Source organism: Pseudopipra pipra, chromosome 1, assembly GCF_036250125.1.
Source record: "Pseudopipra pipra isolate bDixPip1 chromosome 1, bDixPip1.hap1, whole genome shotgun sequence".
In the NCBI taxonomy this organism is placed as follows: Eukaryota; Metazoa; Chordata; class Aves; order Passeriformes; family Pipridae; genus Pseudopipra; species Pseudopipra pipra.
The window spans coordinates 71,900,241-72,044,419 of NC_087549.1; the positions used below are offsets into that span (position 1 = coordinate 71,900,241).

The 144,179-nt window shown below is 39.7% G+C and overlaps 1 protein-coding gene across 5 annotated transcripts; it reads left to right on the forward strand.

Moving 5' to 3' along the window:
- The first annotated feature begins 19,338 nt into the window (after positions 1-19,338).
- TENT4A (terminal nucleotidyltransferase 4A) lies at positions 19,339-78,638 on the forward strand. 5 transcript variants are annotated; one of them, XM_064660900.1, is made up of 12 exons: positions 19,339-20,510; positions 34,171-34,294; positions 36,044-36,090; positions 36,966-37,086; positions 38,265-38,372; positions 39,072-39,200; positions 40,301-40,514; positions 46,649-46,775; positions 54,497-54,597; positions 54,848-55,020; positions 65,842-65,898; positions 66,333-66,470. In XM_064660900.1, exons 1-11 carry the CDS (start codon positions 19,690-19,692, stop codon positions 65,851-65,853), a joined length of 1,977 nt encoding a protein of 658 aa, XP_064516970.1. In that variant the 5' UTR covers positions 19,339-19,689; the 3' UTR covers positions 65,854-65,898; positions 66,333-66,470. The 5 variants fall into 5 exon arrangements, with proteins under 5 accessions (XP_064516970.1, XP_064516943.1, XP_064516962.1 ...); XM_064660873.1 differs by lacking the exon at positions 65,842-65,898 and adding an exon at positions 76,401-78,638 and having other exon boundaries at positions 19,341-20,510; positions 66,333-66,491; XM_064660863.1 differs by lacking the exon at positions 65,842-65,898 and adding an exon at positions 76,398-78,638 and having other exon boundaries at positions 19,343-20,510; positions 66,333-66,491.
- The last annotated feature ends 65,541 nt before the right edge of the window (positions 78,639-144,179 follow it).

Consider the following 144,179-nt stretch of genomic DNA (forward strand, 5'->3'; position numbering starts at 1 on the left):
TGTTGGGGAAGCCTTTCAGATGTACATCAGTCTTATGAAGACAGCAGACTGCTGGGTAAAATTGCACCACTTTTTGCAGTGATGCAACATTTATCATCATCCCTGTGCCCCTGCAAAAATCGTGGAAATTAGTGTTGCAAGACAACTAAGGGGTAAAGCCTAAAATAAGGTTTGCATCTGAGAGAGTTGCACAACTGAAGGTTGCTCTTATACTCCTTAAAATAACATGTTTTGTACATCCCTTGCTTTGTTTACCATGTTTGCTTAAAACTCAAAGCTGATACATGGTGCTTTGTTGTGTACAAGTGGATAGTGGAAGCAGTAGGTTATTTGTTTGCAGAGATGAAGGAAAACCTATGTAACAATTGATACAACATTTGGTGTAATGTTTCTCTGAAGATGATGCATTACCAACATGCTAGCAAGAGCTTCTCAGTGGTGTTGTTTGTCCCTACTCCCTAATATTTGCAGCTTCTTGTTTTGGAAATACCTGTCCAGTTTCTGAGAGAATACAAGTGGCTGGATCTGAAGAGAGAGCACTAGCGAAGCCACATGTTCCAGCTGCTCTGGGTGGGTGCACTCCATTTCTCTTGAGCTATTGAAAGAGGAAACCACTGCAAACTTAGTTATAAACTTCTGCCAGAAAAGAGCGAGCCGTGTGATCTGTGAACCAGGGTTCAAACATTGATCAGCACTGTCAAGACTAAAGGCCAGTCAAACGTTAGCTAGGAAAACCTACCCCAGGTACCTGCTATTATTGTGTCCTGCTGTTTGCTGCATTGGTTAGGGATTAAATCTTTTTAATCTATGTCAGTGTATTGGTGAACAGTCCAAGAGGCTTCTAGCTATGCCCCTTGCTCCATGTGTTGTCTTTGCTGGAGACCAACCAGATACTGTGCAAAGCCAGGGTTCTGCCAATGTGCAAGGAAACCCTGTGACAAAGCAGCCCAGTGCAATAGCACAGATTCAGAATTTTAATGTTTTGTGAGGGCAAATATGTTTCCTCTTTCATTCCCTGCCTGTCTCTTTTGAAAATGGTGGTGGTATTGGAACAGGAGAACTGACTTGAAAGTCCCAAATAGTATTGTGGAAGTGTTCAAGCATTAAAGGAGAGTGATCAGTATATACTAACATCAGTAACCAAAGATGGAAATAGTGCTTATTATGCTTCAAATAATCCTTGCAGATTTTACTAGTACTCAGAACTAAAGAGCAATAGATTAAGTGTAATATTTAGCCTAAAACAGTGCAGTATATGATCATTACTGATAGAATAAAGTAATACTAGGAAAATTAGTTTAGAAAATATGAATAGCTATACAGACAGCATACAGCAGTGTAGTCTTATGAATAGAAAGCTAAATGACCAAGAAAAAATGAGCTGTTTTCATGAGCAAAAAGAAAACTAGTTTGATGAACAATATAATTTTTATTAATATTAAATTGAGATAAGGTGATAGATTTGACAGCTTAGTGATAATTTCATACTTGTCATTTAAACAGTAAAAGAGAAATCTGGTGCTACACATTGAACCTGCTTTCACCCAGATTCCCATCTGAAGACACTCAAACCCCTCCTTGAAATACAATCTCTAGGAGCGGAAAATTAGTTAAGGGGTGGTTTTGAGTTTTTGTCATAATAGTTTAATTCACACTGTGCTTAGAGAAGTTTTTCTGTAGCATTATTCCTTGACATAACTTTTATATATTTTTCCTTTTTTTTTTTAAATAATCCATCCACTTTCTAATAAAACTAGATCTAAAAAAGTCAGGTTCCATTCAAAATTGCCATACCTATGATATGTGATTCTCTCAGTTCTCAATTTGTTACTTCCTCTGCTCACTGAGGTCTGGTTTCCTCACTAGATACCATGTGGCTTTTGCTGGTAGAAGAGTTTCTTCCTTTTGTAAGTTAGTCTTTACAACTCACTGCTTTGTTGATTTGTTGTCCTTTAAAATCTTGGTTAAAGTATCTACTTTTGTCTTGATGCCAGGTGGCCACCAAAGTAACTCTATCACTCCCCTCCTCAGCTGGGCAGGAGAGAGAAAACATAGAATTTTAAGTTGAAAGAGACCCATTGGGATCTTCAAGTCCAACTCCTGGCCCTGCACAGGACCATCCCTAAGAGTCACATCATGTGCCTGAGAGTATCATCCAAACACTTCTTGAACTCTGTCAGGCTTGGTGCTGTGACCACTTCCCTGAGGAGCCCATTCCAGTGCCTGACTATCCTGTGGGTGAAGAACCTTTCCCTGATATCCACCCTAAACCTCCCCTGACACAGCTTCATGCCATTCCCTCAGGTCCTGTCACGGCTCACAGAAGTGAAGAGATCAGTAACCACAGGCTCGTGGGTCGAGATAGGGGCAGGGAGAGATCAATTACCTGTTACTGTCATAGGCAAAACAGACTCAACTTGGCAAATTAGTTAATTTATCACCAATCAAATCAGAATAGGATTATAAGAATAAACCCCAAAACTTAAAAACATCTTCCCCTTACCCCTCCTTCCCAGGCTCAAATTCTCTCCCAGTTTTTCCTCCCTCTTCCCTTTCAGCAGCGCAGAGAGGTGGGGAATGGGAGCTGTGGTCAGTTCATGAGTGTCTCTGCTGCTCCTTCCTCCTCGAGGGGGGGCTCCTCATGCTCCTCCCCAACTCTAGCATGGGGTCCCTCCCATGGGAAAGTCCTCCATGAACTTCTCTGGTGTGAGTCCCTCCCATCGGCTGCAGTTCTTCATGAATTGCTTCAGTGTGGGTCCCACCCACGAATTGCAGTCCTTCAGGAACAAGCTGCTCCAGTGTGGGTCAGCTGTGGGGTCACAAGTCCTGTCAGCAAATTTGCTCCCACATGGGCTCTTTTCTCCATGGGTTCGCAGGCATTGGCTTTGTTGGACAAGGGGGAACCTTCTGGCAGCTTCCCACAGAAGCCACCCCTGTAGCCCCCCCCATTACCTTGCCACATAAACCCAATACAAAGTTTGAATTTATAAAATTTAAAAGTAAAACAATTACATGGCACTTGTAGGAAAAGTCTTTTGTCAATTGCTTTAAGCAGTTTTCCTAAACTGAAACTATTGTGCAATGTCTTGGAAGGTAGACATTTCAGACTTCAATGAACAATATGCTATAATTGCTACTTTTAAAAGGATTACTACTAAAAGTCCATAAAAACAAAGTAAGAGTACTTTGTTACCTAATTCTTCATACTAGATGAATTGTCATTGCAACAGCTTTTAATTGCAATTCAAAGTAGACAAAACAGGCGACTCCTTTACAGATGCAACTCCATCTGCTACTGTGACTAAGCCTCAGAGATTTTCTTGTATATTCACATTTCTGAATCAGATAAAAAAAAGGCTAAATTACAAGTAACACTGCAGATAATAAACCATGCCTTATTTTTCATTGAGTAATGTCATCTTCTACCACTTGGTGTCTGCATTATCACTAGGCTAATTAGAAACATGAACTGATTATCTAACATTTTCTTACATATAAAATCGAGTCAAACACTGTTCCCCATTGTCTTATTGTGGCACTGCACAGATGTGGGCTTACTGGGTACCTATTGCATCATAGTTTCCGGTCCCCCCTAAGCACTGCCTAGCGCAGAAATTGCTAGTCATACTATCAATTTAAAGGACAGTCCCCTCCTCTAGTTCAGGGATGCTGGAAGCAGACAAGAACACACCCCCAAACACACACACATATGTTACCAGCAGAGGTCTGCACCAACCATCTGTGTCTGTGTTGCACAACGTGTAGAACAAGAAGAGATGCTAACCTTCCTGCTCTTGATCCTCTTTATCCTCCACCCCCAATGTGGTAGCCCTCAGTAAGCTGTTCTATCCTCCATAAACTTACTGATAACTAGACCAGTTCCTTGCCAGCACCTAGGGCATAGACCCCCCACCTGGTATCACAATGCTCAGCCAGTAGGCCAGGAAAGACGGAAACCCATATGTAGAATTTTGAAATTCAGCCTTTCAAAGGCTTACAAGTTTTGTTTTGGTTTGGAAATTTTTTGTCTGTTACTGGGAAATATGGCAATACAAATGTACAAGGTGGATCCCTCCAGCAGCTGGGCTCAGGCACCCCATCTGCCCAGTACCTGCCCCTGGATCCCAGTCTTCCAAGTCACTGGCACCTGGATGTACAAGCCTCTGAGTCTGCAGCCCCACTGCCATTGCTGTTAACAGCCCCTCACTTCCTCACAGCCATACACACACATGTGGAGACATGGTATGAATCCACCCTTAACTGTGCTTAGACATGGAGGGCATCCAGTAGGAGGCCCTGAATCCTCACCCTCCACAGCTGACAGCACTTGGACATGCACAACTATGAGAGGCCTGCAGCTCCATCCCAGCTGCTGGTATATCTGGTTGGTTCTCTGCTCAGATTTTCTCTAAACACCTTCAGTTAAAACAAACAAACAAAAAGAACCCAACACCCAAGGGAAAAAAACCAAACTATTCAATGATTTATTCGTGTAACATATTTTTACACATAGTGAATTTATGGACTATCTCATGAACTGATCACAAGAGGGGGTACTGGATACCAGATACTTGAAAGCCATTTGTTGTGCTCAGTCATCTCTAATGTTCCTTGTTTCTTGCCTAACAAGATCTAACTTTTATAACATATTTTTCCCTGAACTAATTTTCTCTTAGCAAAATATATTTCCCTTAGCAATCTGAAATGACTACATAAATACAAAATCTACTCTACAACCACTTGCAAAAGCAGAATTCCTGTCTGATGTTCACAGAAGGAATTTAACTTCTCTATCTACTTCCCACAAGTGAAGTACTCACATGTAAAAATAGCTATGATGCAGGCTGGCCCATACATGTGCAGGCTGAGCAAAGGGGCCTTCCGAGCCTCAGCAGAAAGCAAAGTAAGTGAGACTGTGGCCAGCTAGGAAAAGCAAGCTTCTTTAAGTCACTCACATGACTTCATATTAGTATGTCATTGCTAGTCTCATTAGAATGACAGCATTAGTCTCTACTTGGAAAAAAACTATGGAGAAAGGATTGCTTACCAAAGCAGACTTTTACTTTGTTGGAGGTTTTTTTGTATGTTTTGTTTTGGTTTTGGTGGTTTTTTTGTTTGTTCGTTTTTCTTGGTTGATTGATTTTAGCTTTTGGTTTGTTTTGGGTTTTTTTTGGGGAGGGTTGTTTTTTTTTTAAATAATATTAGGTCTCTTTAACACAGAATTGTTTGTGCTGGTGAATTTTAGGCAAAGCACTGTTTGAAGGAGGAGCAGAAAGGGAAATGCTGATACTGACAAGAGGAAAAGTTGGGTTCTACGTTTATTAGTGATTTGCAACTTAAATATGTTCTAAAGTAGAATAAGATGTAGGGGAAAACACAAAATACTGTTTATACCGATCGTTCTCCATAACACTGTATTTTTCAGCCTAGGTGAGTATGAGCATTTTCAACAGCAGTCTTTGAATGGGCTTTCATTTTAAGTAAATCACTTTTCTTAGACTCTCTCCTGCAAGGATTTGGAATGGATACTAGTGAAGTCTACAGGTAATTTCGGTCTGCAGGAACAAGGTCCCATACCTTTGTTAACTGCTGTACAGATCCTCCAGAGAAATGTACTGCCTTTGCCTACTCTGCTCCAACATCAAGGCCAGCTGTTTGGCAGCAAGGCTGGGCATTCAGCCAGAGCTCTACTTGATCTAGAAAAGGTTTTATCTTTCCTAATGTATACTGTAAATATTTTGTTCTAGCATATCTGATTTGAAACTTTACTGGGTGATTGATGAGATCTGCCCTGAGACATCACAGACTGTTTCTTCTTCCTTGTGGGTAACTGCAGATGTAATTTCTGTGGGATCAAAACATTTTGTCCATAACTCTTGCTGGCTTCCATGTGGCCCAAAGGAGAGAGTTCAAACTGAATGAGTTTGAATCAGGCCCAGCAAAGAATTATGTCATGCAGTAAAAATGTCGAGAAATTGTTCTTAGCAGCTGTGGAGAAAGCTGAGGCAGAGCTGTCTATCCTATAAATGGCACAGTCAAGGTCAAACTACTTCCACCCTGTCTCCTAGCCCTACGCCAGAGCCATTGCTAGTCATAACAGATGGTTTCCAGGCCAGCACCAGGCAATAGGATCCTTATGGCAAGGCCAAGTAGCGCATTGTGCAGAGTAACCTCCCTTCAATAAGAAACGTATTACACAGAGCAAGGAAAGGATTTTACTTGTCACAAGGATACTGAAAGTAGAAAACAGCAGGAAGAAATACAGGGGAAAAGGTGAGAAAGGCAGCTTCCACATCCTCAGAACAGATCTTTGTAGGTTTTCCTGTCCACTTGTAACACATCCAGTTCAAGGTAAGACTCAAGGGGTCTGCACCTCAAAGCCAAGAGTCAGCCATAGATTTATGGAATGACTAGAACACTGGATAGTGTAGGGTATAGATTGATACTATGTAGGGTTCTCATAGGTAAGTTAAGAAAGAGAATGATCAAAAGAGGGTCCCCACTAGAAGCACAGAGGGACTGGTCAATCTATACAAACAAGGAGCTGGAGGAGGATGACTGTATCATGTAAGAATTGGCTAAGTCCCTGATACAGCACCCTGTGAGAACACTACTATCAGAAAGGATTACCTCTGGACCTCTGGTATGACCTACACCATCAACAAGGGAAAGAATAACAGAAGCATTTGAAAGATAATGGCAGCAAAGTTGTCAGAGAAGCACTTTTCAACCACTAAATGATATATGTGTACAATCGGAAAGGGCAGTAGCATGGCTTTATGCTAAGAATCACTTCTGTAGAGTTGTCTGTATGGCCAGTCTGATTAACTCATGGTAGATGAACTGAGCGAATAAGATGCAGAGACTGCACAAGAGTTATTCATTCAATACATTTTGTTTCTCCCACCATGCAGGACTCATTGGCAGTACCAATCTTAACTTCCTGCACTGGTAGCCACATGGCTTAACTGGCTTCTGAGAATTTTCCACAATCCTAAAAAGCTTGACATTTACATTGTATTAATGTCTGTCACTTTCGGAGTACATGCTCAAGAGATCATTTCCATCCAACAAAAACAGGTATTGTGGACCATGTCTGACACCACCTCATGAGGAACCACCTGGGATAAACTTCATAGCTATCACCAGGCAACTCTGAATGAGAAAACAGCTACAGCTTGGTGATGAAAAGAGCCTCTCCAGGTCCCAGCAGGCAGGCGTAGAGCCACAAGCACATGTCTTGGGTCCAAATTAACTTGTTTCCAATGAGTCCATGCATCCTTCCTACCATATCAGAAGAAAAAGACAGCTGAAGTTTTGTGTTTCTCTAAGCAGAATGAATACTCTGCCTGCCTGTTCAATGACATCAGTCAATACCATACCATGAGTTCTGTCGGAGACTTGGCAAGAAAAGAGTATCCCCTTGCAAGCTTCATCTGTCAAGCAACTATGACAAAGATCTTCCAGTTAAGAGCTGTAGTACTGGAGGCCTGTTCCAAGGCAGGCTCCTGGCTGCAGGGCTGTCAGGCTTCTCACTCAGCTGGGAAGTACAAGAATCATCAGCAAACTGTCTGGACACCAGGACTCAGTGGAGAGGATCACCAGCCTGTAAGGCCTCCCTTGTGGACTCACAGGAAACTAGAGTTGTTTCCAGGCTTCTGAATGCTTTGAGCCAGTGGTAGATTTGAGGCCTGGCAAAAAGTAAAGCTGCCCCATCACAAAGCTACATGAGTGCTTCAGCTTGGCACATGGCAGCAGGAATGGCAGCCTCTCCTTGCTCTGGTGCATGACCTGCCTGGAGGAGTGGCAGCTATTCTGCTAGCTCAACCTAAACACAGTAACCACAGGCAAGCAGAAATCCCAATCTGTTTCAATGCTGACATTTCACTCCTCTTTCCTCATGCCTTTTTTGCTCTCACCACAGTAAATGTGTTTCTTCATGAACGCCTACATGTCCATAGAGCACTCTTTAGCCCAGGAGCTCAGAGGCATAGACTTACTGTGAAGCCGATGCTTGCTACAATTGGACACTGGTATTATGAACAGCCTTCTTAACATAGTTTGCATGGCTGTAGAGTGGAGACTGCCATTCCAGGTAACTATCATGTTTGCTGTGCTGGGTTCTGCCCTTCAGTCACAACAACTCCATGCAGTTGGGGGAAGAATGGTGGTAAAACTGCCCAGCGGAAAAGGCCCTGGGTGCTGGGTCAACAGCAGCTGTACATGAGCCAGCAATGTGCCCAGGTGGCCAAGAAGGCAGGTGGCATCCAGGCTTGTATCAGAAATAATGTGGCCACCAGGATTAAGGTAGTGATCGTCCCCCTGTACTTGGCACTGGTGAGGTTACACCTCAAGTACTGTGAAGTACTGTGTCTAGTTCTGGGCCCCTCACTACAAGAAGGACATTGAGGTGCTGGAGCGAGTCCAGAGAAGGACAGTAAATCTGGTGAAGGGGCTAGAGCAGAAATCTGATGAGAAGTGGCTGAGGGAGCTGTGGTTGTTTAGCCTGGAGAAAAGGAGGCTCAGGGGAGATATTGCTCTCTACAACTACCTGAAAGGAAGTTGTAGCAAGGTGGGAGTTGGTCTCCTCTCCTAGGCAACTAGAGACAGGACAAGAGGAAATGGCCTCAAGCTGTAGCAGGGGAGGTTTAGATTGGCTATTCGGAAAAACTTCTTCACTGAAAGAGTTGTCAAGCATTGGCATGGGCTGCTCAGGAAAGTGGTTGTCACCACTCCTTCAGGGATTCTGGAGGCATTCAAAAGACGTGTAATGTGGCATGAAGGGACATAGTTTAGTTGTGGACTTGGAAGTGCTGTGTTAAAGGTTGGACTTGATCTTAGAGGTCTTTTCCAACCTAAGCAATTGTATGATTCACTGCTGATACCCACAGACAGGAGATACAGGCACTGCCATGACAAGGGGGCTTTGTAATGTCCAGGTATGTTCCATTCATCTACAGTCTCCAGGATCCCAAACGCATGTCTGTTGCAGTGTATGTGTGTAGGATCTCAAGATGAAATGGTACTGACAAACTCAAGAAGTCCTGGAGAAGTCTCAGCTGATCTCTGTCCACAGTTTGTGCATGCACTGGAAAGAGCTGATGGTGAGGCTATTTTTCATTTATCGAGGAAGGTAGAGAAAGTTGCAAAGTGCTTTATGGTTCCAATATTGAGCTAGGAGGCTTTGGTGCAAGAAAGTTGGAATGCTGGTAGAAAGTCTGGGGAGAAGTGCCTGCATACTCTTCTGATTCCTGGCCTTGATATTAGGTCCTTCAAAGAGCAAATGGAGATATGTGTGCTGATGGATGAGTCATCACTCTGACAATTTTCCTGGACCCCTGGCCAACACCTGCATCTGTCCACTCTACCTCCTTTGCTCTCCTTATTCCTAGTTCAAGTCTCTTTTTACAGCAAATTAAATTTTCAGCCATGCTCTCTTACTGATGTGTGCTTTTCCTATCCTTCTTCCTATTATCACTCTAAAGGACCTGCTAAACCATATTATTCTTTCTTATCAGTCCCTATCTAATCTATCCTACAGCTGCTGCACATCATTGTTAGCTAGAAACCCTGCCAAAAAATCTTGCTCTCCTTTGATCTTCTGTACTCCTCTGCTCACTTATCAGTGGCCCAATGTGAATACGGCTCAGGTTAGGACTTTTATACTGGCATCAAGCTGTTTCTTTTCTGGAAATCTCCTTCCTGAGATGTCCAAGTGATTTAGCTGTGGTCCAAGAACAGTTAAAAATAATAGCTCTGAAGGTGGAGATGCAGGACATAGATATATTTAAGGAGAGGGAGGTGCACTGCAACAGAGCAGTTTCTATTTGAAGAGCAAATGCATGTAGGTATGTGCCTGTGTTGCCTATGGATGAGGACCAGTGGGCAGGAAAAACCAATAAAAAATACTTAGGCAGATGACCACACAAGATATATTAGCTCCTAGAAATCTGTACAAGATCAATTATGGCTTTGATCTAGCATGAAAGCTAATAAAAGTGAGCTACATCTTTCATGATGACACCTGGTGCAACTTTAATTCTAGCCACAGTTGTTCTGCTATGCATAAATGATTCTTCCAGGTTTAGTATAGAAGCAGCTCATTCCCTATCTGATGCCATGTTAACATGGTAGATGAGGGTTCCAGGGCACATCCTTACTAAGCAAATTTTACATCAGCTTTCTCACAGCTTGTCCCATATGTCTTAGCACTGTTTTTTTTTATAGTATCTTGCTCTCCCTGGCAGAAAGCTTACATTCAACAGATCTGAAGGAAAGCATTTTTATTCTAATACTGTTCCTAGGAGGAATGATGCATTATTTATAGATTCTTCTCCTAGCAAACAGTCTAGTCAGATGTACTTTTTCCTTCTTATTTAGAGCACATGCAATCACACTATGAGTTCGGATCCCTTCTCCTTGCCAGGATTCACACAACAGGTTCCGCATTCCCCCAGCTATCCTCTGCACAGCAGCCTGGAAAATGACAACTTAAAGGTGATCCCAGGACCACCTAGATTGCAAACACAAGTCAGGGAGGAATCCTGACCAGTTCATTCCCAGGAACTTTCATGAGAGTCTCCTTAATATATTCTCTCAACCTGTCATTCAAAAGCAAGTGACCCTTCTGACAAAAGCAACTCTCTGCAGTGGTCTGCATTACTCAGGAGAGGAAGACAGAGCATCTGATTTCATATAACTCTTCAGATCCCACTTAAAAAATACTTTTAAAAGCTTTATAGATATTCAGCATAAACTTCATTTGTTTATTATCCTTCTTACAGAGTACTTTCTACAGCTAAAATTATTCTTAAAACCCTCTCTGTGCTTGTTATCACAATTTAATTTCCATGTCTAAATAAGCCTTTGAAGAAACAAAATCTGCAAGATTTAATTGTCTTCAATTAGGTGTTACTGCTGGCAAAACATTCTCTCTTAAGAAAAGTGACAAGCTCAAAGGCAGCATTCCTTATCATTGAGTTAAAAAACAAACCTTCCAAAATCTGTGTGCTTCCAAACCTTCTCTAGATGAGGAAGAGAAACAAAATAGAACACAAGAATAACTTTAAAATTTTCATAGACTATCCTTGATGACATAGAACAATTAGATAATTAATGTCACAGAATACTTTAAAAATATGCTGTGTTAAGTATTTAACTGCTGTGTAATAAGCTAAGATAAATATTCATAATAATGCAGCCTTTTGAAAGTAATCCCTATCAGAGTCCCAAATATATCTCTGGAAATAGAATGTGGGAATGTCAAGGTGACACATTAACTTTGCTCCTGTTGTTGTGCTGCACATCTACACAATGCACACAGTGATGCAAGGTCTGCAAGGCAGAGTTCCCACCAGAAGTGTTGACACACATCCAGCAGTGTGAGGCAAGAATCACACCCGGCTGTCCATGCACCCTCTGTCCCTACGCTGCCACTCTGAATGCAAATATAATTAAACAGCTTGTGAACCACCACCCACGCTTTCTCCATTTACTACACAGTTATTTTATGTAGGCAGCTAGAAGAGTATTTTCATGCACATGAACATGCCTGGCTGGAAGCTGCAGCTGTTCGGCTGTTGATTTATCATGTGTTCAGCTTCTCTGACATAGGGCTGGCAATCCTTGTAAGAGTAGGGAAGACGGGGGTGGGAAGAGGAGGTAGCTGGTGGTTGACAGCTGTTTCAGCCTCTGCACTTTAATTGGCTCTGAATATGTCTTCACACCCTAAATTTGGCTGACACTTAGTGTACATCAGAAGAGGACACAGAGCCTTGAAGAGAGGAAGGACTAAGCCAAGTAGAAGATTTAAGGAAGAAAATACAACATGATTTAAGCCTGTTCAGGGTTACTCATGACAGGCCTTCTTTAATGGGAAACACAGACCATTCTGAAGAACATAAAAGCCCATATTTCCAGAGGACAGATTACAAGAATGCCCCAAATCCCATTTTGTAAGAACCAGAAACTCCTGTTCTGAATTTCTACTCGTCTCCCTATCAGCTACATTTGAGAAGTGCAAACTGTATCTCCACTCTCCTGTTCAGGAATGTATTTACTGAAAAAAAAGGGTGACAACAGTGCAGCTAAGGAAACTGCCTGCTCTTTATCTTCTCCCCAACACTGTCTCCTGGTGACTAGCACACTCTGAAGGTCACTTGTTAGAGATGCACCTCGTTCAGCTGGACAGCTGTTCTCTCACACTCTCATCCAGCTTGAGACCGTGGTTTGTTCAGTTTTTCACTCTTCCTGCCTTCATCAGATACAAGTCTGGTCAGATATACTGCTGAATTTTACTCTCTGTGCCTTCTCCATCCTATCACAGAATCACAGAATATTCTGAGTTGGAAGGGACCCACAAAAATCGTCAAGTCTAGCTCTTAAGTGAATGGCTATGGGCCACAAAGGCTGTGAAGGAGATCAGATCTGGTCAGCATGAAGGAGGTGATGCATCAGAGGCTTTTAGCCTGATTGTGGGTGGCCAGAATGAAGGCCATATGGGCCAAAATCCTGGAGATGTCCTGGAGAGAACTGTTGAAGAACCTGTTGGTCACCTCTCATTTGCTGTGTTGCCCTGGTGGAATTACACCTGTGGCAATTCCCATCTTCAGAGAAAAGAACCCAGGTTGCATCGCTCAGGTATGCTGTATTTGCATCTCATCATTTTGAGGGGTGTGAACTGAGCCATATTAAAGGTATGAGACACTATCTGCCTTTATCTGTGTTACTGAGTTCAGAGTGTTCCTTATAAAAATATATTAATAGCAAGCACTGTGCAACACTGGCATGTATATATCCCACTTATGTATTCAACTTAATTGCCATTATTTACCAATACATATGAACTACTCATAGAATTGGCATTGCAGCCATCAGATATCAGTTATCGACTACAAAGTTGCCAAAGACTCCAGCACTGTCAGTGTTGCCAAATCAAAGATGTACGTGCTGAAGCTAAAACTGAAATATAATCCTCATTCAAGAGGGAGCTGTGGTTGTGTTCTCTGTGACAAGCAGACAGATTAAAACACTTTATAACAGATTAATTAAATGACTTCAGGAGTAATGAGACTACATTTTTTAGTCATTGGTTCTATGACTTCAACATTAAATACTATCTTAAAGAAACTGAAGTCAGGAAAAGGACATTGTGTTACTGGCATTAGATAGGCAATGCTAGTAATGACACCTTTTAATATGACATTAATAATTTGAATCAAACATTTGAACTTCCCTATGGCAAACAAGGTGTTACGTCTCCTGAGGTAAGGATCACAGAATCACCTGGGCTGGAAAAGACCTCCGAGATCGGGTTCAACCTACAACCAAACACCATCATGTCAACAAGACCATGGCACTAAGTGCCACGTCCAGTCTTTTCTTAAAAACCTCCAGGGACAGTGACTCCACCACTTCCTTTGGCAGCCTATTCCAATGTTTAATCATCCCTTCTGTGAAGAAATTCCTCCTAATGTGCAGTTTAAGACTATGTCCTCTTGTCCTGTCACTTGTTGCCTGGGAGAAGAGATTGAGCCCCACCTGGCTACAACCTCCCTTCTGGTAGTTGTAGAGGGTGATGAGCTTACCCCTGAGCCTCCTCTTCCCCAGGCTAAACAACCACAGCTCCCTCAGCTGCTCCTCATAGGACTTATCCTCTAGACCCTTTACCAGCTTTGTTGCCACTTTCTGGACTCACTCTAGCACCATAACGTCCTTCCTGAATTGAGGGTCCCAGAACTGGACACAGCACTTGAGGTGTGACCTCACCAGTGCTGAGGACAGGGGGAGACTTTTCATTACCTGCATCCTCACAAGTTCACCAATGGGAAGGAAGATCTTTTGAAAAGAAAGTAAATTTTTCTGAGGATTCAAACTATATTTGACTTTCAAAAGTTCTGAGAGTTTCTACCTTCATCGTGTAGTTTCATTCAGTAAAGCACAACTGAGTTAAAATGAACTAGACTTTAAAAAAAAAATTAATCCTTACGAAGGAAATTCTCGCTGCTTTTAGAGGGAAAATCTCACTTTAAGGAGACAAGACTAGAAACATGCTCTATTTAGATTTCTCAATGGAGAGTCTAGAAAGAGAGAAGAGTAAAAGCTGATGTTAGAAGATGATAATTTTTCTTGTTCTTGTGCCACAACAAGCCATTGGGTATTATTTCTTCATATTATACACACATATGCAGGAAACATGTAATGTCTCCTTTTAGCAGAGATATATTAGTGATGTGCCACAAGCTTCAACAAACCATCATGAAATAGATGAATGAATTGCTGTATTATCAAACCATTGCTTACAGATTTCTTAGAGACTTCCTTCCTCTCCAAGTTCTTAAAATGTGGACCTCTGAGCAGGTTGTGCCCATCCCATCCATCCCATGTTCTCTATAACATTCACGTGGTATTTGCTGCCTTGAGCCTATAAAAAGAACTGACAAAGCACTATTGTAGCTTTAGAAATTCTGTCTACAGGAGCACAGCTTAAGCCAGTGAGAGGCAACTCCTTCCGTAACTACTTCAGGAAACAGCCTGGCCTCTTCCAGGACAGCGTTGGGACTGGTGACAGTCTCAGGAATATTATCTCTCATCAATCAAAATCTCCTTTTGAGTTATTGCCTCTTATGAGGCAGTGGTCTCTGCCAGTTAAATCTCAAAATGAAGTTGGAAGTAATTTTAGCGCAGTGGGAAATCGGGCCCTCTTGAAAGTGCTGACTTTAAAAGATGGCAGCAGGACAGGGAAGGAAATAAAGAAAACAGGTCATGAAAAACTCCTGAGCTTGGAAAGGCCTCCATAAGACTGGTCATTGTGTCTTTCTGGTTTCCTCCCCATACCTCTGCTTGGAACAACCTAGTCTAGTGGAAGGTGTCCCTGCCCATGGCAGGGGGGTTGGAACACGGTGATCTTTAAGGTCCCTTCCAACACTATCCATTCTGTGATTCTATGATTCTATGAAAACACGGAATAGTATTTCTTAATTTTAAGATTTTTAACTCAGCAGCTTGAAGATGTGATCTTCACCAGATGTATGGAAAGTCAGAACACAGAACTAAAAAGGTTGAGATCTGGGCTCTATAGCTTCCTCATCCTTCTCAGTACTTCACAGTGCATCCATGTTGCACTCCGGATTAAGCTATAAACTGCCCAGAGTGGTTACACTTTTTATTTAAGACTTTTTAAAAACCTTTTGGTTTGTTATAACCTCTAATTAGTGTCTGGAGAAAGAGTTACACACTCTTCTCTAAGAGAAATTCTTTTTAATTTAGTGAGAAAAATAAGATATTTTGGCAAAAGGTTTATACAGGAGTAAAATACAACCAAGAAAAAAGCATTTCACTAAAACATTCAGCACAAAGACCCATTCCACAGGAAACACCCACTAAAACAATCCATATACCAGCTTTAGTAAAAGACCGTTCATTGGTTTTGAGTTACCCACAAGAGAAGGAAAAAAGAAAACAGATTAAAAGGGGTAAAGAAAGAGAGAAGAAAGAGAGAAGGAGAGAGAAAAAGGAGAATAGTTACTGACAAGATCCGATGTTTCACATGGTGCAGGCTGGAGAGGGAGAAGAGAGAAGAGGAGAAGAGGGAGACCGCATGGAGTCTCGTGTATTTATAGGGTTCAGTCTTCTCTTCCAGGCGGGATATCCAGTCAGTGCCTTCCAGGCCAGAGTGAGTTGTGCTGTAGCAGTCACAGGCTGCAGGTCTGCCTTGACTGACAGCCCGGCTGCAGGGCCTTCAGCTCTGCCGTGTGCTCTGCGTGGGCAGCAGGCCTTGCCTTCAGCTCTGCCCTGTGCCCTCAGTACAGGCCTTGTGTGCAGATCTCACCGTGTTCCTGCAGGTCCAGGCCCAGCCCTTCCCCACACACACACTCACAGTGAGTTGGTTCCGACCCATACCAATAATTCAGTGAGATTCGGATCCAGGATCTCACAATCTACAAAGTAACTCTTCCAACTGCTAGCATACCACACCAGCTAAAGTTGTGGAAATACTGTCAATCCTCATCTCTCTTTGCTGAACCTGGACTGTCAGAGAGGCAAGAATGCAAAGTATTCAGGGCTAAAAGAAAAAAGAGACAGTGTCATTCTATGGTTTATTTATATAAAAATATATGGCATTTATTTAAAAAGAATAGAGTTGAGGGGCCTGTTTATTTGTCTCCAGACAAGTTCAATTAAAACCAAAACAAAACTATCCAAAATCCTTTGGAAGATGAACCGTAAAACCAAGGACTGCTATCAGTAACTCAAGAGGCTGAGATCTGTGCTGAAGATCTGAATACTTCATTGACCATGCTAGCTAGAAGGGTGCTTTGGTTTCATCAGATGGAAATTCTGGTGAACATGCTTTTATATGAGATAAGTTTAACAGCTCTTTCCTATGGTTTGGTTTTGGTTAGTTTATTGTGTACTTTTATGTGTACTTTGGCTGTTAGTCCTAAAGAGAGGCCTGTTCCTTAACAAAAACAAATTAGTGACCTGCTCTTTCTAAATGACTTTCAATAATAAACATTAGGCTGTCACCTTCACATCAGTTTCCCTTGCTCTGACATCTAACGGTATAGTTAGAATATGAATATATAACTATATATAAATACATAACTAATATATATATATATAAATACATAACTAATATATATATAAATATATAACTATATATAAATACAACTGCCTTCTGCTTACAGATGACAGTTTTGTTCTCTCATCTTCTCTCCAAACCTCCTTAGTGCCAACTCTGAACACAAAATAAGCTAATTCAAAATGAACTGCTGAAAACTACTAGTTCTCTTCCGAGTGCTGTCTTCTCTGAATTAACAAGTTAAAGTGGCTCACTGATTAATATCAGTGCTTGTGCAAGGGAGCAGGGAAAGCAATTAGCAATTAGCAGGATTATGCAGAGTTGGACCTCTCCTTTTCTCCCCTTCTGTGACAGCAAGATCACTCAAGATGTACCACAGAACTGCATTGGAGGGCTGTTCTAACTAGGATTCCCTGATGGTATTTGTCTTTATGCACATACAACCCTTCTCTCTGCTGTTCTGCAGTCAGGTTAAGGGCTGTATTCAACTGACTGGGGAGTCGGCCTGCTAGAGACTCTGCAGACCTCCCTCCCTGGAGAGGACACCTTATCCATACATGGTGCTGAAGCTGCTCAGGGAAAAGGCCAGATCACTGGATTAGAAAGAGAACAGTTATAAACGTCATTCTGGGAGGCTGGCTGTTAAAGACAATCTTTAGACCACAGAAGACACACTGTGTATCTACATTTGATTGTGTTCCAACAGCCATATGCATTTTAGTCAGTGATCACTGCATGTGAAACCCATCCATCAGAGACGCACCTTGGAACAGGCACTGTCTCCCTGAGTCTCAAGCCCAATAAAAAACTAAGTACCCAGTGTCAAGGTAGTACTTCGTGGTGCTGTCTTGGTGCTCCCAAGCCAGGAAGGAGAGCCTCCCCTTGGTTATGAACTGCCTGCTGCTGTCTGTCTGTATGCATCAGGCGTGCCTCCCCTGCCCCCATGGCATGATCAGCCCTGCTCAGTCCCACACTCCCAGCCACTCTGCTCTCCAGAAGGAGGTCTGCCCACACTTCCTTTTTCTCTCAATTACTCCTCAAAATCCATTCTTTTATTTCTGTGGGGACTGGGCTGCACTTCTCCAAACAGATGAGATGGGGCATAGAGCAGGACAGACGATACGGTGTTAGTGAGAAACCGCTGCGGCGCGGAGATGAAGAGCACAACAGAGAGGGCACCTCATCAATGTGTCTATCAGTATCTGAAGGGAGGGTGTCAAGAGCATGGAGCCAGGCTCTTCTCGGTGATGCCAGCTGCAGTGGGTTTCTGTGGCTGGGTTTTGAGGGGGAGGGAGGGCTACAGGGGTGACTTCCATTAGAAGCTGCTAGAAGCTTCCTCTGTCCGGTGGAGCCAATGCATGGAGCCGGCTCCAGGACGGACTCCCTGCTGCTGGCCAAGGCAATTAGGAGTAATATTAACACCTCTGTGATAACATATTTAAGAACAAAAGTTTGTGGCACAGAAAGAATTCCAGCCAGGGAAGAGCAGAGTGAGAACATGGGAACAACAAGGTAGACACCAAGGTCAGTGCAGAAGGAGGGGGAGGAGGTGCTCCAGGCACCAGAGCTGAGGCCCCTGCAGCCCGTGGTGCAGACCATGGTGGAGCAGCTGTGCCCCTGCAGCCCATGGAGGACCATCGGGGTGCAGAGATCCATCTGCACCCCATTGAAAAGCCCATGCTGGAGCAGGTGGATGCATGAAGGAGGCTGTGACCCTGTGGGAGGCTCAAGACAGAGCAAGGTCCTGCTGGAGACCTGCAGCCCATAGAGAGGGAAGCCCATGCTGGAGTAGGTTTTTCCTGGGTAGGACTTGGGGCCCCTGTTGGGGACCCACACCGGTACAGCTCATTTGTGAAGGACTGTACCCCATGGAGGAGTGACCCACAGGACAGCAGTTTGGGAAGAACTGCTGCCCGAGGGATGGATTCACGCCGGAGAGGTCCATCAAGGACTATCTCCCGTGGGGGAGCAGGGGAAGGACTCCTCTCTCTGAGCAGCGGCAGAAACAACTGACCGTAACCCCATTCCCCATCCCCCTGCACCGCTGGGGGGAAGGCGGGAGAACATGGAAGGAAGGAGGGGTGGGGGAAAGGTGTTTTTAAGATTGTTTTATTTCTCACTCTTTGGATCTTATCCTCTTAGTGATAAATTTAAGTAATATCCCCACTTCGAGTCTGTTTTGCCTGTGAAGTTAATCAGTAAGTGACCTCTCCCAGCTGTTATCTCAACTCATGAACCCTTAGCTGTTTTTTTTCCTCTCCTCTGTCCAGTTGCATAGGGAGAGTGACAGAGTGGCTTTAGTGGGTACCTGATATCCGGCCAGGGTCAACCCACTACACCAACCAATAAAATAAGAGGCAACGGGCAGCAACTGACGCACACGAAGTTCCACCTGAACGTGAGGAAGAACTTCTTTACTGTGCGAGTGACTCTGCACTGGAACAGATTGCCCGGAGAGGCTGTGAAGCCTCCCCCACTGGAGATATTCAAGAACCGTCTGGACGCAACCCTGTGCAATGTGCTCTAGGACGGCCGTGCTTGACCAGGGAGGCTGGATAAGCCGACCCATTCTGTGAGATACGGAGGAGATGCCGAGCACGCTCCCGCTTCCAGCAGGATATCCAGCTGCTCTCCCGGCCCGGGGCCACGCACAAGGACGGCCGCTCCGGACGCGCCGGCGCAGGCGGGCGGGCGGCCGGGGCGGGGGAAGCATTCCCAATCCCCTTTCCCTCCCGCTCCCCGCGCATGTGCGGTTGCCAGGGCGGCCGTCTCCGGTGAAGGTTTAAAATCTGCGGGACATGCGCAGTGCCCGTTCTGGCCCGGGCGAGGGGGACACGCCACATTGGAACGGCGAGAGGAGCGCTCCGGGCAGCGCCGGGTACAGTTCGCGCCGCCTCCGCTTCCTGTCGAGCCGCGCTCGCCTCGCCCGGCTCTGCGTCCAGCCGCTCTCCCTCCTCCCTCCCCGCGACACATGAGGCCGCTGCCGGCCCGCGCCTAGCGCCGCTGCCGGGCCGAGCGAGCGAGCGAGCGGGGGAGCGGGCGGCGAGCGGGCGGCGGCGCAGCGCTCTGGCCGGGCGGTGAGGGGCGGCGGCGGCGGGCGGGCGTGGATGGATCCCCGCGTGGCCTGGATCCAGCCCGAGCAGAAAGGACCCGCGAATGCGCTGTGGATGCAGATCTGGGAGACCTCGCAGGGCGTGGGGGGCCGGGGCGGCGCCAGCTTCCCGCACTACCTCTGCCTCAACTCCCCGGCGCTGGACTCCGCCGCCTCTCCGCCCCGCGGGCACGGCTGCGTGCGGCTCGGAGCGCCCGGCGACTGCTGCTCCTCGTCGTCGCCGCCTTCGCCCTCGCCTTCCCCGCCGGCCCTGCTGACCGGACTGGTGCCCGCTGCCCCCGCCGGCCCCGCGGCGGTGAACGGTGGCGGCGGCGAGGGAGGGCGGCGGCTGCAGAAGTCGCCGTCCGTGTCTTCCTCGTCCTCCTGCTCGTCGGTGGAGTCCGGCACCGAGAGCCCCGGCTTCTCCTCCTCGGGATCGTGCAGCGGCGGCGGAGGCGGCGGCTCCTCCTCTTCCTCCTGCGGCCCCCGGGCGGTGGCAGTGGCTCCTCCCGGGCTGCTGGGCAGCGGGGCCGGACCCGGGGAGTTTTTTAACTTCCACGAGAACAAAGTGAACGCTGTGAACGGGCACCACCAGCCGCCGCACCTGGCGCGCAGCCCCCACCCGCAGCCGGCGTCTCCCCAGCAGCACCAGTACCACCCGGGCCGCAGGAAACGGGAGAATAAAGCCAGCACCTATGGGATGAATTACCTGCTCTCGGGCAGCCGCGGCGTCGCCGTCAACAACTCCCCGCACCAGCAGCGGCAGCCGCCTCAGCCGGCGCTTCAAAGCCCCGGCACTCCTTGGAAGACCAGGAAATACAGTCCCGGCGTGCAGGGGTGAGCAGCCGTGGCCCCTGGGGCTGCTGCAGCCCCAGAGGGAAGGGGGGCCTCGGCCGCCTCTGCTGGGGCACCTCCGAGCTCGGGGGCGTTGGGTTGGGGTCACATGAACTCCTCTGGAGCCGGCCGCCGCAGCGAGGCCAAGGGTAGGAGGCGGCGGGGCACAAACCCATGCTCTTTCATAAATCACCGTGCTCTTTTGTAAATCACCTTGCTTTATGCCGGCCGGGTGGCTCCTGGACGAAGTAGCGATTCGGACAGGACCAGGGAAGCCATGGATACAGGGGGTTAGGCCTTGCTTTGTAGTAGGTTGAGAGGTGAAATTGCCAGGCCAATATCAGAGGTCACCTACAATAAATAAAGCAAGGATGGGTGAGGGATGCTTGTCAAAGCTCCCAGGGGCCAATCCATATTGTAAGGGAAAAGTGGAAGGCTTCAGTTCAGTGGAAATCAAAGAACACCTTTGTACTAATTTTTAAATGCCTCTACTTAGGCTGTAGCAAGCTGTTTAGCTCAAGGAGTGTTAGGAACATCACTTGAAAGGGAGGTGCTGAGTTCTGTCTGAAATAAGCATGAAAGTCGTTGTGGTCTTAAAACATGTCTCTCAAGTGTGTTCTAGTGCTAGCATGGGTTGAGCCAGCCAGTATCTGAACTGAAATCATGTCTTTCGAAAGAGAACACTTTTATGAAGTTTACCCTATCCTGTGGCCATACCTTTCTCATATAAATAGGTGGGTAGTAAGGCCAAGTATTCAGCTTGATCTTATTGGCATGGAGAAGGGACTAAACTTGAACAAAGCCCCTCTGGGACGCTCAGTGTGCTTGCTATATTTCACCTGTAAAATTTCATTCAGTCAAGGCAAAATGTTGCTTTCTAACATTAAGGTTATTTTATTCTTGGAAAAAGTGCTAGCTGCCTTGACTGACCATAGCAGATTTCTGATGTCGCTTCAAAAATAGTTTCTTGCAACTCCTAAAATCCAAGACCCTTGGATACCTGTGGAGTAAAGGCACTGCATATTTGTATAGGCGAAATAGCTAAAGATAACAGGATGCCCTTTGAGAACTGGGAATTTTTAAGTGAGAGATTTAACTTAAGAACAGTGTCTTCCTTTTCTCTTTTGTGTGCTACTGTTAGGTGTTGAGTACACTAAAGTTATTCTGAAGTATTAAAAGATATTTTTAAAGTTCTGGTTTTGCAAACCGAGGCTTCTCCTAGGAAGGACAAGACTTGTGACTGCTGCTTTTTAATTCCAGACTGACCCTGCAAATTCAAATTACTTACAGGAAGCTAGAATTGGAATCTTTAAGAGGGTTCTTATGCTAGGAGCACTGGGCCCTATACTATATATTCAGATGTATGTCTGAAATTCCATCAGCATCTTAAAAATAGTGTGAATTTTTTGTTTTATTTTCAAAGAGATGCAGTAGAGCTCTGAGTTAACTTTTTAATTTATCTGTGTAAGACAAGTCAATGTCAGTGAGGCAGATCTCCAGGCAGGCAGAGGAGGGAGCTGCCTAAGGTCACCCAGCAGATCTATGGCAAACCTGGGAATCAAATCCAGGCATTGCAGGTTCTGTCCTGTAGTTGTTAAGCAGCACCACCTATGCCAATCATATGGATTTACGTTTAATCTTTTGCCCTTTTGTTTTCTGTTAGCTTTCCTTTAATATTGGTTATGCCACTCTTCAAGTATAACTTTATAGAGAATCCATATGTGAGAAGATTGTTTAGCCGAGATCCAATTGCACTGTTCAGTTCTGTAAACATGGGTAGTTCTTTTGCTGATATGTTAGTGAGAAGTCTTGCTAAAAAGCTTTGAAAATGGAGGGTGTGTTTCCTGATCTTCTGTCAAGGACCTGTGTTACTACAGTGGGACCTGATTCTAGGAGTGGGGTATCAGTAGCCTACAGCATATGTGATCCTGTAGTTCCAGAGCTTTCCTTAAAGTAGCAGGGAGCTAGTGCTGAAAGAGAGCATCAATGTTGAAACCATAGACCTAATATGAGAAGCAGTTTCTGCCTTAGAGTTCTGTTACCCAAGGTGAATCTTGGACAAGTGTGTATTCTAGAACAATTTTCTGTTTGGTGCTACTAATTTTTTATGAATTACTTATATGATTTAAGTAAGAATACTGTCACTGATAGGGTGGATTTAGGTATCTATCTTCTGTAGTAAGTCATGACTACTGGTGAGTTTAACATAATTTTCCTAAAGCCTGAGTGGTGTAGGCGATGCAAATAAAAATTACAGTGAAAAGGCTGGAGTGGGAACAGATCCCTGCAGGACTTTCTTGTGGGTCCTTTATATTCCTGTTGAGCTGCCTGCTGTTCCTTGGAACTGTCAGCCTGGTCCTGAAGCGTCACTTTGATATCTCATGACCTATTGATAGAGCATCTTCGGTGGTGCCAAACTGGTGTATTCAACTGTTAACAAATGTAATCCTTAAAATCTTCAGTTGCAATCTGGTTTGGGCATCAATTATAGGAAGAAAGACTTGATCATAGATGCTATTATGCTTACACTATGCATGAATGGTAGAGCTTATTCTGCTGTGAATATTGCTATCCAAAGAATGTTTTTCTGCAACATGCTGAAATTTCCAAGTAACATACAGTAGCTCACAGTGTTACTGTGTTGTCTTTTGGTAACAGACTAAGAAGGGTAATCTCTGTTTGCCCTCTCCCAGGCTGCAGCAGTACTTTTGATGAATTGTTTGCGTGCTTTGAAACAGTACTGTACTCTCTCTGCTTTTGCATTTAGAGCTGGAGATGGTCTGTAGCAGTGCAAGTCATCGTAGTTTTTTCTCAAGTTGCTCATAGTCAGTGGCTTTATGATGGTAAGTGTGGTGATGTTTAGGAACTTTGTATGCTATGAAGTCAGTGTTTTGCTCTGTTTTTATACAGCATTCCTTTTCTTCCAGCGGACTCATGCTTTCAGCACTTTTTGACAGCAGCATGGCAATCTTTGAAAAGGAAATTTTCTTATAAACCACAAGTGTGAGTAGCTGTGCTTGATTAGACTTCCTCCTAAAGCTATACTTTTAGATGCCCTAGATTGTTCTGTGTCATGCTTTTACAGAATTTTGGAAGGTAAGGTGTGAGGAGATTGAAGCACTGGAATAATATGGCTTCAGCAGGGTGATTAATATGGCAAAAGTGCAAATTCCTATATGCCTGGGTTTAGTTTAGGACTACAGATGACAAAATGATTGTTTTCAGATGCAAGGCAGAGAAGTTTTCTTTAATATTATGAGGTTAGTTCATACTGTCGTGACTGATGTTCAGAGCTACATGTTGTTTCTTGGTACTGTGAAATATTCTCTTGTGTGGTTTAAAACTATGCTTAACATCTTAGGGTCTGAATTCTTTGTTAAGCAAATACCTCCTGTTTCTGTAAAGACTGTATCTTAAATATAAGCATCCAGAGAGTTTAAAGGTGCTCAAACTTTATTTCATAATATGGCAGCAAGCTATTCTAAACTTTTTACTAAGGACTCACAGGTCCCACATTTGGACACAGAGTTAATAAGAGTGCTTTCTCATAAGATGTAGTGAATAGCTTATGAATCGTATAAAATCATATCAGATTTAATTATTTTGTTCCTTAGTATGAATTTAATTAATTAAGGAAAGAATTAAAGCATTTTTAACAATATGAGGCTGTTCTGCTTAATGCTTTCAACTAAATGTTCAGACTAATTGTAGATGTCGAATGAGATTAGCAGTGAAATACCTGGCATATCTGCTTGGCACATTACAGTGCTGTGCAGAAACAACAGAACTGGTTTGTTGAGGATTAGTTTGGGTACCAGAACTGTTATGATATGTTGGAATGGTGCTCTGCCTGGACTAATTAGTGTTGCATAGTGTCTGATGACTTACTGCATTCGTTTTTCCCCCTACATAGCTGGTTGTCTTTAATCATCTCTTGATAATGACACAGAAATTCTGCTGTAGAGCACAAGAGTGCAAAGACCTCTGCATTTCCTTAGGCTGAAGGAGGATTCAGGCCAGCATTCCCTGATGACCACAGCAGGTACCTGGGGAGAATTCTCATAAGCAAGGTAAGCTTATGACAATGCTTCCCCAGAAGACTTGCTTTAGTGTTCGCCAGTTTGCAGCTGAATGATACTGTGTAAAAAAAGTGATCTCTAGAGGTGTGGTGATGCTACTGTATGCTAAGTCTGTATTAGGTTTTCTTTATTTCTTCACCTGTATGAAGTGTTTCTAATTCCCATCTTACAGGGTTTTTTGCTTTTTTGGTATATTGCTGAACTTTGACCAAGATAAATTAGGGGCTTGTGCAAGGCACTGTTAGAAATGCATTGCTTCAGGACCTTGCATAGCTTCAGTTGCGTGTTTGTCAACCCTTGCGTCTTATTATGCTGCTGTCAGATGTAAACTAATGTGTAGGGATGCCACATTGTTAGCCCCTTTTGCAAATTTTGTTTTCTCATACTTTGAGCTGGAAGAATGTAGACTTTGGAACCTCTATGAAGCCTTTAGTGTCTGCACTGGAGTGTCCAGCTTTTGTAAGGGCTTTAAGGGTTTCTTAGGGGTGGTTATTCTTAACTTATCCCCATAGTTAACAGTGTTGTCTTGCTCCAACACCTTCTGATAAAGAATCAACACAGTAGGCTATGTTTCATCCACACTACTGTTAAATCCATGGTGTTTGCTGTCTCCAGTGTTAGGTGGGTACCTGTAGTGGAGGCGTTAATGTAGGAGGCAGGTAGCACTGGTGCTGTACACTCAATTCTTGTTTTGTTTGACTACAAGTTCAGGGCAGAACTAGGCAGTATATATCGTAGTATGCAATCCTTGCGTGGGAGTAGTTGGTTGTTAGTCACAGTAAATTTCTGGAGAGAGCAGCGGGATGTAGTTGAATGGATTGTTTTCATGCCTAGAGGCTGGTACTCAGCAAAGTTCAAGGGTAGTTGCTGGGTGAATATCAAAAGAACAGAACATCTGTTTTTTCTGTGGTCAAGTAAGTTGACTAGAGTAGGTAAAGCTCAAAGTTTCCTTGCAAAGTGGATACCTAGCCTAGAGTTAGAGTCTGATGCTTTTGGCAGTGGAGTGAAAGGACTGTTTTGGCAGCAGTAGACTTGAGAGTCAGTAGAGGTACTAGAGGTCAGAAGGGCTAAGCTACAGTGGTAAAACATGAGAAGGCTTTGCATGACAGGTGCTCACATCTGTGTATAAAGGAGAATGGGACATGTCTGGACCAGTTTCATCCTGGCATCAGCTTCATGATGTTTTTGCCAGTTGTTAGCCTTTGGCAGTAGAGATAATTGGCATTAAGAACATCAACAGCTGTACGGGGTGAGACCATTAGAGGACAGTGCCAAATATTGGTAGAGGAATAAATCAACATGAGCCTGTGGTGATATTTCCTGGAAGCATCTCTTAGATTTAAATGATGTATGGTTCCTGGACTACCTGGGCTACAGGCAGTGCATTGTTACTTACTGTGGATTTTGTGTGTGAATGTCTTGATCTTGTATGATCTGGGATCAGAAGTGACCTGTGGGTAGATGTTCCTTAGTTAAGCTATGCATTATGTAAGGATCTTTTTTTTTTTCCTTGAGGCTGTCACTAGGGTTGTAGTTGCTGCCAGTCACAGCTCTGTGCATCACTGAGGCAGTCCATGAGTGTTCTTTGCAGCTGACTTGAAAAAGGAGTGGGAAAAGTTGAATCACCTGACAGTTGTCTTGTTTTCTACTCTGTTTAATCATTTCTTCTGTTGAAACCATTTTCTGCTTCTGGATGTTGGTCCCTTCTGTATGCTTTGCAATTCTGGTGTATCTTTGGGACTTGCATGAACCAGACCTGTGTGCGATAGGTCATGGTATTCCTGCATGTTGGGCTATCTTGTTCTATCTTGTACTTTGTTTCCTGATTACTAATGTGAGACTTGAATGTTGTCTTTGTGCTTTGAGGCTTCACTGGTGATCTTCCTTTAATACAGAAACTGAGAGATACAACTGTTTGTTTTTTTTAAAACAATACTTTATCAAGTCTTCACCCTCATATCAGCTTAGTTTCTTCATAAGCCTGCATAAGTGCATGTGGGGCCATTGTCAAATGCTGTTTGGGAATCCAGGTAGATAACAGATTTGCCTTTGTGGATCACTGATTCTTCAAGTAGCTCTTAATGTTTTGTTAGGTTTGTTGTTTTTTTTTTTGTGGCACTACTACCATTTATGATAGCTATGTTAGCATCTTGATACAGTCACAACTATTTGTGTTGCATTGGTTCTACTTTTGGCTACTTTGACTATTTTGAATGTCAAAGCTAATGCTTTTAAACTAAAAAAAAGATAAGTGTTATTCTGATACAAATGCAGTATCGAGTGAGTGTAACTTGGCGAATACCAAATTATCAGGAACAGATTTTTTATGGAGTATTTTCTACTGAAAAGATGGCTTGTGATAAGTTCTCCCTATGTAGTTGTGGATCAGGGAAACTTCTGAAGGATTAAAAAAAAAAGAAAAAAGTACTAGCTTCTCTGCATGTCATACGTTGGGATCACTTGACTTTCTCTGCACTGATCACTTAATTCACTTAACAGAAGCAGGTTTTGGGGCTCTTGAACTAGTTTAGCCTTTCTCAAGCATAGCTTTGCATCTCATTAAGTTGTTCCTCATAATCGTTTTTGATATCCTTAATCTTCCAATCCTCTTTTCCTCTTTGTACATGACTTCAGGGTTTCTGAAGACATCTTCTGATGGAATCCTGTGACAAGGTGGTAGAAGCTCTTTTTTCCCCTAAAACCTGATTAGTGATGCACGTTTCTGCTACAACCAGTGTGATCTCTTTCATAGTCACTGAAACACCTTATTCTTTTGGTTACGATTCTTAACTTAAGGAGCTTCCTCTTTTATGTGGTGAACTCAGCAGTACTGAAATCCAGAAAAGGCTTTTCTAGCTTTTGTTGCCTTGCAGAGATGCTGACTTTGAATGTGCAGGGTTTGCTGCTAGTGGTGCTTTGATGGATACATTTTGAATTAGATTCTGCTCCTTGGAATTGTGTCAAGAGTTGCTTCTCTTAAACATTTCAGTGGCTAACCTAGTGTAATGCATACCTGATCTGCGTGGGCATAATTAGTCTCTCATCACTAATGTGTTTCTTCTCTTGTGTTTCATCTGACTTGTCTGGGATGTTAATCACTTGCTATCCTTGGGCATTTGGAAAAGAATGGTATTACAACAGGAATTTTGGGGTTTAGTGGTTCTATTTATTGGCATAGCAAGCTTGCTGATTCAGTTCCAAGGTTTAACATATGGTGTTCTTCACTGGTACAACAAAATAATTGTGGTATTTTCTTGGTGGTATGGTGAAGTCGAGCAGTCCAAGTCAGGAGTAATGTACTTCAGAAGCTTACATAGTGGGTCTGTTTTGCCATGTATTAATCTGGAGATGTACATCTGCTTATTTTTTATATTTTTTTATAATGCAGCTTTTTCAGAGGACATCTAGCCATTAATAATGTAATTGCTTGAGTTATACTGGTTTGACGTAGTTTGCAAAAATACATTAGTTTTTGATTCTTTTTCAAAATGCAAACAAATTCTGTTACTTAAGTCTGGAAATTTGCAGTGTAAATCAGTCCAACAAGCTTAGTTTCTTCAGCACATCAACTATTAAAGTGTTCCTAAGAGGTAAAATCTAATTGGCAAGAAATTTGGTCTAAAATTAGGACAGGCTTTGACTTGAAAGACTGTGGGGCGAAGGGAAAGCTTAGAGGGGGAAATAAGAACAATATGATCTCTTGTGGAAAAGGTACAGTATATTTTATAAACTACTCTTTGTTCTGTGGATGAAAACAAAAGTGCTTTTTTCTTCCATTCTCTCCGTAGTAGTTAACTTGCAAAGTAAGCTTGATTCTTATTTGAGTGTGGTGTTTAGGGTACCTGTCTGTAAAACATTTCACAGCTCTGATTTGTAAGTTCTATATAGTTGAGATTTCTTTTTTTTATTCTGCCAGTCTTTGTAGTTTTCTACCTTCCATACAATTACAGTGTCAAAGATAATTACTGCCTGAATTACCTAGTAATAGGAGACTGATTTGCTGTAGCAGTATATTTTGAATGTAACACTGTTTTCATAGTTTCTCTTATCTGTAGTCTTAGAACATTGCAAATGGTATAGAGTACTCCTGCCTGAGCAGGAGGTATTAAGGAGGACTAGTATACAAAGCTAAAGGCATCTGATGGATGTTGTGAGTTTAGTGGGAAGAGAAGAATTTTAAGTTCGTCTCCTCTTCATGGTCATTGTTTTAATTTTGCAACTTTTGCAGATGTCCTAATTTCAGATCATACTGGAAAAGTCTGTGTCTCAGAATATACCATTTCTTTCACTCATATATATATATATATATATTTTCTCCTTTATTTCACTGAACTGTGTTCCTTAGACTGTAAGACTGATTTCAACTACTGAATGCATTTTGATTGTTGTAGTGTGAGATTTCACCTGCATTTCCATGGTAATGCAATTGTGCTTTGCTCTAGTTGTAGGTGGTGTAGTTCAACAGATTTCCAAAATATGTGCAGTGACTGCTGTGCCTTTCAGTGTTTAATCTCAAGACAGCGAAGTCCTCACATGTGTTTTGGAGTTTGTGCTTCATTGAAAGAACGTATTCTATGTCTTGTAACCTTTATTTCAACAAAGATTCTGTTGAAATACTGCTTATACCTCCCCATTTCTTTACTTCCCTTTCCTACACACCTGTAGTGTTACACCCACGTGCTTTAACTGTGTCATCTTTTCTTTCCTTTTATAACGATTCTTTGATTATGTGTTAGACTCTAGTTAGAAAAATACTCATTCTAGTAAGTAGAGGATATGTTATTTAAAATAATTAGTTGTTCCATATAAAGGGTGCAGTCATGTTTCTGTCTGTTCCTTTAGAATAAATTCATGGGCTTAATAGCATAGGCATGCTAAAAAGAAAGAGGCTTGAGGGAACAGTCTCTGTAGCTTTTCATTCACCTTCTGGTTTGTTGATGCTGTTTGAGTATTTCAATTTCAGTGCAATGAAGTTAGCCCTTGAAGTAATAAGTCAGTCTAATGTATAATAATAGTTCTAGATACAGTACATGAATAAAGTACATGCTCTCCTTTGTTAGATATCTGCCTTTAAGGAAAAACATTACAAAAGTCTGAGAATGTCACCTGAGTTTTATTTTAACCTGGAGAGTAGAAGTGCGTCTGCCTTTCCTAAACCAGTAAAAGGGATAATTTTTTGATAAACAGAAGACGTTAATTCTGTTTCATAGCTCAATCCGCCAGCAGCAGATGTTTGCTGTGCTTAGCCAGTAATAGCATCGGTGAATAGGCTGTTAAAATTAGCAAGCTGAATAGTGTAGCAAGTACAAGTATCCTCTCTTCTTCATCCCTGTGTTCTAATCTTTTCCATCTTGCATTAAGAGTACAGTTACAGCTCATCAACAAGTTTCTTTCCCAGTGTTTCTATAAATATAATAAAACTGCCTCGTGAGATAGTTGATTAAAAGGCCTACATTTGCTAGAAAAGTAATCCAATAGGCATCTTAAAATGTTATAGAAGATAGTTAGGTGTGGGGATGCTGTTGGGAGTCCAAATTCTTTAAGAAGCCAGAAGAAAATTGAGCAAATTGACTAGCTATATGTTGAAGGAAGTGCTATTAAAAAAGAAAGAGTTAGGATGTTACTTGTATCTGCATGTACATCATGTGCTGCAAATGGAAATTGTGTTCCTAATGATTAAAATACTGTCTCACAGTCCTGACTTAAGAGGAGCTTATGAAAATCATAGAGGCTCTGTGGACAAAATACTTAAGTAAAAGCTATCCCTGTGTTGGCTGGCTGAATGTCCCATTGTTACCTGTTTTTTTCAGACAGCACATTTTTCCTTCAGCTAGTAGAGAAGTTACTCCAGGATTAGCATACAGGAGCAGCATACAAGATCTTGTTTTATGTGTATCAGAGCTGCTTTTTTTATGACTGTGTTCCAGTAACCTTGTTTGAGCAAAGATGTTTAGAAAAATGTAAACTATCGTAACATTAAATTTTCAAAAAGCATCTCAATTTTGAGAAGCTTCTTCAGGTGGAAGCCAAAAGGCTAAAATGCTAAAGTGGTTGTGCTGTCATGTGCTGACTGTGAGGATAGCACTGATTCTTATCCAGAAGGACATAGACCAGGAAAATGTTCTCTAAGAAGCAGAAACTGTTGAATTAAGGAAAACTGACTGGAAAGAGCAAAGAAAATAGAAGTCTGTTAAGACAGAGGGTTTGAGAGCTGGTTTACTAAGTGCATTAAAACCTGAAAACCTTGCACATCGAAAGCAAGAAACTTTGCCAGAGTCATTAGGGCTTGTAGAGAGACATGAAAGGGCTCCCGAGGAAAGTCAGATCATATAGTAAGAATTAAAGTGAACTAATTGCATTACCTTCTGTCAGAGAAGGTCTTAAGATTGACTTCTCATGAGAACTTTCTTTGACTCTGGGCAACTGTCATTTTAAATTTCAATAAGAATGTTTAAATCCAATCAGAAGAATGATACCTGTTGTACAGCCGTGTCTTGTGGTATATGCCAAATAATTTCAGAGGAATTAGCCATGAGTATAGTTTGAACTCTAAATGATTTTTGATTATCTAGCCCTTTGTTTAATGATTCAGTTTGCGTGACAACAGCAAAGTACTGTCTTACCAGTACAAAGTAGAAAATATGAAGCTGACTTCATAGTACAAGTAGGTAGATCAGGGAAGGAAATGTAGACTAGTGATGGGTGATATTCTTCTTTCATGATACGATTAAGAATTATGACAGTGTTAATCATCTGAACAGAAACTCTGTGGGGCATTGAAGTGAGAGTGCTTATGTGTTGGCTATTTTTCTGAGCTCACTGACACGCTAGGGGCTGCTTTTGAAAGGCTGTGCTGCGTATGGTAGAGGTTGCAGTGCATAGGGGAACTCAGACCCCTTTTATTCTCCTCCTCTAATACAGGATGGCTACTATAAATGCATTTTTTTTTTCCAGAAATGTCTCCTGTAGTGGTTGGATGGTGCTGATACTGTAACAAAACAGAACTTGCTTGCATGAGCAAACATAAAGAAAGGGTCTAATGCATGTTTTGATAAAGGTAGTTGTGTCTCACAGGTCTCGTTTTCTGGAAGGATTAATTGTTAATCTGTATTCCTGTGTTCAGTCTGATAACACAGAACTGCTGGATTTTTTTTTTTTTTTCAGAAGAATGTTTCTGAGATTGTTTTTCGAAGACTATGTAAAAACTGAACAGTTACAGATTTGCTGGGCTTATGGGTTAGCTGCTTAGAAATAACCAAAGGAAGGAATAAATTATTTACTTTATAATAAGGGAAGATTACCAGTAGAATGACTCAAGATGCTGTTGCTCCATATATTTATAAATACTTGGAGGGAAGAAATGAAAGAGAAAAGGATAGAAGAGGTAATAGAAAGCTAGAGCTGACTGCAGACGGTTGCAGTGGGATTTAATTGTTCGTTAGATTATAAAATTACTGTTAAAGTTGAATTTCAGTAAATACAGAATCGTGACTGAAGAAAAATAGTTCAGGCTGAATATATCCAGTGGATGGGCTTTATGTTGGTAGTTTTGTTCAGAAAACACCTTAAAGCTCCTTCATAATGATTTCTTTTAAAGAGCATCTGTATACTCAAGTAGCAGCAGCAATCTTGGCAAATGTAGGGACAATAAAATGAAAAGAGGTGTGTGTTGGACTGAAGGGCAGAATTCCGTGTTGACTCTGTGTGTGTTTGCCACCTGTCAGAAAACGTGTTGCAAACTGAAAACAAGCTGAAGAAGGTTAGCAGTGATCAAACTTTGGACTTGCTTTTGTGTAAAGAGAGAGAAATCAATGAGGATTGGTAGCTTGGAAAACTGCTGGTGGATAGAGACAAGTGGATATGAATTGAGAACCTGTGAAGTGTTACGTTTTAAGATGAACTGCCAGTAATAACTTTTTTTGCCCCAAGAAAAAGAGGATCAGATAAAATCATTACCAGACAACAATTTAAAACAAAGTTCTCTTTACTCTGATGCATACTTAAATTCTCATAGAATGCCGTTGTGACAAAAGCATAAATGGACTGAAAGACCTGGAAAAATCAATGGAAGAAAAGTCCTTTGAGCTAATATGCATCATGATTGGGATCCACCCCAAAAGTATGGCAAAGGAAATTACTGGAGGCTTGGAAGGATGGCTGCCCCTTTGTCTTTCCTGCTTTTCCTTGCTTTCACCCTGTATCTACTTACTGCAGATTTTTATAGGCAGGCGAATAGGAAGTCTTCAGTTTGGCCCCACTGCTGTTAGGTGTGTTGCAAATATTTTATTCTTTGGTCTTGTTGTCTTGCAAAGGAAAATAGCATACTTTCTATAAACAAAACAGGGTCAAGTTAGTTTTCATTTTCTGTCTTGCTTGAAAGTTTTGGAATCAAGTAGATTCATCAACAGATTGAAATGTAGTCTGCAGTGTACTTAAATGTTCGTTTAGGGATCCAGGCTCAGTTTAAGATCAGAGAAAGGGCAAACAGTAATTCTAAATATGTATGCTTTTTGGAAGTGTGTTTGTGCTTTGCTGCTAAAATCTCTTTGTGTATTGAATTCTGACACTTAACCTCCAACAGATATGCCTAATTTTTATCTGTTAAGAGTTGGAAATACCTATTAAAATGAGTTGCAGAAGTCTCAGGTGAAGAGTTATGAGTTTTTCTGGAGTTGTATTAAATTTTACTTTTGAAAGGCGAAGTATATTAACTATAGATTGATTTTTGGGTGTAGGACAGTATTTGGATTTCACTGCATTGTTGACTAGATATGTTTCTTGAGTTAGAGAGAAATCATAAAAACGTGTCAACATCAAAAGATGTCTTTGTAAAATGTCACAGCTGTAGTTACTTGCTTTTTTTTTTTTTTTGTTTGGCATAGCTTGATGCTTTTCCACTGAAAAAAGCAAACATGGCATTCACCTTAAAACTCAAATTTGGCAGCAAGTGTTCTATAGTATTGGGAGATGGGAAACAAAAGGGCTTAATAGGTGTATAAGGTTCCAGTGTCAGAACTCTTCATGTAACACTGGTATTGAAATACTTTACACTTGAGAACATATTTAACACTTCTTACTCTGCATTCAGTGGAAAGGTCACTTCCTGTGTGAATGAAAGGCTAATAAAGGGGTTTGAGTGTCAAGGGAATCCCCATTTGTCAAAGTGGACATGTTCATATCAAGAAATACTCAAATGTCCTTTTTATTGCCCTTCACAGAAATGCATCAATGCCAGTGGCCTGTTTGCAAGTCTGTGTAAGCTACCACATACACAGAAGTAAGAACTGCTGGAAGAATAAACCTATTTGAAGATTTTAGTTGTTCTGCTGCCATTTCACATTTGTGTCATTACATAGTTTTTAAGATTCAACTTTGTTTTTTAAAGAAAATAAACATAGAGAAACAGGAATTGAATTTGGCTTCCAATGTTGACCCAGTAAGAAATTTAGTAAATGTCTACTAGAGTTAGTGTTCTGAGTCTTTTGGTTAAAGAATGATATTGAATAAAGCCTGTGGCCTGTTTCTGGTAAAATTTATTGTAATAGTTAAATTGTCATTATAACTGATCCTACTTTCTCCATTAGACTACATGAAGAAATAATTGACTTCTATGACTTCATGTCCCCTCGTCCTGAAGAAGCAGCTATGAGAAGAGAAGTGGTAAAAAGAATAGAAACAGTCATCAAAGATCTCTGGCCTACAGCTGATGTGAGTGTAATTTAAGTTGTGATTTGCTTCTCTAGTAAATTGTAGAGCTTGATTCACTTAACCTTGCTATTATATTCCGTGGTTTAGAAATTAACAGATAATACTTCAAACTTAAGGCAATTGACTTCATATCGCAGCTCTTGCAGTATTTGGCAGTTCATTTTGAAAAGTGGGGGAGACTTCAAACCCGGATGTCAGGTTAATGAATGTTACTGATTATTTTTTGATTTTGAGAACTGGGAATGTGAAGAGCTGTCCACTTTAAGTAGTGCATTTCTTAAAGTAATAAAGCAGTAGGACAAGAGGGCACAGTCCTAATCTATGCCAGGGGAGGTTTAGGTTAGACATTAGAAAGAAATTCTATACAGAGAGAGTGATCAGACATTGGAATGGGCTGCCCAGGGAGGTGGTGGAGTCCCTGGAGGTATTTAAGAAGAGACTGGATGTGACACTTAGTGCTATGGTCTAGTTGATAGAGTGGTGCTGAGTCATGGGTTGGACTCGATCTCAGAGGTCTTTTCCAATCTGGTTGATTCTGTGATTCTGTAAATTGATTGTCTTATAACTGAATTTTGGATGTTAAAGTGAGACTGACTACCTATGTGTTCATTGCTGTAAGGAGTCCTGACTGTGGATATTTGTAAATAATAATGTTTTACAAAAGAGCAGTTAAACACAGATTTTCTTGGTTTTTTTGTACTCTTCATGAATTTGACATTCAGGGGGTTACTTTAGCCCTACTTTAATGGGAAAATTGCACTCCCTGAGATACTTTGCAACCAATGTTTGTGTAATTTCAAACACTTTGTTACCCAATGAATAAGTTTGCTCATACAAAAAGAATGTCTCATCCAAAAAGAACTGTATCTCTAGCATCACCCTCATGATTACCAGATAGTAGCACTGTCATTTGTAAGCAGAAAAATGCTTCAGATCACTGTGATTTCATGTCCTCCTGTGGCAAAAAGTGAGGCCTCTGGCCACAGCACTGAGCTAAAGATACTGTAAAGCTCATCTGCTTCATCCTTACCCGTGTTTTTCCTTCATAGTAAGACTTTTCTGCCTTGTGGAAATAGATAGAAACACTAAAATGACCCAGTGTTGCCCAGCCTTTTCATAGGAAGAAAGACGTGAACTTATAAATTGTGCTCTGCTCTATCAGAGGGTGAAGAACGTCTCAATTCTTCAGATTGGAAGCATACTAAAAATATTTGATGTGGACTGTGGATTTATCTCCAGCATGCCTGCTTTTCCACACAAAGACTGCTACTGCTGCTACTTCATAGTCATCCTTAACAGTAAAATCTGGAGTATTTATCTTTATCTGAATTATACGTTTAGATGCACTTGCTGGTTTTTTAAACCTAAAAATTTGGAAAATTTATTCCCTTAAACTCTTCCAATTTCAGTAAAGCTGTTCTGTGAGGAAAAAAAGGAAGCAGGAAGGAAGGAAAGTGATAAAAGCTGTCAAACTGGAAATAAATACTGAAAAGCATTTGTTTAAATCTGTGCTCTGTTAGCAGGATTGGTATTTATTTCATGTTTAAGAAGTACCCAATTTCCTCTAAAGTTGCATGTGTAAGAAAAAGTGTAGTTGTACATGCTTAGTGTAGTGTATAATACTTTAAGGATATAGACTACATCCTTGACTATATTCTTAACAAGTTGAGAAAAATATTGTCTTCTGAAAGTAAAATTAAGTGATCATTCATAGTTACAAGATATTTCCTTGGTGTGGTTTTTTTTCAGGTCCAGATATTTGGCAGCTTTAGTACAGGGCTTTATCTTCCAACTAGGTAAGTAATAGTTTACTTTTACATAAAGTTTTCCTTTTAGAGAAATGGTAAATTTCAAAGAGGAGTTTAGACTGGAATGTGTAAACCTGTCAAACTTTCAGTCAAACTTTTGTCTAGTGTTTAATGTGACAAACGGAAAAGCTTCTGAACTTCAAGATTTGCAATAAGTTTTTTATGTGTCATTGTACTGCTCTGTTGACCCTTTTAAACATACAGTGGAAATGAATGTTTATTGTTTACTGTGTAAACATTGTTTTGTTAAATAAGATGAATTACTGAGAGTGTGTCACTTATCACAGAGTTACTTTGTAAAGTTGAAAGAGTCATCACTGTGATGTATTCTCATTGGTTTGGAGAGCAAGATGTCTTACTTAATTTGTTGTTTTATATCACTTAATGGTTCAGTTGATGGATGTGGAAAACCTGTGTAGCTCTGTGTAAAAGACTGTGTTATCTTTACATTGATTAGATTTTCAGTAGGAAAGCACTGGAAATTTCATTTCTATGAATAGCAATCAATGATAAAAATGGTTTGGACTATTAACGTGCTTGTCAACATGGGTATATAGGTTAGGGATAGAATTGGGCTGTAGAAGTCAGAGGGGAGGGAGCAGGAAAGGTAAAAGGGAGGGGACCTCAAAGAACTCATCAGAGAAGTGGAGGCAGGAAAGTAGAATGCTGCTTTGGGTCCTAGAGCACAGTAGACTCTCTTGCTTAACAATCCTAAAAGGAGTTAATTGGGAACTTAGATTAAAAGTTGCACAGTGATCACCCTGTAGGACTTGTGATATGTAGAATGCCAATTTGATCGTATTTTTTGGTGGTGTATTATACTTTAGACTTAATGGATTTCGTATTGTGTTCTTTTTGTCTAGTGATATTGATCTGGTTGTTTTTGGGAAATGGGAACGGCCTCCTTTACAGCTGCTGGAGCAAGCGCTAAGAAAACACAATGTGGCTGAACCATATTCCATTAAAGTACTTGATAAAGCTACGGTAAGTAATAGTCTTTGGAATACTGAACTAAAAAACTTTCAGATCCCTTAAGATGTTGGTGGTAAATATGTGCTTTTAATTCATGAAGCAAATTATATTGCTTTAAGCTCTCTGAGCAAGATTTCAGTAGAATCTGTGCGTGCTTAGCAATAACATGTAGTCTTTTACATGGACAGTGGTAATTGTGTACTGTGTTTGCTGGAAGGCCATATCTTGTGCTTATGTTGTCAATAGGGATCTGAAAGGCAGTATTTGCAAAATATCCAGTAAAATAAATTTACTCTTAGCATAATGTTTTTCCATTGACCTTTGAGGGGAATTTGTTTAACCAGGGACCACTAACTAGAGCTGTCTGTCTTGGAAAACAATTTTCAGATTGTCTTGTTTCTAATGACATAGTGAAATGTTCCAAACCTAAAATTTATTTTTCCCTTCCAAAATATGCTACTTGTGCGCTTTATTTAATTTGTGAAACTGATGAGTATTATCTCTTGCGTCTATCTTGTAAGCCTAACAAATCACATTGAATATGTTAAAAACTTTAATGTATGAGAATTTTATGTTACTGAGCAAGTGATGTTTTCCCAGGTGACTAGGGTGAGTATTCGAAACTTCTGTTAACAAGCTGCTATGTTCTGTGGTCTCCAAAACAGGCTAACTCTTTTAGGTCCAGAATATTCTTGTGGCTTCTGTCAGAGTAGCAGCACATAACAGTAGCTCTGGTAGTCTTTGGTTTACTTGAGAACAAATGGGATTTTCAGAATCTGTGTTACCAGTTAGTGATGGAAAATGGCAGTAGGCTAGGCTTACAATTCTATTAGCCTTTCTTATTTTATTCCTTCTGCTGTTGGTATAAGATGATGCCATACATCTACTCTTCTTCATTTTCCATTTCAGATTAAAAATACATAAAGTTCAATTTAAAATAAATACTGTCAGCTGAAGTTGAGGTTATGATTTAAGATGGTTTTGGAAGGTACTGTGCATGTTTTTAATCACCAAACTAAAAAAAACGTTTACTTGTCAGTCAAGTTAGGATTGTTGCCTCTTCTCAAAAAGACAGACTTGATAGTTGCATTAATCAGCATTAGTAGTATCTCTGTGTCTTAAGTGAATAAGCTAGAGAATAGCACCAGTGTTGTATTTTTGGGGATTCATAATTGTTTTAATCTTTTCAGGTACCAATAATAAAACTTACTGACCAGGAGACAGAAGTGAAAGTTGATATCAGTTTTAATGTAGAAACTGGTGTGAAGGCAGCTCGATTTATCAAGGAATATATGAAGGTACCAGCCATATAGTGAATGTTATACTACTTACTAAGGATGTGCTTAAATGCTTAGCTAACCTTTTTTGGTATGGCTTGAAAATTTACTGCTGAAGACTATTTTCATTAATTAAACATGGATGTTTTAATTTATTTTCTATTGATATCTATTCCGTGTTCCCTTCGAGTGCTAGTTGTTTGCCTGAATAAACCTGTACACTGAAGGGACTTCTGCAATCATGTCTAGATCTGCAGATAGGTACTAAACTTTGCTTCTAAAGGAAGTCTCTTTTCAAGGTTTGCTTACCTTGAATTTCAGTGATGCTTGATTATGAATACTGTCTTGCTAAACTTCCATAAACCAATTCTTCTGTAGCTACATACTTAAAAGTATCCTTTTATGCTCTTCAGTAAAAGTATTACTCAGATTGAAAGTTTTGACTATAGTAAGTGACACTGGTATTCAAAGAAGGATATAAAAATCTTAATGTTTGGGGGGATAAATTTTATATGTAAGCTCTTCAATCAGAGTCGAAGTCTATTCATCAGCATCTAGAATAAAAAAAATACGTTTCAGTTCTTCCTATGGAAACACTTTATAGCACATCACTGAAAATACTTTTGTATTAGATGAATTTTTATGTATTGAGATTGCGTAGTGCTTAATTTGTTTTGGAATGTTGACATTGTAATTGATAAGACTTACTTTGCTTTGCAGAAATACTCTTTGCTGCCTTATTTGATTTTAGTATTAAAACAGTTCCTCCTTCAGAGGGATTTGAATGAAGTTTTTACTGGTGGAATTAGCTCTTACAGCCTAATTTTAATGGCAATTAGTTTCCTGCAGGTAAGTCTGTTCCTTATTTGTTTCTATATTCTTTAAAATATTTTGATTTTTGTACCTATGCCCTTTTTTTGTACTGTTTCTTCCGACCACCCTTCACAATGCACAGCTTTGTTGTTATGGCTCTAAGCGTTTGACTGTTGGCAGTTCCTATGGACTACCTCTCAAACATCTAAGAACTTCTCTTCCCTGTGTGAAGTGAAATAGCAGCAGGAGCCTTGTGAAAGGCACAGGGGCTGTGCATTGTTTTCTGTGCCAGGGTGTGTACCTGAATGGTGTTGCCTAATGGTACCTAATGGTGTTGCGTAAATCTGCCAGGATGCAGTTTGTGTGTACTACTGATACTGAACGTGCAGAGTAGTTGATTTCAGTGTTTATCAAAATTATGAAATCCAACAGTCAGGTTGGTTTTTCATTGTGTTGTTTAGGTTTTGACATGCGTAAGACTGACATATGCTGTACATAAGTGATGAAATAACTGAGTTACAGTGTTACAAATGAGTCACAATGCCTTCCAATGAATTTTTGTGACAGTACGCTTCCTACAGGTATGAACAAGTATGGAGTTAGCATCTCTTGGCAGCTGTGGTGATGGAAAAACTACATATTCTCTGGTGCTGCTGCTTGTTGAAATACTACTATCGATTTTATATACCAAATATAATATGTGGAGACAGAGACAAGAACTGTATTTTAATTGGGACAGATAGATTCTGCCCCTACTTCTGAAAACATTGAGGGATAGATTTTCTGTGAAAAATCAGGTATTATTTTGTTACTAACTAATTATAACAATTAGCTGTACTAAGCTGTAATTTAGTAGAAGCAATACTTCTTTATTGCTTTTGACTTAGGGGAAAGAATTCCCTTAGCCTCAAAAAGCCATGAGGAAGGTTGAAAGAATTCTTGGGCTTCCAGATACTGCTGAAGTGCTGCCCCCTCTCGGTTGTGTGAGAGTAGTTTAAATTCATGAAGAAGGAATGACTGAGTTGAGACTTCTGTGAAATAATACTCAGCTGTTTAAATGAGAGCTTTTTGTTGCCCTGTGTTCATGGTCTGAAAACTATTAATTTTTAATAATCAAAAACTGTGTTTTGTCACAGCTGCATCCAAGAATTGATGCCAGAAGAGCTGATGAAAACCTTGGAATGCTTCTAATAGAATTTTTTGAACTCTATGGAAGGAACTTTAACTACTTGAAAACTGGTATTAGAATAAAAAATGGAGGTGCCTATATTGCCAAAGAAGAAATCATGAAAGTCATGACTAATGGATACAGACCATCCATGCTATGTATTGAAGATCCTCTCCTGCCTGGTAAGATTGTACACTTGCAATATTCCAGGGCTTTGGCTCAACTTGTGATTCATGGCTTATGTTAATCTGTCAAACAAATTAAGAAGCTGCACTGAAAGAGACTGTTGCTGGTGTAGAGGTGCAGTTATGGAGAAGGGCTAAGGGATCTGGACCTGAAGTCTCCCAAGATTCATAACCTGAATAAATTGAATTGCACGGGCACAGTGCAGTTGCATAATGAATTGGAGATTCAGAACTGTGTTGAGTATATAATAAGAGTTTCTGACAGCACTGAGAGACAGTAAAAGGAAGAAGTCCAGGAAATCCTGGGAGAAGGTTTGTTAGTAGGAACAGTTCTCCATTGTTCATTATGAGAATGGAAGGTATAGCTTTTCTCACGACGGTCTGTGGTGCCATAGTGCAGATAAATTGTACCATATGGGAAAGACATGCCCCAGATGAGGTATCTGTCCTGCAGGGCGGTGCTGTAGAGACCACATAGGAACATGGGTGTGTATCCATAAATATACAGCAAGGGACTGGCTGGTGGTGGTGTGCAGAATTGTTTGCCTAACTGGCTTCTGTGCAGCACAGGGACCTTTAGAGAATGCCAGGTATGGTTGCATGTACTTTTGAAAGTAACTAACATAAAATTAATTTTTTTTAAGATTTGGTTTTGATTCAGTAACCTTCAAAATAATCAAGATTAATTTTGGCTGAGAGCCTCAAAAACATTTCCAGCTTTAAAGTACTCAGTTTGTATTCTATTTAGACTGCCACGAGTAGCTAAAATTCCAAAACAGCTTTTTAATAAAGTCAATTTTCAGTTAATTTGGACTTCAGCTTTAGTATTTCTAGAATGTAATTGGCACTCAAACTCCATAGTGTCACATCTTATGTGTAGACTGCTTATGTACAGCACTATTAAAGCAAATACCATGGATCAGGAGCTGAAGTCTGGCACCTTGTGAAATACTCAATATGCTGAATGTTCATAGTTCTTTAGAACACATTGCAGGCTCTGATACTCATTTGTCTAACCACGTATCTGATATGTTTGTAGCTCTGAGTTTGTGTCCACCATGATTGGTGGACCACCACTTGGTGAGGCATATGAGTGATTTTGCAGAACTGCCATTATGTCATTGAGATTTCCTTCAGGAGCTCTGTACTTACTTGCCCGAAGATCCATCTGAATAGCAGCATGAGCCACAATTGTTTAGAGTCAAAACATCCACTGCCCGCCAGTTCTGTTCTTTCTTATCTGCTGAGGACTGAAGGAGAAGAAACTGGATATGCTACACAATGTTTTAATCACTGCAATGTTTTAATCAATCCAACTAGTGTGTTGGAGAAGAAAAATTAAATTTTAGGGCTCTGTACTGTTCCTCCTAGCATAAATCTTGCAGCAGTGAAGAACTATAGTTTAGAAAAAAGGTATCTAGTTGTATGCTATCAAAGAGTTGGTAAGAATTAAATTCTAGAGGAGTTTATATGGGCTGAGATAATGTAATTCTTGCAGCAGATAGTGTTTTGGCAATGGAAATGAAAGCTGACAATAGCTTGAAGTTATCTGACCACTATATTCCCATAGGAATATTTTCTGACAGCTAATACAGACCTTCAGAACTTACCTGATGGAGCTAGGAGGAAAATTATATAGAACATATAGGATGGCTCTTTCAATCAGATCACATGAGTACAGCCTCCTTAGATCTAGACTTAGTCACATACTTGTACAGTATCTCAAATTACCTGTCAAGTGTATGTAGATAATGTCAAGAATTCTGTTGATTGGTTTAGTTCTGTTCCTCCTCCTGTCCCAGTACAAAAAAGTTTTCCAAGGGTTCAGGTCCTTGCCCAGTTGACAAGTCATATCTCTGATTAGTTTGCATTCAGATCCGCTCAGTGTCTAACTCTGTGAGGGCTGGTGGCAGAACTGTGAAGGAGATGGGAACAAATATTTTGGTAGAGTGGACACAGATGTCTCTTGACTTAAATTAGCATAAGCTGTCACAGAGTTTTGCCCCTGCAAACCTGTGTTCGCACTGTATGCGCAAGTCTTTAATCTTTTTTCAATCTTTTTTTTTTAGCCTGATCACAACTATCTCTAAATCTCCAGTTAAGCCTTGGAAGAAGACTTCAAAAAATGACTTTGTAATCCAAAAATGTGACAAAAAATACAGGGATAAAAAGAAGGCCTAGTAATTTCTCAGAGTTGTGTGAAAGTCCCTCCTGTGGGATTATGCACTAGTTCAGCAATGGGATACTGAAGGGTATAACTCATAAGAATAGCTTTGAGTAGTCTTGTAGGGGACAGGAACACGTTTAGTGGGATTAGTTCCTTTAAGTTGGAGGAACTGTGTTTTCTTCAGTTTGAAATGGTGATGTTTGGCTAACAGATGTAAGGTGTTATCAGAAGGTTATGATACTTCAGTTCTACCTGCTCAGTATCTTCTGTTAGTTCCTGGATTTAGAAGGACCAGGCATCAAACTGTTGTGTTGCTGTTTTGGTCATAATGGGTTTTGCTTGGATTCTTCTGGGTGCTGTAGGGTTTCCTCTGGGATTTTCGAAGATTTATTATTGTGTGCCAGAAAATGATAACTTCTGTGATTTGGGAACCAAGATTCCAAGAAAGATTTCAGGAATCCACACTTCAAGTGGGAAGTGTTGTAGTATGGATTTGAGTTATCAGACTAGTCTACTGGTGATGCATATTGAAGTAGTTGTGTATACTTGACCTTTTTAAATCATGTAACATCTCTCATCTTGAGGTAGTGTCCTAGGATAGGGTAATGAGATGAAAATCATTCCCTTAACATCCTCCAAAAGGAGGGAGTTTCTGTAAACATCCTGTAGCTGCACCATTTCAATTTCTCAAAGCAATTGTCCTATTTTTTGATGTATAAAAAGCAAAAGGATTTATTTAGGAGAATTGCAAAGCCAGGCACTCAGAAGTCTATTCACAGTAATATGTTGGAGCAGAGTAGATGATACCATCTTAGAAAAGGTTTGTGTGGTGTTGTTCTAGCAGCATGCTGTCTTGGAAGACATAACTCTGATTGCAGGTGACAAACTTTTAATCTGTGGTTGTAAAACAAGCTTGGCACTTATGCAGCAGACTGTTAGGGAGGCTTATTATTTTATGCCTTTAGGAATCAGGTGATTATCAAGGTCCTTCAGTCATTTCTGATGTTCAGAACAGGAATGATTTTGATCTTATTTCAGATTGTCAGTGGCTAGAGTAATTAAATTGCTACCCTTTAACACATTAGAGTTTAAAACTTGGGAGTTCCACCTCTACTGCTCCTTTCCCTCCCATCCCTTTTTCTTCATTCTGAATTGCTGTGGGCTCTAATGAAAGCTCTAAACCTTAAATTCAATGTGTTTTGTTTGGAAAGAGACTCTTTAACTTGAAGGGCTTATGCTTCATGTTGCTTGCTTCTGCATCTCGATAGGTTACAAGTACAGGAAGTAATTAGATTGGCAACAATTGTTGATGGGATTGTCTCTTCTAGCCTTAGTGGCTGCCCAGAATTACTCATTGCAGCTTTTCAGTATCTGCTATTTGTCATTAGAACCTGCAAATATATATGTGTGTATAAAACATATTTATAAAAATACACAAATACATTGAACTTAGCATCTGAAAGAACCTCTTTAATTCTGAAACTTGCAAAAAGGTGTTTACTAGATAATAGCTTAACATAAATGGGTCTGCTTTAGTTTTAGTTACCTTTACCTTTTCCGGGCTGTATTCTTAAAACTGCTTCAGATAAAGGATACTGATAGCAAGTGGTAGAAACTTTGGACATGCTCCTTTAGGGATGAAGGCTTTGTTAGAAAGAATAAGGATTGAATTATACATGAAATCACACACCATTGTTATCTGCTAGTGTACATCTGAGTATTGAAATATGTATGTTTTTTTTAAAAAGTGAGAGCATTTGGGTTACAAGTTTTAGCTGATCAGTCCAGATTGTGACAAAAGAAGGATGCTCAGTTGCGTAAGGCATGATCCTCTCATGAGAGTGATCTCTCAGAGGAAAATCTATTCAGGACAGCAAATGCAAATATGCAATCTTTTGGCTTCATTAATATGCTGCTTTCTTGATTAGGTAGGGCCATCTCTATACAGAGTTGACTGGTGCAGTTCACAGTAGCTCCAGCTGCAGTGTAAATCAGAAGCTCTGCAGACTGTGTAATTGATTAAAACTGGTTTATTCAGGCACATTATGAACTAATTACAGGTGCAGAGTGAGGCAGTCCAGGAACCTAGGCATGAGCTATTCTGCTTCTGTTCTCAAATCTGCTTCAATTGTCACTCAAACACAACTTTGTTGATTTAAACTGAACTGCCTGAGTTTGCTGTAAGTGGATTAGGGAAGGCTTATGATTTCTTTTGCTGGCACAACAGTGCCATTATGTGGCAACTGCTGCTGGACACAAGTGTCCTGCTTCTGAAAAACCTATACTGAATTAATCATTACTTTTCTAGTAGAATTAACATTTTTCTGCTCTGATTTCTTTACCACTGAAATACCTCAGTCACTTCTCTCAGCTGCCATTGGACTAAGTCATTTGTGAAGTCATCTGTGAAGAATACTCCTATGTCTTCTCCTAGATTCACTGCCCTAAGCCCACATTGATCTCTGCTTCTACTTCAGAATAGAGTCCAATAGTAAATAAATCATTTCAAGAGGCTTCTGTAATTTTGAGCCTAGTAGCTGCTGCATACTGCAGCAGTGCGTTCAGAACAAGATACTCAGTTACTTCAGTAAAGTATTTTTATATACTTCAGGAAGTATTTCTTGTTTAGTTTTTATTTGATCATGTAAATTACTGGAAAAGTTCTGTTTTCCCAAAATGCTCTTGCTCTCAGTCTGTTTTCACTGATTGTGCTTTTCTGTTAGAGTGGCATTATGGTTGTAGAATCTTGAAGGATTAAAAGGTGTTGTCAAGTAGTCAAGTGAAGGTTGTTTTATTTTTCCCCCTTGTATGACAGATCTCGGCATGTTTGTCTATAATGACTTGCTGGACAAAATGATTAGGGGAATGAAGAATTCCTCTGAAGTCAGATTCAGTCCTCCAAAGGATAGATTCTGTCCTTTACCCATCAATTTTCAAAATGCCATTTTTCATTAATTTCTTTTAATTATGGGCCCTGATCTGATTTTCAAGCTTTAAAGAATCATGCTCAGTGGTTTATCCCTCTCCAGTGTTCTCACAGCATTTCACACATCATTTTGAAGGAGGGAAGCTTTCACTGTAAGTTTTCTACCTACTCAAGACCTAGTCTGTATTTTATGCAATTTTAAGGAAGTTTTATTTGTGTTTCTTAAATTGAATGCTGACAGTGAACTTTTGGTGTCTGCTACCAAATATATCTACAAAAACCCTCACATGTTTCATGCTATTAATAGCAAAAGTCAAAGGTATCAAATGGGAGACCAATTTTTGTACATTTTCACTGATATAGAAACTGTACCATGTTCTTAGCTTCTGCAGTTCCTCACATGACACTGGATTTGGAAGGAATTCTGGTTAAAATGTTACTCATGCCTAAAGAAGAGCAGTTGAGAGTGCCAGTAATTTGATCAAAAAACAATGCTGTACAAACTCCTGGAATCCTCTGTGGTAGATTTTGACCAACTGGTTTATCCTGTGGAGATAAATAGTTTGTATGAGTTGGTCTATTAATGTCTAGTTTTGATAAGGTGAAATAGGGGTTGATGTGCATATATCTGACCCAATTGAAGACAATGCGGCTGCACAAGTGTCATTTTAAGCTGAATTTGCCCTACAGAAACTCTACTGGTAAGTGAGACATGATGCTTTGAGCTTGGTAGGTTCACTCTTGAAAAACAGCTATAAGAGCTTTAAACTGATCTCTGCGCTCCGTTTCTTTCAGGTGCTGGTGCGCGAGTATTTTAAAAGTGGTAAATTGAATGCATAATGTTAAGTGTCATTCCTAAGGTTAACTTCTATTGAGATAGGCACACTTGATGTGTGCCTTCCTGATGTGATTAGGATGGGATAAACAGCTTGAACAGAATTAGGCTGTATTGTTAAGGCTTCTGAGCTTTAAGTATGAATAATTTTTTGGTTACTGATATTAAAAAAAGATGATCTGATGACTGTCACATTATTTCAGGAAACGACGTTGGCAGAAGTTCTTACGGTGCCATGCAAGTGAAACAAGTTTTTGATTATGCCTACATTGTTCTTAGCCATGCAGTATCACCACTTGCAAGATCATATCCAAATAGAGATTCTGAGAGGTAATTAGTTCACTTTTTAAATATCCATTTGTCTGTGTAATCAATTAGGAATGTTTGGGTCTAGATCAATAAAAGGAATAATGTTATTTATTGTTTAAATGTGACTGTATTGAAATCTGCAAAAAAATTTAAGCTGCCCAGGGATATGTGAGTGCAATGCCTCAGTGTGCAGCACTGAAATGAAGAGAATATGATAACAACCAGGATGAGTCCAATGTGAGATTCTGTTATTGTGGAAGGGAGCCAGAAGATAATTGGTGTTTTCTCAAACATTCTGCCTAAAGTATTTCAAGGGAAGGTTTGCTTCTTTAATGTTTGGTCTGATGTATGTCTGTAATATGGCAGAAAGAAATGTGTGTGATCAAATTGCCTGTTTAGACAGAAAATTAGACAACAAGGCTAAGATTTTCCCTAGTTCTTTAATACTGACCCCATAAGCTGTTTTAAAAGACCTGATATGTATTTAAGAATTAAAAGAAGAATTAAAAGTATTATATTAAAAAATTATTAAAAATATTGAAAGAATCAGTTCAGTTTGACCATAATTTCAGGACTGCCATTAAAAGTAGCATACTTGTAGACATGCCATTTTTAATGCAGTTCTTAGTGTCTTTCATAGAAACACTGTACAACCAGTACTTTCTCAGCTCTCACCTTTGCAATTTCTCTGTTTTTTGAAAGGGGAGGAGAAAGAAAAAGAAGGCCTGGCAGCCATGTTGCATTTCCATTCATGTGTCTGCTCTAGTATATGTTATTCTAACTCTCAGTATAAATTTGGGCTAGATCAAAGTATGTCTTCCCTGAGACTTCCTAGAATCCCAATGGCTTTGAGCTCCCCAGCTAATCACAGGGAGGGGTGGCTGTAAAAAGTCATGTAAACTACCTTGATATGGCTACCAACTCTAGTCATGATATGAACTTCCAGCATTAGTGTCATTGGAAGTTGAAATAGTTTCTCTTTAGTAAGTTTACATCAAAGTGAATGCTGTCTTTCACTGGTGGGTTTAAAACAGGCAGTACTTTAATAGTGCCTGTGAATCCTCTAGGTTTTCAGTGGTATTAAATTCACAAAGATTGAGACTGAACTGTGATGGAGGTACAGAGGGAGTGGTACAGAGTGTTACGCACTGACATTTGAGACTGCTGTTTTAAGGTAGATTAAAGGTCTGTCTGTTAAATGTGTCTTGCCTGGCAATTCTTGGTACTGAATGAAACTTTGTTCTTACCCAAGTGTAGAACAACTTAGGGATTCCTGAAGTTTTGCTTGTGTCTTAGGTCCTGGCCTCCATTAACTTCTCTGTGTTTCTCTGAAGGATAATGTCATTCTGTTGTGAGGTATCTGTATTTATTACAGACATCAAAAAGTATATTTGCAGTGCATTTAATAGAAGCTTCAGGTGTCATCAATACATGCACTTCACATGTACTTGCACTTCTCACTATATTAGGGAAAATGTTTGGATTTTGGCACAACTTCAAACCTGTGAAAGAGTCCCAAGCAGCAGTGTTCAGGTGTCATGTGTCTGACTTGTCTGCGTGTTCTGGGCTGTCTGTGCCAGTGATGTCTGAATTTCAGAACCTGTCATGCCAGTGGCTTGCCTTTCTGTCAGAGGTGTCACGAGAGGAACAGCATTCAATAAAGTCCTGTATACAAATAGTTCCCCCAGAACCAGTCTTATCAGTGCCAATGGACCTGTAGGTGGATGATGAGCTGTTTAGTACCACGTTTTGTTGTGGAATCTCAACAGTCCATGTTTGGAACTGAGGTTCGTAGTTAAACCTGATGTACTTGGGTAATCCAGGTGTGTTTCGGATCCCTCTTCCACCTGTGAGACAGAGTGGTCTATGCTCTGTATCAAGACTTTTCTGGTGGCCTGACCTAAAACCTAGCCATCCAGGAGCCCTTTAATCTGATAATTTTTTTCCCTTTTCTAGGCTTGTCGGTGGTAGACTGAACCATAATATAACTATAAACAATGGTCTCCCTTTAAGACCAATGATGTGATATCCTACTAGAAGGATTGAGACTAAATGAAGAGTACTTGAAAGACTAGAACTTGCACGAGGCTGAACTGCCCAGGCTGACTTGAGTTTATTCAGTTTTGTCCTAATTGGGGCTAACTTTTCCCTAAGTGGAATGACTTGTTCTTGAACTGTCTGATGGGTTTGAATTCATATCACCTCTTTCCAGGGAAGGTTTCTGTGTACAGAATTCAATTGTGTAGATGGCAGTCTCAGTAGATTTCAAATCTTTCTTGATGACTGTTATGGCTCTTTTCCAGGGTCAGCCTAATTCAAATGACCAAATGTCTGAGTTAATTTGAGGCTCTCTAGCCAGCTGCTGCTTCTGATATTCCCAGTGGGGAAAAAAAAGTCAGCTTTTAGTCCTTCGACCTAGACCTTTCTCTTTGCCATGTTCTGTAGTAACAAGTCCCACAGAATAATAGGGAATAGATTCAAATGACTTGCCACCATTTTCATTCAAGCTTCCAAATACATCTGAGGTGTAGTGGGGGTTGAAAGGTACCTTCTGTCATGGAAAAGCTTTCTTCCAAGTGGAAACAGTAATCAGCTGTAATCCTGAAGTAATTCTTACAGCTACAGAAATTACCTTAAAGCTATTTTGTCCCCAGTCAGTCTCACCGATCCCCTTTCAAGAACAGCTCAGGAGAGTTTGATAGACAGTTTGGTTGATTTTTTTATTAGAGCAAACAGCTTCCTGTCATCTTGGAAAAAGGAGTTTCCTAGTAGGAAAATGAGGAGACTGATCCATTTTGAATCTGTACAACTTGTATGCAAGGTAAAGTTTAGTGTTCTAACTTCAGCCAAGATGACTGAAAATCATAATCACTTTCTTAGTATTTAGGGCCACAGAGACATGAGTCTAGTTTTAAAATATAGTTATGGACAGATTATCTCATGCTTAAGCATTGGTGTTACTAAGCTGTTTGAAGCACATACTATGGTCTTTGCCCATAGCCTGTCTCTAGAGAAGAGTGTGTCATTTTAAGTGAGCTAACTTCTTTAGTCTGAGGAGTGATGTTTTCATAGAGTCATTTAGGTTGGAAAAGACCTCCAAGATCATCGGGTTCAGCCATTGGCCCAGCTACCACTGCAGTCACCACTAAACCATGTCCCTCAGTGCCGTATTTACATGACTTTTAAATACATCCGAGGATGGTAAGTCCATCACTTCCCTGGACAGCCTGTTCCAGTGCTTGACGATCCTTTTGATGAAATTTTTCCTAATATGCAATCTAAACCTCCCCTGGTGCAGCTTGAGGCCATTTCCTGTTGTTCTGTCACTCGTTACCTGGGAGAAGAGACCGACCCCTACCTGGCTGCAACCTGTTTTCAGGTAATTGTAGAGAGTAGTAAGGTCCACCCTGAGTCTCCTTTTCTTGGGGCTAAGCAACCCCAGTTCTCTCAGCTGTTTCTCTTAAGACTTACAGTCCACCCCCTTGATCAGCTTCCTTACCCTTCTTTGGATACACCGTTTCGAGTCTGACCATTTTTCCGGTTTTATTCTGTTTCTTCATAAACTGCAGGATATTTGCAGATATTGGCAACAAACTCTTCCTTATTGATTCATTTTCTTTGAAATAGTGGACTATGTGTTACTATCCTCTCCATGGCCTCTATATTAAGGTGTAATTTCACATTATACTTTCTCTAGCCTAACTACTCCTATCAACTGTGCTTTTCCTTTCTTCTCAGTCCGAATCTTGCCTTGGATCAGCTCTAGCAATCCTGTAGTCAGAAGATGAGTCAGATTGACTCTGTGGTCTGACTGAGAACAAATATCTCAACATTTCTGTCATGTCAGGAAGTTGATCCAGCATGTGACTGATGATGGACAGATCAGAAGCAAGAGAAGCAGGAGGAGTTCACATTCGGGTCAAGAGCCATTTCACAGCCATATATTATGCTAATCTGGATGTGACAAAGATGCATCCTTAGTTAATATGAATGTTCTGCAGATAAGGATGTTGGCTGACACGCTAGTCTGTTGCATAGTCCAGATAGGAATGTATGCTCAGACTGCATATCTGAACAGCTGTGTAGTCACGTTTGGGAAGCAGTTGAGGTCATATGAAATGAGGATGTAAGACTTGGTTCTGCTCTCGTGTGTTCTTCAGTATAAGTAAGACTTTGGAAGTCTTCTGTAATGGTGCCAGAAATGGTGCAGGTGGATGAGGGAAAGGGGCAGTCATGCCAACAGGCTGGTGGTTGAGGAGTTGTCATTTACAGGTGATAGTCTTCAAAACAACTGTAGTCTGAGCCATATAGAAAGTGATCTTTCCATCTCTGTGCTTGGAAAGTTGTTTGGTCTCTTTTCCAGTTCAACTGGTCTAACTGCTGACAGGTCTATATGTTAGATTTGAGTTGCCACTGGTTGGCCAAAATAGTTCTGGGAGCTCTGGGAGCTGTCAAAAGGAATGTTAAATTTGCCTGCTAGATCTGCTGACACAGAGAGGAGAAATGTGCTATCTGAAACAGCTCTTCCTTTGCTTCACGTCTTGAATGAATGGTGGTGGTGTCACTAGAATGCTTGCTTTCTCTTAAAGGGTATCAGCAATACCAGCTTCTCCTATGCAGAGTATTTGTCAGGGTAAAGGTTTGAGGGTGTTCTTTTTAATCCTCATGCTCAAGCCAGATCCTTCGAAGGTGCTCCTTAGTTACACTTTTAATACCCTAGGGATATTTCACTTATTTTGACTGTTCTCTCACAGACTTGATGTTTTTTCATGCTCTGCTACTGACCTCATTCATGTGGAGCTTTACGTATTTGGTTTTACTGAATCTGATGTTATCAGTCTGAACCTTTTAAGAGTGATCTTAAGATTGATTTGCACAGTAGTTGTGCTGTAATGACAGCTAGAAAGTGTCCCTGTGAACTGAGGTCTTGCAGTGTGTGAAAAGAGAAACTTCTAAGTTCTTATTATAAAATAAACTAGACATGTAGCTAGCTTATTCCTGGTTTTGCTATGTGATAAATATATTAAGGGAAAAACCTTAAAGGGACATCTTTCACAGGAGAGTTGTCTAAGTTTTTTAACCAGTTTTTCCATGTCTTCCATCCAAGCATCTTTGAAGAATCGTGTGTGTCTTGTACATCTATAGAAATTCTTGCCTTAGTCAAATAAAAAGCCTTGAAAGTGTGAAGTTTTCTTGTATTAAAGGCAGGGTAGATTAATAGGATTTTTTGTTTCTAAGCACTTTCAGTGGTGAAAACAGATCTAAGCATAACTTTTAAATACTTTATTTAAAAAAATTGTTCTTTGAGCCTGTGGATATGCTCAAGTCCCATACATACGAAATAGTATTCTTTGAGATCAATATCTAGTTTGATCACACTTGCTTCCTCTTCACTGTTACATTAAGTATATGGCAGTATAGCCCAGTCACTTTTCAGTTTCTGATGTCTCATAATGAATGTTTTTAATTTTGCTGTACAAGCAATGTAGCATGGATCTGTCTCTTTGAACCCCTGACCTTATAACTTAGTGAATTTCCTTTTTTCTACAAAAAATTAGAGTTTAGGGATTTGATCTCTGTGCTCTTTGAAAGGAACTGGTGAGAGAACATATTCCCTAGTTCCCTATGTGCAATTCTGACACAATTGTTGGTGTAGCAGTAGTTTTACCCATTTTATCTATTTGATGGCAGGCGTTTTTGGTGTATCAGTCACCAAGTCTGATAAAAATACTAGCCTGTATTGTTCATTTTCCTTGTTGTATATGAAGTCACGACTCTTGATTTTGCTTCTGGGAAAGTACTCCAAGAAGCTTCAGGCTTTGATTTGCTTCTGGGAAAGTACTCTGAGAAGCTCCCAGCTTGGCAAACTCCTTATCTGTAAGAGCTTGTGTTATTCGGTCCCTTTTCCTTTCCTGGTTCTAAGACCACAGCTGGTGGTAGTTGTGAAATTTATAGGTTGTCCTGGAGTAAAGGCTCAACTCTTTCTGAAGGCATTCTCAGATGAAATTTTTTAACTGCAAGATTTCCTTCCCTATTCTGGTGCTGAAGAGACCCAGCAGGTCTGTGTTTGAGTCCCATGCTGGCATTGCTGTCTTGGGAACTACAGCTTTAGGGCCACAGCTGATTTTCTGCAGTTTTGGACATCCCTGTCTTCATTCTGTCTCCTCTTGCTCAACTTCCTTTTTGAGATTGAGAAACTAGAACTGCATTGAGTATTTAAAATGCTGTTACATCATAGGAGTATACATTAACAAAATGTAATCCTCTGTTTTATTTGTCCTTTTCCTAATGTGTTCTATTTAGCTATTGAACTGTGCTTCCCAAAGAATTACCTATTATAACCCAGATCTCTAATGGCTGAGTGGTGACAATCACACTTTAAATTCTGCATGTAAAATTCAAGATTTTGCTTTCCATTGTGCATCATTTTATTTACATTACATAAGTAGAATGATGGATGACATGCATTCTGTCCTGGTGGCCCATCTGCAGCTATTGGACTTGTAACTTAGATGATGTTATTTGGTTCAATGTTTCCTTAAAATGCTGGACTGACTTTTTTTAGTACTAACAGTGACATGTCTTTAAAGTTGGAATACTAACATGGAACATGTGGTATTTGGTCTTGCGTGAAATAGTAATCCCTATGACAGTAGGAGAATTAGTGATACTTTTTAAAGCATTGCTATGAAAAGACCTAATAAAGGTAGTCTGAGTACATTAAGGCTTTGTATGTCCTGCCTTCCCATTATAGACCTAAACCAAAAAAAAACTCCAGTACAGAGAGAATGTACCTTTATGATGTGAAATACAAAATAAACTTCAATGTAACCATCGAAGATTTTCAAAACTAAAATAACATTACCTTCTCCAAAGTGATAACTTTTCACAGTCCATTTCTGTACGATAGTAATTTCTTTGTGGATCTGGAGCGTGGAGCTTATAGTTAGTGTTTCAGCCACTAGTCTCTGATGAAAGGAAAGCTTGAAAACTTAGCTCTCAGACAAGAAGACAACACCTGCTCAAGAAGTACAATTCAAATAGCTGAATGTTGGGAAAGCATGTTGGGAAAACTCTATTTTGATAATTAGTCACTGTTCAGCAGGACCAGGTATGCATTTCCTTTGAGCCTCCTACTGTTACAAATTTTTTAAAATTCTCACTCGTTCCAGTTTTGGAGCCAGTCTCTTGTTTCCACTACCTCATGATCCATGGTACTTCCTTTATAATTGTGGGGACCTTAACACCTTTTAAGTGGTCTTGTAAATCTGTAAGCAAGGATTAATGAAGGCATCTGTCTCCAGACAGTCAACTACAGTGCTGGGATGTTGGTGTCTTCAGTGCATCCCATACCTGTTGTAATCCAGATTCTGTCAAAATAATTCTACGTTGTAATACAGATTTCTGTATGGAGAAATGCAAGATCCATAAATTACTTTTATCAAGTACACTGGTATCAGCATGTACATTCTTGATAATTAAGATGCACTCCATTTAGAAATACAGAGTAAAATTCTTACTTATCAGTGCTTGCATGTTGGAATAGTAGAAGAAAAATAATATACTAATATAAAAACTGTGGTGATTCAGTGGATTAAATTGTGCACTAAAAATATGAAAGTTCAAGAGGATTCTTTGGTTAGGGGTGTCTGACTTTTAGCATAATTTGGTTGCTTGTTACAATGCTTGCAAATATGTAACCAACAGTCTTTGTTTAATACTTAATTGAAAAATTTTTTTAGCACATTAGGTAGAATCATCAAAGTGACCCAAGAAGTGATTGACTACAGGGCCTGGATTAAAAAGAAGTGGGGGAGCAAAATTAATTTATCACCTGAACTTGGTAGGTATAGCAGGAAACCAACTTAAAATTTTTTCTTGAATTTGATGTAATCAAAATACTCATGCCTTGAAATTAATCATTCAGATATATAGGAAAAAAATAAAAGGAACTTGTAACTTTCTAACCCAAGACTAGTTTTCTCTGAGCCTGTTTGTCAATTAGCTTGTTAAACTGCAGTTCTTCTTAGACTTCAAGGCCTTTATGTTTGTATTCTGTGCTCTTAAATGATAGTTATGTTTTCTCTTAACAGATAATAGGTTGAAAATAAGAGACCAGATAGCTCTCTGCAATGGAGAACAGCAACAGAACAGGGACTCTGAACCACCTTACAATCAACACTTGACTTTGTCATTGGGCAGCACACAACAGTTATCCTCGGGCTCATCTGCATCTTCTGTATCATCACTCTCCAGCAGTGACATTGTAAGCTTTTTCTTTTAATGGGTTAAACTATTCAGAAGCAGAGTTTATCGTATGCTTCAAAGCCTTAATTGATACAACAGCACGTAATGTGGTACTGTCCCTAGGCTGCTACAGCAAATCAATAATGTCCCCTGCTCAGAAAAATTACTGAAATCAAATATTTTTTCCATTAAATTTAATGGGTCTTATATCCATCCTAAATCTTTGGTACCCTTTGTGGTAGTATTTAGATGTAATGAAATATAACAACCCAATTTAACAGTTGCTAATTAAGTAGAAGAGTAGAAATATGTCTTCGTAAATCCTCCTATTAAGCAAAATCTTCCACTATCGAATTCTGATCCTTTTTCCCCACACCCAAAATTGAACATGAACTTCATATTGTGCTGTGAAGGTGAATAACATTCCTTACTATTTTCAGCCAAGCAGTCAGTTCATGTTTTAATGGTAACAGAGCACTCAGGTAAAGTCTTGTCAGCTTCCTTATTTGAAAGTAATTGCCGGGCTTTATTGTAACTTCCTGGAAGAGGAGGCTGCAGTCTCTTGAGATATGTTCCCAGACTCTTAAGATTCTGTAAGATGGGTTTTTTTCAGTATGAAGTTAAATCATTGCAGAATTAGGCAGTGCAGATTATAAAGCACAGCATTGCAAGGCGTGAGGTTCTCGCTGTAAATCCTACTGAAGCATTCAGTCATAGGTAGAGGCATTGATGGAACAGGATGTAATATGCAGTCAACTACAATAGTGAATAACTGGATGATGCCAAGAGAGGTCCAAATACCTGTTTCAAAAACTAGTCAAACATGGAATTAAAAGTTGGGAATTGTATTCAATAAAATTTCAATAACTTTTAAGAGACAAGCACCGTCTTTATAGGTTCTGGTTACTTTCTAAAGTTATTTTATACTACTGATTTTTTGATATTGAATTGTCTTTTCATACCACTTCAGTAAATATGGCAAATGCTTTGGCTGCACCATCTGACCATTGGAAAAAGAACAGCATGATGCTTGCCAGTGATACTGCTAGCCATGTTCCTGATTTAAGGAAGTCAGTAGGCAAGGTTTTGCTGTAATAAATTTTATAAGAAAATCCAAATATTGGCCTAATGTTGTGCACTCCCAACATAATGGGTGGTGAGTGTTTATGAACTCCCCTTAGTCCCGTTTTGCCTGATAGAAGATGGAACTTCATTGCCTGATGCCAGACAAATAAACAAAAAGTGAAAAGGAAGCACTCAACAAGACAGACCTGAAATCTGCTTGGGCATCCACAAAGTAAAAGGAAATGCTACCTTTTTTAACAAAATAAGAGACCTTATATCCTTGTCCTTGTGACAGTCTCTAGTTTAAGGCCTGGTCATATATTGGCATTATGTCCTTAATAGACCGATAGCATGTTATCTTAATTTGGAATGGAATGGCATGTTTCTGGCAAATAACTGATGAGTTCATTTGAGGAGGAGCAAGTTCTGGTTGAGCAGTCCTGAGCTGCACCTGATTGAGGAAGAGAAGTCTATTCTGCTGTAGTCAGGCGATCTGTGCCATGATCTGGCATAATGCTATGCCCAGGTTGCAGCAGAGGAACCTCTAGCATGTGTGACAACTTGGTATTTGTGCCAAAACTTCTCAAATAGGTATGAGCTTTGGTATCAGCTTCAGGAGAAGGGAATATGAATATGATGCATCTCATCACTTTAGAGTTATATGTAGTGTTTCCTCTGATCTTGTGGAAGGGCCATTCTTCAGGAAGGATTCTGTATTTATTTGAAGTTAAATCACCTAAACTTCTCTGATACTGGAAGACTGAAAGCAAGGTACAGATTACAAAGAAAATGTAGGAGACAAGGAGACCTGAGAGTGACAATTTGCTGGTCTGTTCCCAAAAATTAAATTTTATTTTAGTAGCAAGATATTCATCCCTATGTCATTATAAAACTTAAAGTCTACATTAAGACACTGTTTCTGGAGGTGTATTTTGCATGACTGCAGAGTATCTTTTGCTATTTATCAGCTGTAAGATATTAGCTGTTAAATTAGAGGGACTAGATAGTGTATTTGCTTTTCCATTTGCTTTTCCATTTACTGCTGAAGTCTCACTGGTAATAGTGATCAGCTGCATCTGGACCTTTTTGAGGAAACAGACTTGGAAACTTGTGACATTAGTTATCATATTGCCCCTCTCCAGCCATCCATGCTAGCAGAAAAGGAGTTGTGTTCTGAAGTCATCACATCACTGTACACCAGCAGTAAGTCTGGAGACCTTGCATATATTTGTCAACATGTCCTGGAAGCAATATTGGCAGTATGTATTGAGTGTGCAGGAGTTATCAAAGCAGTGCAGTATTGCTCACAGGGATCCTAGAATTTTTATTAAGCCCTTTGGTGTAATAGTTGGTTGTAATATAGCATGCTGTGTGGTTTTTAAACAGATTTGTTTTCTTGAAGTTCTGACAGCAGTACAGGTTTTGCCTTACAATCTTATAGTTGATTCAGCAGCTGAATAGACAAGGCTTCTGGTGTCTTGGACTTATGGGCCCTTCAGATACAGCAATGGTTATAGATTTATTCCAGCAGCAGGAGAACAGGTCTTGGGATAGAACAAGGAGCAGGTTTTTCTGGAGACTGGATTGGCATAAACCAGAGCTAGCATTTAGAAGTCAGCCTTTCAACATCTATATACGCTCTGAAAAATGGATGTGTAGGGATATGAGAGCTTACACTTACTACCCTGAGTTCTTTGCATTTCTGATACTCCTTTCCTTTCTTCGGGGACTATGGCAACCTTTTGAAGATGAGAACTTGTGTACTTAGGAACAAGACAAATGCCTTCTTCAAGGACAGCCTTCTCTTTCCCTGTATATTTTAGATTTATGTGCTTTTTCTCAGCACGCCACCTGAAATTCAGGAAGAATTTTCACATCTAGAACTAGCTTGCTACACAGCCCAGTGTGCACATCTAATGAGACCAAGTCATAATCTGAACAAAAAGTATAATTTTGTGGATTTTCCAAGGCAGCAAAGCTATTTACAAAGTGCCTTATGCTAGCACTATCTGGCTAATGAAATTCTAGTTGTGCTGTCTTTCATGTGTCCTAGTCAGTCTTGGTCACAAAAAACAGCTTTTCAAAGGACCAGTAAATTTTGGATCAAAAACCTCATGGAAAAGAAACCTGTCTTCTGATACCGTTGTTATTACTAATGAGAGAGCTGTTCCGTTTATGTGGTTGTCTTACTGTGCATGTCAATGCAGACTCGCTCACCAGTACTTCTAGTGTAGTTCTTTACAAAATACTGAATGTTAAAATTCCTGCCTTGTTACCTCAGCTCTATGAAGAATGTAAATATTAGTGATAAGGAGCAAACCGAGGAACACATGAGGAAAAACAAGGACTCTGATCACCAAACCTTATTAAACTGTTCATACATTTTTCTGGATTCTGTTTATTATCAAACTGATCTATGTAGTAAATCTTCTCTCAATGAAGCCTTCTGCTCTGCAGGTATTTAAAATACCCTGTGCTGCCCTGACAAAAAGGCAATGTATGTTCTTTATTTACTCTTGCAAACAGGTAAGTTGTAAAATACTATGCATTCCCACATGATCCAACAAATGTTTAATTGAATAATGGAAGATGCTTTATAAATGACTTTGCCATCAAGGACAGTGCAAAGTGTGTGAGTGTTTACTCTGTGGGAGCAAGAGTTAAACTGTTCCATAACAGAAAACAAGCCTCTGGCATTAGGAAATCTCCCCTTCATACTCAATTAGGTGAGTGTTATGAGAATCTGCAACCAAGTGAAAAGAAGGATGTTTGCCCCCAGCTCTCTACTTGTTCTGGCTAGTTGCAGATGTCAGTCTCACAGCCTAATCAGTGACCAAATTCCTCATGAAAATGTGTTGGGTTTTTTTCGGTCTGGACCTGCACTCTGGTGACCTGGATTTCTTGCTACTTAAGCATTGTAGAAAAATGCTTTCTATTAGGTCAGGAAGTTGTAGAGTAATGCTGGAGAATATCTACTGCCTGATGAACAGTCTCTGCCAAGTAAAAAATAATCCTAGGTATGTCTTATTTTGGTCTGTTTTGATTCCTAGTGCTAAGTATGCTCTGAAGTTTTGATGCTGTTACGCCAAATAAAGCTTAACATTTTATGTGACGGTGATACCTGCGTATCAGTAACAGATGTCATGGCTAACAGGAAAATTTAAATCTATTTTCCCTTACCAATAGATATGTAATCTCATATCCAGTGCAGCACAGAATCTCCAAGTTGTCTGCTAAAAGTTTGAATCTAACAAATTTCATGCACTTTATCTCAGTGTTTCTGATGGTAATGTTGTGTGGGCTTGTATGACAAAAATGATTTTGTGAAGAGTTCTGAGTTTTCAAGATTACGTAGTAGTGCCAAGGTAGTTGAAGTTTCAGTGAACAAGGTACCCCTATAGTCTAGCTTTAGGGATGGCACAATCCTTGCTTCTTTTTAAACTTTTAGCATTTACAGTATCTTCTTTCAGACTGTTCTTGAAATTTTACCTGTAAACCTTGCAGGTCAGGCTTCATAAAAACCTATTGTCAGAATGTCAGTGCTTGATTTCCCCACCATTCTGCCCCATCAGCTAATGAATGTGCTGAGCAGTACCTTCAGTGTTCTGGGAATGTGTCTTTTCACTATATCAAGTACTGTGTATTCTGAGAGTAATATATAAATATGACTAATAAGACTAAGACTCATTATTCTTCCAGTTCTCCTGAATGCTTACAACATCCACACTGATTTTGGAACTCCTACTTGCTTTGCAGTAATTATGGCTTGAACTCAACATGCTTAATGAAGTTATCACCACCTCACTTTCTTTCTTATTAGCTGAAGACCGTGAATTTCAGCTTATCAGCTGGAGCCATTGTAATTCCATAGTCACAGAGAGAAGTGATAGAGTATATGACTTACCTTGTCCAGATAAATGTTGCACTTTTTTTAAAGTTAAGTTTGCAGGTGTAAGGTATATGCTTATCTCCAGTAAAGGGACAGACACTTCAGAATATGTAACAGCTCTTCTTGTAGTCTTGTTAAATCTGTCTTAATGACTGATTAATTTGCAGGGTTGCAGTTGAAATTTTGTGTGTAAGGAGAGAGAGCAGAAGGGGGTGGCCTTGTAAAATCCTTAGTCTGAGAGCAAGAGCTACACAGATTTTCTCCTTTTCTCCTACTTGCCTGAATAGTCTCATGTGCTAATCAAAGTAGCAATTCAAATGTATGTTGATAGTTGATCATCTTTATTATTATGCAGATTTTTGTCTTGCTCTTCTCCCCTTCCTGAACAAATAGAGACAAGTTCTTTAAAAGACAGGCCTCTTGATGGTTAGTGTAAGTGCTGACTTGCAGCCAGCTGGTCTCCACGTGAAACAGTGGGCAACCCTGAGTGTACAGGCACTGACAACCTGATGTTACTGGGAAAAAAACATTTGATTGACATTTGATTTGAGGAATTTAGGAGTTTAAGCCCCATATTGTTTAAAACTCCATTCTTTTTGCCTACTATTGCTGTGCAGATTATGATTGGTTTCTGTGAATTAGAGGGGAACAAATTTCTTTTCCAGTGCTTCTTTTGCTTATTTTCCTCTTTCACCGTATAGCCCCACATTTATTTTTGTGTTTTTTAACCTGTATCTCTGACCATGTGCTGTTTTATACTGTTTCACGCTCTTCATCGGTTCCGTGCTTCCTATCAGTTCCTTGAGCAGTCTTTTATCCATATCCACTTGAAATAAATTTCTGCAAAGCTGCAGGAGGCACAATGTTGAATACAAAATTCCAAAGTAATTTTATTTAATAACAAGTTATTCTAAGCAGCAGAGGGTACAGAAGGAATTTTTATGTCAGAAAGTAAAATGGGATTTTACTGCTGTGATGTCAGTGAAGTAAGGAGAGAAGCACATAATTTTGGAAGTGTCAAATTCAGACTAGTTTCTGATGCCATAGGCTAGTTGCAGTCTTGCCATATCTTAACATTCCCTCCCGTGAAAAAACCCCACAGAGGTACCTAAGCCATTTTAGGATGGAAGAAAACCTAAATTTAGTATTTAGAATCTAGAATGATGTATGTTCAGCTTGCTTAATGAGTCCTGTAATTTAGTGCAAAACTTGAAAATCAAACTTGAAATATTGCTATATTGTTAACAATACAGACCAGATGAAAGCCCGTGAAATGAAAGTACTGGGATAACAAAGGATATTTAAAATTACACACTTCTGTGATCTTTTTATTGAAGATGACTTACCTGAAATACACTGAGTATTGATAAAACATGGAATAAACTCACAGTAAGGCCTGGCAGGATATAGTGAGGTGAGGTTAAAGGGGTACTGTGCTTGTATTTAATCTTGGTAGATACTAATTAGATTACATTTTTAGTTGTTCTGTCAAATGAACACTAATGCTTTTGGAGGATACATATTTTTCAGTTTGCTTGTGTATCCTATATCTCTTCTTTCACCTTTCCCCTTCTGTAATCAAGATGACCAGGGTATTTTCCTTTTGCAATGAAAGGCAGGAAAATCAACCGATTTCGTCTTAACTCGAGACATTTGTATTGTTTACAGGCTGGCCAGTGGAAATGGTGCAACTGTAATGATTCAAGTTATCTACCTTGTGACCTCCTGTAGAAGTAGAAATGTTGTTCATCTCAATTCTACTTTATTTACACCATAGCTGAAGTTGTGGCTCCACCTACCAAGAAACAGCACAGGATGTGGAAGACATGAGATGAGGGTGGGGGGTGATCATAAAAACACCTTGGAAGCATGGTGGTTTATCAAGCAGAGTTAAGTACGCTGGGGCTAAAACCCAGCTAAACTCTGGGGCTAAAACCATTCAATTGAGAGCATGCATTCAAGTCCTTCTTTTGCACATGGCTCCAAAGTATGAAATTTTGAAGTCCTCTTGTGTTGCTTTGGTTCAAAGGAGTGTGGTTTTACACTTTTACTAAACCAGTCGAGTAGTTAGATGTACTTGCTACCAAAGTTTCCATTCATTAGCTGCTCCTGCTTTTCTGCACTTTTCTGCATCTAATCCTGTGGTGAGCTGATTCAGAAGATGAAGCTAATAAGGAGATTACTGTTTCTGTGGTTCACCTCTGTATATTGGCTCATAATCATGCCAGATGATAATGCAGGTATAATGGAGAAGGCTAGAATGAGAAAAGAGGCAAAAGGAGTAAGACTGGCAGCAGTTACTGTTAAATCACTGTAATTGTAAGAAAGGAGAGAGAGTAGCATATGAAAAACCCTGTGTAGTGTAAAGTGTTAACTATAAACACCAATTTTCTCACAGTTTTCAGTTCTTTGAAAGCAAAGATGGAACACAATTTTTGAAGTGGCCATTGTTCTCTCACAGCTTTCAGTTTATGAATGTTATGGGAAAAAGAAGAAATATTCCTTAATTAGTGGAAGAAGTTTTGAGAATGGAAACAATAAGAATCTTTTTGCCAAGACCTCAGTAGTGCATTCTGGGAAAGAGGAACGTTAAAACCCAAATCTATCACATTAGCAAGAAACTTGCATTCTATTGTTTAAGTTTTTATTTCTGAATACTGACTTCTAGGATAGCCTCTTTTACCACTGGGCCAAAACTTAAACACATCATTAATTGATCTTAGGCCACTCCAGCTTTTAAAAAAGCCTACTGCCTTGGAAATTGAAAGCTTTAAAATGATAGCTATTGTTTGTTAAGAAGTTTCAACTTACTACACCATGAAACAAAGCAGATGGCACAACTTTTTCGTCATACATTTAGGCTGATGTAAAGGAAGCTTGTGAGGATAATTGGCACATGAAATTCATGGAAACTGAACTATTGTCTTGTTGGATGATTGTGCTAATACACTTTACCTTGTATCTTAAGCCTTGAGTTAAGAGCATTGAAATAAGCTCTTATGGCCAGACCTAGTTAGTAAGGAGCTTTCGACAAGTAAATATTCTCTTGCTGTTGAGGTCCTGGGATGTTTTATAATGGGAGATGCATTTTTTAGAAGAAGGATTTTTTTTTTTTTTTTGTTCTCTTTGTATGTCAGGAAGTCTTGATTGTAAGACTGCTTCAGTTCTTCATCTTTCATATGACTGCAGTGTTTCACTGTTTCTGTCTATACAGATGCATTTCTGTGATAGTAATGCTTGAGTTTCCATACTTCAGTCTTTCCAGCATTAAAGTAAATTACAGTCCTCAGTAATCAAGGCTGTGAATAGTAGAAATCTTCATTCCAGGTACTACGTTCTTACTCAGAAAGTCAAAACTGATTTAAAGAATATATTTCGAAATGGAAATTTCCCAGTAGGATAAACCTGTACCTGCATCTCTTTAGAAGATATTTGCCCCATTCAAGAGATCAGGAACTTACCTTGGCTCTTAGTGAAGTCATTTTAGCTTTATCCCTAGATTATTTGCTAAAATTGAGGGGTCTTACCCCTTTATTTTATATTTATCTTTTTATATAATGTGACCTCTGTGGCCCTTACTTTAGTAATGGTCAGAGCTTTTCTCTTCCAACATGTACCTAAAGTGTCAAGAGTATGTATTTACTTGTACGTCTTCTGAAATTCCATTATCCTTCAAGTTTGCACGTTATACTTAAGAATATGGTCCAGAAGATCAAGAAAGACTTAATCCCTCAGTGTATGCAGTGCTTATGGAAAATCAGATTTGTTCACATTTGACTCAATTTTCTGATCACTGAGGTTAACTTTTCAGTTTAATTAAGAAGGGTGATGCTGCTCTTCACAAAAGAGTTTAGATGCTGTTGAGAAGTTAGGATATCAACTCCATGCATTAATCCTATTAGCAGTCCAAGATCGCCTCAGGAGAGAGATACAATCTGCTTGTATGAGATGTGTATCAGTAAATAACATTGAGACAGAAGAACATAGCTGTTACAAAATTAACATAAAGCAACACAAGGTTCCTTGTGGTGAAATTTGTCTAATCTTAATGAAATGATATGACTCCCTTTTCTCTTCCATCTACTACTCCTTCCTGACTGGAGTTAACTTTTCGTTGCACAAAAGCCCCTTAGAAATCTCATAAACGAGGTGTCACATCTGAGTTGGGTATGTCAGCCTTCAGGGCTGTATCCAAGCAGAAGAGAGAGTTCTTTGAGTGGAGACACTAAAATTGTTCTTTGGTCAGGTTTGCGAAGGTTGGATTGCAGAAGATAATGCATTGGTTTGGATAGACAGTAAGATCCCTTTTTCTATCCTATCTGCTAGTTCATAGTTACTTGTGAGCATGCTTAGAACTCTGTTCAAACATGACTACCCTTTCATTATTTATCTCTCTTTTTATAAGCTTTTTATTAATTCCATGACCAACAGTGTCCAAAGAAACTTCATCGCTGTGGAGACCTTAGCCTGTTCTTGTGGCTGATACTGTAGGATTGGGCAAAGGAGAAATATGCCATCTAATCCAGGCATGTGCATATAACCAAGCTTAATTTTTTGGTCAGTGATACAGCATATAGTTTCCCATTATGATGAACATATTTATTAAACAGTGAACATCTGATCTCATAAATAAGACTTAATTTTCTGCACATATTCTTGTTACCAGTATGATCTGTCTCCAGTGAATTCATGATGCAGTTATCTGAAACTGCTTCACAAAGGCTTACTGTAACGTTCACCACTAGTTGAACTAGCAGAGCAGCAGCTCCTTTCTTTCTAGAACTTATTTTTTAGTAAGCACAACTTTGTATGGACCAATAAAAGACTGATTGTTCTAACAGTTGGGTTTTATTCAGGACTGTTTGTACCGGGAGTATTCACTTCTGCTGGGATGCAAATTTTGCTTTGTAGTAGTTCATTTCTTAGGCTACTCAGTATTCACAACTGTCTGTCTCTCTTAAATGATCTTCTTCATCTCCAAGAAAAGCTTTAAAATATTTTCTTTTCTGCTCTTGAACAGCCTATTCTCTAACTGAAGAATCTAATTTAGAAAACAAGGCCATATGAGGGCAAGTAGTAGTGCTGGAGATCTATTTAAATATGTGAAGAGTCTTTGCTTCCAGGCAATTAATCTTTAGAGAAAGAGCAATAGAATATTTCAGTAATTATTTTAACAGTAAAGATCTGTGATGATGTGAGCCAGTAATGTCTTTTAATATGGTAACTCCTAAACTACTAATTGGCCAAGCCCCATCTCTTCCTATACTTTGAGCCAGATGACTGGGAATGGAAAAAACACTCGTGATTTGGGATACAAAGTAGGTTTTTCCATTGTTTTTAAGTTCAGAATGCTTTGGAGTTAAGAATATGGTAAAAAGCAGCAATAAAATGTAGGGAAAGCTACTTCTGCCATTATGTTATAGCTGAAAAATAAGTTTTGGGAGATCTGTGTTCAAAGTTGTTTCAAAAGGCTGTAGCTTGCTTTCCAACTTCCTCGACCTACAAAATAATTGGTCGCTTGAGACCTGAGGGTGTTTTCAGACTTCAGTAATTCCTATAAACCCCTAAATCTGTGCTCGCGTCTTTGCTTGTTATCTATTAAGTGCTCCAGCCATACTGTGTTTTAACATTACCTGTATGTCTGATTATGACGCATCTGAAATTGCTGGTGATCAGGCTGGAAGGAGAAGAAGGAATAGTAATCAGTCATACCAGTTCCATTACAGTATCTTTTCTGTAATCCTGCATCCATCTTGCATCCCCTGAAGAATTATCAGATTTCAGGTGGGAAGTGAGGGGAATAGAACTCCTCATGAGCAGTGGAGTGCATGACTGGTGAACATAAATGAGTCTTAACTGGCAGACCGTCTCCTTGTTTCTTGGTAGGTGGAGCCCTAACTTTACTGTTGCTGGGTAGAATGGGAGAAGACTGTAACAATTACAGTGAGTAACTTAGAAATAAGTACAGTCCAGAAGGTTGTTCAGAGGACTGAACTGCCATGACACCTAAAATTCTAGCCCTTCTGTAGCTTAGTGTTGGTGTTCTTGTTCTGTTTTTTTCCCAGCCTTAGTTCCCCTCTTTTAATTTGAATTTGGTAGAGATATAACTTTGGCTTTAGATTGGGCTGACTGGAACCTGTGATTGCCATAGACCTGTTGACATTGTCTCCTTAATATAGGTTCAATTAAACTTTTGCTAGATGTGTAAAATAAACATTGTGCTGGCTTGTATTTTACTTTTTTACCATTGAAAAAAATAATTATATTTTACAGTATTCACATGAGTTGATATTTGGGTGCATTTTCACATGCATAGTCTGTATATACTGTACTTTCTGTAAAGTTGCTTTTCTTTTCCCCTTTTTCTCTGCCAAAAGGAATCAGATACACCACCTTGCACAGCTCCTAATGTTTACCAGTTCAGTCTTCAAGCACCGACTCAGCTTATGGCCAGTTTACCACCCGCATTGCCTATGCCAAGTGGTAAACCCCAATCTGCACCTACGGGAACCTTGATAATGGCCGCCAGTAACCAGGTATGAGCCAACTAAACGGAGCAACTCTTTCCTGAGAAAGGGATCAAATCGGAAGTGTAGATCATTTGCGCTGTGCTGTCAGTCTAAAAACCTCTGAAGATAACCCTCAGATAGCCTGTGCTAAGCTTCATGTAACTGTAGAAGTACTTAGCTGCCGTATCAGAAGTGGGAGGAGAAGAGTGGGTGGGAAAGGGTTCGGTGTTTGAGTTGCATCTCCGCATATAAGAGCCCTTCCACAACACAGACACGTAGGAGTAAGTTAAAGAGCGAGTGTCAGGTGTCTTGAGTCTTGAAGTTTTATTTGAGAGTCCTGGTGCCCAGCTAGTGGGATATTTGCAGATCTTTAGGCTGTTTGAGTTCCTGTTCTTCGATTAGAAACTTCACGTAGATGGTATAGCTGTAAGCTTGTTTTTGAATCCAAAGAAAAGTACTGACCTTTCCAGGCTTGTTTGGTTGTCTTGATTTTGAATTATTAGATCTGATTACACTTGTAACTTTCTGTGATATGTTTTAAAGATAGAGAACAGAAAATAAATTATGGGCAAGTCTGCAAAAATTTTTACCAAAAAATAAAATGTGTACATAAATGTGCTGGGAGGTGAATGTATTTTGGCTAATATAGCCATTATAGTACAAGGGAAAGTAAAATCATCAGTTTATTTTTTTTTCTTTTTTTTTTTAAATAGCCTTAGTGCTGCTTATTATCTGCCAGAAAACATTCCCCCAGTCTTGATTATTAAAACTATTAATATGCCTCACATGAAATGTAATGCAACTTGTGGGTTGTTGTAGGTTGCCTGCGATAACAAAATAGCAAGCTGATTTCTTTGAAACCTAGTTTTGGTCAGGTTTTTACAATGTTTTCCTTCTTTTCTGAGTCCTTCTATCAGAGTTCTTGAGAATCTAGGGCCAGGATATTTTCAACTTAATGACCTTGCCTTTTTAATTTGATTCAGCTCTTATTTATCTTCATGGACTTTCAGTAGAACACTTTCTGGTATGTCCATGTCTCTGTTCCTGGGGAGCCCAGACCTGGGCCCAGCACTCCCATGTGTGGCCTCACCTGTGCTGAGTAGAGAGCAAATGATCACCTCCCTTAACCTGCCTTTGGTTTTAATTGAAGCGATTACACAGATTCCTCCCCTCCTTCCTTCTTTCCCTGCTTTCCCCTACTGCTCAGTCTTACTTAGGCAAAACCAGCTGATCTGCACAGAAATGTTCTGTTAGTGAGAAGCTAATAAAACAATATACTGTTATTCTAGTGTCTGCAACTGAGTATTCACTTGTTAGTGTTCAGTCTGAAACTTTTGACTTTTTTTTAGAATAAAACTGGAGAGCTATTTTAAGTTAAACTTCATCTAAAATACAGACTTAGCCTAGATTGTTTTCCTTAACAGCTCTGCTTTTCTGAAGAGGTACTCTGGAGTTTAGCTTCAAAATCACGAAAAATAAAATCCAATTTGGAGGCATGCAGTTGTTAGTACAAAACAAGTTGGCATTCAGAGTGTTTGCCAGTTGTGAAGAGGCAACGTGTTGTATGAATTTTGGATCTCTGTTGAATCTTGGAAAACAACTGCTTTGTAGCACTTTTTCTGGCTTTCTGCTACTTGGCTGTCCTTTCCAATGATTAACTGTTCTTTTAGTAGTTTATATAGTACTTACGTGTTTAAAAGTGGGAATTCTTCTGTGGCTTTTGCTTGACAAAGATGGGCCCTTGAGAATCACATTAAATCAGAAGAATTTCTTGCTATCTATAGTTCAGAAATGGGATGATGATTTCTTGCCTTAAATTCACCAAAAGCTTGTGTTTTGTGAAGTAGAAATGTACTTTTCTGATAAAGATTATGACTGAGTCAGAAGTGGGAAACGAAGCCCTTCTACCCAGAATACTGCAAATGTCTTTTTTTCACCTGTACCTTCTGGACCATGACTGTTCTAGATTAGGTTGATGGCTTTCCTTTTGCAGTTAATAAAACCTAAGACCATGCTAGTTTATAACTTTTAATGGGCACATTCTACTTGCTCAGAGGACTCCTGATGGATTTGAACATGTACAAGCCTTTTTTCTTAACAGTAAGTGTTCTTTCATATTCAAAAAGTTTTGAAAGGGATTCATTTGTCTACATGGTGTATTCAACTTTTTCCCTGGCAACCTCCTCCACCTCAGTTCTGCTTGGAAAGCTGTACCAAGATGTTGAGCGCAACCCTCAAAAGCAGGAGGTGCCAATGTCAAGAGCAGTGAATGTATTTTGAACAAATTACAGCCTTCTAGGCAAGTCTGCTGCTGTTAAAGCTTCCTAATATTTTGTTTTTTTGAAACAAGTTTGGTGTGATTACCAATTCTGTTTACATACTGCATAATTAATTGGAAAATTTCCAGATAGTTCAGGGACTGATTAAGCTCCTGGCACAGGAGCTTTTCAGGATCATCATCCATCATTTTTTGAAGGTAATCATTCTTCTACTCTGCTGAAAAGCAGCTTGAAGTGTCACTTGGGAGAGCAGAACAGTTTATGAAGCAGTGCTGTGCACTGGAAATATGCAGAAAAACAGATCCTGACATGCATGTCCAGATGAATGGAGGGGCAGAAATTGCTCGGTATCTTCCCATGGAGAGGAAAAGACTACTTTCCCTGTTGTTACTTTGAGATCAAGTAAGTTCAATTCATGCTGGATTGCTGGATGCTAGGTCAGCAATGAAGGCAGAAGAAACTTCCTTTTTCTTAGGTCTGAAGAACTCTTTCATTTCATTTTTAAGATGATTCTTTTTTTCCCCAAAGGGTTCTCTTTTGATTCCAAAGTATCTAAAGCCAGTAAGCACCAGCCCCTCTGCTGTATTGACTGGCTTCTAGTGTGTCTAAGACCATTTAGATGAGTAGCGTCTGGGAATGTGTTCATTGCAAATTTCATAGCAGCATGCACTGGCTCAGTTGGGAAGCATGGGAAACAACTAGGAAATGAAACCTTAAGGTCAGTGCTGAAATACCACAGTCAAAACTTATAAAAGGACTTGCAGGAGTAGTTTGTTTTTCAGATTCTTTTGTGTTTTGCCAAATAAGGCCAGACACTTAAACTTATAAACTGCTTGTTTATACTGCTTTACAGGCACTTCTCTGGCTAAAATACTTTTGTTTCAGAGCTTGTCTTTATCTGGAACAATTGTTAATGGTGTTACTAGTAGTCACTAGTAGTGCTGGTCCTGCTAGTATCTCTGAAATGATTACTGAAAAGTTAGCAGCACTGAAAACAAAATTGGTCAGGGACTTGAGTCAAAAATGTATTTCTTTTAGATGAGTGCAAGCAGTTAAGTGAAGTTCACCTGGATGAAAGAAAGGTTTGTAAAGGCATGTTTTAATTCATGTCAATGCTGAACTCTACCAAATGTTTCTGAGAAGGCAGGTATCATCAACTAGCCAGATGTACAAATATGCTGAATTCCCTTAATATAATGTGATACTTCAGAGTTTTTAGTATGTTAGCTTCAATTTAAAAAAGACCTAATTTGTTCAATGGCATTTTTAAGCTGTTTAGGTACTGAAAGTTTTGTCAGTCAATCAGATGACATTTTTCTTGGTTTTTTTATCTAGAGCACACTCATTCAGGGTGGAATAATTTTTCAGTGTCCCTGCATTTTCATAAGAGGGAGTATACTGCTGTCTGCTTTGGAAACGGTTTTGATTCTAAACATCAGACTGCTGTCTTCTGTGTGTGACAGAATGTTGTTTGGTTCTTGATTTAATACATGCAAAACTAGGAGAAGTGGATGATGTTTTATTTCCTTTCCTAAAGAAAGGAGAAAAGGAAAAACTGCATCTGAGTTTGAGGTTGTTCAGCTGAAAACAGTACTCAAGATATTTTTCTTCTTAGGTTGTGCTATATTTATATGGACGGTCTTTAAGTGGTGTTATCTTTACATGTATGGAAACTGACTTAGCCTGACCAGACCCTGGATAACCTAATCTGACTCTGCTTACAACCAGAATGTTGAATTAAATGATCTCCAGAGGTCTCCATATAAATATCCAGTCTAGATGTTTATAGGACTGTGTGGAAATCTCTGGCCACCTTGGTGGTTGCTTCCTGAGTGCTTTTTGAGTTGCAGGAAAGACAAAGTCTAAACAGTAGTTTCTTAGAAACATAAACTCACCATAAATGACAGACTTACTGAAACGTAGAAGTCGTACCTTCTTTTTATTTGTGTAGTACTCCTTTATCTTCCTATGTCATTGTAATCAAATTTTTGCTCCTGAAATGAGATTTATTTGAATAATCACATATGCACTTTGTCTGCACAGTTTCTCACATGTACTGTATTGATATCAGCTCATATCTGGAAAGTGGTTTGCTCACTGTGATACTTCTTTATTTGGAACAAAAAATTTGAGTAGTCTCAGTGAGGTAAGATTTGTCTTTAAGGTCTGAAGTTGTCTGCTGTGTGCTAAAAAAGCTATTATCTCTTGTTCTTCTTAGTGACAAGTATGTAGGTAACACTTCGTGGCCCATGTCACAACATCAGCAAAGTTGCAGTTTGAGTTCTGTCTTCTGGTAGCATTGTTTTCACTCTCACCCCTCACTTTTAAAACTTGACTGGTGACAAGATCAAAAAGGGTATTTATTTTGCATGTCATTTTAGTTTCTTTACTGTAATATGGTTCAGTATTTGCTGAGATGGTAATGGTAGTCTCTGCTGTCAGTCATTTTGGGACTAGGCCCTCCAGTCTCTGAAATACTAGTTTATCTTTGACCTGCTCATACTAGTATTGCCTAACCTGTTGTGAAAGGTGAAGAGAACCAAATACTTCCTGTTGTGTGGTAGCTCTACCAGTAGTCTGTAACAAAGTGAAATAAGATATGAAGGATTGATATAACCTTCTCCCTTGCAACTTTAATTTTTCCATTTCTCTTCTGTTGGAAGATTAGAAACATCTAAAACTTCTCTTGCTTTTGAGCTCTTTCTAATCTCCACTGTGATTTTTCTTTTTTGCTTCTCTCATGGCTGGCTCCATAAGATGCTGTTTTCCCTTTCTAAGGGGAACAGAAGGGGCTTGGGGGTTTTATATATCTATTCAGGACTCAAGATCTTGTCAGTTGTAGTTGAAAGTAGCCAGTAGGTACCCAAAAGAGGGGAAGTGTCTTTGATATTTGCAGTGCTTTGGGCCTTATTTCTCCAGATTGCCAGTACTAAATAACTTCTGGAAGAACTTATTTTGCTTTTGCTTGTCAGTTAAGAGTATGCCCAGGTAGCTGATGCAAATGTCTTGTAGAATCCTGTTAACTAATATAAAGTAATGAGGCTTGGTTGGACCATTGCCTGATTCTTGGCTTATTATTCATGCATATTGACGAAAATGTTGGTTAGGTCATTGTCCACTGTTTCTCTGCAAAACAATGAATTTATTTCATAAAGAACAATAAGTTAAATTTTTTAGTGTATTTCCAGATGTTGTTTTGCTCAGAAAGTAGGAAAGATAAATCCTTAAAAAAGGGTTCTTTATCTTGTCGGGGTTTTTTTGTTTGTTTGTGTTGTTTTGGGTTTGGTTTGGGTTTATTTTGGTAGTTTTTTGTGTTTGTTTGTTTGTTTGTTTTTTGGTTTGGCTTTTTGGGGGAGTTGTTTGTTTATTTGTTTGCTACAAGCTTAAAATAGAAAATTTGGAAATACTGAAAATAACTGTGAAATATTTTGAGGATGTATGTTAAGTTATTTAAGGGGATACTAAAATGTTAACGGTACATTAAAGTAGTTCTGAATACTATGGTATTTCACATGAAATGATTTTGAGGTATATGAGTTTGATTACACTTCTGATCAACTGCAGACTAGTTTCAGCTCTGACCACTAATCCTGTAGTCTTATCAACAAAATAGTAAATAAGTGATCTTTCCAAACTGTCATGCCTTTTCTAAACTTTTCCTTTAGCTTTGTAAGTACTTACCATTTATTTTTGAACACTATATATAATCTCTTTAAAAGTTAAGAGTACAGATACTTTATTACCAATATTTCTCCGCTTTTGTTAGCGGTGCCGTCAGGCAAAAAAACCCCTAAAGACCAAAACAGTTCAGAAGCCCTGTTTATGTCTAGACTTCAGCTCTGTTATGTTACTTATTTCAAAGACTAGGTGATTTGTTTTTAGCTAAATTTTCGTTTTGAATAATGACACTCTTTGAATATCAGAGGTTTTATATAGTAAATTTGCTGGTAATTAAGAATAACATTTTGTTTTCCTTAGCAAATAATTACTTGGTATTTCCATTTCAACCAGATTTCTGTTGGTTGGAGTAAAGGCTGGGTACATCCTTTTCTTAGGGGTTTTCTGAGGCTTTTTTTTAGGGAGTGGGATGTGTGTGTTCATTTTTTTCTGTTTTCTGTTAAGCTCTGGGCTATTTGTTTATATCTTTTTTATGTTGGTTTTTTTGTTTTGTTGTGGTGGGTTTTTTGTTTGTTTTTTGTTGGTTTTTTTGTTTGTTTGTTTTAGTTGGAAACCTTTTTAACCTGTTATGTGATACAGAATTTCACCTCACTCCCACCCCTAGGCTTGGCTTAAATGCAAATTTGTTAGTTTTCCTTTCAGATCTAGCAGCTTATTCAACACAGCTGAAAAACAATTGAATTCTGTCATTCAGTTGTTGAATCGATAGCCCTGTGATGGGAGAGGAGATTTTTCTATCAAGAGGAATAGATCCAAAGAAGTCAAAACCTCTAAACTGCAGATTTCTCTGTTGTATTTCAGATGAAGGGCTTTCTCTTTGGATTATCTGATCTTATCTGCTTACAGAGATGCCATCTCTCAATGATTGTGTGACTCCTGAGCATGGGAATGTCTAGAATTGTGTGCACAACACAAGGATGTTTTATACAGCCTTTTGGGATTTCCAAAAGAAATGAAATAAATTTCTTTTACCAAAGATCCTGAAAGCGGCTAAGTGAATGATGTGTCCCCTTCTAAACAATGAACTAATTGGAAGATGAGAAACAAGGATTCAATATTTGTAGTAAATGGAGTTCACTGGGAAAGCCCTGAAGGAGTTTGTGCTACCTGATGTCTGAAAGGCAGTGGCAAAGTCTTCTGGCTCCTTAAGGGCTAGCTGAGAAGGGAGGCAGAAGGACCTTTCAAGGTGATGCATCAGGAAATACTATAAACTTTGTAGAGTGGTAGACCCTGGGCTGACAGTTTCTTACAAAGATGAGATCTTTACACTTTTGCAGAACACTGCTTTGATAATGCTCTCTTGATTTCTTACTGAGAATTGAGTGTCAAGCCAAACTTCAGACATGTTTCAGAACAAAGAATAGAAATTAAAACATTGTGTAAAAATCCATATATGTCCATCACAAAAAAAACCAGTGAGTTTAATTTTGCCTCTTACATCAGAGGAAAGTTAAAATACAAGTGGAAGCAAAATAGTGAAGGATGTTGATAGTGGTCAAACACATGGAATTGCTTCTGTGTAAAGAAAGAATGATTCTTCAACTGAAGAAGAAAAAGAGGAGGTATGATGGAGGTCTGTGTAGTCATCAGCAGTATAAGAAAAAGGTAGAGAGCAGAATGACAAGAAATCAGTTACTCCAAGAACTGAAAAATCATCTAATCTGATTCAAATTAAATATGATGCTGATTTAAGATGTGAAATGCCATAGCAGAGGACACAGGATGCTAAACTCTTATGGTTTCAAAAATCTGAGCGAACTAGCAAATAATATTCAGTTGAGAACTAGTAAACGTAAAGGCATCATCTCTGACTGAAGAAGTCCCTGAGTTAACTTCCTTATGCACTTGCTCTCAGCTGATGTGTCATAAGATAGATGGATTCAGATTCTGCTCTGATAGTTTGACAGTCTTTATCTTGATGGCCTAAAAACCAATGCAGAATGCTTCATCACTAGCTCAAGTTCATGTTCTCGCTAAATTATTAATCGTTCTTTGGAAGTTTGTTTACCTTTTGAACAGATGAGGGATATGACTTCTTTTGGACATGGGTAGATAGCCTTAATTGACATGCTTGCCGTGGTACATGTCTCATCTTGTGATCACCTGCCTTTCTGCCTCCAATTTTTTTGCTGAATCCTCAAATTGAAGATGAAGTTGCCAGATTTTTTACATTTCAAGCTGAAGAGGATGGATAGGTTTGCTGATAAATGTGTGCTCCCTGTTCCAAGTTTTGTTCTGGTTGTACAGTAGCAAAACTAAAGTTTTACTCTGTTTTTCAGCATATAGTTGAAAGTAGCTGTAATGACTGTCTGCTTTTAGTGTTTTAACTGTTGAAGGAGGGATCATTTTTACTGTATTTTGACCTTATTTACACTAAATGCTTATATATAATTAAGTCAGATGTACACTTACTGAACTAAAATACTTAGTGCAAGAATGGGACAAGATGGTGTGTTTGCTTGAAGAACTACTTGCCAAAAATATAAAATGTTCTAAATTTTTTTTAGTTTCATGTTGTTGATTTTCGTGAATACCTCCTAGTAGATATTTTCACAATATATGTCAATAAATAAGGTTTGGGAAGTTGTATCTCCTATGAATGAGAAATTCACAGCTTGCATTTCCTTCTTCTAATTTGTCCTTTAATTATTTTACTGTTGGTAGTCTGAGGGTAGCACTTGCATGTCTGTCTTGGGAGTCTAGAAGTTGCATATTGAAGGTTGATTGGATTGATGTAACACACACTGTACAAATTAAATAATAGTTTAAGGGATTTTTGCCACCCTGCAGTTAACTGTAGTTATTCCTGAACACTAATCTTCAGCAGTTTTTCTGGATCCTCAGTGTCTCTTCTAATTATAATTTGACAGTAAAATGTTGCTTATGGAATTATGCTTTCAATAACTGTTTCTCTTTTGTACACACAGTTGTAATGATGGCTTGGGATTCTTTCTACTCTAAACTTATTTGGAAATACAGATAATGAAATATCTGCAGCTACTTCAGTATTCTAAGCAGTTGCCTCAAATGTTTACTTTGTGTTTAACCACTTCTGGTTAGTTAGCTTTTGTTACAAGTAGTCAGTTGTCTGTCCTAAGTTATTGCTGTCAGAAGTCAGGAAAGGAGCTTGCTTTGATGTTATCAGTATTTAGGAAATCTGTTTCAGCTTCATCTTTTGAAACTCTTGTATTTATATTAAGTATGTATGTATTAAGCCAACTTACTGTATGCTATTAAGCAGTCAATAGAGATGTGTGTAGTACCTTATATCTGGTAGATTTACTCAGACTGCTACTAGATCTTTTAGGCAGTTTCTGTTCCAGGTTGTTGGAGATCCCATAAAGAAAGTGTCGTGCTATATTTCTGATAATTTAATTATTTTACCTTGGTCAGCATGTGAGGTATGATCTAGGGTCTTTGTAGCCCTGTGATCAGACCAGTAGGATTTACAAGCTCCTTACATGCTGTACCTAGTTTACGTGTCGCTGAGTGAATTATGGATAGAGCAGACTTGTGCTTTACATGGATCAGCTCATGTGATAAGGCCCTTACATTCGTCCAGGATATCTCTGAAAGTCTTGCTGAATGTCTCACTTGGTCATGGTCATGCTCTTGCTAAGATCCTCTAAAACAGTAACGTCTGCCACAATTAGTATTTAATGTGGAAGTTCTGTGGTTTTATAAGTCTGATGCACAGTGAGCGTATTTCATACTGAAATCCAAGGGTTTTAAGGATGCTTTGAAATCTGAACCGTTTCATTTGCAGGACATTTACTTCAGAAAACACTTAGTAAGCTGTTAGTGCCATTGGACTTGCACAGCTAAAATTAGACAAGTATGAAAAGACCAGTTGCTTCAAGTGGTATTCAGTGGAAGTGACTTGTGTGTTGAGGAAATACAGCTGGTAATGTGTGCTTCATTTGTTGTTTGTATGCCTAAACTGAGTGCCTTTCTTTTTTTTTTTTTTTCTTTTTAGCAGCACAGTGGAATGAAGTTTTCCATGAAAGGAAATCATAACCAAGGCAACAGCTACAGCCCCGTCAGCAGTGGAGGCATGAGGCAACCAGTTGGTAACCGAGGACACCACCAGTACAATCGTAATATATGGAGAAGAAAAAAACACAGAGACAGTTTGCCTATTAGTCTGAGCAGATAATGGCAGATGCCAAAATGACCTTCCCTGTTCAGACAAACTGAGTGAGTGCCACTCGACTTGGGGGATGGAGACCAGCGTCCAGCACATCGTTTTATTGGTGTTGCCAAATATCTGCAGCTGACTTCTTTGCATGTTTCTTTGTGTGGTGGTTCAATCCATCTTCAAGAAGTAGTTGTGCTTATCTGTGAAGCCTTATAAATGTGGAAGTTTGTTTTCTGCCTTCCCACAGTGGTTCATTCAGTGCCGAAGCAGCTCTGACAATAGAACTGCAAGGACATTTACAAATGCTGTAGCTTTTTTGCTGTGGCTACATCTGTTCCTTTGTGGGTTCTGTTTTCTTTTATTTTGGAAGTGAAGGAAACTTCAGCCCCTTGGAATTTTTTTTTTTTTATTGCAGCAAATCAAGCTGGGAATTCATAAAAGTAAATTTGCTGCTCTCCTGTTTTTCTTTCAAAGTTCAGAATTTTTTGCTCTGTAACTATTGGAAGTATGATTTGTGCAATAACTTGGAATTTTTAACTTAATTTCATATTGTCACATAAGTTATATTTAAGGGGAAGAGGTTTTTTAAGTTACAGATCCTTTCCCAGGTTGCATTATCTAAGTTGGGTTCATAGTTTTGGCAGGTTGTCTGAGCAGTGTTACAAACATGACATTTGGTAATATTTGAGGCTTCTTGATTCACAATGAAAGTGCGATTTGGCTTACAGTTTTAAGAAGGTATTAAGCTCCAAAGCATTTTGACCCTGTGTTTTTTAGCTCATTGTCTGGCCTCTATCAGTTGTCTTGCTCTGACCAATGAGTTTTAATTTTATTCCTTTAAATAGACAACAAATCCAGCATTTGTAGTACCAGAAGTAAAACTTGTGAGAGGGATGGGAAAAAGGTTGGTTCAAGTCCTGATATGAAATTAAAAAGCTGTGAACTACACGCTTTGATGAATTTTCATAACGTAACCTGTTAATGTTTGGGTTGAAACAACATTATTAAACAGAGATACCCGGCTTAAGGAATGTGGAGAAAGGAAATATGTTGATTCCATTAAGGAATCTGTATGCAGATGCATTAGTTCTGTTAAGAGCAAATATATAAAAAGTACTTCAGCTGCTCTAAGCATTACAAGAAGTATCTTTTAATGTGTTGCAGGAGAGCACAGCCCAGTGTTGTACACAGGATGAGTGGCTGGCACTTAACTTACAGATGCATACAGGTATACTATGCAAGTGTGTATTGCCATGACGAACACTGTCTTTAACTTTTTAAAAATGTACATCCTGCCTAACCCTGAGTTTTTAAAGCACCACAGTTGTCCTGGGAGTAGGTCACATCTCATGCCCTCTGACTTCCCTTTTTTTTAGTGAGAGTTCTTAAGCTATACAGAAAACTACAGGTAAGTTATGTAAGTCCACTAGCAGAGGAAGCTGAAGAATCCTGTTAATGGGACATCTATATCTGTACGCAGTATAGAAGGTTTTAAAACTGATATCTGAATATTGAAATGAGGTGTCAAGCATGAAGCTTTTTAATATGCTGTATGCCTTTGAAGCAGTAGTTCATGTTATTACTGAATCTGTTGAACACAAGCAGGTCCTTGAGGGGAGAGAGGGCAACATTCCAAAGTAGAGTAGTGCATATCTGTTTGCAAAAAGTTTGTCTTAATGCTCCAGACTCATCACAATTAAAAAAATAAAAAAGTTCTAAAAATTGTGAGCTGATTCATAAATAATATCTAAGGGCTGTTACATGAGCCTGTACTGCTTAGTCTTCACGCACTAGCAATATTGACCATAACTACATTAAAGAGCCTTCAGAGGCTTTAGTTGGTGTCTTATACTAGCATCCATTTTTAAAGCAAAACTCATTTGAAAAGTGGTATCATGTAACACTTCAGTCATGGTGAACCAAATAAATTGGCCTGGCTATCACTGTGGTTATGTGCTACAGGTTTAAAAAATAATGTTTAAATTTTTTGTGTGGACAACTATGTGGAAGCTAAAATTGACATATTTTTATGTAAAGTTTTCTATTCTTTGATTTTTAATAAACTTTGGAGACCAGTCACTCTTCTGTACATTTTTTTTTGAAATTTCATGATGAAGTACTACTTGACCATATCCCATTCTCTGATGTACACTTTGATCATCTACTTTAAAATTGTTCATGCTGAGCACCTTCAGAATGAGCTTGGATACCCTTAAACAAGCAAAGGAGCTAGAGGTAGTTCCCAACAGTATTCTTAAGAGCAGATCAACTGACTGATGTTTTGAGATACCTTAACTTTCCATATAACTGTTAATCTCTTTCTGTAGTTTCTAAATTACTTTCAAAATATTTGTCTAGTTTTCAGCCTCATCAAAGATTGGTGGTTGTTTTTTTTTGTTGTTGTTGGTTTTTTTTTGGTTTTTTTTTTTTGTTTTGTTTTGTTTTGGTTTTTTTTGCGTTCTGTTAACCCTCTGAGAGGACTCTGAAACATCAGTACTGACTCTAATTGAAAATTTTAGAAAATGAGTCTTTGGAAGGAACTTGTATAAATCTGTGAACTCTGAGAAAGGGAACTGAACTGTTTTTAATAGACAGTGATGTAGGGTTAGGAATTACGAATTGGAGATGTACTTGGTAAGTCTTAATGAGTATCTGCTGGAGAAAAGTAGAAAAGTGGTGGGACGGGAAAATAAGAACTCAGTAGTAGCTGGGATAATAAGAATTTTTTCTGTCAACATCAGTTTGCCAGTGGGACATGGCTGACAGAGGGATATATAATCTCTTCAGACACAAAGATAAGTGCAGCAGCATTGGTCTTGTCATTTCTGTTTCCCTGGGCTTCTCTTCCCTTTTTCTGTCCAGATAATGATTTTGCTTTTTCTTGCTACAGATTCTGGCAAACTGTTAATCCTTATTAGTAGTCTGCTTTTAATGCATTAGGTCCTTTGAACCCTCATGTTGTGATCTATCCCTATTTACAAGAGATGTCAGTGCTGGTGTTGCATTGGACTTTGCACAGGGATGGAGTTACCTGCGCTGAGGCAGGGTAAGAATAAAGAAAGGTGACTACTGGTTGCTGCTGGTTCAGCGGTGGTTATTTCCATGGAAATGGCCTCCGGAGAATGGGCATAACAACAGTCTCTCAAAGAGTAGTGTTGGAATACAGCATGCCTTCAAGCAGTGTGAACGCTTTTATCATTTGTAGGTAAAAAGTTTAAATTGTGAAGTAACTCAGTGTATACGTGTGGGGAAGTGAATGTATCAATTTCTGAGCTCTCAAGGACAAGAAACCTTCTACTTGCTGGCTACTGTCAGTATAGTCTGATTATAAATTTAGTAATACCTGGACTAAACCAAAGTTATGACCTGAATTCTCCAATTGAAAGACATGATGGAGCCATCGATTAGGTGGCTGGTCTTGTGCACTTAGACAGTTTTGATTGGGGTTTGAAGTATTTTGGAAAGCAGATATGGTGCCAAAAAGAAGGATGAGAAGTAACCTTAGAACAGAAACCTGAAAAGAAACATCTTGTAGGTCAGGACAATGTTTAATATCTTTATCGATGATTTAGATGAGGGGATTGAGTCCATCATTAGCAAATTCGCAGATGACACCAAGTTGGGAGGGAGTGTCGACCTGCTGGAAAGCAGGAGGGCTCTGCAGAGGGACCTGGATAGGCTGGAGAGTTGGGCTGATTCCAGTGGGATGAGGTTCAACAAGGCCAAGTGCCAGGTCCCGCACTGTGGCCACAACAACCCCCTGCAGCGCTACAGGCTGGGGGCAGAGTGGCTGGAGAGCAGCCAGGCAGAAAGGGGCCTGGGAGTTTGGATTGACAGGAAGCTGAACATGAGCCAGCAGTGTGCCCAGGTGGCCAAGAAGGCCAATGGCATCCTGGCCTGTATCAGGAACAGTGTGGCCAGCAGGACCAGGGAAGTGGTTTTGCTCCTGTCCTCAGCGCTGGTGAGGCCTCACCTGGAGTACTGTGTCCAGTTCTGGGCCCCTCAGTTCAGGAAAGATGTTGAGGTGCTGGAGCAAGTGCAGAGAAGAGCAACGAGGCTGGTGAAGGGACTTGAACACAAGTCCTGTGAGGAGAGGCTGAGGGAGCTGGGGTTGTTTAGCCTGGAGAAGAGGAGGCTCAGGGGAGACCTCCTCACTCTCTACAACTCCCTGAAAGGTGGTTGTAGGCAGGTGGGGGTTGGTCTCTTCTCCCAGGCAACCAGCAGTAGGACAAGAGAGCATGGCCTTAAGCTGCGCCAGGGGAGGTTTAGGTTAGACATTAGAAAGAAATTCTTTACAGAGAGGGTAATCAGGCATTGGAATGGGCTGCCCAGGGAAGTGGTGGATTCTCCATCCCTGGAGGTTTTTAAGATGAGGCTGGACGTGGCACTTAGTGCCATGGTCTAGCAACTGTGGTGGTAGTGGATCAAGGGTTGGACTTGATGATCTCAGAGGTCTTCTCCAACCCGTCTGATTCTATGATTCTATGATGTGTGAAGAAAAATACCAGAGGATGCCCCAGAACCTTGACTGATAGTGCCTTGGACTAGTAGCTCTGAATACCTGTATGGTATGGAGGGACACAGATTTCTGCCTGACCTTCATACACCAGCAGCAAACCTCTCTACCTGGAAGGATGCTGAGACCCCAGCAAATGTAGTGCTTTAGGGGAGTGAGTGGATGAGTGTGTGAAATAAATCAGTTTGGATAAAAGCTGATTTGTACATAAACCCCAGTATTCGGACCAGTATTAAACAACCACCCACTATAGGTAGTTGTTTCATTTGCCTGTAACAAAAAATGGTGTCAGAATGACTAAACCTCAGGTTCACAGCCAGAAGGCTCTTACAGCTGACCTTTCCCAAAATCATCTTTAGGTGGCCTTAGGCTTTCTTCTCAACCAGGATATTAACTTGTATTAAATTTGGGTTGATCTTTTTGCCATTTCTTTTCAGCACGCTGCATAGGTTTTAGCCCTAGAATGCATTTTGGATGACAAAAGTCCTTCATTTGTTATTGGCAGTAGGAGATCATCTAAGGAAACCTATGGACAACTTGTATGTGCAAGAGATTCTATTGGACAAAATGTTTTTAACCAAGGATTCTTACCAGATCAGCCATGTATTTCTGTTATAATTGCCTAAAGTCATGGTCACAGACTGCAGTTGTGTGTCAGTGAAAGGATGATAGGGATGCTTCTTTTTGGACATCTCTCTTCCCAAAACGTGCCAAATTGTTGCCTAAAGCTCTGGTCACAATCCTTCTCAGTGTTATGCTACCACGAAAGTTTTGGCCTAGAGTTGCCTATGGCACAGCAGCCTTTCAGTTTCAAATCAGTTAAGGATTCTCCAGTCACTGGCTTTTTTCATAAGCCTTTTCTATTGGGGGATTGTTGCCTGAGCATAAAAAGAAATTATGAATGGAGGGAAGAGCCCATATGCAGCAGATACTGTTGATATACACATCTGTGTTTGTGATCAGGAAAATTTTCTGCGGTGTTGCTACTAATGGCTTTTGTGTCACTGCCTCTCCTGCTAGGGTGGGTGCAAAGGACATCTTGTCCGACCTCAGCTATTTTCCCTTTATGCACCAAAATGTGATGTGTTTTCCTGCTGTGAATTCTTAGCTCTGCAGCAAGCTGTTTCCTGCTTCAGTAACTTAGGGGAGTTGGACAGTAGCTTGATTTACAGTCTCACTAAAACATGGCTCCCAAATAAATGCTTCAGTGACTCATTTTTAAACTTAAACCAAACAGGATTTAGGAGTTCCTATAAAAGGAATTTGTGTGAGAGGATGAAAGCGGTGGTTAAATTGTGGTTAAACTGTGAAAGTGGAAGGCTGTAACCTCTGTGCTAAAATTGCCACTTTTTATTAGTGAAAACTTTGGCAGTAATCCCCTTGGGGATGTTCTGTTGAGAAAATATTTGTAAGAAATTTCCTTGCTTTTTGCTCTTCCTTTCCAGAGAAGAAAAGCTACATCTTCTGATGGGCTACATACATGACTTCAGGATTGCTATTGGATGCATCTGGCTAATTTGAGGAGCCAAAATGAGTAGGTGATCTCTCACCCTTGTCAAGGGTTGCATGTCCAGGTGATTGATAGGGATCACTTGAGTACCACTTAGTGTATAATTGTGGGTGAGATCATCAAATAATCGCTGTTCTCTCAGGGAAATTTCTTAGGAGACTGAGGAACAGAAAATAAGATTAATCTATTAGTCATTCATACATGTGCATGCAGTGGATGAGCAGAGCAGAGCTGCAGTTCCCAGCTGCAAGTGCAGGATTTGTTCTGCTGTCCTTACAAGGGCCTCAGGGAGAGCCAGGTCATCCCAGCAAGTCTGTTTGCCCCTCTGATTAGGGAATGCTGCCACTTCTGCTCAGGAGCAGGTCTGTGCAACAGCAGTTTTACGATCTGTTCCTGATGTGGTGGTTGAGCAAAATAACTTGCGATTTCTTCCCACTCCTCTGTTAGAAAGGAATGGTCAGGGGATGTGAGGTTATCGGGTTTGCATGTGCTGTGTGGTTGTGAGGGTTACAAATCATGAGTGGTTTAAGCACTGGATACATTTCCATCCTTTGAAATTGTAAAACCTGGCGGGACAAGGCCCCAGGTAACCCGCTCTAACTTGAAAGCCAGTCCTGCTGGACCACGAGACCTCTATAGAGCTTCTCCTCATTAAATTTTTCCATGATACCACGAAAAAGAGTAAATATTTTTTTATTTTAATTTGTTGGGTTTATGAAGTGTTTTAATGGGGATATAAGTCAGGCAAGAATTGTTCTTTTTTTTTTTTTCTTTGCTTTGTCCTGCACTTGATAAAATATATCTCCAGATTCTAGGACCAAGAAGTTGAAACAGATAAGAACCTATTTATTATTAACTTCTGAGTTCATATCCCAGAGTTCAGTCAACTTGCATTTGCAGTGGTAACACAATGAAGATGTATGGGAGTAGTGATTTGTGTAGGATATCAGCACAATACTCCAAACTGCTGTCCTTCGCATTTTGCTCCTAGTAAGAGTTGCACAGATTCATCTTTTGATAAATTCAGACTTTTGATAATTAAAATTTGCTTGTTTGCCTTTATTCTGTAATACATAAGTAAGTAGATTACTTAAACTAATACTGCCTGAAAAGTACTAAACCAGTACTGATGGAGCTGAAAGCATCATCAAAAGGATTTTCTAAAGGTAAGATCTGGAAGCTGCTGTTAGCGTAAGTTTTACCTAAATCATTCTAAATTCAGTCTGACTAGGTCAGAGTTGTCCCCTACCTTGCGTCTTAGAAATCAGAGAATGAAGAATGTTCATCAAGAGTGGATATGTAGAAAAGGAAATTTCCACAAAGAAGAAGGAAGGAAAATCCAAGAGCTTAATGATCTTCACTTGAAATATAAAATAACCATTCTACCAGAATGGGAATTTTGACGTACCAAGCTGTAGGTCTACTAATAAGGACTTAGACCCAATCAGAAAATCACCTCCTACTACTAGTATGATGTGTGGACCAGAGCTCCACGATCTGTAAGATACTAATATTGCTAAGAAATGCCAGAAGTCATTATCTGGAAAACTCATACTAGTATTTCATCTGTATTTCTGTAAGAAAGCAGAATAGGGTTAATTAGAAAGAGAGGCAGATTTTAACACTAATTTATCAAATGTTTTTTAATGCCTATCCCAGTATTGCTGCTAATAACATATACGTGTTTAATTTGTTGAGTGAAGCATATGGTATGGTTCAGTGCCAGATGGTGACTGAGCCAGGGCATTCTGAATGGGAATGGCATCAATAGATGGCGCTGAGTACAAGTTTTTGGGCGAAAGTGGTGCAGTTAGTTGAAGGTTAACTTTAGAAACATTATTTTAGCAGTGTTTGCTAATGATCATGACACAAGAACTCCCATGCACTGACTGAATATCCTGATGTGACAAATATGGGAAATGTGGCCTGTACACAGTGTTAGAGTTTTGTAGTACTGAATATATAGAGATGGGATGAAATACAAAGCACAAGGCTGGAAATTGAGAATTTATAGCTACTTTCAAACAGTGAAAGCTGATGAGTCAGAGATGTTAAAGAGGAGAGAGACCTGGGTATATTTGTTTATAGTATGACTGAATTCACCAGCATGTCTCACAAAGATGATACACGAACCACACACATATCAGATAGAGTATTTCCAGTAGTCTTAGTGATTTTCTTTTGTTGCAAGTCCAGAGGCTTACTGGTTAAATTACCTGTGGCTTTCCTCATTTCAGGGAGGAAAAAAAAAAAGATAAAAAGAAGAATAATTCAATTATGGCAGGAGCTACAGTCACAGGTTTAAAGAATCTTCGGACACCTGAGAATCTACTTCAGCTGGAGATTCATCAAAGCTCAAGTTAGCTTTTATGATATTGTGTCAAAATACTGTGAAGTACTAAGGATGACAGTTACCATCACCCAGCTTTTTGCATCCGTTTGCACTGTTCTTGTATTGACAAACTCTTGATCTTTGGCTTTGATGTAGCAATGACTTACCTCATGGGAAAGCTAAACATGCTAGCTGACTGTCATTTCAGATCTGTGGATGACAAGTAGAAGATCTGACGGGATGTAATTGGTCTAGGGAATGTGGGATGACTGAGGTAACCAACTCTCCTTTCTCAGTTTTAGTGGCGAAACACATGTGATTTTATTCTGGGTTTCCTGTCAGATGCTTTTGTGGTGCTTTTGACCTAGCCTGGCATCCTAGCTTGGTCCCTGAGGGCTTTTGCTTCCCATTCCTGTTCATTGACCTACTGATACAGATAGGTCCAAACTCAAAAGTATGGGAGAGGAGCAGTGGGAGACATATGAGATTGTGAGGAATGTAATCCTATAGGCATGAAAGCTATTTAAATTCTCCTTGCATGGCTCCTGGCTGTCTGCAATGGCTTGAAAAATGGCTAATTCTTCATCAATGAGAAGGGAAGAAGAGATCTACCACAGGACTTTTGTGTCTAAACAAAATAAATATCTCTGTTCCCCAAGTCCCTCTTCCATCTACTTGTACAGTCTGGTCTTAGTAACCTGAAAGAATTTTCTTCTGCACTATTTTAGTGTATTTGCTTTAACTTGGAATATATAGTCCTGATATAGTCTATACTGTCCCAAAGGGGAGAAATAACTCTATTAGGCTGATTTTACCCATTACTTGCTCTACAGTATTCTTAATACCAATGTTCTCAGATTTATGCAGGATATAGTCAAGGGTTTTTTCCCTCTGTACACTTCCTGCAGATCTAAATCTGATATTTACAAAAAATCCCTGTCATGAATGTGCCCTTAGATTATAGCATGGTTTTATAGCTTTATAGAACAGAATTTTTGGTGATTCTTACCCATCTCCTGGAAAGAATCAAAGTTCAGGACTTAATGACAGGTCTGACCTTTTTGAGTCTTTATCCTTGCTAGTTTCCTATTTCCAGTTTTTTCAAGTGTCTGAGGCAGCCTACTTTAAAGTACATTTTGGATTAGGAAATTAATTTATTGGTTTATTTTCTCAGATCAGAGACTTCCAGACCACCAGAACTTTTAAAGTTTTCTTGACATGTAAGACATGCTCATGGCACTAAGGCTTAATCCCAGTGCTGTGCCTACAGCAGGCAGGGTTTTGGGACCAGCCCTGACTATGCAGTTGTCATTCAAGCTGTTGGGGCACACAAATTCATGTTAAGAGCTACATAATCGCGCAATAATCATGAGATGCACCTCAGTGATCAGAGCATGTTCCACCACAGCATCAGCCACACATGAAGGTTTGCTCAGAGTGGTCTCTGCCTCTGATGTGCTCAGAACAGCCAGGTGGGTTGTCCCCATGTATCTTCATCAAACGTTATGGAACTGCTGAGACATCTGTGTGTATGGCAGCATCTTGCAGGACAGTGCTAAGATGGAAATGCCTGGACAGATCCTATCAGATAACTAAGTCTTTCATAGATCTGCCTGGAGTATCTGAGGGTATAAACAGTCATGGCAACCAAACTTCAAAGACAGAAAATGCTTTTAAACACTTCTCAAAATGATCCACTTGTTCATTCATCCCACAACTTCCTCCTCCTTTTGCCTTTAGCCCTTTATGTTCTTTAGGAGCTAAAAAACCTGTGCTTTCTGGTTCTGTTGAACTCCTGAGAGGGGAGAGGACCATGGGGGAGGAGGGGCAGGAAGGCATCTGATTGTGAGGACTGTAATTCTCTAGGCATGAATCCTATTTAAATTACCAAGGCGAAATGCACTATTCATTATGCATTTAAATTTCAGAGACCCTTTTGACGCAGGAGGTAGAAAGAGACTCAGCAGGATCTTTCTAAAGATGTTTTATGAAAAGAATTGTGGGAACATGAATTAATTTTCCAGCATTGTTTAAGTAGATTGCTGTCGGTAGCTACTTCACAATTAGCTTGTCCTTGTGTCTTTCTAGGTAAGCATTGAATATGGAGAAAAAAAGCTCTTTTTCCTGTGCATTTTGCAGAGGTTTGGGGGGGTTTTTTTATTATTATTTTAAGTGCAGGTCCCCGTGGAGTCCTGGAACTGAATGTTGTTCATCTAGCAATAAGACTTTAAATTGACTCAAGTATAGGATTTTTTTTACAAGATTTTTCTGCTGTTAATAAGAAATATGCAGTTTGCTCAATTCAATTTGCTCTGACTGCAGGAAGGGTGCGCTCTTGCATCACTCTTATGTCCCCGTGCAAAATCAACAGCTTGTCTGCCTCTAGTTTGGAGGTGGTGCTACCTTGATTGAAAAACCTTCCCTGAGGCACAGGGTAGCTTTAGAGGTAATTTAATTTTGTTTCATACGGCTAAGACTCAGACACTTTATTTGTAATAAGTAATGGATCACTGACCAAGCTAGTTGTTTTTCTGTCAAAATTTTACCTGGGAAGCCCTACATTTGATTTGCACTGTGCAGCTATACCAATAGCAAAATGTTTAATCCTTCCAGATGTTAAATTGTTGTTTCCTTCTTAGGGATCTCTCAGTCCCTTAACTACGCACATCTAGCTCAGGTGCATGAGCTCCTAATTGTTTTAGCATGCAGAAGAGATTTTTTTTATTTCTAAGTGCTCTTGGGAATGGAACTGGGACACTGGCAGGTTTTCTCTAGCTAGCCTGAAATGGCTGTTCATTTTTTTGTCTTTTTTTTTTTTTTTCCCCTGCACTCCCTTCAAGTTTAAGATGTCAGCTGAAAATAGAATATATTCAGCATGGATGTAAAAGACACTCTTGAAAATAGCTTCAGGCATCGTCCAGATTGGGGACTCTTTGGTTTGTGCAAACAGGTACTTGTGTTCAGATAACACAGTCCCTTGTGTTATCCAGCTTTAGTTTAGTGATCAATTTAACATTAATAATAATTTCTAAAGGTTAGAGCTGGTTGAGCCAAATCTTTATTCAGTAACATGATATCAGCAATCACCATGGCAAATGAGTTTGCATTCACTAAAGGTACTTGAGAAAGAATAAACATAAGACTTCTAACACAGAACAAAAATATATGCAAGACAGAACTTAATTCAGTTCTTCTGTGCAGTTCAGGCTGTATACAGGGAGTCTGTGTTACCATCAATTTAAGAGTGAAACTTGTACTTTGAAAGAAGAATTGGAATTGCAAGTGAAACAAGCCGAATCAGTAGACCTAGTATTTAGATTAGGCTCTTATGTTTAATTAAAGAACTTCTAAATACTACTGTATTTGTTCACAAGGTTATCCTTTCTTGCAGATTAGGATTAGAGTTATTTCAATCGAGTTTTGAGTGTTGGTTTTATGGTTGGGGTTCTCCACCCCAAAAGATTCCTTGCCACTTCTCCCTGGAAGTTACTAGAGATAAAGGTCTATCTGTCATCTTGTACCTTTTAGTGGGGCATTGTCTCCATTTAGACTAACATTCATTATAAGCATCTAAGACTTTCATTGGCTTGTGTCTATATTAACACTGTAGGAAATGGGGGGTTTTGCAGAGCTTGGCTTTCACTGTCAGAAAGTGACAGAAGTAAATATTTGGTCTACTATAGCAGAAGGACTTGATCTTTCATGGAGCCTTTTTCTCTCCCAAGCTACTTCATCGGCTGTTTAATAATATAATAAGTAGACCTTCAAAAAAAATTGTGGTTTGTCAGTACTGTGTATCAAACATTTTGTGTTTTGCTTAACCTTTGTATGCTGAAAGTTTATAAAATATTTTAAATTTCTGGTTTGGTTACTCTATTTCTTACTTTGAATTCAACATGCATTTTAAAAAAGCTTTCAGCAGTGCAGATGTCTTTTTTTTTCCACATAAGTTACTTCTATATAGTTCTCAGTCAGTACATGCACGCTTCAATTCAGATTAATTTAAAAATCTGAGCCATCTATTCAAAGTATGGCTGGATTCGCAGAGGCCAAGAATAATACCCTCTTTAGTTTCTATGTAAACTGTATAATTTCTACATAAGACTGCATAGAGTACACAGATCAGGACTTTTTCACCTTTGAAAAAAGGTAAGTGAAGATGGATTTGACAAAGGTCTAAACTACCAGGCAAGGGACTAGTTGACAGTCGCTTCTGACAGCAGTTGAACATCATCAAAGAAATACATAGGTGGAGGTTGAAAGGGAGCAAAGGGAATGATTTTTGTAACTCCTGGTTTAGCCACAGAATTTCTTCCTGAAAGATTTTGTATGTGAAATCTTGAGTTTGAAGAGAAGTTGGACAAGTCCCAAGAAAAGAAACCCATTCAGGGCTATTAAATGTGAGATAACACCTCTGGATGCAACAACTAGAGCTGCAAAGGAGTTGGATTGGAAAAGGAGCTGTGTGGTGCAGATGGAGGCATGATTTTTCATCCCCCTTCAGAGACAGGCAGTGGTTTCCAGAATTTTGTCTGGCTTTGAGTTGAGGTAAGCTGTTTCCAGATAACCTGAGAATGGTTTGTGTGGAAAAGGAAAGGCGCAGAAGGGAAAAGTAGTTTCTACAATGAAAAGGATCTGGGAAAAAGCCTAATAAGATTAAATTAAAGAAAATTGCATTGAAAGAGTCTGGTGCCACTGCCTTCTCCAACTGTATAGGAGAGTGCAGAACTGTAAAGGGCTTTAGAGCGAGGAGAAAATGAAGAATAATTGCACAGAGGTGCTGGAGAGGGAAAGTGGAGGGAGAGATCAGTGGATTCGGTGTCAAGTGAGGAAAAAGTGGTACAACAAAATGAGAGAAAATTGGCAGCTGTTTATGGGGTTAAATGTTTGTGGGGTTTTTTTTGTCCATTGTGCCTCTCTTGCCCACCTACAACATAGTGTCATGTGGTAATACAGCCTCCAGTTACAGTTGTCTGTTCTGCCATCCACCACTTCCCTGGTTTGTCTCAGCCAGTCACTGACACTGCTCTGTTGGGTGGTGGATGCTTCTTCTAGTACAGCTCTGTTCCCAACCATGTGTGGGTTTCAGGCCAGCAGTCTATGGTGAACATTAATAAGGCTAATGCACTTATATATATGAAAACAAGCTCTATCTAGTGTGTGGAAGCCTCTTTTGTATGTGTATGTACCTTATCATTTCAATGTTCCACTGATTATTTTAATTGTACCAAATTTCTGTATGTTGTCTATTGGGCTTGCCCTCTGGTTTTGTTTATTGTCAATTCTGGTTGGGTGCAGGCTAGGGCACCCTGAGAGCTGCAGTAAAGTGTGTGGGAATCCCTTGGTCATGTCTTTAAAGAGTGTTTTGGGTTTTTTTTATTTTAAAACTAAGTATATCCCCTCTTTCTATGTATTTAATTAATATTACACAGTGTTTACTAGAGGTATGCAGGAATACTCTTAATTCCTGTACTTAACAATGTCTACCACTAAACCACTTTCCCTTCTGGAAATCCAGTGATTTCATATGCAGGGAATGCCTCCATTTTTATTCTGTAAGTACTCCATTTATACATGGACTTTGGAAAGTGAAATCTAGATGACTTATTTCATTATAAAAACATTTAGTATGGCCCTGTATAGAAAAAAGAATTAGATCAGGCAGACTATATAATGCATCAGGGTAATTCTTTTCTCCTTAGCTGCAACCCAGTATTTATTTTTTGATGCTTCCTCTGTTGGTGCATGTCGGAATACCACCGATTTAACTGATTGAGAGCATCTAAGAAAGGGCTCTCAGGAGTTCGAATGTGATGCAGGATATGTTTGTAAAATGTCTTGAGAAGTGTAAAATACTGAAATAATTAATAAGTCCTTATAAAAATCTGAAAGGGTGATAAGATTCAAATGTCAGCATCTTCAGGTGGTTGATAAATGAAGTGTGTGTATAAGCTGAATTCTGCAACTTTCCCTTCTCAAGTAAGCTGCTGTGATTTGGTGTCCTCTACCAAGCTGCTCAAATTCTTGTGGATTAGAGTAAGTCGATCACCTTCCTGATATTCATCCCTTTTGAGCCTGATTGAAGTTGACCAAGTGAATCAAATCTTCTAATAGAAGACATGTAGATGGGACAGCTAGAAAATGGAATTGCATAAGCTTCATTTTCTTTGGAAACCCACCTATAAATATGGTCTTCTAGATCTATTCATCGGTCTTGCGTCCCACTGAACTGCAGTTTGTCTTGTGTGACAGATATCAAGATTTGGAAGCAGAGAACATTTTGATTACATTTGTCTCCTTTGTTGCTGCAAGTACGTTCTGTAGAATGTAAATCCTGCTGCTAATTAAGTTGTTCTTTATTTGATACGATAGTCTTAAAAAGTATAGCTCACCTCAGGCAGCCTCAGAAAGTAAAATATCCATATGCAGGATTGTAATTTGCCAGGAATAACTACTGTGTATTCATTCAGTGGAAACAATAAAATCTATTTTTATTTTTTAATAAATTCAGTTTGCAGAAGTTACTTTTGTTCTCAAAGTATGGAAAACAATTATAATTCTGAAAAAGTCATGTATTGATTATTTGGATTGAGTTGAACAATGCAGAATAAAATTGTTCAACCTGATGTCTGTTTGCTTCATGCTCCATTTTTTTAACTATAAAGAGGTGAAAAATGATTAGACAAAATGTCTATGCAGAAACAACATGCTCAAAAAGTGATGGCAAATACAAATCCTACATAATGGGTCTGATTGTATTTTGTATCTGAAGAAAACAAAACATGATAGAAGCAGATTGTTTTATGAGCAGCAGAACAAATGCATTTCAGTCTGTGCTGGTTGTATTGTTTCTGTCTCCTACCCTCAATCCCAGTGCCTCATGTGTCTCCTGTGATATCTCCACTGGGCAGAGGCCTGTAACTAACCTGAAGTTGTAGCTCTTCTGCTGACCATGGTCATATGGAGAGCGCACACCCTCTGAGTTAGGACTGCAGTTTGGTGTCAGGACACTCATGTATTTGTGCTTCCCCTTCACCTACCTGTGGATTTTTAGGGAAGCTGTAAAATGTGAGTTCCCCTCAGGGCTTTTGCAGCATTTGCTCTGCAAGGAGCACCTGAGGAACGGGGACAGACTCAGCATAGAGGAGAGAAGGATTCAGGTGGATCTGATGGACTCCCAGGACCCACAAGGGGGTTACCAAAAAGCTGGAGCCAAGCTTTCCATGGTGGTGCCTGGTGGGATGACTGGAGCCAACATGTATAAATTGGAACATGAGAGGTTCTGACACAATGTAAGGAGAAACTTTTTAACCATGACAACAGTCAAACAGTGGATCAGGGTGCCCAGAGAGGTTGTGTAGGCTCCTTCGTTAGAAGTTCTCAGGACCAGGTTGGACAAAACCTTAGTGTTTTGCTGATCCTGTGTTGAGCAGAAGACTGTACTGCAGATGACCTTCTAGAGCTGTTCTATGATCCTATTTTTCTGTACAATTTGGTTGACCTTGTGAGACAGCTGCATGGAATATACAGGGATTTATTTATTTTTCCCTTAATGAAAAAAAGCTTCATTTTGGTTATGATAAAAATAGGTACGAATTTTGTTTTAATTCATCACAGCAAGCTGATAATATCTGGGGGGGAAGCCTTTCCTTCACCATGTCCTACACCCTTTTCAGATCAAGGAAAGTGAGGAAAACCTTCCTGTTAAAACAGGACTATGCAGGATGAACTGAAGAAAGCTGTTTATGCTCTGATATTTGTTTCTCTTGCAAGGAATTTCAATGGACATAATCTCTGTTCCCACATATTTAACAGTTTTAATATTTATTCATATAATTTGTCTTTAGCTTCTTACTCCTACTATTTATAAAATAGCTTTTATTTTAAAGTTTAATCCTCTTAATGTAGTTCCATATCTTAGTAGGAGTATTTACTGTTTTGCAGAGCCTTTTTTCTTCTACTACCACTCCTGCAAGTGTTTTGCAAATCATGAAAGGAACAAATCAGCTTAGGTAATTAGGAATACCCCCCATATTTCTTGCCAATTTGCTTCATTTAAATGTAGTAAAAGCCTCGGAAGCTGACTTTGGCTTTCTCTTTGAGATTATCCTTTTTTTTATATGAACCTACTACACCTCTCTTGAGCATTCCAAGGTGTACTGACTGCTGTATATCCTGTTTGATATCCTGATGTGGTTATTCTGGATGCAAAGCAGTTGATGGGACTTTTTTAAAAACTCAAGTCTGTTTCTGAAGACAGATTGTTACATTTGTGATATGAATGAAATGCTTCTTTTGCACCATTAATCGATGGAATTATTTTCCCTTGAGCCATGATATGAAGTCAAAGGCTTAAACAGACTCAGAAAACAACTATCTCTCTACTATTGATAACAACCTGGACTGCAACATTAGAAAAGACTGAGAAAAAACCAGCCAGACAAGAAAGATTATTAGTTTGGACACTATGTGGGCATCAAAAGAGTTTCAGGGAAAAAGAGGTGGGGTAGAGAATCAGCCCATCATATTTTCAAGGCCAGACAAAAGGTTTTCTTGTTACAAATGGAAAATTAATGTTTTAATTTTGACTTAAGTGAAAGAATATGCTGAAAAACCAGCTTTAACTGCTCATAATATATTTAAATAGCCAGAATATTTTGAGAAGGTATTGAATAGTTGAAAAATACACTTTCTGAAAGGAACAGTAATTGAAAACTAGAAGCTAATTAAATATTATCAGTACCATTCAGGATTTGCTTTAAAGACTAATAGGAAAGGAGAGGGGGAAAAGACTATTGTAATTATTTCAAGTAATATCAACAAGGAGGTTTTATTTTTCTTTTTCCCAGTTAGCCTGTTAGTTTTTAGTTTACTGTGTGTGATAAATTTTTACTATTCATACCTTTACCCTAGAATTTAAAGCATAGTAGACATGTATTTTCTCTGCAAGGGCATAGTTTTCACTAATCTCAGAAAGAGGCAGCATATGTGACAGCAACCTGATGACACAGGTCACTTCTGGAGCAACTACTGGGCTGGAGCAACTACTCCAGGAACCTCAGGGAACTCCGCTCAGATGCAACTCCAGAGGAGGCTGCCACTCTCCAGGTCTGGAGCTGCAGGGAGTGCCTGGTGCTGCTCGTTAAGGCTGGGGCAGAGGGAGATGGTGTCCATACCTACAGGAGATGTCATCAGTTTAAGGAGCTGCAGGAGGATGGTGACGCATAGCACATCATTAGGGATGTGAAGATGAAAAACAGATTGGCTGGATCCAGGCAGGACCCAGTCACTGCAGAAACAAGAGCCTGGACTCTTGGCTGCACACAGGAACAGCAAGACCCCATGATCATCAGGGTAGCAAATGGAAGCTTCCATGACTGTGAAGGCTGCAGGCCTGTGAATTCAGGCAGCAGGAGGGCAATTCCTTCTCCAGCTACAGATCTGCACCTACAGAAAAGGTTCAGTGTCCTGGTAGCAGGCTAGGGGCTGGACACCAGGTATGAGAACTGGCCAAGTCTGATCCACGTGACAGCACCAAGGGGAAGCAATCCATGGTGATAGTGGGAGACTGCCTCCTGCAGGAAGCAGAAGACCTGCATTTGCGACCTCAATCACTGTCTAGGGAGGTTTGTTGCTTACTGGATGGATTCAGGATGCTTGGATTCAGGATGTTGCAGAATGACCCAAGCTAGTTCCCCTGCTACTTTTGCCTGTGGGCATCAATAGCACTGCTGGAGAGACCTTGAGTGTACCAAGAGTGACTACACATCTCTGGTGTTCAGCATCAGCTCTGTGGAAACCCAGGTAGTTTTCTATTCAGCTGTAGTGACCTAGAGACAGAGAAGGGCTTGAGTTAGGTTTGAATGTGTCCTACATCTCCTCTTCTTGTACTTCATGAGAGGTTCCTGTCAGCCTGTTTTTTCCAACCTGTCAATGTCCCTTTGGATGACATCATGACCCTCTGGCGTATCAGCCACTTCTCCCAGCTTTGGGTCATCTGCAAACTTGCTAAAGGAGCACTCCACTCCTTCATCCGGATCACTAATTACTCTGTTTCCTGACATTATGCTCACACATTCCCTGCTCCTGTGGATCCTACTGTTTGTGGTTTCATCCTGGGGATGGTGCTGGATGCTGATTTGTCAGGACCTGGTGTCCTTTGCCAGGAGGAACATGATGTTCATGTTGATAATTTTGTCTTCTTCCTTCTATGATTTATTTGGGGTAATTTCTGTATGTTTTCTAATACACTTTTACACCTTTGCTCTTTCTTCATCTACAGTTCAGTGTTACATCAACATTTACTACATCTTGTGTCTCTTATGTATAATTGTTAATAAATGTATTATTGTTCTACTATCTTACCAGGCCTGTATTTCTCTATACTTTATCATTATGTTAGAGGCAGAATTACCTCATTCTACATAGAATAACTTACTACTACTGTTAGCTACATAGAGCTATGGTTGTACAATACAAAGAAAAATGCAAGTAAAACAAATTAACCATGGACACGTGGTAACCAAGTAAACTAATTTAGAACAATCAAGTAAAGCAAACTTGCAGGCAGGTCAGGAAAAGCTGAGACTGAACAGGGCTGAGGTGCTTCAGGTCTGGTGCCTTTTAAACTCATTGCAAAGCTTATAGTTAGGTACTAGCTATGGCAAAACTATATTACAGAGTTACCCGGTCAAAGTATTAATAATTTGATTCCAGATTTTCTAGCTTTGTATCAGTTAATAAGTTGTGATTTCAGATTTCAGTGTTTTCAGTTCTGTTGTTCCTCTCATGTGAATTATGCATAAGAAATGAGTTCCTAAGTACCGTAACTTGGCTTCTAATGTCATCAGATTTTGGATGCTGCACTATTTCTATCAAAATGAACTAGCCTGTGTGGTTTAATGGCCATGACATCAGGCTCCAGGAAATGCCTAATATATACCATGAGCTTTTTAAGATGCAAATTATTTAGTTTTTGAGTTATAGCAGTACTTTCTGTACTTGGACTGTATAAACACCCTGAAGTGATTTTCATTCAGCCTATTCTTCACTATGGGCTGAAGAACATTTCACTTCTATATATCAAGAGAAGCTTCTTGCATTGCTACTTTTGAGGTCAAGGTCTCATAGTGCTCTTACTGTCAATGTTCAAATTGCCTGTGTTATCTCTCTTGTGTCTTTTTGCCCTTGTTATACACCAGGTTTAGATGAATGCAGATGAGCTATCTAGTGTTTGCATTTACAGATTATCTGTACTTTTTAGCCACTGTATATTTACTCTTCATTTTGTATAGGGAAGAACTATTCCCATGTGTATTCTTCAATAGGCTTTGAGTGTTTCAATATCTTGTCAGTCAATTAATTTTTATTAAAGACATAGCCTTCAGGAGACTCTGCTGGGAAGGTCTGATACTGCCTGCTGTGGACCTGAATAGAAATCTGTCACTTAAGAGCAAGGATGAGGCTGGATAGGAATAGAAAATTATCACTGGCAGTTGTTTAAGATGCAGTTTTGATATGAATTTAGATGCAGATGCCTATAAATAGAATAAAACTTTAAATATAAAGGTAGTTAAATAGGTTTTAAAATGCAAATGGAAGACTCAATTTTCTGAGAGTTTTCTTTAGCATGGCTCTTTCATTTCCCGCATCACAAAGTCCATTCTCGTGGGTTTAAATTATTTCATTTTCAACTTCACAGTTATTTACAGATAGGGAAACAGCCATGCAATATGCCCATGATCCTACCCAAACTGTGATTGACCCTGTTCAATGGAACTTGTGAGCAGCCCGTGGGTGACCAAATCAGTCCAGATGTATTACAAGCATGAACTTAATAAGACTCATTTTTAAACTGTTTGAGGCTTCTGATCCCGCTCTTCTCAGAATCCCTTTTCAGAACATGATTGCATCAATAGGCTAGATGTCTTCCTTTCATTTCAAATGGGTATTTATTCATGGCTCATTAAGAGTCATTTTTTTTTCATGCATAATAGTTCATTTTCTTCCCTGATGGTAACTCAAATATCTGCTATAATGTGGACAGGTATACATGCTAGAATAATTTTTGCATGTTAGAGGAGGATTACTTGGAACCAAACAGCAAATACTTTTCCAGTTTCTCTTAAAAGAGGCCCTTCTGTCAGGCAGGACTTCTCCACATGCCTTTTAAGAATTGTCTTTGTTGAATATAGGTCACCAATCCTGGATCCATTATTAAGAACATTTTCCTATCTATTGGGAATACCTCTGCTGACAGATTTTATAATTTTATTCTTGGTTGTTTTGAGTTTTTTTCAGTACTGTATTACACCAACAATAATGCAGAAAGAATCGTGTCTTGCAGAATATTCCACCTAAGGAGTCCTTCTGCTGTGCCTTTTGCAACCGGACTTGTCTATCTCGTATCAGCCCTTTTAGCCACCAGCATGCCTGTAACAAATGTGAGTAGAGCCCTCCCCAAACCGTTGTTCACAAAGCCTAGCCATGATGACACCAGCAATTTATGTAGACATACTTAGGTAAAGTGTCTCAGCACTGTATGGAAAGAAAAGCTAACATGACACTGATTGTAAAACCAAATAGCTGTGCCTGACTTAGTGTACTGTGATGTGCACTGATCATGTTCAAAACAAAGCTTTACCTACTGTTTCTTCATAGTGTTGGTACTGACAACAAAGTTCTTCCAAAATCATCCTCTGTCTTTCATAAAAGAGAATGAAAGAGAAATGAAAAGTCTTACATGATGCATTTTGCTGGCAAAAGATATCTCTTGCCATAATATGTTGCAATAGAGGAGATTCTGCATCTGAGGAGATTCTTTATAACTATGATATTTCCCTCTTCACATAGTCTGAGTTCTATTTTAAATCTTACTTGAAAAGTTTCTGTGCAGTGTTTGTCAGTCTTATGCAATTACTTATGCCATTATGTATTGCTATACTGTAGGATAGCAGATCTGAAACATAGTTTGCAAAATGCTAATTAGAGGAAAATTTGCCTCAGTTCTTATGTAGGGAAAAAACATGTGACTTGAACTGCACTGTTAAATCAGTTTCTTTCAAGTCATTGTTTTTTTTCAACAAATTTGATTTTATTATAAAATATGTGAGGATCTGGGTAACCTCCCCCCCGATTTCTCTTTTCTGACTCAGTAATACCTGTGGCTACCCTGAATTCCAAAATCCATGACCTTCAAAGCACAGGGATTTTGAAGGGAAGGAACAGAAATTAACCTCTAGGGTCATATCTGAAAAGCAGCTGTCTGGTTGTAGATTTCCTTTCTGCATTGGCACCTGTAAAATTCATATGATACTTGAATTCTTGACAGTGCATGTAAGGAGTGAAAGTTAGATATGAAAGGGTATGGAAGTTCCTGACAAAGAATAAAAAAAAATTAATTAAAAATTAATAATTTAAAAGAAATATGTAAATATTTAATAACATAATAGTCATTACTTATTAATCAGTAAGTGCTGATTCAATTAATAAGTAACAATTTAATATTATTCAATACTGGAATATTAAAAGAAATTCTTAAAATGCATACGAGGTTTATCTATATACTATTATAATTTTATATACTGTATGCATACATACAGACTTATAAACATAGTTATAGTCATATCACATTGCAGTGACCCTTTGTCAGAGGCAGACTTGTGTCAAAATTATTTGGATCTGTCCCCAGTGCTCCCCCTGTGAATGACTGCCCTTGTTCATACAAGTGTGGCACTGAGAGACCCATGCCTCTGTGTGTGCACTACAGATTTTGCACACTATTTTTACACTGGTCTGCAATAGTTGTTGTGCTCAACATTTCTTCGCCTCACGTTGCAACAGCTGGCAGTTCATTGCTGTGTTTGTTGCATCAGCTGTTGCTGCTTGTGGTTTTTCTTAAATGTTGTGTCTGTTGCTTGTGTTCAAATAGTCTTTTCGCTACATGAGGGTAGCCTCCTCAGCAGCCTGACTCATGTCCTGGGGCACCATCAGAGCTTCCAGTGTACAGACAAACAGGTAGAGAACAGATCAGTATCTTTGGACAAAGTCCCTTGCCAAACCTTTTGAGGAAACTAAGTAGCTATGGCATAGGACAGAAAATCCATTCATCAGTGCATAACTGGTTAGAAAGGTAAGTAATATGGAGTGAATGGTTAGTTCTGGCTAAAGAGAGATCACCAATGTACCTACGAGCACTTGTGCTGCTCACCAGGAAAGGAGATGTACGATGGGATAAGAAAATTGCAGATAATGTGAAGTTATTAATGGCAGTAAGGTTTGGAGCAGGCTATGAAGAGTCGAAGGACATTTCCAAATCACTCAGTATTGTAATACACCTACCCAGATGAAATTAGACAGATGTAAGTGGTAAAGCAATGGACTTTGGGGGAAGATATATACACAGCTTCAATTGTAAACTGACAGGTTCAGAGCTGATCTATATAACTCAGGGGCAAGATGGTGGAGTTATGCTAAATGATTACATGAAGACATTGGCTCAGCACCCAGTAATGGCCTAAATAACAGATCAAATGGGAATTCTTAGGAAAAAAATTATGCCATTGTTCCATTGTTCAACATGAAATTACATATATACATATCCATATATCCATATATCCATATATCCATATATCCATATACATGTAGTGGGGATATAATAGTGTCTACAAATCTGTTCAGTGCTCTACAATACAAAACCAAGAGGCCTAAACTGCTAAATCTAGCAGGAAACCAGTTCAAAAGCAACAAAAGGAAGGTTGGGTTTTTTGCAACGAATATATTTAGGGATTTATGTGCAAGTCTTGTTGATCCTCTACTTGCTGTCTCTGATAGCAGACTCCTTTGCAATTCTCGGAGTGTGACTTTATAGTTGACAGGAGATTCCTAAGCCAATCTGCTGCCTTTTGTCAGACTGTGACTTCTCTATTCTTGCACTGGAAGACATTGCCCCAGGATGACCTCTCTCCTGGCACACTTAGGCAAAACTATTTATTTCCAAATTTGTTTTGCTCTTTTACAGGGCGTGTCAGAAGAGGACTACTTGGAGGAGAACTCCAAGCAGGATGGCATACAAAAAGCTGGTGCAAGAGGTCTCTGACTGGGGGAGAGGAGCGGTGCCCCAGTGATCACCTGTAGCAAGTGGATGGCAGGAGAGACTGGGTGGTGTGGCAGTTCTCTGCTGTGTTTTCACAGCCTGTTTCTATATGTATGTGAGGAAGGGAGCAGTGTTCATCTCATGCCAAGGTAAGTTCATCATCTTCCTCTGTCCCCTGCTTGACGTTACTATTGACTCCACAGTGACCCACTCACAGACTGGGTGATTACTGGAGAGCAACTGGGAATTTTCTAGAGTTGTGTGGGGAGTGGGGAGCAGAAGGGGTAAGGTAAACAGCACCAGATTTCTGATTTACCTCTGCCACCTCCATATGTGCATATGTCTATCTGAAATAGTGCTGTACATTTGGTCAATTTTGTTCATACGGCCAGCACCTCGTGCAAAGCTGATGGTGATTCAACATTGCAAATCTGCCTCCTTCCTCTATTTCCTCTGAGCCTTGGGAGAGCTTCAGACAAACAGCTACAAGGACCCTTATTTACTTCCTTTGGGTAGCAATCCTGCTATCTTCAAGTTTGCTTCCACAGCATGATGGCAAGGGTACATACTGCATATAGCAGGGAGAGAGGAGGTATGGGTGGAGACAAGCCTGCTGAAAGACTGTTGGAAAAGACCATTCCTACCATTCTCTGCCCTGCCTGGGTAGAGCAGACCATGGGGTGGACTTTTTCCTCGCTGAAAGGGTGCTCATGCACTGGAACAGGATGCCCAGGGAAATGGTGGAATCACTATCCCTGGAGGTATTTGAAAGATATGTAGATGTGGGACATGGGGATATGGTTTAGTGGTGAACTTGGCAATGCTGTTTTAATGGTTGGATGTTAGAGATCTTTTCCAACCTAAACAATTCTGTTTGAAGCAGAAACATTTTCTTCCCATGTGTTTGCAGTGTCCTGCATAACCAACTGCTGGTACCAAACAGAACCTCTCGGTGACAGTTTGTCTGTGAGTAACAAACAGCAGAATGCAAAAAGGCAAAGAGGGTCCCAGAGATGGACAAAAACAGCAGAGAGGTTTCAGCAGTTGTTTGTGCATGCATCAGTGGTTTTGGCAATCTGTTTCTAGGATAAGCTATTCCTGACTGTTTGTCTCTTTAGAAATTACCAGTTTAACAAATGATGGTTATAAAATGAAGACTCTTAAATTGCTGACCTTAGGAAGCACAAGGAAGGGGTAGCTTTAGTAACTAAAGACATCTTAAAATAGAGACAAATCATATTTACCATCATGGAGGCTATCCATCAAGAAGCAAAATAGAAATAACTTTTTTTTCCCTCCTAAAATTCAATATATATAGAAAATTTGCAGTTATATTTAGGAAAATAAGAAAGAAAATTATGACATCATTAATATTTCTCTATGTATTGTCTGTCAAATGACTAAAAAGCTGGTAAAAATATCTCTACTGAATTGGAACAGGATCCCAGACTAAGCTTGAAGTTTCATATGAGTGCAAAACAAACATAAACTTGTTGCACCTACCTCACAGTTCAGGAGAAATCACAACTGAGGAGTTTGAATTTAGAGTATGTTTCCATTTACCATTCAATTTGCTGTTTTGTGCTTCTCTCAAATAATTTGCTACAGCTGGTACGATTTTATTAAATCATGATTTTGTCAAGCTGGTGTGGTCCAACTGCTCAGGTCACAAACAGAAAATGTGCAGAGGTTGACTTTGCCAATCTTTCTTTATTATTTATCCAAAAGAGGCATTTTATTCCTTAGGTCTGATGAAAAAGCTCCGATTCATTTTGGGGACAATGTTTTACAGTGTCTACTCTTACACTCTCCCTAAATTTCCTGAGGGAATCCAAATGTATGCTATTAGTTATGAAGGTGACATAAATGGAAGAAATTATCTATAATAAGCTGGCAGCAAAGTAAGATTTTAATGGACAGCTGAGAGATTGTACTTTTTAATTCAGATGGAGATAAAAAAACCGTGTAGTAATAAACATTTAAAATAGTGGGGAAATGAGAAATTGTGCCATTCAATTTTAAAACAAAATGTTCCACTTCTTATTAAGGACCACAATAAGCTTTTGGCTTTGCTCTTCAGTGAGGAAAAATGACTGGGAGCAACATAAAAAAGAACTACCCACTTACTTCAGTCACTCTTCAGTGTACATGCCAGGCACACTACCCACTTCCATGACTGCAGGTGTCTCTTGTCATGACATGGACAGGGATTTACTAATTATACATCCTGAAAGATATCTTTTCCAACAGACAAAACTCAGTAATGAGTCATTTTAGTGTGTTTAAGTGTCCTATTGCTGAAATACAGATTTCTTGCACGCAAAAAAGTCATGTTGCCAGAATAAAATGTGATAAATTTTTAACATTGCAGTCATTTCCTGTGAAAGACTTCACCCTCAAGAAACAACTACAGTGATCATATCCTTCTCCTTAGCAGGGGAAAAAAAAAAAAAAAGAAGAAAAACTGCAAAGGAACTCTAATGAGCTAACAAGTGGTAAAATTCTACTGGTCCTTCCAGTTGGTACAAGTAGCAAGAAAAGCTGAGTTCAGTTATTGAGGAAGTGGTCTCCCTAAAAATAAATAGTGAGAAAAACTGCGAACCAGGGCAATGAATTCCATCATCTACATTCCCATCATGACTAACACCCCTGGCAAAACCAAAGGAACTTCAACAAGAGGGCAATGCATCTTCACAGAGAGAGGATAATGCATCTAGGGAATCCGTCAGTGAGTGAATGGCGAATACCTAGGCAATCATTGTGGCATTTGTGCCTTGCTTCATGCACACTCAGGACCTCCTCTCTGCTTGCTGTGGATCCAGAATACAGGGCATGTCTCCATTGGCCACTTAACATTGAATGAAGTAGCCCTGACAAGTTCCTCAGCTAGTCCAGAGGTCTGTCAACAGCAGTCTGAATAGACCTATCATTAGGTAACTGAATTTGTCTCTGACCATGTCTGCCTTGGCCACCTACCATAGCAGGGCTGCTAAGCCACCTTGACTTTCTACACTCTAGCTGCATCTGCTGTTTTTTACCTCCAGAGGGTTATCTAAGATATATGGGATCCACTAGATAAACTCCTGTGCCAGAACAGAAAACCTTGAGTAACTTTTTCAAGGTCCAGTGGACCTAGATAAGTCCCTTTGCTCTACGTAGCTCTCTTAACTGTTTGCTGCCCTAAAAGTTTAGCAGCACGTTTTGCACTTAAAGTCAAAACTCATATTTCAACAAATAAAAGTCTTGAACTTTGGTTTAGCTTAAATTTAAGTAAGGCTTGACCCACTCAGTCTGCTTGCTGACTAGAAACCCTCTCTCACTCATCAGGAGCCTGTTTACCCAGAGCCCTCAGGAAGCCCTGAGCTGTTCCCCTGCCTCACTAACAACAGTGTCTGTGGTGAGTTCCTTGCTGTTTGGGACTCCAGTTACAGCCAGATGTTAGTGGAGATAATGTTCTACAAGCAGGGAGTAATGAGGGAGCAGGATATTTTGTTCTAGTAAATCCCCAACCAGCACAGTGGGGATTTACAGTGTTTGCTGTAGTGTGCTGTGCCGATAGTCACCCAGTCCACTCTGCTGAGGGTGGGTCGCAGTCATCGACTTGATTTTCTAGGCTGGAAATGGAGCTGTGCTGTTTGTAAGAAGGCAATGTTGTTCTGTTAGAGCAGACTGGACACCTTTTTTCTTTTCCTAATTTGAGCATAACTAGTCTAAAAGCCTGGAATATCTCTCTGACAGATACACCTACAAGCAGTAGTTTGAGTGGATACTTGTCACCACAGTATAGCTGGTACCCCTTTTTGAACATTTCATTACAATACAAACAGTTTAAAGTGACAGCAGTTGCACACTGGTGCAACTAAAATGCTCTGTGATGCAAAGACTGATAGTTTATAACAACACAAAGATTCAATTATTTGAGTACAAGATGCACACAAATGCACGTATGCTCTCATTACCCCCACCTTCAACATAAAAAGAATCGTGAAATTGTCTTGAGCCCTGCTCCTGTTTTGATGAACACAGGATATAGGTTGAGCCCCTCTTGTGATAGGTCTTAACCCTTGCTAGAATTTGTATGGTGCAGGCTTCCATGTTATACCTGGTGCAGTTTCGCACATGCTGTGCAGCTCCGGTGCTTGGATCAGAATTTTATCTGCCCTGGGTTACAATGGGTAGTCATTAAAAGTGGATTCACTAGTATGGTAAACAGTGACTGGGGAGGTGGCCAGGAAGAGTGATAATTGCCCCACCCAAAAAGGAGAGAGAACTCTCTTCTCCTTTAACTGGGGGAAATAAAGGAGCTGTTATGTTCCTCAAAATCCATCCAAACAGTAGTGAATTCGGAGATCTAGGATTTTGAATCTAAAGTCTCTGGTCTCCTTAATAGAATTCAGAGCTTCATATGGGAAAAAAAATCATCATCGGGTACTGAAAAGCTTAAAAGAGACGAAAAATTTATCACAAGTTTTGTAATTAGGTGCCTGGATTCTGCATGAATGTCTAGGTTTTCAAGCTTTACCCTGCAGTTACTCACTCTTAGTCTGACTGTCTGAGTGATATTACCTGGAAATCTTCTCTCATCATCCGTAAAAAGAGTGCAGCAGGTCTAAGACTTAAGCATCACAGATTGGAGAATTTGGGATGGTAAAGTCTAATATTAGAGGGCAGAGGTAATATAAGTGGAAGAAGAAGTAAAAGGGATCAAACCCAACATATCAGTGACATGTCCAAGCCCAGGAGGCTCCTTGCACCAGCATGGCAAAACATACCCAGTTTCTGTAGTGAAAGTTTATATAGCATTACATATAACCTTGCCACTTATGGCCTCTGATACAATCTAAAGGATCTGTGCGTAGCTGGCTTGACTTCAGCCTTTGGGGCAAGAATTAACTTCATAGCTCCAGATTCCCATGTGCCTTTGCTGCTGTCACCACTTTTATTTGATCAACATGTCAGCTATAGTGTGCTGGAAAACGAAAAAGAGATGTTTAAAAGGATAAAAATCACCAAATTTACTGGGCAAATAGTTGAAGTTTATTTCAAAGTATATTTCATCACGTTGTGATGATTTTTGGATATAGGCAGGCAGGAAAGATGAGCTATAAAAATATTTTTTGCAAGCATCATCCAGGGCTTGTGACTTTTTCAAGGCATATATCTATAGAGGAAAGAAATGAGGATAATAGAGATGAAAAATGTAAACAGACATGAAATACTTGAAGGAAGTATTCACAGTATATTAGCAGTGATGAACTAGGACAGAAATCATTCAATGCAGTTCAACATTACTGTTTCAAAAAAATATTTTTTTTTTTTTGGCTAAGATTGAAATTTGACTAAGATTGCTAACTCAACAGAACAGAATCCAATAAAAATGTAAATTATAATAATTAGGACAAAGACTAATTTCTTTGATGATTTTTGTATACGTTACTCTGCCAAGTATCTGTGAAAAAAAAAGGAAAGAAAATATTTGAATTTTTCAAACTGTACTGAATAACAAATTGCCTTTATATCATGCAGTCTATCTTGATAGACCATTTTCATTATTCTCACATTGGTGTATTGCTCCTGCACTTGTTAGTACCTCTTGAATGGATATTCCCTATCTATTCCATTTAATTTGTCAGTAGTAATAAATCACAGTGGATTTGTTTGTATGTCCCTGAAGTAAAACAAATAACTTAGCCTTACTGCACTTAGCCCCAAGCTTCCTTGTGGGTGATATGTGTGCCTGGAAATTTAAGTCAGAAGCAATACTTGTTTTTTCATGATCCAGTTGCTGTCTGTACAGTTCTAGAGAATGGAAAATTAATACTTCATTTTTCAGTTATTTGGGACTGAGCTGCAAAAAAATCACCTCCAACTTCCTATCTGGATCCTCACTGAAAAGATTCCACAAACAAGTACATAAAACCTCTTCTAAAAAGAAACGAGCTTGAAGTATGAGGGAAGGAGAGTCACTCACTGACAGCTCTCAGCTTTTGAAGGGCTGTGGTCAAAATTCATTGAATTTAAACAGCTAATTTTGTGGTACCTCTAGCATCATCAAAAGCTTCTGTCTGTATTTAGGGCAGAACTGAGTAGTTTTGAAGATAATTTTAAATAGCTCACTTGCTAAAATATGCATGTTTAAGAGACCTAAACATAGCCAAAATGTGTCTAGAATAGTTTTGCCTGAAAATGTTACCTAAACCTGAAGAGGAAATGGTGCTTTCCTTACTACAGGAAGATCTGATATCTTGGATATTCAAGACCTGAGAGCATCAGTTAAGTTTTAATGCCCCCCACCAACCTCACCTGGGGACTCCACTCCCCCCTTTGACCAGGGGACCCAGGCCCTCGTTTAAGCTTACACTTGGATCCTCAGTCCTTGCCTGAACTATGTCATGGGCATAATGGTCTCCAGCTCCTCCTTGGGACAGACCACCTTGGGCATACAAGTAGGTAATATTATTTCCGCTCCTGTCTCTGGCCCTGTCTCCTGCCAGTCCTAAGTGGACCCTTAAACCTGGCTTTGCTTTGCTTGAGGCTGGTGGTAAAGCCCATCACCAACACACTGCCCTGTACGCTGTGTGCAGGTCCTGTGAGACTGTGCTCTAGCCCTGTGGGACTGTGCCCCATTGGTGAGGACACTGCCTTGGCTATGGTTGCCCACAGCAACTGGCTTGTTCCCTCTCTCTGAGCAGCCCCACTCATGCTGCTTCCTGGCACTACTTTGGGCTAACCAAAGTACAAATCATTTTTTTCCTGTTTTGGAGATGGACTTTCATAGAGCCCTCTTGTTTTCCAGGATGAGCTCCTGCATCACAGACTCATGGTGTGATGTCAAGAGGAGGATGGTACATGATGCTCTGGGATGCAGTGTTTTGAGCATTTTCTCTAAAAGATGTTCCTCTGTGCCAACTTGAATGTGGTTACACATGAAAAGAGTAGTCATATGGCAGTTCATATGTATCTTGGAACTATGTCCTCTGGTCCTCAGTGGAGACAAACAACTACATTTAATTGTACCTTGGAATGGAACTGGGCACTACTCCTTACATGTACTGCATCAATGAGATATCAGAGACCTTCTAACTCCCCTCTTGACAGAGGCAGAGCAGTGCTGCACTGGCCACCACAGGATATTCTGTTACATGCCACCTTAGTTGGCCTTTTGGCAAAGCAAACACTTAGAACAGGGTTCTCTGTCATTAATAGCGACTGCTCTGGCTCTGGTGGATAAAGAAGGGATACAAAACTCCATCCTTAATGTCTCTGTGAATCTAACCTAAAACCCAATACTGGTGAATCTCACCTAAAACTCCTAGTTTGCTTTCAAGATTGTCTCTTTATGTCTCTGTAGGGGATAAATGGAGTACGAGATACTCCTACTGACAGAGTTGAAGTTGCTACAAGTTTGACAAAAAGGTCCTCTTATGGTTTGAAACCTCCTTTAAAGATTAAGAAAGATAAAAGTAGGGTTGGTGGTCATTTTCCAGGATCAGCAGCAACATTCCAGGTGTTGTTATTAGACCAAGATCCAAGATTTACCCATCATCTTCATCACTGACTTGGAAATGGTAGTGCACAGTGTAATTTCCAAGTTTGAAAGTGATACATTTTGGTATTCAAAGGCTCTTTAAATTGCAAAGAACTCCAAAGCAACTTCATAAAACAGAATAAGTGAATATCCATGCCATTTTGACCAGGAAATGGGGAAAGGAAAGGGGCTCATGGACAATTCCATGCCTCTCTAGGAGATGTGGAGTTCCATGAACAGCATCAGTCTGTGGTTGCCCCTGTTGACATGGACTCCATCTTGGTGCCAGTGGGCCAGCCCCTACAGTGGCACAAGACAGGACTGTGAGCTTGGGATGAACAGCAGTGAGTGCAGGGCTTTTGGATGTAAAGTTCCCCCTTCGAGATATGACTGCTGATCATGTAGCCATATTGGGACGATCACAAGCAACTTAGATCAGTTTCTGGCTTCTGAAGAGTTTAGTACTATTCAAAGACTCAGAAATTTCAATGTGCATTTCCTTCTCTAAATTGTCAATAAACAAATAGAATAAGTCCTTCTACTTATTCCTGCTGGAAATTTAAATATAATTTTGGGAGGATATACACTTAACCTATGACTATATTAGTGAATTAAACTGTGACTAAAAATGTACCCAGACATGGTTTGTGCCAGGAAAGTGTCTAATTCCCAGGATTAATGACATCATGCCATCTTGGCAAAAATTTCTCTGGTTCAGTCATCCATCTCTTTCTCATTAGATCTTCTGCTCCAACATAGATCAGCATGTCATGAAAAAAAATACCCTTTGTGTCATGTTGTGAAAACTCGTCTTAGGGGCTATTGGTTTTTAAAGCCTTTGACAAGAGAAAGAACATAGAGCTATGTGGGATCTGAAGAAGACCCCTATTTTGGGGACCCTGTGTGGGAAGAGTGTGTCTGTGGGGGAGTGAAGGTGTGCATAGCATCAGGTGCATCTTCCCAAGTATATGTGAAGGGGAGGTATAAAGTCTGAGATAGAGTTTATCAGTGATTTGCCCCCTGTCCCTTTGGCAAACTGAACATCTAGCACATTATTGGGCCTGGGACCACACCTGCTGCCCTGGAATGGCATGACAGGGAGCTGAAGATGTTTGGATTGCGTAATGAGGTGGATCTGCCTTTAGTATATGTCTCTTAGGTATCCCAGGTCTGCATTTTAAGCAGTTCCCCTCATTAGAAACATCTTTCAGATGCAGTATCCCGGATGATTAAAGTCTTAAGGAAGATGAGCTGGAGAGATCCACTGCTGTTGCATACTCAACCATCATTGGGCTACAGGGCAGAAGAGAGCTCCAGTGAGCGTTAATGGCTTTCCTACACTTGCTTTTGGGGTGGAACATGAAGCCTTTCTAACATCAGATGCTTGGTCACATTGGACAACCCATGCAGAAACTTGGCACATGCTTTTAGAGGTGGTGGAGACCTACCATCTAGTCAAATGACATTCTCTCATGGCAACCATAGCAGTCATAATAAGAGCTGCTGGAGATTATGGATGAGCAGGAGCCAGCTACTTCACGGACTGGAGCACTGCCTCCTGAGAGATGATAATGCAGCATCTGTAAAGATGCTGAGATACTTTCTTCCTAATCAGACTGACATGGCTGCCCATGCCCAGGAACTTCAGCCAGCTCCTTCCCTGCTAGAGCATATAGGATACTGCTAAAACCCCAAAACTGGTGTTTTGTATCTTGGCCATACAACAAATGTTCACCTCTGCACTCCTGGAAGCAACTTTTGTGACTGATCTATAGATGTACTTCCATCCAGTGGAGGAACTACCATGGCAAGTACCCTCCCTCTCTCACTTCTCTCACCCAGAGGGGAGCTAGCTTGAAATTTTGGCGCAGTCCCAAGGCAGCCTTGGGAAACATCCTCAGCTGCTTTTGCCTGCTCTTTCCTCATGTCTGTCCTTCAAATCCTTGCTGCCCTCCAGCACCCTTGCTCTACTTTTCAGCCAGCTCTCTCCGGACTCCAAGGTGTCTGTGTATGACCATCGCGTGCTGTGTGAGGTTTGCATCAGAAGTGTAAGATGGACACTTCTCAGTTCCTCATCCAGAGTAGAGCAAAATAGGGAGGTTCAACACCCTTATCAGATCTGACTCACTCCTCTTAGATGAAGCAGAGAAGTATCCTTCTCATGGTGACCCCCTCTCAGCACACGTTGCTTGGCTCCTTCCCAGCTGTTGTTCCATTCAGGGTATTGTTAGAGGCAAAACTGAGCTCACCTTTATCTGTTACTCTAATTAAAAATCTAATAAAAATATCACATACTGGTTCTTATTAGTTCAGTTATAATATTGTTTCAATCACAGTAACGCTTACGCTTGAACTGAATACAGGAAGGCTTCATTAAAAACAATACCCCCTAAGGGGATAGGACTGGATAGAAGGAAAATTTTTTTCACCATGAGGACAGAAATTCAGTGGAACAGGTAGCCCAGAAAGGCTCTGCTGCTTCCATCTTTGGAGGTTTGTGTGACCATGTTGGAGATCAGACTAAACCCCTAGCACTGCAGCCTGATCTTATAGTTGTCCCACTCTGAGCAGGAGGTTCAACTGCATGAACCTTCGTCTTCTCTTCTGACCTGGGTTATCCTGTGGTGAGGAGACAGGTGGAACTCAGAGGAAGCTACTGGGTGGAGCCAGGTGCTATGCTGCAGGGAGGGCTGCCCTGATGCTGAGGGAATGGGTCAACAGGACCCTCATCAACTGCACAGGCCACTCCATGCCACAGGGACTACATCACCCCATGCAGCAAGGGAGTCTGGGGTCCGCAGGCTGGGCAGCAGCTTTGAAAAATGGTGACCTCAGTCCAACATTGATCAGTGGTGCGCTGTCGTGGTAAAGACCATCAGGCTGTGATCTCTTTGCTGGAGAGGGGTTGGTAGCCTGAAGAAAGTCATTCTTCCTCTCTATTTGACAACCATTAGAAGAAGCATCTACAGTGTACAAAGGACGGTTTTCGAAATATTGCCCAGGAATGCAGGGATGGTTTAGAAAAGTCAAAGCTCTGCTGCAGTTGAAACTGGTGAGGGACATCAAGGGCACCAAGGACTTCTACTCCTACTTTATTAATAAAACATGGTCCGATTGCTTAGATCATCAGTGGTTTTAATGAAGTAGACATAGGCTGAGGTACTCAAAGCCTCAGTCTTCACCATCAATGTCTGTCAGGCCCTTGTGCTTAGTGAAAGAGTTCAAGGAGGAGAGGAACTATGAGTAGTAGGTGAGGATTGAGTCAGGGATTACATGTGAGAAGTCAACTGCCATTAGTCCAAGGGACCCTATGGACTCTGTCTGAGGATGCCAAGACAGTTGGTCAATGTCTTTGCACAAACATGTTCCATAGATTGAAGGCTCAGGGAGATCAGGGAAGATTCCTGATAAAACTGAAGAAAATTGCACTCAGCTTCAAAAAGAACCCAAAAAGCCAACTCAGAGAAAAAGAACCTCACTTGGGTTCCTATAAAAGTCATGGAGTGACTCACCTTAGAGCACTCTTCCCCAAGCATGCAGAAGAAAGTCACTGGGAAGAGTGAGTATGGAATTAGTTATCAAGGGTAAGTTATAATAGACCCACCTGCTTGCTTGCCATGATTGAATGACTGCATGGGTGGAGTTGTGGGGGAGAACAGCAAATGTCATTTGTCATGACTTTAGGAAATCTCAACACTCTTTCCCACAGTCTTGAGAGGTAAAGAACAGGTTGGAAGTTTGGGACTAGAGGGTAGTGGTTAATGGATCCCCTCATCCCACCATATTTTTCTTTTTAATCTAATTTTTCTTATGATTCTGTCACACTCCAGTAGTTACTTAAGGACCCATCAGACACACTCCAAATTCGTTGCTCAGACAAAATGTAAGAGGGAAGAGGAAGAGAGTGCAACTTGTCATTGGTATGGAATATATGTGTCAGTGGGAATTACCAATTCATAAATTTAGGGTTAGGGAACAGAAGAATACAGATCTGGTCAGGTAATGTTTCACTGCTTATGAAGTGGATGGGAGACAAGGAATACATCAGTCTTTGACTGCTTGCATCAATTCTTTGAGCATGGAGTTTGTGATTGGCTCTGTCCTGAAGTTGTCAGTCTGCATGATTTTTTATAAAGCCCCCCAGTAAATCTAAGAAATATGAATACAGGGGCATTTTTAAAAATGGTTACTAATCTGCATAATCAAAGAGGGTTTTTTTAAAATACGCTTTGACTTCTACTGTTGTAAAAGCATTCAGGGTGCTGTATATAGTCTATCTTCAAGTCTACGGTTATTGACAAGAAGCAGTACTATGTAATCCAAGTAACAAGGACACTAATATCAGTTTTGCTGGTAGTTTCACAGCAACGACACATCCGACAGCTCCAGAACTGTCTGAATGCTACAGAAGTTTTACGTGGTGGGAGTGGTCCGTGAATTGTAAATGCACAGAAAGTGATATTCTACTGTTGGATTATCTGCTATGTGTTAATGTTCGTCATCACCTTGTATGACAGGAAAAATGGTAGTGGGCTATCCTCATTGTCAGGTGCCAAGGTCTAATATCCCAGGGCCCGTTTCCTCCTTTTACACAGTGGTCATTAGCGTTAGGATGTCAGGAAGGATTTTGGGTCAAGAAATCTTTGTGAGGTTTGTCATTCATTGTACAAACGTGTTTAAGATTGTTATTATTACTGCTAGTTCTAACTGCCATGTGCCTGTAAGGATAAGATGGGCACAAGAATAAGGTGCCCTAACTCATGTGCATGTAAGTCCCCAGCCCCAGCACACATTTCCTAGAATCTTTATATATTTTTAATTCATGAAACTAAACAGCCAAGCACTGCAATCCTAGGCCTGTTAGTGTCATTCCTCCTTCAATCCTTTTTTTAAAAATAAAAATTATAAAATCCTCAACATGAATAATATTATGTGTGTCAGGGAACAGTGATAACTGACTTCTTTCTCATGGGGGATGAGCTGAGCAAGACAACAGAGTCAGAAGGGCTGGTGCCTCACTGTCCAGATCACAGCCCTGCACTATCTAAGCAACATGAACAGGGCAGCCCTGGAGATGGTAGCCAGGTTGAACTGCAAGTCCATGTCATAAGGTAAATCAGGTCCCCAAGGGACAAGTCAAATGAGTCAGGTCCAGGTGAAGACAGGAAGCCAATCTGCAGGTCAGGGTCAGGTTTGGCGAGGATAATCAGGATCAGATACAGCCCAGTGATGGTTGTCTGACAAGAAAAAGCAGTTCTCAGAACAGTACGTCGCAATGAAAGAGAAAATTTTTTGCCTGCAAGAACTGACTTGTCTGCTGCAAGAAGTGAAACTTTTGAGAGAGGCTACAGGAGTGAGATGATGGTGAAGATCATGTCCCATACTATGAGACAGATGGTGAAAAAGAAAAGTGTGAGCAGACTGCTGTATGGAAAGTGACACTGGCCTCTGCATCTGCATGTTCCTGTTTGTGTTACTCATGCCTAAGACTGTAGCGCTAACAGGCTAAAGTATATAGGGACATTTAAAAATAAAATTTGAGGAGAAAGGCGTTCAGTGAGGTTACTGTGGCCTTTCTCATTTCAAGTGACTTGTGTGTATATTGCTACCAAAAACTATGTATAAAAAATGAACTTAGTCTCACACAGTCCTTGAGCACCATATTGACTCTTTTTGCATCCAACATGAATTATACTTTATCAGTTAATAGGTTCACATATTTCCAGTCTTTTCCTAACTTACTATCCCAAATGCATTTAATGCAAACTATGACAGCTTCTGTACTTGCCTCTAATGTTGTTTTTTATAGGACATCAGCCATCTCACTGCTGCAGGCCAGCATGAAATTTCATCTCGGTTTGATTTTAATGGAAACTCCCTGCTAGCACAGTGTTCCAACAGCCATAAACTGCATTTGCTCCATGAACTCTTTCACTGCAGAGCAACTAAAATTACTGGTACACTCTCCTGCACTTTTTGCTTGCTGTCTCCAAACAACTCCACCTCCAAACAACAACCATTATATGTAGATACCGCAAGAAACAGAGCTGGGTTTTTGTTAGTAATTGTACTTAATGGTTTTTATATTTCTTTCATGCTTTGTATGCAGTTTGGCGTAACTGTAGCAGACCTAATCAGAAGGCTGTTTTCCGTCAAGAAAGCAGTGATCCACAGAGCAGTTGACCTGAGCAGGCACAAGCCTGTGCTGGGACCACAGGCATAGACAAGGTTAACATGATCAAGCCAGGAAAACCAAACAACACTTCAGAAACAGGGCTAGGGACAGGCACATCTAATGCATAGCTCAGGAAGGGGCTGCAGGCCCAGAACTGAGCTTAAATGAAGTCCCTGGACTATGGATGAGTGGAGGCCCTAGCAGAGGCTACTTGGAGTGATTAGGGACTTTCAGTGCCTTCACTAGTTAGTCCCTGACAAATTCTTGGCACACAGCTACAAGGAGAAGATGTTTGACATGAGCTGGATTGCTTTTGCTGCTGATCTCCAGGGCTGCACTTCTGGGCAGAGGGACATGTGCCTTTTCTCTGTATGATGGAGTAGACCCTCCGTCTAAGATATATTACTAAGATTTTACTAATCATCATCATCATTTCATCAACAAAACCATACTGTCTAGGACATACCAAAGTTATTTCTAAGAGCTCTGACACCTTGACAGAATATTTTGGGCTAGTGAAAGCAAACACTATCACTACTAGTGGGGAAGAACCAGATGAGTTGTATAACTACCTATTTTATCTGACTTATGCTGTGTTTGCTTGTGGTTTTATCAATAAGGATGTGCATGGAAACATGTCAAAAGGCATGTGACCCTAGAACACAGCACTAATATTTTTATAGCTTGTTTTTTCCCCTGCATACATATACCTAGAGTTTTATGACCTCTTAGGTGCCCTCCAATGCTACCGACTTTGTCACAACACAGACTGAGAATTTCATGAATTGTTTAGGGGACCATAACACCCCCAGCTTGGTGACTGATTAGGTGACCCGACAAGTGAGCTGCTGCTAGACAAGCACTTTACTGTAGAGATTGCAGTGTAAGCAGTCAACTCCTACGGCTACCTGCAGTGTGTATGAAAGTTAAAGGCATCACTCTAAATGAAACAAACAGAAAACATCAATTTTGAATCACTGAGAAACCCCATCTTGGACTATGGCATAAATACAGACAGTGATGCACCCCCAAAGATCATGATAGCACAGTGCTGTGTTGTCAGGAACAATACATATGTGATAGGAATAAGGCACCTTCAGAAGCTGCAGAGATGCTCTGTGACAAGAAGGTACTCAATAAAAATTTTGACACCCTTCCCGATAGTTTTGGATCACTTGTCACTCAGTCACTATTAGGAACTAATAGCCCTTTTTCTGCTGTTCTGACAAGGCACAACAGCTGTGGAAAAAATTACTTTGTAAAAAGTCTTGGAGAATGCCAACGGCTTTCTTTTTGCTCTGCCTGACTGCTCCGCAAACATTTTTAAAATAAAATTTGTGGAGGATTTCACTGAAGATCTTAGTGGTTGTCTGTATGAAGAGAGACTGAGAGAGTTGGGATTGCTCAGCCAGGAAAGGGTTAGGTTTAGGAGTGCTTATTAGTGTACATGAACACCTTTTAGGAGAGCGTAAAGAAAATGGGGCCAGACTGCCAGACTCTTCTTGGTATTTTACCATGGATGAACAAGAGACAATGGTTGCTTATTGAAATACAGAGGCTTTTAGGATAAGAACTCATTTTTTTCTGTCAGTTCAGCTAGTCATTTACATATTGAAAAAAGCTACTGGCATTCAGCACTAAATAGAAAGGTCCCAGACCAACTTCCTGCCTTTCTATCAGGGCAGGCTTAGAAGCATGATGTTCCACTGTCTAACGAGTGCCCTGTACCTTCTGGAGCAGTTGATCTGTTAGTGGTCTCAGGGCTATATCATCAGTGACTTGGGTGCGTGCCTAGAAACAATTCTCTGGCATAGGGATTTGCTGAAAAAAATAATAAAGAGAGCTCTTTGGTGTCCGTCTTCACATGTAGTCAAAAGGCACGTATCTTCTCTGGTTTGTGTCTATCACATTGCCAAATATTGCTGTCCACGGTCATATTAACAGTGGTGTTCAAATCCCCTGCAAAATATATTCCTGCTCTCATTTTTTTCTCTTTTATTCAAGGAATAGTCATCAGCACATTGCTGATGTGGAGACAGGTTGAAGGCAAACAGGTGATAGCCAGGGTAGGGCTGAATAGGGGCGAATGCTTCGCTGTTGGCTGACAGCATATGTGGTCTTTCTTATGGCTGTCAATCCTCTCTATGAGTTGCAGGTATTCTCTCACATCCCAGCCATACCTAAAATAAACCTGCAGTGATTTCACTGGGGTTTGTTCATCATCCACATATAGAACCACAAAATTTACATCTTAGTTTTTAACATTGAAAAGGTTCTAAGCACAATTAATGCTAAAAGCCTTGTTATCTATCACCACAAAAACAAGAAGCTTGAGCAGCTGTCCCAGAAACAAATTTTCCCGTTTGCTGACATGGCTGACTGCCCATTATGTTGAATCCTTTCATGTCCGCCTGGTCAACCAGGTATTTAGTGTTGGTCACATGTGAAGTGTGTCCCAAACACACCCTGTGTGCCACACACACTCTCTTCACATACAGCAGGCCATAGGTTATATGGTTTGCAGATCCCTGTTGCCTGGGGGCAGATCAAACAAATGCTGTCTTTGCTGTACATCAGCCTAATTTTTACATCCTTTCAGATGTCTCTAATCTTCCCTATTCCTGGCTATTGAAAAGCCCAGAGGTGCAAACTGCTATGGTGGAAAGTGGAGGTACCTTCACAAACACTCTTCTCAATGATTCTAACAAAACCGGCTTTGATTTGCTATGTTACTATTCTGAGCAGCCTTAAATGTAAGTCATCCCTTTTAAGTTATATATCTCCTTTTCTAGTGATAGAACAGACTTTTTTTTGAGGGGAGGGCTTTCAATTTCTTTTGCACCATTTAGCCTGGGTTGTTCTTTTTCTTCTTCACAGCCAAATTGCCTTCTGTCCTCATCTATTTAAAGGGCAGTGCCAGGAGGCATGACAAGTCTTTCTTTTAAAGTTTCTTTTTTTTAATGTAAATAAGCCACAAATCCTCCTTGATTTTCTGCTGTTTCCAACTTGCCCACCATGGCCCTGGAAATTCATCCAAACATATTTCCTGCAGTGTCATGAGTGAGACTTTCAACTTCTTACTTAACAATTTCCAAAGCCTTTTCAAAAGTTGTCTGGCCTTTCTACAGCTGAAGTATATGGAATTCCACATGGTGTATGGAATATACATCCTTCATATACAGAATATTTGGTAGGCTATAGAGCATACCACCTACGCATGGGGCATACATAGCAGGAATGATTGGAATACCAGGTACACCACTGGTAGCCTGGACAGTATAGTTCACTGAGAAGGCTGGATGCCCGTAACAATTTGCTTCTACCATGTTAGCAGGATTTATTAAAATATCAGAGACTTCCAGGGCTGCAGATGATACCTTACAATCAACTTCCTAAAACAAAATAAGGTGTGTTTGTTCTGGTCAGTCTTTATTTCAACACTAACTATGTCAATGCACAGGCAGCAGGCTGGCAGACAGCGGACCTATGGGTGCTTAGAAAAGCTAATACTATATTATTGTAGCAAAAAGTGCTGCATGCTATTAAATATCTCCACATCTTGGTTAGAGTTTTCAGTTAAAGTGTTTTATGATGGAGGCTTTTACTTCACTAATAGTAACAAAGTGTTAAAGGTTATATGGTTTTAAAAGCTTTTTTGAAGACCAGCTTAAAACATGTTTTCCCAGTCAGTCTGTAGCTTCTGAGGTGGTGTGCCCTTGGTAAAAATGATTCTAAATGGTTGTCCCTGGCTATTATGCAGTGGCCTGCACAATATACCTGTCACTGTAAAGATGCACTTAATACCAGCCTTATATTTGGAAAACTGTTGCGCATCCACTAGGGTGGCCACTGTGCCTTCACCTCTGCCACAATCACCTTGTTTATTTTAAAGTTCTTTCTTACTGCCTTACAGAAGTTTCAAACTCCTTTAGCTACTCCAGTCAGGTTATTTATATCCCCAAAGCTTCCCATTTCCCCAGGAGCATAGTGTCTTCTAACAGGAGCTGTGGCATAGACATATCTTCCAACACCCCATTATTACACACATTAAGAAATCTCATACACAGAGAAATTTCATTAATTGAGTATGAGGAGTAATGGCTGCTGGTCAGGCTTCTCCAGCTCCAGCACTGATGAAGTCTCTCCTGTATGTTCCTCATCATCTTTTCCTGTTATAGATTTGCATCAGAGTTTATAATGGGTATGACTAGAAGACACCAGTGTCTTCCCATTACTTGAAGCTGAATTACAAAGAAGCAGCTGTAGTAAAATGGGCTTTTCTTCTCTCCCTTTGTTGTTTGGGATGAGTATTTTAATTTCTGTATCTGAAAAGCTACCTTCACAGAGGTCAGTGGAGTCTGTATGCAGCAGTGTGCTAGCTAGACTGATTCACCAGAAAATTAGTTGTTTATTTTGGGGGAAGGTAAAAGTGTTCCCAACTAACAAACCACAGCAGAGAATGTGGTCCCGAAATGATGTGCTCAGGAGGGAAGTTGAACACATGACTGGAAGTGCAATACCTTGTTTGTTTTCAGATTCCAATACAGACAAACTTAATCTGAAGGCTTCACAGTTGATGTTGCAGATGAGTGCATACCGTACTGCACTGAAATGTTCTGTTTTGATCTTTTGATGCTGTGTTATGTGATAAGCCATAATCATACTTATGTTATCCCATTTGTTCTCCCAAGCTAGTATCCTAACAATTTCGATAATGAAATATTTAAATCCTATTTCTGGCTTAGCAAATGTTTTAAAGCATTAAAACACAAAGAAATGGAGCCAAGCAAATGTTTGACTTCTGATTTATAAATTTTAATTTAAAGTTGTTGCTAATTTTAATATAGATTGTTCTTTCTTTTAAATGTGATAATTTAGTAGACTAATAAATTCATGAATGACTGTGGTTTTAATTTAGGTCACTAAGATATATCTGGGCCATGTTTATTTTGTTAGACCATGTTTGTTTTTGATTAAAATTAAAAAACTCTGCCATCAGCAAGGTGAAAGCATTTCTAACACTAGGTTTTAGCCTAGTGTGACACTACTGTGACATTGAGAAAGAGCTTTTTAGCCAAGCAAAGTGTTTCATTCCTTTTTCTTACATTTTCCATCTGACACAATCCCAGTCACTACAGGAAGATGGAAATAGGCTTTGAAATCTGATTGTTCAAATGAAAAATGAGATTCAGATTTTTTCACCTCCCAGCTGCTATATTAACCTCAGTTAAGATCAAAAACGAGAAAACATTGCTAGAGTTCTGTTTTTGAGTGACCACACTTCACAGTCTAGTACATGGCCAAAAGGCCCAGTGTATATGTAAGTGGGATGTTACTTCACTCTCTTGCCTTGAATGGCTTCTCTAAGTCTGTAGTGGAAGAATGGAAATGTGCATTAATTCCTGACAACATGTTTTGTCCGTTCTGGGAACAAATACAAAGGTAGTCATGTACCTTATAATTTCATGACCTTTCATGAGTGTTCAATTTACATGGATTTCATAAGACAGTCGCACTAGTAGAAGAGCTACACTGACACTGTTGTGTTTTACTGAAATTTATTTAACTTTCACATTCATTTTGTTATGCCCAGCCTGTACTCGTTTTAGGGGTAAACTAACTGATATCTTTAGAAAGCTTTGGTTTATTTGATCATGGCACTTCACTTGGTGAAGGTGAGGGTCTACTAGGAGAAGACAGTATCCACCTGATAATAAAGAGAAGATCCCTGTGACCAGACTTAATAATGTAATAAGAGGGTCTTGAACTATGCTCAAGAACAGGGACCTCAACACAGAGGCAAGTACGGAAGTGCTGCACATGAAGGAGACAGCGTGAGAGAAGGTTACAAGGAGGACTTTTCACTTTATTATTCAAAAGGAAGGGCATTCAAAGGTTTATTGCAAACGTATGGACATTAGTGCACAGGGCTTAAGCCGCAAGCAAGAAACATTGGTGGTACATGCACCAGCACAGAGCTGCTTCAACATCAGAGCAGTGAATGTCCATGTAGCTAATGACAAGACTTTTTAATTTATAAAAAAAATTATCTTCCCATAAGGGAAACTGCAGATATAAAGACATTCTGCCCATTTTATAGGTGTTACTGTTGTTATAATCTTCTCCCTAATCATTTTGTTGGATGGGTATAACTACCACATAGGGAAAAAGAGGTCTTTCTCTCTTTTTCAACCTGATACATTGCCATCAGAAGACTCAAACTGAAGATACCTTCAGAATTTGCACAAGTTGTTAATGTGGAAAAACAAATGAAAGGTAATCCTCCCTCCTCCTCCCCCCCATTTCTCTCCTGAATTCCAGTTAATTTTCTTTTCCCACATTTCTCTCCCAAACTTGCATTTGCTTCAGCAAATCTCTGAAATGAAAGGGAGAAAGAGCTGATATATCAAAGCCAGGCAATATTTTTGGAGTGTTCTAGAGAAAATTGACTTTTTAAGAGGATAAGTCCCTCAAAAAAAAGATACAAAGGAGCTTTGTGTTACAGGCTATTATAGGACAGGAATTGTCCCAGTATTAGTAAGAAATCCATTCACTTTTGGAAATGTGTTGTGAGTTTCTTCTCCATTCCTCTCGGAAAAGGATGGTTCATTACAGTTATACTTTTGTAGCTGCTATACTTCCAGCAGCAGTGTTTTTACACAAGCTCATGTATACAGCTGTGTATTGATGGTGTTCCACTGATCTGTATGGCACAAATGTTTATGACAAGTGTTTTTATGTCATTATTTCCGAAATATTCAGCAGTTCTGTAGCTGTATTTGGAGTTCATCTGTTTGTGAAGTTATTTGTGAACTGAATTAATTCTATTTTGTGCTTAGAAGTGTTAATTTAAGTCTTCTGTTAATAGAACAATCATTGTGAGAACAAGGCCTTTAAAATAGTCCCTTTATTGGCTTTTAATGTTTTTCCCTTAGTTGTTATCAGCCAAAGAAACACTGGTCCAGCAAAATGGCAGCCTATGTATAATTTAAAAATAGATATTAGGGACACCAAGATAAATTCAAGTGAGCAAACCAGTGTGAGTTCATGAAATAGTAATATTATTTTAATTATTGCAAAAATGACTGTTCTCTTAACTATCATTCTATTTGTTGATTTGAAAACAGATATGAATCTGTACACTTAGTTTCAAACCTCCCCCTGCACTGCTCATGAGCAGCATGCCATCTATCCAGCCACAAACTACTCACACTGATATCACCAGAGGTAGCAGAAGCCATCATGGTGAGAGGTATCTCTAAGTGCCTTGGTTGTTCTAGCACTCTCCCAACAAAGGAGGCTATTTCCTCCCCAGGAGGTGACTCTTGCTCAATGGCCATCCACATCTGTCGTCTCAAAGCGTTTGCAGTTGACAGAAGGGCAATAGAGAATCATAATCTTATTTTAGGGGATACAGTGAACCAACACTGAACATTTTAGTTATTAGTTAAACACGATACATATGTACAAAATCCTTTTACATATCTTCATGATTTGTGCTGCATCATAAAATGTGTGGAGTGTTGCTACAGACATTTTTCCTCCAGTGAACTGCTAACTGATTCAAAAGAGAAGTTTGAGGAGAAGGTTTAAAATACTTCTTTTAAGTATTTCACCATTGCTTCAGAAATTTACTTCATGTAAAACCAGTGAATAAATCTATGGTGCCCTTCTCTTTCTGCAGTGTTCAGTTATTAGAGTTTTAGTCCTGAAGTCAATATGCAGGGGAGATCTATGGAGCAAATGAAAATATGAGGAGGCATATCTACACAATTTCTCACTTACCTAATGCAGGAAATGAGAGTAATGAAGACATGATCAGTTATAGCTCAGAGGCTTTAGTGCAGGCTTTCACGAGCAGCCTAAGCTGATACTAGATATCTGTAATGTAGCATATTCTGTTCAGCTAACAGGTATCGAGTAGAAAAAGCGAGCTAAAGTCAGATACAGAGTCAGGACAATAATCTCTTAAACTACTGCAGTAAAGTCTCATCTGCCACAATGATTTCTGTCACAATGTATTACTTGTACTCAAGCTAGAAACAATGATTCTACTTTGGGTGCACCTATCCACACCACCAGTGCAGGTTTCTTAATAGTGTTGTCACATGTATCATTTGCGTACTGGGATTAAAACTTAACTGTTAAGGGTACCACCGTAGAAAAATAAAAAGCTTCCTACCAAGTAACTAGGTATTTTTTCATTATTTATTCTGAATAGAAGTTGATGGAGTCACAGCAGTCTGTGGGTGAATTTAATATACTGTCTCCCTTGCTATCCTAAAAAAAAGTTCTTTGGTTAAACAATTTACAGTTCACTAGGCAGAAATGGAAAAGAAAACACTTGAAAAGTCCATGTTAGAAAAAATGCTCTTCTCCTGTATGCTTTAATATATGTTTGTATTTCCTTTTCTAGCCTGTAATGTTAGAAATGTCAGTGTTAACTTGAAACTCAAGTCCCTTGTGGAAGGTGTTATAGCAGAGTTTTCTTGTTTCCAGGTTTTTTTCATAATATAATGTGAAGTTAAAAAATTCCACTTTTCAACATCACTTAATCTTGTATCTTATTCATTTTTGAAACACATACTGGAAGAGAGCTTTTATGTTATACTCAGAAAGTATACATCCTTAGAGATGCTGAGGACCCAAAGGTTATGTCACAACTACATTAAACCATTCCAGAAATAAGTTACCTCTTCCACAGTGCTATTGAAGAAACAAAAAAGTGAGACAGGGAAAAAATACTCCTTCCCGTTTTCAGTTTTCAGACATGTTTTAGGAACTGACAGTAGCAGATACATTGAAAAATACATACTCATGTAGTGATTTATACCAGGGACAATGCATTCTCCACTTGTACAAACATACTGATAACTACTCCTTCAGATGTTTTTATGGTGTCTCTTCTGAGCCCCAAATCTCTGCTTTGTGAAAAACAGAAGATATTTTTTAGTGATTATCACTAATTTTGATCACTGATTTATTGTGAAATTATTATACTGACAGACCACACCACTGGCCTGTACTCTGTTTTGAAGAGATGGATCTCTTAATATTACTAAAAGTGAGTTAATTATACTGAAGCATAAGAAGACGAATGAGAGACTTGCTAATTGGCAATTGAATCTAGTAGTGGTATTTCTTAACATTAAAGATGAAATTTGAGTTGTAAACTCATTAACATTATTAATGTGAGATGAAGAAACATGTATCTATATTCATGTGGGCATTTTATACATCTTAATCAGCAATATTTCATGATCATGTAATGGGAACAGAAAAAGCTGATGTGCAGGAAAGAGGGAAGTTTTACCTCCCTCACAGGATAGATGAGAAGTGAGAGAAAATCCAAATTTTGTGGTAACCACACAGGAAATGGCTTGCTGGTACCTTCTTACTTTTCTGGTCTAATACACCACTAACTTTTAGATGATAAAAAGAAGCATTACAGATGAATAGGTAATGTAGGATAGGATCCTTCACTCCCAACTCTACCGCTGCCCTGAGCAGCACAGGAGGGAATGAGGGTGATCTCATGACGATGTCCCTGCAGCCCCTCTGCTGACAATATCTTACACCTGCACTTAATATTCAGGTCAATAGCAAGGACACAGGGGGTGGGAATCTATCTGCTCTGTGGTCCCAGGGAGATGCTGATCACCATGAGGCATATTCTGCACCTGTAGAAGGGACTGAAACTTTTGAAAATGTGTCCCATGTGCTATAATTATTCACCAAACCTTCAGATGACTGTGAGGGAAAATCCTGGGACAACTCCAGTAATTGAATTGAGAACAACCTAGCTTATTGTCAAAAATGAGACATAAATTGGCTCATATGAGTGGGAGTTGGATTATTTGAATAAAATGTATGCTTAAAGGCACATACTCAGTGTTTTTTGAAAGCAGGTATCACGCCAGATATGGAGATCCAAACTGACAGCCATGCTGCTAGGATTGTCTCCAGGTGGGATCTAACCCTGGCTTTGCTCTGGACCTGACTATGACTCCAGTGCTTGTCAGTGCAGGGCTGTGCAGATGCCCATTGGGAACAATTGCTCACCCCCACTGCTGTTGGACATGGAGGCCTGGAGCTGTGGCTGCCCTGCCCATGCACTGCTCCTGCCACAGCTCTTCCCAGACTCATCAGGATTTCCCCATGCCCCAGAAACACCATGCTGTGAGTCTGCCTGCACAGGGTCACCCAGAGATCTGGTCTTCACCTTATTCCTACTGTGTGCAAATTAGCTCATCCTCCTCATCCAATCCAGAGCAAACCAGTGGATGGGAGAAGAAAGGCAAGTATAGTGCAAAAATAATTTATTTGAGTCTATATACAGGGATGTAGACATGGCTTTCCTTTATCCAATCAATTGCTCTATGGGAAGATGTCTTACATGCTGAGAAACCCTTGTAACAAATTCCAGTACATGTACCATGCAAGCAGAGCTACACTGAACTGCAGGGCAAACCTCTTACTATTCTACCTTCTGTCCTATAGGCTGTAAAATAATGACAGCAGTATCAGAGAGGATTAACCTGGGGACCTGATGAGACCTGGTCTCCAGCTGTGAAAATCTTGATGACTGGCAGTTTAAACGGGTGTTCAAGTGCACAGGTGACAGTAAATAGCGTGATAGTAGGAAGAGAGACAGCTGGAAGGTATGGATGCAGGGGCAGGATTGACAGCTCCTTTAGGGCTGTTCAGATCCATCTGTATCTGAGCTTCCCACTGCAGCCATCTCAGGAACTGACTGAGAGACCAGGGCTTCCTCACCAATGCAAATCAGGAGAAGAATAGGTATCTCTTTCTGTTATGCAGGTACCCATATGATAAGCATTCAGACCATGTTCTTAATACATACAGGTCATGTCTTTTCTTGCAGTTAGGAAAGACATGAAGGCCATCTTTCTCTGCCTGATATTGTCAACAGAAAGCTCAGTGAGATAGGTGGGGGCTGACTGGCAGCAACTGAATGTTTGCTTCACAGTTTTAAATAAAAGTTGCAGTAGATCCCCACCCTGCTCTGTAGCTGCTCCAGAAAATCAAGCAGAGGTCTCTAGATTCAGTCCTGATCATGCTCCCACCTGTAAGCAGTAAGGGTAGAAGCTGTTTAATCTCTAAATCATATTCTAAAGGAGTTCAGATGCAGGCATGATGCTTCTTTTTCCAACTTCCTGCTGTGAAATCACATTAAAAGAAACTAAAAATACATGCTCTATTACTGTTTTTTCATCCAAAGAGATGCTGTACTTACTGTAGGGATGTTATTTACCTGTCAGGCTAAAGACAAATTGAGATTGGTAATAGGTAGGTAAAAGGAGACATTCCTCCTGCTTCTCTGAACTCCTTCTGATGGTGTTTAGGGGCTCCAAACCTCAGTGTGACAATGTAGCAAAATTAGGATTTACAAGCTGAAAATTAAAATTCTGATTTTTTTTTTAAAGAGACTTTTTAAAAAGAGACATCTAATTACTAAATAACAGAATGAAAGTACTGGCATTCTCACTGGTTATTTGTATTTATAACTAGAATAGAAAGCATAATAAAAAGGAATACTGGGAGAAGCTGTCCCGTCCTTTCATACTTTCTTCAGATATTGCCAGTTTAAAAAAAGCTTCTTTTTCCCCAGTGAGATAATTAGAGCAATTCAGACATTTGCATTCAGGAAAGCAGTCACTTTCAAATGTGTTCTACAAAGCTATTTTCTGCAAAGAGCCATTTCCAAATCATGCTGTTCTTCTAAGTGCGCTAAAGCATAAAGTGTAATTAGACTTATTGCCTTAGAATTTAGTGGGAAAGGTTTAAAAAAAATTTAACCCTCCTTAAAGCATGAGTCATTGACTGGCTGGGGGCCTGAGAGCCATGGCACAGTCCTTTATCCCTTTGTACATGTTGCTTGTACATGAGCTTGATACAAAAAAAGAGACGTATGTTTTGCTGGTGGTATTCCCATCTGTCTGCAGAGAGATGCTGAGAATCTGTTCCTGTCTCTGATTCTAGGACTCCCATTCCATTACAAGAAGGACCACCAGGAGAAAAATCTGGCTCTCCTCATGTTCTTTGCCAGAGGAAGAAGTGCTGGGAAATTCAGAGGGCCTTTCTATTTTGCCAGTTGAGAGAGGGATCAGCAGACAAAGTCCTTTCAGCCCAACACTTAAGGGAGATAATTACAGATCTGCTCTATAGCTCGTGGAGTAGTTGCCATTTGCTTGATATGTAAAAGGGCAAAGGGATGGACCATACTCAGTGAAGGTCACATCTTCGAACAATTTTGTAGCCTTTGAATGCATGTGAACTTCCAATTTCTCATTTCCAAAGGATTATCGTTTGAATGTAATTGGGTAACCTCAAGAACCAAAAAAAGCTTTGTTGTTATGTATGTAGTGACTGTAGCAACTCCTTCATCTGCAAGAGTACTAAAGTTTTTAAAAGAAAAATTTAAAAAACCAGAGTTTTCATCTGGCTTTTTTTTTTCTCTTATCATTTTCAGACTGTGGGAAATTGTGTTTTGGCACATCTGTCTTGGAAATGTCTGTATTACATGAACTAAAAATCAAAAAGTAACAGTCAATTGCAGCAAGCATGTAAATGAGGGAATTCAGGTCCAAACACCTTAAGATTCACAAAATTGTAATTAGCAGAAACCAAGTTCTATAAGAAAAAAATGTTAGTCAACTTAACTATATGGTAAATATACAATTTGTCTATGAGCATGAAAATTTTAAAACTCAGCCTGCCCCCACTTCCAATAAAGTGTTAGTGGATGCATTCAGTGTGCAACAGGAACTCTAACTTTCACTTGTGCTGTTCAGTGTGGCCTCTTGAGAATCCTTCACACTCATATCTGATTCAAAGCAGTCTTTGCCAGCTGGTGTAAGCTCACTTGGAACACTGTTAGGTTAGATGTCAGAGGATGAGCTGTTTAATACCAGCCTAATCTCACCTGCCTCCTAGATTCATGGTAATGTGACAATTTAAAACGTAGAAGAAGGCAAAAGTGTGTTCCATATGTTTCAGTCAAGAATGCCCAGACAAAAACTCCACTTTTCATTGAGGCATTTTCTAACCTTGGTGCAACTTTCTGGTCAAGTTCAACTGACTGTAGTGCTGCAATATGTCATCCAAGCAGGAGAATCATGCAGAGAACATCATACAGAGGTAAAACAAAATGGTGAGCTAGAGAGGAGTTACAAGCAAAGTTCATGATAACAACCCCTTAAAATTTTGGAGGTTTAGCTGAGGTGTGATTGTGCTTTTCCAAGAATTGGGCCCGTTTTATTTATAGGAGAAATAATATGTGCTCAGAGAATGCACAGAGACGGCTTACACTTAACTAAAAGAAGGAGACTATTTTTCTCTCATCATTTTCTCAAAAAAGGGAAGTTGTTCAACATTTTCATGAGGTGGTACACTCACTAACCAACTGACTGCTAAATGTTATATCAAAGATAGACAATCCTCATGTTGATCTTTAGCTCTGACATAATTCTTCTTGCACCATTAAAGTTGAGTTCTGCTGAATGCTTATTTATTTAAAATAATCTGTGAGAATTTTTTGTAGCTGAGTGAGCATGGTTTTAATAGTCTTTTACCAGACAGTATAAATGGAGGCTGCAGGATATATAGAAGGGAAGCATGCTGTGGAAAAATAATGGAGTCTAGATGTGCATTCAGTGTCTCTATCCTATTCAGCTGTTAGCTTTATTATCTGTACTATCAGAGCCTGTATTGTGGTGTTATTTCTCATCCAAAACATTACCAATTTTTTTAAGTGTTCTGCTGTTCAGTGAGTAATTTAGATTGACTCTACAGCATAAGACAAGTTACCAGCTGCTGCTGGTAACTTATTATGGTCTTAATGCATGCAATATGCACTAATCACGGTATTACTTTAGCTTTTGAATCAGTCTAATAAGCTTAATGCCATTGAGGGGTTTGCCTCTTGTCAGATCAAGTTTTACCGGTTATTGTACTAAAAGGATCAGTTTCTGAAGAAGAGAAAATTTTATTGGTGAAATCCTCATTTTATTGCTGTCAGCTGGAGTTTTCCCCAAAGCTTAGATGACAGTCAGCTTTCTAGGAGGAGTTTCTCATTTTTGAGGGATGAATCTAAGATGAAAGGGCTTGGATATTTCAAATCTGGTGCTGATCCTTTCAGGAAATCAGGGTTTGGTTTGAATTTGTGTGGGCACTAAGAAAAAGTGAAGCATCAAGATTGAGGAGACAGAAGCCTCTCCCTGTTAAAAACCTCTCTCCAACCACCCCCCTCCAAAGTAACTCCTAAACCACTTGAGCCAAAACATTTGATGCTAACTGTTGCAAAGCTACATCAGGAATGCCACTTTGCATTCCTCTTTCATTTTAGCCTCCAAACCAAGACTGCTGTCCTGACCTTACAGCACAAGGCATCGCTATAGGGAAACGCCATATGAGATCAGGGTACTCAGACATGCTTGTCCCTGGCAACTGTCCTTCCTCAGCCACCACTTCGAGAACTCAAGAAGTCTCTAGTTCTGATTTTGGACTGAAACTGAGACAAAACTTCCTTTGGAAGATGGTCCAAGTTAGGACTGCAAAGGCCTTTTCTCTGATGTGTGTTTGTTATGGTTACAGTAAACAATGACTTCAGTTATACTCCTGTGACCTCAGGTGGGAGAAACAAAGAAAGAAAAAAAGAAAGAAAGAAAGATGTATCATTTGTCTGAAACCCTTTCAGTAACCCTAGCAATAACATTTAGCATAAGATAGAGTAGCTGGCTGCATATGAGAATATTTAGTTGGTCAGCGACCAATAACACGTGATTTAAGGAAGCATATGATGTTCAGAGGCTCTAACAAAGATGAGACTGATGGAGGATCTAATTGCTCCTTTAATCATAGTGGACAGTTACAAAGCTGATGGAACACTTCTTGTTAGTGGCAAATAGTAAAACAAGGAAATGCCCTAGAGATACCATACAATGGCTTTGAACTTCCCTCTGTTTAATAGCTGGATCCTGCTCTAGCACCAGCAGAAAGCCAGGCTGATCCCTTGTACAGTCAGGACTGATGACTTAGCTGGTTTATACCATGGCATGCCATGATATTATTACAACAGATAGCAAGATTTTCCAAAGAGTGGTCAGCGCCAGCACTGCCCTCTTCTATTTTAGGCAGCTTCCTGGAAGAATTTGAGACCCTTTCTTCAAAAAGCTAATCCAAATGGAAAGAACGTTGGAAGCCTCAATACCAGGTCTTTTCTGAGCAGTGACGTTTTTATGGCTGGTGGCAGGGATGACAGGCAACAACATTAAAGCAGAGCATGTTCTGTGAATTGACCCCTCCTGAGGAGACCACCTGACCAGGAGTGACAGCCTGTGCCACACTGCATTTCTGGTGTGCGTTCCCCGACCAGCCTGTTAAAGACTTGTCTTAGGAGTAGGATTGCCTTGTATGGGTCAGATGGAGTTACTGCATTAGCACTCCTGTATTTATCCCAGACAACCTTCTGCTCAGCATCATTAAGGCAAAGCATGTGACTGTGTAGCCTCCCTGGCATGCATCCTTGCTCCTCCCTGTGATTCAGAGGTTTCCCTCTTTGCAGACACCATCTGCAGGGGTGATGAGCCTCTTTTATCAGCAGTACCTGCAATCTACTTGTTCTACAGAGTCTTTGGAAAAATGAGTTGCCCGTGCGATGGAAATGTCCTGGGGGCAGGAGATGATGCCAATGTCAGATTATTTGGGGTATGTACTGGAGACAGGCCTGTTTTAGCATTAAATATTCACAGGTGAAAATCAAGGTCACAGCCCAATGGCTTGTAACACCCCAGAAGGAACTGCCAGGGCCAACCAGACCCAGCATTTGAGCAAAGCACACTCACGAGTGTTGCAAACAGGCTTCGAGACCAAATATGCTGTTGCTTGGGGAATTTAGCCTTATAGTTATTGCATGGCATGACAAAAGCATAAGGTAGCAACAAGACAGTGCAATTGTTTGCTTTCCTCTTTGAGCACTTAAGCCCATTGTTTATATATATTATCAACATGCTCAAAATCACTGTGCACCTAATGTCTGATTCTTTGTAGATGTGTACTTGACCAAGTCATCCACGTTTCCGCTGGTGGGCCTGGGCAAAAATGCGTTAGGGCTGAAATTCTTATGCCACTAATATGCTGCTTGGTGGCCTTGACACGCCTGAGGGAGAATTCCCAAAGGCTCTTTCTCCTGTATAATCTGCCAGTGCAGCCTATTGCTGTGACATATAAGAGATGATGCCACACAGAGTGAAGCTGGCACATTGCAGTATTGTTATAAGCTGGATGTGGGGAACTCCTGTGTGAACACAGTGTCAGATCGTGTATCAAGAAGTGGGGCAAGCTCAAAAATAAAAAAAGGATAAAATAAACCCACAACAGCCAGTAACTTTGTAATTAACCCTATGTAATTAACCATAGCCATGGGCTATGAAAGTTGGGGAAAAAACCTCCATGTTAAAACCAAACAAGATACCATCGGTGTGACATGCCTTGCCCAAGTCAGAGAGTCCGCACCCTGATCTCATCAGACCTGTGCTGAAGACCTATTGTACCTTATCTCTCCCTTTGTGTTCCCTGAATCCTTACATTCTGTAGACCTGAATATCTGTTTCCCCCTGTAAAATCCCCTAAGATAAAATGGGTTTTCCCCTATGATGTAAGTGCTAAGACCCAAAAAGTTTGTAATTTAGGATTTCCCCTTTACCTCATCCCTGTAAAGTCCCTTCCCAAATCTTTGTTCGCGAAGCCTAGCCATGATGGTAAAGTCCCTAATTGTAATAGTTCTGCCCCCTGATGAATATGTAAAACCCCTGTTGAATATGTAAACCCTAAACCCTTTAAATATGAACTTGTAAGTCCAATAAAGCATTCCAGCTTCTTGCCTCCCTGGAAATGTCTTAGCTTTATTGACCTCCACACTGAACCTCTTGAATGTTTCAGTTTTGACCCCTATATTGCTCCATTTTCATGCTGCTTTATGTGCTTCAGTCCTTCTAAGACAAAATGGCTTGCAGTGCATGTTTTATTATGGTACATGTTTTTGTTTCACACTTCATTATATATTTCTGTTTCTATATTCCATTATGCATCTCAGCTATTGTACCTCCTTTGGCAATTCACATGCCATGCTGCATTAGAATTTCAATTCTTGTTTTTGCTTGTCATTGTGAATGATTTTTATCACAAATAATTTTATTTCTATTTCACATCACATATTTCATTTTCCAGACCCTCACTGTGTTCATGTTACATTATACACTGGGGGGTTTGCTTCCCATCAAACACTGATTTTTTACAACTCATTACAGATTTTTTCACCATACATTTAATCTTTCTTAATTCGTTCTGCATTTTTCCTACTGCATCGCAGGATTCACCATTTAACTTCAAATCTTATTTAATCTTTCTTCTCTGATCTTAAAAGTGCGTTTCTGGTCTTGCCTATCATTACTCTCTCAGATATTGTATTTCATGGCTTACTAAAATTTTTCAACTTATTATGTATTCCTGATGTCAAATCCTGCTATGAGTTTTCCTTTTCATATCTCATTACCCACTTTTTTTGATTCTACATCTCAATATGAATGTTTTTTTACATCTTGTTTCCAGTTTCCAATTTCGATTTTTGCTGTGCATGTTCATTTTTATTTCACTGCTTGGTTTTGCTTCAGCATCTCATTATGTGCTTTTAGATCTAATTAGGAATTTCATGTATCATCGCTTATTAGCCAATTTCCTTTTTGTTGCCCATTACAGACTATGCATTGCATTCTGAGTGTGAGCTTTCAGATTTCCCTGTGCATTTTCTTTTTCTCACATTCTTTAGTTAAATTCTTAACATCTTATGATAAATTTCATATATTCCCATGTGCATCCTACTATGATTTTTCAAATCTGTAACAATTTTTTGCTCATGTGTAAACTGTCTTTCTTTTGCACCTCAACAAACTTATTCTTTTAATAACTCATTAATAATTTGAATAATATCATATTGCAATTTTCATTTTTATATGTTGTACTATGTTTTAATTTAAAGAAGCCATAATGAGCTTCCATCTTTGTATTTTTTGAAACTTGGGGATGGTGCCTCTTAGCATACATTTTTGTATCTGCAAATCCTCCCATATTTCCTTTTCACATTGTTCATATTTTTCTGTGTTTTCTTTTTCAGAGCTATTTCTGCACTTTACCTAATGCACTCAATTCTGCAGCTTGATTTATTTCTAATGACATGTTTCATATTTTATAGCTCATGGCACACTTCTGATTTTGAATACTCTTGTGTTTTTATTTATTTATGAATTTTTATTTTTGCATTTCTTTATGAAGTTCCCCTTTCAGAATTAATTTTCCTTTTTGTCTCTCACCAAACATCAGTTTTTCTAATAAGTTTTCCTGAATGAATCACCTGGTCTGATTTTTTAACTTACATCCTTTGGTGTATAACATGACCCATTTTAGATTTTTCGTGTCTCTTCTTTTAAGGTTTATATCTGTTCTGCATTTCATTGTGCAGCTCCATTATTCACATTTTGTTCCCCATTTGTCTTTAAAATGCCATTACACATTTCCATTTTACAAGTCCCTATGTGTTGCTTATATTGCATTTTTCTACTTACGAGTATTGTTTTTGTTTTTGAGCAGTTTTATGTGCACCAGATGTGATTTTTGTTCATCTCATAATACATTCCTCTATTACCTCATTATATTTTTTTCAAGTTTTCCTTCTGTTATCTATGTTCTTACTGAAGGTTGGTTTTGGGTTTGGTTGGGGTGGGGGTTTTTGTTTTTGGTTTTTGGTTTTGGTTTTTTTTACAATTTATTATATCTCAAATTGCACATCTCATGTTTGTCTTTTCACCTCTAACTGAAGCATTTCACTTTTTTAACTCAGTATGCATTTTCTTCTCTAACATATGCTCTTTAAAGACATGTTGAGCTCTGTAGCTCAACATCTATTTTAACTTGCTTATCACATGCCCTCATATCCCCTTGCATCTCTTATTCCTCACTTGCCACTATGTTTCACCATTTCATTTTTACTTTCAAACAATAGGTGCCTTTTTTTGTATCACACTACAGCTTTTCATTTCTACCTCTTTTTTAATTTTCTGTTTCTGTCACCTCACTTTGACTATTCTTTTCCCTAGGATGTTGAATTTCCTTTTTTATATAACTTTATGTGTCTTTTTATTTGTATTTCCTTTAGTTTACACATTTTTATTACACATCAGTGTGCAATGTTTTCTGCATTTCTTTCCCTTTCTCCTCTTACACATTTGCATTTTTTTTTGATTTTTCCATTTCATCATGCCTTTTCCTACTCACCCATGACTTTTAAAGATTTTACTTTTCACTTTTACATATGCATTCATTTTTATGAATCACCTTTCATTCTGCAGAAAATATTTTTTCCCTGATGCATCTCAGTGCTTTTTGGCTTCTCATTGAATGTGTTCTTTTCTGCAACACAGTAAGTTGTTTGCATAACTGTTATACACCTTCTTTTTCACTTGAACTTGCCTCCATCTCATCATGTGTCCCTTTCTGCCCCTCATTATGCAAGTATTTTCACACGCCACCACAGAACTGGTTTTCACATCTCATAATTGACTTTCATTCCCTTCTCTCTCACAATAATCTTGAGTTGCTGATCACTCAGAGGTAGTTATTTTGCCTTTGTGTAATACCTTCTTAATGGTGAAAACAAAGTTTACTTCCTCACATGGTTTACTTGGTCCTTCTCTTCTTCTACTTGCTACTTGTGTATGTCAAAACAATTAAATTGATACTTCTTTCTTTTCTTTCCACTGACCAAGTTTTTTTGGTTCACAGAAGAAGCCAAGAGGCAATACAACAGAAAGTAGGGATATCAGCACAGAAAATACATTGCAGACACTAAGGGAATACAGAAAGTTGAGGATGAACATATGTTTGGAAAACTTTGGTCAAGTTTGTCATTAAAATCATACACATTTTGAAATGCTGATTGCATTAGCAAGCACTTGCCACTTTCATTATCAGATGCACTTTATGAAAGTCAGATTAGGCAGTTTCTTGGCCATTCCTATCTTATCTTGGGGGAGGGGAAAAAAGGTAAGAGAAATCTGGTTCTCCAGCTTGGTCCATGGGTGCAGTAACACAGATGAGGATAACAGTGATGGTGATTATGCAGCTGCTGCCCCTGATTAACTGAGCTCCATCTGAAGAACCATGGAAATGCTGTTTGGAGGAGACCTCTAGAGGGCTCCAGGTCAGCATCTTATCAGAGCGGCCGGTGCTGTTCAGCCTCCTGGCCTGGACCAGCCCCACTTAGGGTCTCCCCTTGCCTTGCTCATATCCCCAGAACCCCAGTTCAAACTGAGCTTGTTCCTCAACCTCCTCATCTTGAGCAGAACAACAGTAGGTTGTGCCAGCCTGGGTTTCACCAAGCCTCAGCTTGAAATCCTCCAACTCTGCATACTGCGCCTCTCCCTGGGCAACCTGCTCTGCTCTGGTGCTGTGTTACTCTCCTGGTGAAGCCCCAAGGTGCTGGATGCAGTTATTGCTGTGGATTATATGGCCTGGCACTATGGCAAAATGTGGGGTTTTTTCTCCTGAAGCAGTGTAGACAGTGATCTCGCAGTCCTCTAACTCTCTTTGCTCAATCCTCCTTAGTTGGAGAGGGGAAGAGGACAAGGCTATTGGTGCTAGGTGTGTTTGTGTGTGGACTGAGTGTGCCTGACTACACTGATCCATGTGGCTGAGTGTATGTGTATAGAAATGTGTTGTGTAGGTATGTATGTATTACCTCTGGCCAATACATGCTCAGCCGTGCTATGAGTTGGCCTGTGGGCATGGAGCTGCAGCAGCATTTCTGTCCTGGGTTCCTGGATTTGGCAAACCCTAACAGTCACAGCCATACCCCTAGGTCAGTGTGCTGTACAGATTTGCTGAAGATGGGCTCTCTTACCAACCAGGCCACAGACAGAAATGTTGAACCACTTGGGCACCGGTACGAACCTCTGCCTCACTCACTGTCGTCTTCCAGCTGGACATTGATCACGACCTTCTGAGCATTTTCATCCAAACAATTTTAAGCCCATTCAACAGTCTTGTCCATTATACTCATTCTCAGCTTTCAAATGAGGACACAGTGAGAGGAAGTACCGAAAGCCAAGGTACATCACATCCTGTTCTCTTTTAAATTTTTGTATCCTTTTCCATTTCCTTTTTCTTCTGTCTCCAAGAGGCATCTTAGGAAAGAAAACCTCTCCAATTCCTAGAACTTTTCTATATTAAGAATTCCAGACATGTTCATAATAAATATTTATCATATTATTGTTTCCATGCCTTACATGAGCTGCTACAAGCTGTAACTGGTGAGAGACACGTATGGTCTCCTGTATCAGCTGTGTAGGGTCATAAAGTTGGAAAGGAGTTGTGATTGTTTTGGCAGCTAGGGATATGGTAGCATTGTAGGAGAAACATGTTAATGGGGAATTAGTTCCCTTGAATGCACACTAATTTGATCCCACCCCAGTGAAACAATTCGATCAAGGACTCTGGCTTTTTACAATTTTTCATGTTATCAGTGCTACTAGTTGCCTAAGTATTGTTTTAAAGTGCATTTAACTGCAAAATTATTTTTACAGGAGGGAAAACAAAAAATATCATTCACAAATAAACTTTCCTCTTGAAGATAAATGATATTTGAAGCTGAAAAGTGAAACAAGTAGGAAACAACCGAATCTTACCCTTAACCTCTCAGTAAAATGAAGATTTTATTTTGGTTTCAGTTATGAGAGAGGTATCTCAGCACAGAATTGATTTTCTTGCTTCATTTCATGGGCATGTAAAATAAATACATTAAATGAAGTTAGCAAAACGTTTAAAACAACATAAATACATTACAGCAAAGACTTTTGGCTTATGAAAAAAGTGGGTATGATACCTACCCAACATTCACTCCTTTTTTTTTGCATCATTCTTGAAATTCTGCTTAGAGAGGATGATAGATCTTTGAACACTCCTTTATATCTGTCCTTAATTTCTGAGTGCTTAAAAGCAACATGTTACTGCTTTACATGCAACTGTTAAAATGAAAACCTAAAATCCTCAATTATAGCAATTTAAAGGGATATGAATAAATGAGATTATTAGGGAAATTTTTGTTCTTGAATACTTCCTATATTGATATTATCATCCCTAATGACAGTTCATTTGGTTTCAGACTGTGCTAGGAAATGTGTATTTGTCTGGACAGCAGTTTCCTGTGAATCTGGAAGGCACTTGGTTTCTTCTGTGCATAATTTAGTTCTTGGCTGGCACTTGTAGCACTGGTGTGTAACCTGAATATGTCTGTATTCACAATTGTTCTGAGTGAAGGTAAGCAAGAAAAATTACAATAACTTTGTTCAACATCTGAACTCTTTTGAAAGAATGTGCAAGACCAGCATCCTTTGTGTCATATGTTCCTTTTGCAGCTTCTTCTAGGTCATTAAATAAATGAGCTGCAAAAAGAACATGTGGAACTTTCAGTTCCATTGTGTCTTCCCCTATATCAAATAAGAGTATTATTTTCAATTTTCATTCATTTCCTGTTAGAAAAAGGATGCCTGCACTTGCTATCTGAGAGGTTTTCATGAGAATGAAAGGTATCCAAGGGATTCTTCAGATGAAGATTCAAATTCTGGGTACAACACAGTCTGGATTCTGGTGTTGAGTGCTGACCAATATTCTCTGATGGCCAAAGGTTTAAATCAGCTGATGACTTTCACAGTTGTACACAAGACAATTGGAAGTATTTCTTAAGTTCAAGGTCAGCCGAAGCTGGCATAGCCTAGGAGCAGTGCCTAAAATTATGTACTGCACTGGCCAATTGCCCAGTGTAAATATATTTGGGACATATTAGGGCAGTATTCCAGACTGTAGATCTGACAATCCAGTTGCATCCCCTGTGAATGCAAAAAAACAAACCAAAGGCCAAAACAAAACAAAGTATTGCATTTTTTTACAAACACAACGTTCTAAAGATATCATCAGAAGGAGGCCTATAGGAAGCAATACCTTATTAAAATATGTGGTATAATGAGGAGAAAAGTAGGCAAGTTCTGAGCAGATGATCCTTTCTCCAGGACATAGTTAGGGATTCAGATTAACTCCCCTGAGGTGAGATATTTGTCTGACTAACTTTGCAAGGAAAGGTTTCTGGAGTCTTCAGAGTAGACAGGATATTAGTGCAAGGGGGGAAAGAGAGAGGGAGAGCGAACTGTTGTATTCTGTAGAGCACAAAATTTTGTTTAGAGGGGGAGGAAGTAAACTATAATGTGCCATAAAAAGTGTCTCTGTTGAGGCCACAGGTCTTAATGTTCTAAGTGTTATGCATTTAATTCCCAAGTGCATCTGAACACAATGGTTTGTAGGTCTCCCTTGGGGATCAGGACTTAGAGATAAAGTGCTTGCTCTGTGCAAAGCATTTCCTTGATGTCTGTCTGTCTCATTCTTTACGCACTAATACAGGATCTAATTCTGGCTAATTCTGGAGGAAGTAAGTAGTGGCTACTTACTTTGTCCTCCACAGTTCCTGTGAGCTTTTGTTGCGAGCTGAGTTAAATGTGCAAAAGTCAGGTCTGAGAGTGGAGTAAGGTCACTAGTAGATTTCTTTGGGGATCTGGGCTTATGCTTCTGCTGTTCAACACATTCATTAACAAGCTAGAAAAGGCAGGAAACTGAGGTCACAAGGTCTGCAGCTGATACTGAGGTACCAGAGTGGTAAAAGAAGTGGCTGCTTTTCAGCAGAAACTCATCATCGTACTGTCTGGGCACTACAATGAATTATGAAATTTTTGTTAGTAAACATGAAGTGATACACACAAGGGGAAAAATAATCCCAATTATACGTATAAAAAGAATGGCTCCTAGCTGACTGTTACCTCTTGGAAGGGAGAATTTGCAGGTGTAAAAGATGCCTCCATGCATGTCAGCTCAGTGCTCTGAGGTGGCTGAAAAGCAAATGGAGCCGTATAAGGGGAGCAGGTTCAATCCTTCAGCAGCTCTTGGTCAGGAGAAGGAGGATACTGGAATCAGCACCAAGAAGATGTATTTTAGGTTTGACCCAATGTGGCCATCTTTACACAGATGATTCTGTCACATCTCAGTGTTAAAGGTGTTCTGTTGACAAAATTTTGTTTGGTCACAACAGATTTCTTTTAGTCTAGATCCCTTTGTTGTATTTTGTACAGTGGAAATGTACTTCTGAGTTTAGCAAGTTTGGGAGGCTTCTTACAGGTCATCAGCAAGGTTTCCTAAATACTCCTGGGAAGGGCTTTTGTATTCAAAAATCTATGTCATATTTTCACTTGTGTCACTTGGACCAGTGGTCAGGATTCACAGGACTGAGTAGCCGGGACTGAGGAAAAGTCCTTAGTCCAACACTGATGTATCACGTCACTGGCACATGTCCAGCATGCAGCAATAAAGTGCCCAGTATATGACAATGATACACTCAGCACAAGGCAATCACAGGACAGTCACACACTCATCATGTGCCAGGCATGTGCCAATCAGGTCTGTTGCATCTTAACTACGGTTGCCCTTCTGGAAGAGATGCCCTTTCTACTGTGTCACTCCACAGGCATTTGTGGAGTGACACAGTGAGGGAGTGAGGCAGGGATGAAAATGAGACACTGGAGTTGGATTGATAATTTGGGGAAGACAGACTGGCAGAGAGCTTTAAGTAACAGGTTAATGGGTATTTTAGAAACCTCTTGTGGTTTCTAAATGTTGGACTCGAGTACCTATATATCATTTTATCTCCATTTATCTCCATTTTAAAAAGATTTTTAGAGTTCTTTACTTCATCCAGTCAGTCATTTGCTCTTGTCTTTACAGATAATGTTCTTCTAACTATGTTACAGAATTTTCTTGAGTGCTTCAAGGTCCAGAATAAAACCAGAGTAATTTAATTTGGAAGAGGCCTTTGGATACCGTCTAGGCTAACCTCCTATTCTAACTCAAACCTACATATAGGATACTCTTTAACATAACTTCTGTAATTTGCTAAGACATTAAGTGCAGCTCATTTTAATTTCTTGCTTCTGGGCACTCTGTGTTATTTGAATGCAAAGTAGTATTCTAATATTAAATTCATATTAAAAAAACCTACAAAAACAAACCAGAATGTCCTTCCTTGATCTTTTTCAGTTCGTGACAGCAGTTTGGTTCTGATTTGTTGTGCAAATCTTTCAACTGCCCACCTTTCAACTGCTGCTGTGCAGCCTAGTCAATCCATGTGTGGACTGGCAGCTAGCCATTCAGGATAGAGTGATATGCAGCCACCCTATATTGCCATTGCCTACAAAGCTGAACTGTCTTGCTGAGGAAGATGGTTAGGAGGCTAGAGGATTTGTGTGTGGAGAGGCTTGAGGGAGCTGGGTTTATAAGTTTGTGGGAAGGAAGGTTGGAGGGAGAGGGGGAGACCTCACTGCAGACTTCCTTTACCTAAGGGAGTGGCAGGAAAGATGGAGCCAAATTCCTGGAAAATATGCATCCTTAAAGATTTCTGAAATGCAATACAACATGGAAATTAGTTCTATGCCAATATGCAGAGAGAAACCTGTGGACTGTTCTGCCTGTGACTGTTGCTTTCTCAGAATAGATAGAAACAAATTTGTTTTCTTTAGCAAAATTTATGAGCTTTTGGCTATTGTTATTTCTTCCCTAAAAATAAAAAAATTGAATAACAAAAAGTTCTCATCTGTGGGCTACTGAAGCTGTCTCTTTTGCTTTCTGTTCTTATCCCAGCCGAGTTTCTACAATGAGTAATAAATTCTTAATGGTCCACTGTTCAAGCTATTTGATAAGAACAAAGTTACCTCTCCAAGTAATACATATTCTATGCTGGCTGAGGTATGGACTGCCTGTTGACTAGATTTGTAGCTATTGTGAATCATGACATAGAATAAGTGCCCATAAAGAGTTAAGAAAATCAGAACCCAACCCATTAATTTTCATTAATAAGATTCTGTAAGGGTTGAGACAGAAAAACTTACAAAAAAGACTGAATACTGTCAAAGTGTGTATTGGAGCCTTTCTTATGCCTGAAGAACACTCCAGTTTCATACAGCACATTTTTGTTTAGTGTTCAAAATCTCCTTCAAAGCCGCAAAAGTAAATGATCCCCCTCCCTGACTTCTGGTTATCTTCAGAAGTTTAATCTGGAATTTCTTGACTCCTGAAAGGTTTGATGTGACTGGTGCATCTCTCAAGGAGGAATATTTTTTTCCCCCAGTTCACTAAAGAGTACTGTGATACAAAAACATTTTGATCACAAATAATCTTTGAGACCTAATGTTTTCATACTCAGACTTTCCAAGCCCCAGGAAAATTATGCTTTCCTCAGACTTGAAAATTGAAGCAAAAATCCATTACGACATTTGAAGCAAGACAAGAAGTTATCTATGAATGTAAGCCAACGCTACTTCTTGTCAGATCCAGTCCAGCAGTTTCAACGCAGAAGGCAAGAAAAGTCTGAGGTCAAACCAGGTAGCCAGTCCACAGCTCAGGCACAGCAATTGGGTCCTTGGCCAGGCACAGGTGTGCTATGATATGGCTAGAGACAAGCAAACCTACAGCACAGATCAGACTAACAGGGATAACAGTGCAGGATGATCTTAAACGGGCCTGGTCTCATGAGTAGAAAGGGTGGATGAAGCCCACTGGTGATGTTGACCAAGGCTTCTTAGTGCCCTCAGTGGTCTGACACATCTTGGAACTGTCAAGAGCTGTCACTAACATTTCACAAACAGAAGAAAATGAGATTTTGGACCATGAAGTTGACTATCTCTGGGTTCACCTGGGAGCCTTAGAACTTCATTAGATGTATCCCATGGTCATCCTCTGTCTTTCAGTGTGCAGCCTAGCTGGAGATAAATTAAGCAAGTGCCTTCATTATCTGATCTTTCTCCTTATTTTTCAATGGCACTTGGTTTTATATGCACCATTCAGAACTTGCTCTGATAAAAACCCAAATATTTTTGTAATATATTTTTGTCTTCAGCTTATCACAATATTATGAACATGCATGATAAATTGCTATTGTATCTTCACAGTACCCCCAAGGGGAAGAAAACTCTCATAGATTCAGAGAAATTGAAAAATTCATTTCATTTCAAGCTGCAAGTACTTGGTATAGTCACAAATCAGAAAAATAAATTTAAATCAAGCAATAGAGTCTCACTTAAGGAATCCAACAATAGAGAAACATAAACGAGTTATTACCTTTAGGTAACTTCATTTACTAATTTAACAAGCATCCTTACATGAACACTGAACAGGCAACGTTGCATAATAATCCTACTAATAAACATTTAATTTCCTTAATCAGGAGACCAATGTGGTCTCACATGGCCTCCCGCCTTGATGATACCATGTCTTCAAACTCTGGCACTTCTGCTGCCTGTGTCATACTGCCGTGTTTCATCCACAAGGCAAACACATCTAGTCTGCTGAACTAGATATTGAAGAGAAAAAAAAAAAGAGGATTTTTGCAGTGAATAATAATGTTCATGCTTATGAACTTGTGTGTGAATGTACTCAAAACATTTCCTTTGTGTGACATTTGTAAGCCTTTCATCTGTTTTAAAAAAGCATAAATCCCATCACAGAGGGGACAGTCACAGAGCCCATCACAAGCAGATTTTTGCACACCTGTGTGTCACTAAACGTAGTGGAAAGATGAGCATCAACAGCTGGTGTTATCTTCTACTTAAATCAGCCCTGATTTCACAGATGTTTTTCGACAGCAGAGGAATGATAAAACTTGAGAATTGTAGACAACATTAGACTTTCCAGAGTGGAAAGATACATTATTTGCTACAGACTGTCATCTCATCACAGTAATTTTTTCCAGTTAGTGCTCCCTTCTTTTATACTTTCTTCTGTCTTAGCTCCCCAAGGGAAGCAAAAAAGAAATACTGTTGCATTGTGAGTCTTAGGGAAGACCTGTTTGAGGAATAAGCGATCTTCAGCAAGCCCTGGCAGCCATACTGGGTCTTTGACTTGGTATATGGATATATATTTTCATGATTGACTGCTGCATAAACCCAAGTATATAGCAGTAGAGGGCACATGCTGGAAGGCTCTGGATGTGTACTGCTACTGGATACAGTTCTGAGGTACATCTGTTGAGGCATGCTCTGGTGGGCATAAAGAAAGAGAATTATGGAGAAGCAAATGTCAAAACAAGATCTATAGGGTTTTTTTTTGCTCTGCTAGATGTAAGGAGACACGGTACTGGGTGGGACTGAATCTCTCCTCAGGTAGGATCATGCCGTGACTATACATCCAGACCCTGTCTGGTGTTGCAGGAGAGCAACATTTCCAGCATCTGAAGAAACGCAAATTTACATGCTATCTGTATTTCTCTTCCTATTTCTATTATGTTTTTATTACTATTATTAAAGCAGTCCTGTTACACCACGTGCTGCTGTGCCTTTCCTACTGAGGTCCAGAGAGAACCCTGCACACCTCCCAGCGCAGAGCAACTGTGCAGCTGAGTGAGAAGGAGGGGAGTTAGCAGTTCCTTTATGAAATACAAAAGTAGTTCATACTGTTTGCATTAAGAAGTTTGATGGGACATGTCATTTAAGGCTTTGAGGGGTAGAGTGTCTCCTGAGATATGTAGTTGTTAAACTGTACAGTGAAGGAATGGTGAGAAACATATGTGTTGTCATATCACTCCCCCGTGACACGTTGTAACTTTTTGCATACTGAAGGGGAACAGCTCCAAGATATTATGGGGAGCTTGTATCATACTTCGTGAAGAAAACATAATAGCATTTGCATCAAAGCTGAGCATTGTGTATAGATCCTTTAATAATTAAAAAAATCAAAATAAGAACAAAACATCTTTGCTGCACTGCCTGCCTGTTTGTTTTATTCTTCCTGTTACTCAGAAAGCTCTTTCAGGATGGATAACCTGATTTGGTACTAGTAGAACATTAAATTCTACTATTTAGTTGAACTCCTGTGAACACAAAGCAAGTCAGACATTTCACTGCAATCCTTTGTTCTGTTATCAGGAATATCATCAGCAAAGTTCATTAAATACCTCTTTCAATTCCACTGAGGACCATCTTCACTTTCTAATCTGGAGAGAATACTACATTTCTCATCCTGCTAGATAAAACAAACAGAAAAAAAAATCCCAGGGAGAGTGAATTATCACTTAAAGGAACTTTCTTTCTCTTTTTTTTTTTTTTCTGCCTAGCTTCTCTGTTTTTTTCCCCCCACTAACAAGAGACTTACTTTTGTTTCAGCAGTAGGTTGTTCTCATGCTGAGCTCTCATCATTGAGGAGATGGGTTGCTACAGTATATTGCTATCTTCAAATCTTAGCTGATACTTCTCAGTCTTAGTATGTGCATTGAGACTGCTTTCAGATTAGCCAAGAAAAAAGGAAATTATCTCAGGAATTTAAGTTTTCTTATAGTTTCTCTCCAATAAAGAAGAGAAATAAATCAAGGAGGTAAAGACTTTTACATAAATTATTCCTAGGTGAAGGTGAGCTTGAGCTCCCTTGTGAAGTCACATGTCTTGTTCTGCAAATTCCTAGCTGAACTGAGTTCAGCAGGGTTGAGAACTCTTACAGCAGGGTCAGAAGACTGTATTGTGTTTCCACGGAAATTATGGAAATTTCATACGTCTCTTCTGAGATCAGACTGAGGTCAAGTGTTCTGCAGAGTGGTCCTGTGATTAACTGTCCTAAAAAGCAAGGCTCTAGAACCTTGTATCCAAACAAGTCATGAAACCTTTTAGAAAATAAATGTCAGGCCTTGGAATATACAGCATAATTTCTTTAGAGATGGACAAGCTTACACATTTTCATGATAAATTTTGTTTAGACATTTGAATAGTCAAATGCTGTGCATATAAACATATGTTGCAAATTATTTTATCCCTTTGAGAAAATACTATCAGAATGCAAAGCAGAAGGATAAATTTTGCGTTTCCTATTTGATAGATCTTGGTGCAACAATGACTCTGAATAAGAGATTCTGGTAGAGATTTGCAAGACCCATAGAAAGATTACAGGTACAAGGAGACAAGAGATTTTAATGAAAAAGAGAAAGAAGCAGGGGCTATTTTAGTAATTGTTACAATTTAATAATTGTTTATTTTTCAGGTTTTTTCCTAAGCAAAAGTAACTCCAGTAGAACAACTCCTACCTGTGAAATCAGAATTAATGATGCTAATAGTGACTTCTATTTTCAAGAATAGTATATTTTTCTATATGTGTTCTTACCCTGCATGAATGATCCAGTCTCACACTATCTAAAGGGGAGTTATAGAAACAGGGGGCATGAATTTTCACAAGCACAAGAGAGAAAAGGTAAGAAACATCACTTAAAAGGAGAATTCTGAATAGATGTAGGGAAAAAATTATTCAGCACTAGAGCATTCA

Bases quoted from the DNA above. Each gene is read 5' to 3' on its own strand.
- TENT4A (XM_064660863.1), top strand. From the start codon at position 19,690: ATGGATCCCCGCGTGGCCTGGATCCAGCCCGAGCAGAAAGGACCCGCG. The intron at 39,201-40,300 runs GTAAGTCTGTTC...GTTTTGTCACAG, and splicing joins TGGCAATTAGTTTCCTGCAG to CTGCATCCAAGAATTGATGC. The intron at 55,021-66,332 runs GTAAGCTTTTTC...CTCTGCCAAAAG, and splicing joins CACTCTCCAGCAGTGACATT to GAATCAGATACACCACCTTG.